Source organism: Rhododendron vialii, chromosome 7a, assembly GCF_030253575.1.
Source record: "Rhododendron vialii isolate Sample 1 chromosome 7a, ASM3025357v1".
NCBI classification, from domain to species: Eukaryota; Viridiplantae; Streptophyta; class Magnoliopsida; order Ericales; family Ericaceae; genus Rhododendron; species Rhododendron vialii.
The window spans coordinates 4,468,295-4,573,229 of NC_080563.1; the positions used below are offsets into that span (position 1 = coordinate 4,468,295).

General features: G+C 38.2%; 6 protein-coding genes, 1 long non-coding RNA gene and 1 other non-coding gene across 11 annotated transcripts; 3 read left to right on the forward strand and 5 right to left on the reverse strand.

Annotated features, from left to right (window-relative positions):
• Window positions 1-7,519: 7,519 nt before the first annotated feature.
• Window positions 7,520-18,506, reverse strand: LOC131333605 (very-long-chain aldehyde decarbonylase CER1-like). The gene is made up of 10 exons (XM_058368215.1): window positions 18,325-18,506; window positions 18,002-18,222; window positions 13,468-13,700; window positions 12,859-13,078; window positions 11,993-12,368; window positions 11,250-11,357; window positions 10,608-10,808; window positions 10,122-10,214; window positions 9,511-9,684; window positions 7,520-7,941 (listed from the first exon to the last, which is right to left on the reverse strand). The coding sequence occupies exons 1-10, from the start codon at window positions 18,382-18,384 to the stop codon at window positions 7,777-7,779; spliced, it is 1,851 nt and encodes a 616-aa protein (XP_058224198.1). The 5' UTR covers window positions 18,385-18,506; the 3' UTR covers window positions 7,520-7,776.
• Window positions 18,507-32,073: 13,567 nt separating this feature from the next.
• LOC131333609 (very-long-chain aldehyde decarbonylase CER1-like) lies at window positions 32,074-76,568 on the reverse strand. Of its 2 annotated transcripts, XM_058368219.1 has the most exons (10): window positions 41,082-41,288; window positions 39,806-40,029; window positions 38,007-38,239; window positions 37,373-37,592; window positions 33,994-34,372; window positions 33,785-33,892; window positions 33,439-33,639; window positions 33,185-33,280; window positions 32,882-33,055; window positions 32,074-32,668 (listed from the first exon to the last, which is right to left on the reverse strand). In XM_058368219.1, exons 1-10 carry the CDS (start codon window positions 41,139-41,141, stop codon window positions 32,507-32,509), a joined length of 1,857 nt encoding a protein of 618 aa, XP_058224202.1. In that variant the 5' UTR covers window positions 41,142-41,288; the 3' UTR covers window positions 32,074-32,506. The 2 variants fall into 2 exon arrangements, with proteins under 2 accessions (XP_058224202.1, XP_058224201.1); XM_058368218.1 differs by lacking the exons at window positions 32,074-32,668; window positions 32,882-33,055; window positions 33,185-33,280; window positions 33,439-33,639 and adding an exon at window positions 76,553-76,568 and having other exon boundaries at window positions 33,677-33,892; window positions 41,082-41,143.
• On the forward strand, window positions 50,903-52,093 carry LOC131332544 (uncharacterized). The gene has a single exon (XM_058366850.1). It carries the CDS (start codon window positions 50,903-50,905, stop codon window positions 52,091-52,093), a length of 1,191 nt encoding a protein of 396 aa, XP_058222833.1.
• LOC131335002 (small nucleolar RNA R71) lies at window positions 51,467-51,573 on the reverse strand. The gene has a single exon (XR_009202396.1). It is a non-coding gene; the product is annotated as a small nucleolar RNA R71 (small nucleolar RNA).
• On the reverse strand, window positions 64,945-65,699 carry LOC131333610 (uncharacterized). The gene is made up of 2 exons (XM_058368221.1): window positions 65,566-65,699; window positions 64,945-65,482 (listed from the first exon to the last, which is right to left on the reverse strand). The coding sequence occupies exons 1-2, from the start codon at window positions 65,684-65,686 to the stop codon at window positions 65,274-65,276; spliced, it is 330 nt and encodes a 109-aa protein (XP_058224204.1). The 5' UTR covers window positions 65,687-65,699; the 3' UTR covers window positions 64,945-65,273.
• On the forward strand, window positions 76,520-90,555 carry LOC131333608 (putative ABC transporter C family member 15). Of its 2 annotated transcripts, none has more exons than XM_058368217.1 (11): window positions 76,520-76,877; window positions 82,475-84,825; window positions 84,992-85,078; window positions 85,492-86,145; window positions 87,246-87,410; window positions 87,787-88,081; window positions 88,397-88,611; window positions 88,852-89,157; window positions 89,584-89,647; window positions 89,724-89,963; window positions 90,047-90,555. In XM_058368217.1, the coding sequence occupies exons 1-11, from the start codon at window positions 76,847-76,849 to the stop codon at window positions 90,172-90,174; spliced, it is 4,536 nt and encodes a 1,511-aa protein (XP_058224200.1). In that variant the 5' UTR covers window positions 76,520-76,846; the 3' UTR covers window positions 90,175-90,555. The 2 variants fall into 2 exon arrangements, with proteins under 2 accessions (XP_058224200.1, XP_058224199.1); XM_058368216.1 differs by lacking the exon at window positions 76,520-76,877 and adding an exon at window positions 81,510-81,880.
• On the reverse strand, window positions 81,889-83,322 carry LOC131333611 (uncharacterized). Its single transcript, XR_009201843.1, has 4 exons — window positions 83,181-83,322; window positions 82,873-83,097; window positions 82,431-82,749; window positions 81,889-82,225 (listed from the first exon to the last, which is right to left on the reverse strand). It is a non-coding gene; the product is annotated as an uncharacterized LOC131333611 (long non-coding RNA).
• A 3,331-nt stretch (window positions 90,556-93,886) lies between the features above and the next one.
• On the forward strand, window positions 93,887-103,542 carry LOC131333043 (RNA-dependent RNA polymerase 1-like). Of its 2 annotated transcripts, none has more exons than XM_058367351.1 (5): window positions 93,887-94,023; window positions 96,872-97,406; window positions 98,350-100,217; window positions 101,214-101,364; window positions 102,532-103,542. In XM_058367351.1, the coding sequence occupies exons 2-5, from the start codon at window positions 96,891-96,893 to the stop codon at window positions 103,342-103,344; spliced, it is 3,348 nt and encodes a 1,115-aa protein (XP_058223334.1). In that variant the 5' UTR covers window positions 93,887-94,023; window positions 96,872-96,890; the 3' UTR covers window positions 103,345-103,542. The 2 variants fall into 2 exon arrangements, with proteins under 2 accessions (XP_058223334.1, XP_058223335.1); XM_058367352.1 differs by lacking the exon at window positions 93,887-94,023 and adding an exon at window positions 94,605-94,623.
• Window positions 103,543-104,935: the final 1,393 nt, after the last annotated feature.

Consider the following 104,935-nt stretch of genomic DNA (forward strand, 5'->3'; position numbering starts at 1 on the left):
TCTACTAGCTGATATATTAACCAATAATATATATACAAAATCTCATATAGTTGTGTAAATTGTACAATTAAAAAACATAACCTCTATCTAAAAAAATTAACTGCGAGGTAAAATGACAACTTTAAAAACATATACTATTGTTTTTAACAAAAAAATTATTTTTTTGAAAATTGTTGTATTTCGTAGTAGACAGTGTTTCGAGAATAAAGAGGTCGAGAATGGAGGTGGTAAAATTTTACAGTTGTTCTAGAGGAGTTTTCATATTTTGTGCCAACTTTTAACTAACATATTAAACTACTAAAACCCTTTTGAAGAAAATTGTAGCGAGTATATTGGGGTTGACCTTCTTGAAAATATGTTGTTCTTTAGGATGACATAATGAGATTTTATATAGTAGTCTTAATTTCGAATGAATATTATTCAATTTAACTAGATTTGCCATGTAGTTGAAATTTTTTAAAGCTCTGTTCGTAATTTTATAAGCTAATTAGAAAAAAAATAAAGTAATTAGTGTCATGAATGCAAAATGAACCCATTTGGACCATCAACAATAAAGATGGAGAGAGAACGCAGAGCATAATACTTACGCCAAAGGATTATTCTTTTCACTTTCTTTTTATAATTTTTTTAATTATGATTATGAGCTTTATTTGAGGTAATATGTTAGGTGTTCAAATATAAATTACCTGGATTGATGGACTGTAATTGGGTATGATTGAGTGTTCAATTAGTTTTGGGTTAGGTGTTCAATTCTTTTTGAGTTAGGTGTTCAAGACTTTTAGAATGGAATGTTCATTGATATTTACGTTGGGTGTTCAAAGAAATATTAGCCCATAATTTTTACATGCATTCTAAATAAATAAAAAATTGTTCGCGTGTTCAGTTGACCATGGAATGGTCTTAATAGAGCCGCCTCTGCCCACACCCCAAACCAACCCAACAACATGGCTAACCCATCAAGGACATGGCTAACCAAGAGCTTGTCCATGAGATTAGAGCTACAAATGAACCGAGTCGTTGAGCTGTTTGCAAGTGGCCCGTGACCCGGCTCGCTAACAGCTCGTTCGAACTCAATTCGTCAAATAAATGAACAAGCTCGAAGCTCAATTCGGATGAGCTCGCTAGCTGCTATATATATATAAACTGCATGTATTTATTGTTACGCCCTAGTATTTTTATTTAATTAATTTTATGAGCCATATTAATTAGGTGTTGAGGTCGGGTTCTAATTAGTTGTTTTTGTGCGCGCTATGAGTATTATTGTCATGATTGTAATCTTTGGGGTGAGATTACTTTTGGATAAATTAGTGGGTATGTGTTTGATTATAGAATTTGGTATTAAGTCAGATTTAGTAAATTCATATTGTTATTTATTTACCTAAACTTTAATTGACTAGTTAACTATAATTTAGGCCACAACGTTAGTGGGTAGTTATAAGAGTTGTACTTAGATATTCATAAGTTTTAATAGGGTTTTATTTGAGATAACTTCCGACTTTCATAGGAGAGCCGCAGCCGTCGAACTTCTTGGTTCCCTGAGGTAATATTCCACTTCATCCATTCCTTTTTCTTTGGTGCGTACAGTTTACAGATTGGTCAAACCCTTGGATTGGAGACTAGTTTAATGGGTTTTGTTTGTGTTCAGAGAGAGAGGTGTACAGCGTGGGCATGTGTGCCAGTGAAGATGTGCGTCGTGGTGTGTGTGGCGGTGATCGGTACGTGGTAATCAGTTGGGGTTGCTTGAATATTGGTCAATTGTGGGATGATTTGAATATTAATACCAGTGGTGGACTTTTAATGGTGCCGATGCAATAGGCTGGATTTGCTGCATGTGTGGATAGGTTGTCATATATATTGAAGGGAGTAAAGGTGAGCTTTCAATTTTGGCACTGAGAAGGCACATTGGGTTGTTCGTGTGTATGTTGAGCTTGATCTTAGGAATTAGAGTTTTGGGTTTGCTAATTTTATGGCAATTTGTGTACAGGCTATTTTCTTTTTCTGTGATCGAGTTGCGTTGTCTTTAGGCCCAGGTTAGTGGTTAAGCATGTTATGTACTTTCGAACTTCTCCGTGTCCCTTAAATTGTTGTTTTGGAAATTTATTATTGAAGATGGAAACACATAATGTTTATATTGGATTATATTAAATTGGCATGCGGTGTCGGTGAAACCATTTGTTGATCAAATAATCTTTTGGTGAGATTTTGTGGATATTGATGGGAACATATTTTTGGAAGTCCAGAGAAATTAATCCTCTGTGTGCGGGTGACTCTGGCCATTAGGGAAGAGACCGGATTAGACCGGTGACCCTAGTGCTCAATGGCTTTCTTCTGCCGAATCGTTCTTAGAGAAAAGTTTCATGGGCTGCCTACTCGTGGTGACTCTGAGTTCTGATATTGGATCTAATTTTGAGATATTTATTCACTGGCATTTGGTACTATTGATTTTGGTTGTGGTTCTCCATTTTTGTTGGAGATTGGATTGAGAACACTATTAAGACTTATCGAATGAATCGTTAATTGGATTAATGGATTATTTTGTTGTTCACCGCATATGCCAAATTATGTTGACATGGTAAATTATTTTGATCCCTATTTCAGAACCTTATTCTAATATACATGCTTCGCCATTCACTGAGCTCGTCAGCTGACGGATTTATTTCAACTTCTTTTTCAGGCAAGTTGGGCAATTAGGAGGACTCTGGTGGCATCTGGGGGATTTAGTTTGGTTGACCTTCTTAGGGTGTCTCATTATATTTTTATTTTATTAATCGCTTCCGCATTTGAAACATTTGTCAGTATTGAATTCTTTTTATTATTGGTGGATCACTTGGTATTATTTGGTTCGTGGGATATTTGTGCCCCACGCTTTTTGTTGAACTTAAATGGTTGGAGTTGTTTTTAATAAAAAAAGTGGTTGGCTGTTTAGTAGTTCTTTGCTTTGGAATTTTATTAAATTTCTTTTTAGGCTGCGTGTTCCATAGGTTAGTCTCATGGTTCACGGCCGGTCACTTACCATTTTAGGGTGTGACATTTATGTTCGGGAATACACACAACTTTGGATTTTACTTTCCACTTGTTAGCACGTGGCTTATGCACCCACATCCACAACACAAGTAGGGGTGTTCAAGACAACTGTCTAAACCGTAAAATCCGGAGCGAACCGTCCTATTTGGTCCAGTTCTGCAGTTCTACGGTCAGGTTATGATTCTAAAAAAATATGAACCTTTAATTTTGGTTTGGTTACTGGTTCTCAATTAATGAACCGTGATTAGAATTAAAACTAAAATAAATATAGATATACATATGTGTGTGCTTCGTTCGCTCCGATGATAATAATAATGCGGAATAATACCCCAAGCGTAGGGTTTAACACGTCGTTTGAAGCATAATAAATCGGAAATCCGGGATCGTACCCAAGGGAATAATTATATGGCTTGCTCGGATTTGTAGATGGAAGTACGGGCTTTCGGCTTTAAGACAGCCAACTTTGTTTTACTTTAACGGTGGAAATAAAAGGGCTAAATTAAAAAAGGAATTAACTAGAGAAAAGATAGGTTAGGTCTAGGAATTATTAACACCCAAGACCCGAGCTAAATCACACTTTTCACCCAACTACACAATTTAAGATACTTGGTTAAAGTTCTCAATTTGAAAAATAAAATGATTTGAGAGTCAAGCTAGCTCTAGAATTCATTTGGCAAATACCTCGTGCGAAAGAGCTCTAAGCATCATGTGTGGTGGGTAGGCGAAGCTCCCACCTACACATGATCAAAGAGGTTAACACCTCGGTAATTTGACAAACAAACACGAACCTCACATCAATTTTTAAATCAAAGTTTAAAGCTTTATTGGGTGCAAAATGCAATTTTCGCCCGAGTCATGAGATGCTAATCATCCCATGACCTAACCCTTAAAACTACTCACTCATATCTAGAGAGATAAAAGTAAGCAAAAATCTACTTGACATAATTGAAATAACAAGACTAGAAGAAAATTAGAGATTAAGATAGATCGGAAGAAGATAAACAACTTTAATTAAGGTAACAATAACAAAAAGTAACAACTAAAGACAGAAAATTAAAATATGAGTGCTGGAAAAATGAAGAATACTCAAGAACAACAAGAACAATTTGAATCTAGATCTAGATCTAAAATTAGGTAAGCAAATCTAATTCTACTCTTTTTTGTACAAAACAATGAAATAAGCTTTTATACTTCCAAGCTCCGCGCCTGAAATATTCTCCAGATGCTCTGAAAATTTGACTTTAAGTCCTTCGGTATCGATCGCGAAGCCCTCAACTTGCTGTGCTAATGACCTCGGTATTGATAGATGCCCAAAGGTGGTATCAATACCGAAATGGTTAAGGAGTTACCACTATGCCACTCGGTATTGATAGACTATTTCACTTGGTATCAATACCGAAGCAATTAGGGGCTGCTGCATAATGATCTCGGTATTGATAGGAGAAATCTCAAGGTATCAATACCAAAGCTATTAGTGTCCAGCACTTGCTTCTTTGATCTTTGGCTTGCTTTTTTGAGCCGACGGGTCCCTAAATGCTTGGGCTTTGATTCCGATAACTTCGAACTTGGTCACGTTTGAACCTTCATTGTCTTAACGTGCTTTGGCTTTAAAGACCCTTGCTTGGAACGATTTCCTACAAAACGGAACCAGAATACCCTACGAGCAAAAAGCAAATTAAAACCCACTAAATTAACGAAAGAAATAACTAAAACTAGATAACTAGCGCACCCCTAATGTCATTGTCGGGTGCTTATCAGTGTGTGTAATTAAATACTCCATCCATCCCTTTTTAAGTGTCTTGCTTCGTAATTTCAACTTATTAAAAAGACATCATCATTATACTTTTTATATCAATTTTTTTCTCCACTTTCCCTACTCACCCATCATCATTATACTTTTACTCACTAACTTTTCAAAATGGAATATACTTTTAGGGATAAAATAGACAATACACCAACTTTTACCCACTAACTTTACAAAATAGACACTTATTAAGGGATAACTCAAAATAGAATACTGGACTCTAAATAAAGGTAAGGGACAGAGGGAATATGCATTTGAATTTAGTAGGTTCTTTTCGTTACTAAACTTAATTTATTTAGAGATGAAATTTCATTTATTAGGAAAGTTTTTATTTTCTTCATTCATTTCCTATTTCAGTAGATTATCTTCCTATTTTTTTAATTTTATGAGTTCATATTTTATGAATAAGTATTTCAATACTTATTGGATAGAACCGGAACCGAACCAAAACCGGACCGGTCTTGCGGTTTGGTTCTGGTTAGGTTCCATGCATTATATTAGTTAGGTTCTAATTCTCAATTTTCTAGAATAGTTTGAAATTGTTCGGTTATTGATTTTCTAAAAAATTGGACCAATCCGAACTGTGTACACCCCTAAACATAAGTACATAAGTCTACTGCTTAGATTTATAGGGGAGGAGTGCAATACCCTTGCACGTCTTTTACCAATGTGGGACACGTCTTGAGGTAAGCTTTTCATTGTGAGGGGCAAAAAATGAGTCCCACATTGGAAGTTCTTGAGAACTCACGCCCACTGTACCATTGTAAAGAAAGAGTCCAACTCTCTTTCTTTTACATGTGCTGAGCAAGGGTGTCTCTAGGTTTGGCGAGCCACGTGAGCTGTGTTTGAGCTCCTAAATGTTTTCACGAGTTGAGCTCGAGCCAACGTATTTGAGCAACTCGAGCCAACGTATTTGAGCTCCATTCGAGCTCTAGCCCAGGTAAATAAAGGCAAGCCAAGCAAGAACATGGTGAAATTTGGTTTGTCTCGGTTCGTTTGTAGCATTACTTGACTACTTGAGATATAAGTAGGGAGTGATTTTTTTTGTCAACTTATTTATTTATTTATTTATTTTGCATTTGTAGTTTTGCGTTAAATTTGAGTGTTGCTAGCCGTACCGACCAAAACCCACCGAAATCATACCGACGGCCACCGCCGAGCCATATCCGGCCACCGGACGGCCAATCCGAGCCGTCCAAAAATTCTAAAAAATTAAACCGAGGGGGTTCACGTGAGAATCAACGGCATCCGATATGTGTATGGTGGTTGGATCAAGCACCCAACTTTTTCGTGTATTCGTGTATATACATATATACACGAAAAAATGGGTGCTTGATCCAACCACCATACACACATCGAATGTCGTTGATTCCCGCGAGAACCCCCTCGGTTTTTTTTTTTAGAATTTTTGGACGGCTCGGATCGGCCGTTCGATGGCCGGAGACGGCCCGGCGGTGCCGTCGGTACGATTTCGGTGGGTTTTGGTCGGTCCTCATAGGATTTCTGGTTAAATTTACAGTGAATTACAATGACACTTGAGGATAAAAAAAGAAGAAGAAGAAGAAAGAATTACAATGACACTTCTCCAAAACAACAGTTAAAAAAGTTTAAATTGACCTCACCTACCACATGCACCACACATCATTAGAGTTGCATAACGATTTCTAACTAATTCCAAGTAAAATGTTTTGATGCGCTTGACAGTTGACACATGATAGAGTCCATGATCCTACTCATGAGAAGAATGTACAGCCTTTTGCTGTGCTCACTCTCGAGCTTTGAACTAAGAGGAGTGATAGGAAACAAGAAAACTTTCTATGAAACTCATCAATTTCAGTGTCATGTTAAATTTCATTGAAAGTTTTCATGTTTCATAACATTTCTTTTGAACTAATCACCCCACCCCCATCAAGGAGAGGGCTAACCAAGAGCTTGTCCTTAAGATATTGAATCTGTCCGAAGATTCCTCCTTTATTAATCCCAAGAGTTGGTCTGGTGGCTTAGTATTTAAGGGTTTGTTCCTTTCTAAGGTTTTAAATTTGAAATTTCTTAGGGGGCAGTTCATACGGAGTCTTAGTCTGACTTTAATTGGACACTTCGTAAGTGCACAGTAGGATTGGATCTTCAAAATTAATTAAGGTGCGCTTAAGCTAGTCCGATGACCTGAGATATCGGGAAAAAAAAATACAAGATTCATCCTTTATTATCTCAAATGATAAGTAGAAAAGCAGTAGCAACAAATTAAAGTATATATTGGTATTTACCCTTATATTGTTCATTTATTATTCGTTCACACCAAAACAAACCACCTCACAATCTTCTCCATCATCATCTTCCTCACCATCTATTTCCTTTTCAAACGGCGTCGTTGCAACCACCACCTCTTCGCCTTCAGCTAGACCAAATCCTAGCAAAACGGACACCCTTTATTGTGCAGTTCGTCTTGACAATGTTGCCGGCGGGGAGGGGTGCCGGAAACTGCCAAAATGTCACCACTGCTTCTATGCACGTGGACTGCATCGACGTGTTCGAAACCCACCCGTCGTGTCCACTTTGAAGAAGCCAAGTGCATAACAGAGATGCGCCATTTTCTCATACTTTCTTTCACTTTCAAAACATATTGCCAGGAAAATTGGTAAGTTGGTCGTTGACAGGATTGCCAAGACATTTTTCGTGGGTACTTGAGGTACCTTTTTCAGAGGTAACGATTCATTTGTTTCTTTGAATACCTTCTAAAACACCGGCTTTATGTTAGCCGAAATCTCCCTCGTTATATAGAGTCTGAATATGTGATACAAGGAACAAACACAAACGGAAACAAAGTGTCCAGTAAGATATTTCATGGATACTAAAGTTTTCAAGGACAAATACAAAGTCTGCAGGAAGAGCAATAGATCGAAACCAGACCGACTTGCATAGAAGTGAATCAAGTGATGAAGCGCCTGTGACTAATTTGGAGTCATCAAAGGACGGAAGCCATGTTTGAGACAGGCTTCCCAAACTTGTTCAATGTCGAACATCTTTTGGCCGCACTCATTTACGTTCCATCCTTCTAGAGCATGCACAATCCCAGCTACGCGTGAAGCACTCATTGTCCTTCTTGGCAACCAATTCTAACACAAACACCAACAAATTTCTCAGAGTGACCAAACAAAGACGAATCCATGGCATGTCTTGAAAGATACACGAGTAATCTTATATATACGAACAGAGGTTATAAAAATCGGTAATCTGTTTCATGATCTATAGTTCTGAAAGAGCACATGTACAAAAACTTTTACCTCCATTAAAAAATCTGTAGTATAAGTTATAAAAATCTTAATGACATGGTAGTCTTAGATCGTTGATTCTGTGTTTGATGATCTGTTGGAACCTTATGGGTAACTTTGAAAAGCCGTATCGACTAAATCGTTATCTTAAATACAAACGCAGCTTGTAAAACTTATGATGTTGCAAAAGTTACATACTGCTAGCTGTTACGCCACTTTTTGAACCAAACCCAATTTATATTGCCAGTAGGGTTTTGAAAAACGGCTTTACGTAATGTAATGGCTGTTACGTAACGGTTTTTTGGGGGCCGTTTCGGTTATGGTGAAAAATAACAGCGGTAGGAAAAAAATTCACATGCGTATCGGCCAGTAAGACCGTTATGGCAGGTGTTTAAATAGTAAGCATGATTCCCACGTTTGGGAACTGTTCTTTTGGAGGCTTGGTACTGATAAGCTTCAAAGCAAGTGGAAGGATTTAGTCAAAGATTAGATGAAGACTTTTACCATTACCTATTTGATTTTGTGAGTGTTTCAATATATGCAAGCTTATCAATTAAGTGTGTAGCTTTGTCTATAAATAGGCTTGTAATTCATATTGTAAAAGTATGGGAGTTGAGTGAGAGAAAGAAAGAGAGACGTGAGTGAGAGTTTTATAATTATTTGTGTGCTTTATCAATAAAATGTGCTTACTATTGTGTGTGAGAAATCTCTTTCTCCCATCGCCCATCAGTGATACCTATTGCTCCCATTTTCCAACAGCCGGGACCGTTACATTACTAATGTCCACAAATGTACTACCTCCGTCCCAAAATGTTTGTCTGGTCCGCAAAACAATGACTAAAAAATATTGCATTTCTTTCAAGAAAAAATTTAATTTAAAGAACTCAACGATATCTAGTAAAATTGTTGAAAAAAATTGAAGTTTTTCTTGCAAAAATAATATTATTTTAATGTCCTCGTTTTGCGAACCGAACAAACATTATGGGACAGAGGGAATATGTGTAATTGTGAATCTTTGTATTATAGTGTATTGTCGTGATATTGTTATGGTATCTGCCTCATTTTAGAAACATATATTAATATTAGTGTTCTCTTTCTTATTGTATAAATTTTCTATTGTAGTAACAATCCTTGGTTGTTAGATAGTCGTATTCTCATATCCTATGGGAAATTGAAAATAGTAATATCAAATAGCCTTAAAACTTGACATGTGATTCAATCGTACTTACAAAACTAATTGTAAGAGTCAAATGTTGATTTAAAATTTCTGAAAACATTCGGTGGCCGATTCTCATGATCCAATACACACTGATCATGAGCATTATTATATCTAAGCCACAATATTCAGGTTGAAACTTAAGAAATGAAGGGGTGACGATCGAAGGACAAGTAAACTGATAGTCTGATACTAACCTCACATGAGTTCAAGTTTTCGAGAGACGAGGGAGCCACCATTGCCGGAGTGTGGTGGTACAAGCAGTCATTGCGCACTTTCTTAGGGGGGAATTGCGAGTAAGGAATGAACAATGTCCCTTTTGGTGCCTTCTGCTGTTCTTCTTCGCTCAGTCCGTCTCCCACTAACCATACCTGAGAAAGAACTTAAATTTCGGCTTAGCTGTGCACTTTTACAGAAACAAATGCGACATGTTACTTTTAACTGCGTGCGAGCATTGATTCGATGATTCCTTAGAAAAGAAAGTATGATTAGTAAACACTCCCTAATCTCGCACAAAAATACTACTGCAGAACATTTCAAGTGTTTTTTAGACTAAGAACCATCTTTGACAGTAGTTTGTTAATCAGAAAATGAAAGGACCAAATATCACATCATTTCGCTCTTATTGTTTTATAACTACTCTTTTTCTAGCAAGTGATAAACAGTGACCTCAATCTTCTCCAATTACAAGTTTTCTAAGAAAAATTTTCAGTATATGTATACAGTTTGTGAAAGGAACTGATGAAAGAAATAAACTCCGTTAAAGAATAGTTATTGAGGCAGAAAAAAATTCATGATTAAAATTTACCTTCTCAGAATAGCTCCTTGAGAGAACCAAGTCAGATCCATATCCAGTGCTAAGCTTAAGCCTCTCGTATTCGATTTTGTAAAAGGTGGAAACCTGACACAAATTCAATTATATCAGAATAGATATAGTTTAGCATTGTTTTTTGATTGCTCTCCAAGGCCAGCTCTATTGGGGTGTCTCTGTGTGTGTGTGTTCACGGATGCATGTGTGGACCATAAAAAAATGGGTGGCAGGGCAGGAGAAGGGAAAGGGGAGAACAAATGCCCGAACCAGCTGTATGAAAACCATTGGCCTAGAAGGCCTAAACCCTGCAATGGGTGGCCTAACATTATTAAAACCATCCCAACATGTAGAGCCCAAACAATCAGGCTGTAACAATATTGACACCGAGTAGGCTTGTCTAAACGAACGTCTTGCCCCAACTTAATCATTGGGCTGTAAAATAGTGGGCAGGGATGCATTGAACACGAAGGTGAACTTGATTACCAGGATCCCTCTTTGGCATAGAGCAGAGGCAATGGAATAAGCAACTTTGGATAAGCTGCCCCTGAGAAGGACTTGGGTTGTCCCCTTTGGAATGCTATTTAGGACAACAGCAACTACTAAGCTACTTCCATCCACCACCTTCACTTTGAGCTGAGGGTACCTTTGGATGTAAACCTCCCCGTTCCTATTAATTTCTTCGCCCTGCAATATTGACAAAATTTACTATCACCAATAAATATACACATGCATGAAAATGAACTAATAGAAAATGTGATAGCCTTACAAAAGTGGTTCAGAAAATTAGTATAATGTGATGTTACAAGCCTTGGTTTAATCATGTTACGCCAAAAAAGCATTTCCTATGAAAAAACAGGAATGAAAAGGAAAAAACTCTACACTATTAGTTCAAGCAAAAAGCTGAAAACTATAGTTACATGTGCATTCAACTTCTGGTCTAGAGAATTAGCAACAGGATGGAAATCGGGATTGTTTCGATATTTCCCCTTTTGAGGTTAGAAGAAAGCTATAGGGAAAGTAAGAAAGAAAAGGCAAACGGTTAAGGAAATAATGCATGTCTTAGATTGGTCACATTGTTAATTTCCTGGAAAAAAGGATAATGAGACAGAGAAAGGACCAACTTGCCTGGTTCAAAAGACCAAGACTTAACACCTTAGTGCCTCTGGCCTCTGCTTCTATTATAGCTTGTTCAATCAAGCCACTGATAGTTTCTCTTTGCCATTGAAATAAGAACTGCAATAACCATATAACCATGAAAAGTATACAGACCCAAAAAAATCATGACACCTTTGATTATATATACAAGACTTAAACTCATGCAAAGGTAATGATTTTTTTTACCAAATAGGACTAAATACACTAAGGCTATGTTTGTTATTATCAGTACGCACTACGCAGGAATGGAATGAAAGCTAGCATGGAATGACATTGGGAATAGAAAGCAAAGTTGACTGGGACTGAAAGGTCCATATCCATTCCCACTCAGCTGTTTGGGTGCCACATAGAATGATTGTGGGATGGACTAAAGGTTTCAGCTAAATGAACATAATAAGGAAGTTACAAGAGGTGGTGGTGGTGGTCGCAACAGCCGTGGAGATAGAAGTAGTGGTAGGAGTAGTTGTCGCGGTGGTGGTAGTTTGGTAGATGTGGTGGTGGTAATAGTCCTAGTTTGGTAGAAGTGGCGGTGGTAATAGTCCTCACTCCCCAATGCAAGTGTTCAGTTGCAAAATTGTGGGAACAGTGACTAAATTGCGAAATGTGCTAAAACGCTGGGGTATTTTCAAAAACGCTGGGGTATTATCACAAGAAACAATGAAAATAATTGCTGAAGTAAACAAATATACCCAAGAGATGTTTGTAACACTTACTTGAATGGTGTATCGTGGTATTGCCCAGGATTGTAACTTGAGCTTCCCAAAGGCATTTCTCTCTACAACGAAGGTGCGGCCGTGGAGGCAAGTCATGAACATGGACCAAAAGGTCACAGGCCACATCAGCCAGAGGTACCACTTTGATTTCTGGGGCTTGGAGGCAAAGGACGCAAACCCAATTGGAAGGTGATAGATGGATTCGGGTGTCGTTAAATGGGTGAGATGAACTACACTGGGGGACTCTTCTTCCCTTTCTAGAGTTTTTTCATAGAGTGAATCGGTGGACTTGTCCATGGTACCGTAGACATAATCATAGAATGGCATAAAAAGCGAGTAGTTGGTCCGAAATTGGGTGTGATGCAGAGAATGATATCTGTGGGCACAAAAGAACGGTCGGTCAAAGTTTGACTACATAAGTATCAAGTACTAAAAAGGAATTTTCTCACTATGGACAGAATTGAGCTCAACATATATGTCACAATTTGCTAGTAATAGCATCACTATCAATCAATTTAGTTTTATCGTCAACATTATCTGCACTGTCACTCGTTTGGTTTGTTTACTACCACAGCATCAAGCTCACTGATATTTTTAATCCCTTGAGCTGCCATCCTTTTTAGTGTTTGTTAGTAACAAAATGTATTCTCATAACAGATGCCCATGTCTCCTGGCGTCCCCATTGTCCCCTCCCCTAGGTAGACAATGAAGATGTTTGTTAGTAACAACAGATATTTTTAACTACACTATGATTCACCTACCTACAGAGAAACTCGAAAAAAGTGATTCAACTCAAGAATTTGCCATGCATTATTGAAGAACAAAACAATTGAAGTAAACAGGATGAATAGGAATCTGAGACTTACGATGGTGTATACATCATGTACTTGAGAGGGGGGAAAATGGAGAAAAGCCACTTGGGAATGAGCTCAAAGTTGCAGTGTCCCATGTTATTCATGAGATCAATGTAGGTTATATAACCAAACAAAGCCGCCAGAGAAGAAGTCCCAGTAAGCACAGTGGTGACCATTGGAATTGCAAATAGTAAAAAGTATGAGATATGCTCCGCAAATGGATGAATAACAGCTGTCCAAGTAAACAGAAAAATGCACATATGAAATACATATTAACTCTGGAAAAAAAAGACAAAGTTAAATTCCAAGACTTTGGAATTGGGGCCAACATTTTTGTCCGTATAGGAAATAATGATGTAGCAGAAGCTGTTTTTTGAGATTTTAGGCCACAATGGTAAGTGCATTCTTTTGAAACAAAAAGTTTACCAAAAACCATACAGCCTATGATTTATCTCTCCACCCGCCACATGCATTGGATCTCTTGCACCCCAGAGACAAAGTGAGGCTAGCGAGAAACCAATTGGGGCCTTAGGGGTACTTAGAAGCTTCCAAACCACATCATTTTAATTTGTACAACAAAAGTCGTACATACAATTTATCCTCTAAAACTTGTGATCTTACATGTAATGGGTTCCGTCACAATGGAGGAGTGGTGGTGGGAATGGTAGCGAGAGTAGAGGTAATGGTGGTGGAGTGCTCTATGGAGCCAGTAGTAGAGAAATTCCACTGGACCAACATGAATCAAAGCTGTGAGGACTACACCATCTGTTCTCCATATGGGTAGGTGAGAAGCTCTTGGCACTATAATGTTCCCTATGTAGAACAGAAGCCCATTCAACAAAATCTGGTCATCCCTGCAGGAAAAGAAGTAACTCGACTTAGCAAAAAAGCTTGCATCTTACAAAGTTTGTACGCCTATTCTCAGTAACGGAACTACCCTATCAAATGCGGGAGCAGTGCTTCTCATTCATACTTGTATCTTTAGTGTAAAATGTACAGCCACCTCTCCAATACATGAACGTAGCGCCTCCTTCTTACTGAGAGAGTGCAGCCCCCAACTGGCACACCTCGTCCATACTACATGAACATAGCGCCTCCTTACATTTGTTCCCATTAATAACTATCTGGACAACAATACTTTTGTTCGCATTGCATTGCTCTAAACCATAAGTTCTTCCAAGTTTACCAAAGCTTCATAACTTCTAATCCCTATGCAGCTGTCTTGGTTTTGATAATGATCACATTGGTAAGCAGACACGCAGGTAGAGCAAACCGAAAAATGCTATGGCCTTTTGTTTGTAGTGTTCAGGGCTGGCCCTAACTTCTTGGAGGCCTAAGGCGCTCTTTTCTTTTGGACTATTATAAGGGGTATGAAAGTAGGAGGGCCTCTAAAATTTAGAGATGTTCAGAGGCCTAAAGACCCGAGCGGCCAAGCCGGCTCTGGTAGTGTTTATAAGGTAGTTAAAACTCCCAAGAAACCTAAAGCTAAATTCTGCTATATCAAACAGCTGTTAGAAAATTAAGCTTTGAAAAACTTATTGTTATTAGCCTTCTGTTTAGCATTTCCCAACTTTTAATGAAAAACTATTACAAATTATTTTGCTCGGACTTTGTTTATCAATTCCAGAATTTTTATTGAAGTATAGGGAAACTAATTTCCTTTCAAATTCCAACCATTAGTATTTATTTATTTATTTGATAAGCCAACCATTAGTATTTAGTAACCAACCCACATAAGCATTTCATAAGCGACGCCACAAATAAACCAATAAATATCTAAGGTAATGCAGACACAAAAGCATTACAGAGAGAGAAAAAAGACAATGCTAATGGAGTAAAAATTACCAACCTCTATCAGTCTCCGGGGTGCAAACAACCCGAACCAAGCTGAGCCTTGAAGTGTTCGAACTCAGCTCATTTACCCTTAAGCGAGTCGAATTTGACTAACTTACTTAACAAACCTCTTTAAACGAGTCAGGCCTATCCTATACAAACTATACAAACTAGCCGAGCTCGATTCGTTTGCAACCTAATCAAGTCTCCACAAAACATAGTACGGAGTAATAAACAATCTTTGAAGAAGAAAGTGAATTGAAATGCAATGGCTCCAAGGGATGGGATGGGGAAAGGCGGGTAGCAAAAAGGGGAAGTCCAATTCTCAATATATCTGTCTTCCATTTTATAAACACACACACAAAAAAAAAAAGGATAAAAAGCAAAAATGAAACGAAACAGGGCAGTTTGCAGTAATGCTACACGCACAGCAAATGTGCACAGATTTTTTGTGGGGCCCACTACGGGTCCCACACAAATAATCCGAGCCGTTCATTAAATGTAAAACATTTTTTCAAGGGCTCCCGCAAAAAATCAGCTCAATCCGATATCTATAAGTGTTTGATTCAATCATTTAACTTTTCATTATCCTGAGATTTGAATGAAAAGTTAAATGATTGAATCAAGCATCTATGAGTATCGGATTGAGCTGATTTTTTGCGGGGACCCTTGAAAAAATGTTTTACATTTAATGAACGGTTCGGATTATTTGTGTGGGACCCTTAGTGGGCCCCACAAAAAATTTGTGCACAAAATCTGTGCACATTTGCTGTGCGTGTAGCATTACTGCAGCCAAAAGGAAGGGGAGCCTCAAATAACAAGGGAGCCTTCTTACATCGGGCCGTGAGCCCAACCCCCGGGATGTTATTAAATGGACTTGACATGTTTTCAAGCCCAGTCCACTTAGCCCATATGTGTATGGGCTTTGAATAGCTCCTTTTCTTTCTTTTCTTTCTTCCTTTTTCCGAAAGAAAGAAGGGAAAATGACGGTCTAGGACGTGTTTTGATAATTAATACCCGCCAAGGACATACTAAGAACATTTGTTAATACTGAAAATGTCCTTGGAGGGTATTAATTATCAAACACGTCATTGGCCGTCATTTTCCCAAGAAAGAATTCTTACTAAAAATTGGACTCCTATGATCCTCTTAAAATATCTTACTGTGCATTTTTCCTTGGAGATTTTAAATTATTAAATTATTTTTTTTTTATGGGCAAATTTTTTTTTATTATCTTTGAAAGGAAACAAAGATTAAAAGGATCACGGGCACATCAACAACGCGCCACCCGAGAATCCAAACTTCAAGAAAGACAAAAAGCAATCCAAAACACCGAAGACACTTGCTAAAACAAACCGAACAACCTACAACCACAAAAGCAAAAAGCCAAAAGAGTACAACCAAAAGCCAAAGGACACACACCTCTAAGGAAACAAAACCGAAAACTAAAGGACAGGAAACCAATCAAGTCTTTTTGAGGAAGGACCAATACATATCCCAGCAACCACTTGAGAATCATCCAAACGCTCCACAAGGCTCTCGCCACTTTCTGAAGCCTGGTGTCTTGATTACCATTACTGATTGGTGACTTCCTCAGCCAGTACCTTTTCCTTAATTTTTTTGTTAACGTGTACTATAGCAGTAGTATGAAAAAAGCCACATAAAAAAGACTCTTTTTTTTAATCTATAATAACTAGGTGTCCGGCCGGGTAAATTTACATGCATTTTGATTAATTTTGGGAGACAAATACAGTGAAACCATCATCCACTAGCGGAGCCCCACTTAAAGTTGGAGCAAATACTCCGTGTGGATTGACCCTAAAGGACTTGATAGCATATAAGAGATTTCGACCTAAAATCTTAGGAGGAAGCAAATTTCTAAATTTCAAGCCCTTACCATCCGATCAATCACTTGGGATCGATATCTTTTTATTACTAGTTTATAGCGGGGAAGAGTGCTTCTGCATGTTCTTATTACGATGTTAGAATATGTTCGCGTATATAAATGGCTACAATAATGCTAGTGCACACAGTGGCGGATCCAGGATTTTTATACAGATGGGTCACATTTTGAATATAAGACCGGCCATGAGATTTTATGATTAAAGATGAACCTTAAATGTGGGGCCCTCAAAAAAAAAATTTACAATAATTGAAAAAGATAAAATTATCCCAAAAAAATGAATCTTTATTGTGACATAGTTAAGTTTTTGAATTAAGATCATGTAATGGGCCAAAAAAAAAAAAAAAGAACAAACTTGCCGGCCAGGAATATCTAAAATAAAAAAAAGTCCACACTAGTACTTCTAAAATTGAATAAAATATTTTTAATGATGTTTGAAGTTTAGTACTTAATGAATTGGTAAAATTGTAAATGAAAGTTGTAAGTTACAGTGAGAAAAAAAAATTGAAACATTAAATTTCAGTGGGAGAAATTATGCACAGAACTTGGGGAGCATTAAAAACAAAGCAAAAGACGCCAGCAAAAGTCAAACCTAGGACCTCTTTGAGAAGACACGAGCACCACAGATAACTTTTGTGAGAAATGATAACATATTTATTATTTATTAACATTCTAGCTGGGTCACGTGACCTAGCTGGGCCTACATTAAATCTGCCCCTGAGTGCACAACACCACCAATCATGCAGTGCCGCGTACGTAGGTTAGTGTGGTTTGTGTTGTGATGCATAGCAATCCCTATACAAATTCATTCATAATTAGCCAGAATAATTAAGCGTACCAAGCACCGTAAAAAATTATGATAAATGAACCAAAAAGTACGTGTAACGAAAAATAAAAAATGCTTAACAGTACATGAACCATAACAATTTTAACCAACCATAAAATCCCCAGCTTAACGATAAAGATGCATATATAGCTTTACTCTTTTACCTTACACATTTGTTCATAACTACACTAGAAGAACCCGTCACATGACTCAAGAAATATGAAATATAAACCAAATTAATATTAGGCAATATTTTTATGATATGCCTGTGTGCATCATAGCTTTCTCCATTTACATGGACGTACTATAAGATGAACATCTCTTATGCCATGGAGGCCCCAATTCCTCACTGAATTGAGAGAGAGAGAGAGAGAGAGCATCATAGCTTTCTCCATTTACATAGACGTACTATAAGATGAACATCTCTTATGCCATGGAGGCCCCAATTCCTCACTGAATTGAGAGAGAGAGAGAGAGAGCATCATAGCTTTCTCCATTTACATGGACGTACTATAAGATGAACATCTCTTATGCCATGGAGGCCCCAATTCCTCACTGAATTGAGAGAGAGAGAGAGAGAGAGAGAGACGTACCAATTGCTTTCTCTATCAACTTGTTCAAAATCGATACTCTTATCAACGATCCTGTTACTGCCTTTCGCCGTCCGGTGACGAGAGATAGAAATCCATATTTGGTTATGAATCGCCCTCCACAACAGAAACGGGAGTACGAGGACATGTACAGCCAGCTCGGTTTCGTTTTTCATGGCGAACGAGTACACGCTATGAACCACCCACGGTGCCAAAACCACGTACTGTATGATCAATCGACCATCAATCAAAAAACAAAAAAATGCCACTAGTAATTAGTACACAAATTTCATTCGTAATATTTGAAGTTCAAATAGATATCTCACCTTGAAGCTGCCGAGCGGCGTCCATGGCCAGTCAGTTAGCACTCCTGGTTTCGAAGCCATGGCTTTTCTTTTTGTTTGAAATTTCTCACTCTAGCTTAATTTCCCCAACTAATTCAGTACTGAACTTCTGGTTCTTGAAGGCCTTATATATATAGTGTGCAAGAAATAACTATTGGAGACCTAAAAGGGTAACAATGCTCCAACCTCAAAGGTAGAAGTATCAATACATGGGGCCCTTGATTCACGGAGCATGAAATTTTTTTTTTTTTTTTTTTTGATCAACGTCAAGTAATATATTCATCCCGAAGGGAAAAGATTTCATCACAATATACATGAATGAACCAAAACTACCAAATCAAAGACACGAGTAACTGCTTAAAGCACACAGGCTACAGACTCAAGGACACTCTGCCGAAGCAAATCTACACTAGTGCCGGTATGAGAATCCCGTCAATGACTCAGTAGAAGAGGATTCAAAAGTATCCCTAGCTCAAACCCGAGTTATGCGCAAGATGAAATCGACAACGAGGAGCATGAAATTGTTGGAGCTGAAAAATTACTATGTATACTATATGGATTTGTTTTATAACTCAGGAGTACTGACAAGTTTGCTCGCAGTGTACCTCAATTAATTTTATGTGCGGCTAATTTCATAATTTGGTAGCGAAAGACATGATTAAAGTTACTTATTCCACGAGAGTTCTTTGGTAGCTTTAACGAACGGTCTCCCCTCCAACAAGAAAAGGCATAAATACGAAAACTTTTCTGCCATTTAGATAGGCGAGTTTATGGAGGAAATCGGGTTTTAAATTCTATTTTCATAGCATTTATTGCACATTTCATTTTCGCGTTACTCGGTCGAGGTGCATGCACGTAAGCTGACCCGAACACCTAAGTTATAAAAAAAAAAAAAAAAAAAAAGGAATATATTACGGTGTTATCCCCTAAAGTAATGCTAAGAATATTTAAGCAAAATTTAACTTAATTAGACTTAATTCGTCCCTATGTCCTGCCAAGCAACATGGCTTACATCACATGGTAGAAGCCCACAGTGAAATTATTGCACAAATTTGTTTAATTAGTTTTCTTCTTTCTCACAGTTAAGTGTGAAGCAAAGTGTGAAGTTGATTCCCCAGTCATATACAAGAATACAAATTTGGATTCCTGTAGCCCTGTAACAAAATAGGAATAGAGCTTAACTACCAGCAGAATATGATCATTCAAAAAGTGCTAAAATTAATCAACTTAAAGCTCGGGTTAGATAGAAGTATCCACTGCAGGGATCATGTCTTGATCTCTTATTTAGTCGATTGTTTAGTTGTAAAGCACCTTTCCTAATTGCTTTTTCAGAGAAAAGATACAAATTAGACAGAGGAGCAATTTGGTATGTGTACACCAACTAATTGCATGGGGTGTTGAAGCCATATGAGATAATTAATTAGGAGTAGAATATTTTGGGAAAGTTCGGGAAATCAGCAAGAGAAATGGTTTTTTCTTTTTCTTTTTTTATTTGCCATAGTTTATACATTAGTTGGGGTTAGTATGTTAGTCAACGAGAGTTCGATCAGAGGCTATCCATATCTTTGAACCCCAAACTTGCTCCCCATGGAGCTCGAACACTGGCCATTACTGGGGAGACACATAAGCAAATCAAAAATGATACTCACACAACAATCCAAACACAACTTACACAACTTCTCACATGCATATGGGCTCCACACATATTACTATGTGTGGGCCCCACATATATGTGAGAGGTTGTGTAAGTTGTTGTGTTTGAATTATTGTGTGAGTAGCATCTTTGTAAGCAAATCAACTCAACTAAGCTTGGTTTCTCGAGAAATGGGTTGTTTTCTAGGGGAAAGTTTGGAGTCATTTATCTTTTTTTGGCAAAAAGACGATCGATATGGGTTGTCCAGTACCCTAGCTACGTTGAATGTGTTACTAGTTTAAGCTGGACCACAGTATATAATAGTATAAACCTAATTAGCCAAGGCAACCTTTGAATGTGTTCTATTGAAGAATACCCATTCTTGGTGGGAGACGAACCAAACCATATATATATATATATATACACACACACAAAGAATACGTAAATATGTATGTGGTTCAACAAGATTATCTCTATATGCACAAGGAGTCGTGCCATTTATTCGCCGCATTTCATATCTGAGGAAGCAAAATAGTACTAACAACTTTACATACGGTTAGGAATATCGTAGAATCACTGAGTTGCTACTCTCACAGGAAATCGGAAAATATCTTGATAGTCGGATCGGCAAAATCTTCAAGTCTAGTACTAATTTCTAATAGACCTAATTTTTCTTTGTTGTCCCATAATTAATTTCGTTGCATTAGTTTGACAGTTTTGACTTGGATATTAGGGCTATTAGCCTATTATATTGGCAGTCATTTTCAAATGAGGAGATCCTTATTTTAGTTAAAATAAGGACCTTCCCATTTCTTCCATTTTCTGTTCAAATTTCGATGATCCAAGTCGCTCAATGTGTTCAGAATGTGATTTTAAGGGTATCCGCGAGAAATCGGCAAAAAAAATGACCGGGAAGAACTTCATCTAAGAAGTTTTTGTTTGAACCGTTTAATAAAAAACAAACAAAAACTGATTGAATGAAGCATTTCCCGGTCATTTTTTTTGCTGATTTCTCGTTGGTACCCTTAAAATCACGTTCTGAACACATTGAGCGGCTCAGATTATCAAAATTCTATCGGGAAAGGAAGGTCCTTATTTTATTAAGTTAAGATGGTCCTTACAAAAAGTGGACTAATTATATTGGAGATAAACTGGCCACTCCTAATTTTTGACTTCTTAGACCCACTACTCCCGTACTCTGTAAAGTTTCAGCAAAATCATGCGATCGATGGACCACCAATTTTGCTAGAAAAGCATGCATGTATAGACTAAACCAGGAATTGATTATAAGAAAGTTAATAAATGTTTTTTATTTTTCATAAAGTCATAGGTTTGAAACTTTGAATCTTATGAATGTTGAACATTTCAAATCTTGAGGTCACTGAATTACTGAGGGTTTACCTGGTCATTTAGTTCAGAGGTACCGAAATTTATTAAGATACGTACAAGTTGATCGGACATTCGTTAATAAAAAAAATGTTGCGGAAATCACAAAAGATCCTAGTTGAAGCTTTTCCGGCCCAGTACATGGGGTTCCTAACTCGAGTACGATTGGGCCATGCTTTTGGGTTGACCAAAAAACCCAATAATAAAAGTGAAGAGAAAACAAAAACTTTCTTCTTCTTTTTTTTGGCAAGGAAAAACAAAAGAGAAAAAAAAAACCGAAAACTCTCTCTCTCTCTCTCTCTCTCTCTCTCATATTAAGGCCTTATAGTGAACTAGTGCTAGCCCGTGCCTACGGCACTACGCATCCCGGTTGGAAGGGAATGACAGTTGTGTGATTTAGGTGAACATCATAGGCACTTAACCGGAAAGTGGGAGGATGCACTACAGCCTTTGGATCAAATGAATCTAAGCCGTTCCAACAACTTGTCCTCACACTCTTCTGTTTTATAATAGAGATTATGTACAATGACACTTGAGGATAAAAAAATGAAGAAAGAATTACAATGACACTTATCCAAAAACAAATTTAAAAAAAGGTTAAATTGACCTCACCTACCACATGCACCACACGCCATTAGAGTTGCACAACGACTTCTAAGTAAAATGCTTAGGTGCACTTGACACATAATAGAGTTCATGACCCTGATCATGAGAAGGATGTGCAGCCTTAGGGACGGATTTGTTATCTTCCGAGGTCTTAAGATTGGAACTTTTTAGGTGTTATCAACTCTTATGGGGCAGTCTATACAGAGTTTTCCTCTGACATTAATTGGACTCTCCGCAATTGGGCGGTGAGATTGGATCCTCAAGATTAATCAAGATGCACTTAAGTTAATTAGCCCCATGACCCGAGTTGTCGGGAAAAGAAAAAAAGATTCATCCTTTATTACTCTATCTTTTGATATTTAATAATCCATCAAAAGATTCATCCTTTATTAACGATCTCAAATGATAAGTACAAAAGCAGTAGCAACTAATTAATAATAAGAATTGGTATTTACCCTTATTTTGTTCATTTATTATTCCTTGACGGTGCCTTTTAGAGCATCCACAGTGGAATAATCAAAACTGGATAATCAAAAGTTGCCACATCATCTTTTGGTTATTCATTTAAGAAGTTACTAAGGTTAGCAATGTAGAGGTCCACAATGATACAATCAAAATTGAATAACCAAAACTTGTCACATTACCTTTTTAACTTATAAAAATCTAGAAATTGTAACATAAAAAACAATTTTTTTAAAATAGTTTTCAAACTAATAAAAATAGGTTATTAGAAAAAGAGAAAATAGTTTTTTGAAAACTTTGATTAAAAAAAAAGAGTTTTCGGGAAAAAGTTTAAAAAAAAAAAACACAGTTTTTGAATAAAAAAAGTTTTTTCTTTCAAAAGAACAGTTTTTGAAAAAAAAAGTTTTAATAAAAAAAACTGTTTTGAAATAAAACTGTTTAAAAAAAAATTGGGAAAAACAGTTTTAATAAAAAAACTTGTAAAAAAAAAAACTGTTTTTGCAAAAAAATAAAAACTGTTTTTAAAAGTATTTTTGTTATAAACATGTTGAAAATGGAAGAAAGAATGTTTTTGTGTAATGATGGTATACTTGATTGAGGAAATGTGAAGACAATTGAATTTGATTATTGGCAAAAGGTTGGTAGTTTTGATTATCTAATAGCCAAAATTTAATGAGTTGCTAAAATGTTTTTAAATTTGGTTATTTCAATGTAAACTCTTTTTGAACAAATATTGCTAACCTTATAAATCTTTTTATTTTGATTATACCATTCTCAGTGCCCTTGGCTGTCAAGAATTCCTATATAAAGCCAAGCTACAAAGTCAAAACGAAATCTACTTGATTTTTTTTTTTGATCTGCAAATCTACTTGACTGAGATGTTTACCCCTATATAGCAATTCTGGTTAAACTCTAGGGTAATTTGCACTTATTTCCCCTATACTATCATTAATTTAAAGATACACCCTTGTACTTCAAATTTAGACACTTACACCCTTGTACTTTGAAGTGAAAGAAGGGGAATTTATACGTACACCCCCTGTATTTTTATGTATAAGAGGTGTAAGTGCTTAAATTTGAAGTACAAGGAGTATGTTTTCAAATCGGTGATAGTACATGGGGTATAAGTGCAAATTTCCTAAACTCTACTGCAGCAGGGGAAATGCTATAGGAGAGAGTCTTTTCCAACTCAATAAAGCTAAGCAGTGTCTATTTTTTCTTTGCAATTGACGGTTAATATTCCAAAAGCCTATTTCGTTTTTAGTACGTACTATTAATTAATTACTACCAAATAGGGATTTATCAAACAACCGCACCCCACTACATTTCTTTTTCCTTTTTTTTTTAAAAAAAAAAAAAGGGCTGAAGGAGGTGACAAGACATGGCGACCTTGTTCTTGAGCGTGATCACAGAGCCTTTCAAACCCAAACCCAAACCCTACACCCCATCCTTAGCTTATTCAGGTGACCTAGTTCCCTAGCTTGTTCTCTTTTAGAGATTTCTTATTAGTTGTTTTATAAGGGCAACGAAGTTTTTGTGACATTATTCTTTGATTCCCAAAGCAATAAGCAGCTTGGAAAGCACCTGCTCTTGACTATATCTGCCTCGAGGTGTCAATTGATGCTTGTGTTTATTGTTTGTCCAAAACTCGCAACGTAATCTTCCCAAATTGACTAATATTAATGATAAATTGATAATAGTATGATATTTGATATCAGGTGCCAATTTGCAAAATCTTCCCAAATTGACTTGGAGTATTATTCTTTTGTGTTTTTTTAAGAGAGATCACCTATAAACAAACAGCTAGACACGTCTATCTTAATGTGCAAAACGCGTTACTTATCCATCCTCCATCTGTCAATCAAACACCATAATATATAATCATTGTGTTTGGTTTGCAATTTTGAGATAAAAAAATTCTTTAGATTTACGTATTTTTCCGTCTTTAGTAATTTTTTTTAACATTTTGACAAACAACTTTACTTTTTAAATAGAGATATGTTATGTACATCTAAAAAATACTCCCTCCGTCCCAATTTACTTGTCCCAGTTCTATTCTAATTGGATTAAAAAACTAGCTATATCTTTAAATTGGTAATGAATTTTATATCCAATATGGATCTTGATTGATGGATCTCGATTTGTTCTATAATACAATGTTTTCAAAATCATCTAAAACATTATAAATTACAAGATATAATCAATTGAAAAGTGGCACGAACTCCAAAAAGTGACAACTAAATTGGGACGGAGGGAGTATATAATAAGTAAAAAATTTGACAAAAAATCATTAAAGACGAAAAACACGAATGGCGAAATAGTCAAAAGTTTTGGAGAGATTATTTCTGAGAGGAGAATCAAACAAAATGCTTCGATCTTTTTGGCAAAAATATTTTACGCCGAAGAGCCTAGATATTTTACGATTAAGGGTTTGAAGCAACTGAACAAGAAGAAGATCGGTAATCGGATGAGTCGGTGCCAGTTAGCATATATACTCATTTAGTATTTATGTGAGCAAAACTTTTGCACACGTTACCTAATTTATTTAAGTTATGGCTAACCAAATGCACCTCTACCTTGATCTAAGTATTTCAAATTCCTGAATTCCCACTGAATATATATATATATATATATATATATATATATATATATATATATATATATATATATATATATATATATATATATACTATCAAGTAGTAGTACTTGGAAGCAAGATCCATTGAACGATTTCTTCTTATTATCATCGCAAGTTTCCTCAGACACGACAAGAAGAATGAACGAATGATAGTCAAAGCATGGCAAAAAGACAGACACCCTTTCTTTGGACTAAATGAACTTTTGTACTAATACTGTGTAAAATGGTCGAGCACCATGTGCCCATACCCATCTACTATCTTTCTTTCTTTCTTTCTGATGCAAAAGGGACAATTTTCTATACCCATTTTGAAGGCCCAATAATGCTAGGTGTCAAACACCAACCACACCGTCCAATATATGTGACACTGCACAATGGTGGATGCAAAGTAGTAGTTTTAAAGTGAATACTGTTCTCTCATTATCAATCATGCAGTGTCATTTCAAAGTGGAGCCCACTACTTGTGAGAGAAGAGTGTCTGGGGAGCGGTCGAGAGGCGTGTCCCCAGTATTTCCATTACAATTCACTTCTTCTATGAATTTTTTTTTTCATTTATTGGAAATTTGGAACGGATTCTATGCAAAACCTAATTTAAAAATTCTTGATCCCTTGAGATAGGTACCGTCTGTAAGCTCACTCTAGCAAGGTTTTGAATACCTAGAGTACGATTTTCTCAGGGATGTTTGGGAGCTTACTTTTTGGCTTTTCATTTTTAACTTTTTGGCTTTTTGGATAATGGTTAGAATGTATTTTGAATTTAATAAATTGTTTGGATGATATGTGCAAAATGCAATTTGCAACAGGAGTAGTGTTTGAGAAATATGTAAGAAAAATGAATTATGAGTTAGTTTTTTACCATATTACCCCTGATTATTTATCACTGGCCCCCCTCCCTACATTTCAGCCCTATTCCCCCCCCCCCCCCCCCCCCCCCCCCCCACCCCCCCCCCCCCCCCCCTTCTCTCTGTGGAGATGGATGTGGCTAACCGAACAACCATGGAAGTCCGTCATACATCGACGACAGAAGTCCTTCAGCAGTAACCGCGGCCATCTTGAAGCAGCCCAAACCCTCCCTAATCCCGTCGACAGTGATTGTTGTGTTGATAAAGCTGTAATCTTTTCAATCCATGATTCTAAGGTTGAAAACAAAACATCTGGGAAGAACAAACACATCCACATTGGGATATCTTAATTGGGTTGATTTCTTGTTTATCTGGTTTTGAAGATTTCTTATTGTTGGATTGATGATTTTTCTATATTAATAGATTTCTCCTTTTTTTTTTGGGTTTTGGAATCGATCTGGTTTTCACAAATCAAGATTTTAGGTTGATCTTTCGTCTTGTGTGATGGATGAATGTGAGTAAAGTGATAGTGGAGAGGATAATGTTCGAGGGTTTTGTGAAATTATGGACAAACGGAGAGGGTATGGATGTCATTTGGCGTGGAATTATGGACAAACGGAAAGGGTATGGATGTCTTTTGGCGTGGCTGGAAAACGAAAATGGGAAAAACTCCTTTGAACCTCTTTCTCACTTCTCTTCTCCTTTCTTCAAATCTGAAGAACCATTTTGCTGGAATGAGTTTTCTCATTCTCAGCCATACAACCAAAATGCAAAAAGAAGAAACGGAAAATGGGATAATGAGGCTGCCAAACACCCCCCTACTCATACGGTACGTGTCGTTATCGATTAGATATTGGGCGCTGTATCGGATTTATCGCTATTGATTTTATTTCTCTGCATCAAAGTACATATATAGATTTATTATAAAAAAATAAAGTTTAAAAGTAGTTTGGCTCCGTTCGGTATTTGACCAGTACAGGAAGAGAAAAATAAATCTAAAGAGTCCTGCTACAACCACACACAAACTCACTCACATCACATGTGGGGTCCACACACACTACACCTTTTTTTCTTTTTTCTTTTTTGGAAAATGACGGCTCAGAATGTGTTTTGATAATTAATACCCGCCAAGGAGAAGCTAAGAATATTTATTAATACTAAAAATGTCTTTGACGAGTATTAATTATCAAAACACGTCTTTGACCGTCATTTTCCTTCCTTTTTTTTCTCTTTTTGTGAAAGAAAGAATTGACATGTTGTTTTCAAGCCCAGTCCATTTAGCCCATATATTTGGGCTTTCAATACCACCTTTTAGCTTTTCTTTCCTTGTTAAGAAAGAATTCTTACTTTCTTTTTCTTTTCTTTTCTTTTTTTCTTTTTGTGAAAGAAAGAATTCTTACTAATTGGACTCCTATGATCCTATCCCGATAAGAATTTTTACTCGTGTAAGAGCATCTTTCCTTGGAGATTTTAAATTATTTTTTTTATCGGCAATAAAAGATTTTATTAACCTTTAATAGGAAATAAGGATTAAAAAGATTGCGGGCACACGGGCAAAGTGCCACCTGAGAACCCACGGGCAAAGTGCCACCTGAGAACCCACACCCAAAGAAAGTTAACCAAAACACCGAACACCCGCTAAAACAAACCAAACAACCTAAACCACAAAAGCCAAAAGAGCAGAAGCAAAAGCCAATTAATGGACACACCCCAAGTAGACAAAACCAAAAATTGAAGGACAAGACCCACCATCTGCCAAACCTTCCGCAGTTTAACGATAAAGATGCATGGCTTTACTTTTTCACCATACACGTCTATTCGTAACTACACTAAAAGAATCCGTCCCATGACTCAAAAAAATATAAAAATATTAAACCAAAATAATAGACAATATTTTTATGATATGAATGTGTGCATCATAGCTTTCTCCATGTACATGAACGTACGTACTATAAGATGAACATTTGCTATGCCATGGAGGCCTCAATTCCTTACTGAATTGGGTGTGGGGGGGGGGGGGGGGGGGGGGGGGGGGGGGGGGGGGGGGGGGGCACCAATTGCTTTCTCTATCAAATTGTTCAAAATCGATACTCTTATCAATGATTCTATTACTGTCTTTCGCCGTCTGGTGACGAGATAAAAATCCATATTAGGTTATGAATCGCCCTCCACAATAGAAACGGGAGTACAATTTTGAATACCTGGAGTACGATTTCCCTACTTATACGATAGGTGTCGTTATTGATTAGATATTGGGCACTGTATCGGATTTATCGTTATTGATTTTATTCTCCACATCAAAGAAGTATAATATATAGATTTATTAAAAAGAAAAATAAATTTAAATGTAGTCTGGTACCGTCCGGTATTTGACCGGTACAAGAAGAGAAAAATAAATCTAAAGAGTCCTGTTACAACCACATACAAACTCACTCACATCACATGTGGGGTCCACACACACTACACATTTTCAATGTGTGTGTGGGGCCCACAATATGATGTGAGAGAATTTGTGTAAGTGTTTGTGTGTGGTTTTGGAATCATTGAAATCTAAAAGTAGTCTAATACCGTTCGAGATTGATCGGTACAGCCAGTGCGATTAGATATTTGAGCCGAAACAAAATTAGAGGAATAGGGTACCAAATTTCTTCAATACCAGCTGGTACAGTACGAGATTCAAAATCTTGCCCCATATGCTCAGCTGCAAAGCTAGCTAGAGCCGTTTTTTTTATTTGCTTGGCAAAAGTCAGTAGTGCTCGTTGTAGTTAGTAAAGGTTTTTAACCACAGTCAAATGCATAAGTGTACGTGTGGTGCCTATCACTAGACTACTAGTCCACTTGTGATCTGTTTATTTTATAGGCTCTTGTGTCATGAGAAAATTAGTTTTATGTGACACTTGATTAACCCTTTCCTCGTGTGTTTTGAAGAAAATGGGATGATAAAAATGAAAGTTGATCTTTTAACTAGAGAACTTGAACAAGTTATAATGTTTATATAGTGTGGTTAATTTGATTTTTACCACTCTGTACGTACGTAGAGCCTACAAAAATTCGTACATAGACATTCAAATATGGCTGTAAGTTGGCCCACTGGCCCTAATGGCAGAGAATCCGAGGAGCCTTCTCCACTGCATATTTGTAAGGATTTGACAACCAAGTATGTACCCCACACACGAATATGTTCGGAAGAAGGCCCTTAAAGCATTACTTGACTGCAAGCACTAAATAAGCACTCCTAACTGTAGTTGTTCAACTTAGAGGTGTCAAACAAGCCGGCTCGTTTACGTAATTGTGCTATGCCGTTTTTTAATCGTGTCATGTCAGTTCCATCCGTCCGACACCCTTAGTTCAGCCCAACTAAAAAGGAGCTCTGACGTGCAACAGCTGGATTTTTTGGACCAGTATTGTTTGTTCAAGGTTTATAATTTCTGGTGCATATAATCTCTTCCAGCCAGGCCCTACAGTCTATGATCACCGTCCTAGTATTAATACCCTACCTATCTAGCTCTATTACCACCGACCCATGCATTAATAACATTATTCATGTTCCCCGCAGAAGATGGAAGGTCACGGCATTAGCAAAGAGGTAACAGCTAGCACAACAGCTGGCACGTACTTCGGGAAAAACAGAAAACTTCAACCATGCAAGACTTTTGATTTATTGGGAATTTGAACCAACCCAACAGCATTCTTTCTAATGGTAAAGATATAGCCCAGTTAGGATTTAACGAATTTGGTAAAATTCAGGATCTCATGGTGGGTGAAATTAAAATGGGGCAACAACTAGTATTACTCTGTCAATGACTTCATACATAGTCTGGGGAGCATCCCAACTGGGATATAAACAATTTTGTATTCCATTTGAATTGCTCCCTCTTTCTTTGTGTGTGTGTTGGGTGAGCACGTTGTGTCTGCTAAAGTTGTTCGAGTGTGTGCTCTTGTAATATTAACAGGAACTGAAGATTGGTTTACTGGATCATGGAAGAACATACTTACAGCTTACTTATCAAAAGATTTACCATGGAGGAAGCACCAATTAATCAACAGAATGGCCGACTTAATTAGGATTCCATGGGAGACAACAGACAAGGGATCATGGACAGTGGCGGATCCAAAAATTTGGTACAGATGAGTCACCTCTCAATCATAACCTTGATAAAAACAACGGACAATAAAAAAATATTAAGAAAAAATAAATGGAATAGTACTTTATTTTATTTACTTGTGTTGTAGATATAGGAAGGGTTGTTGGTATTATGGTATTACTATGATAAAGCTCTTGATGGACTTCAACTATCATTAGCTACATGTTTCAGGAGAATTTTTTCATCCATTTGAGCATCTACAATAAAAAGAAAGATTAGAGAAAACTCCTAGGGATCAAACCAACAACCAACGGCACAAAAGGCTACGTCCTTGCCCACTTGCACAAGTCACAAGGCTTGCAATGAGTTGGGTATTTTTATATATATTACTTATTTCCGGTGCCGGTTCTGGGCTAAGGCCCGAGAGGCCTAAGCCTTAAGCCCCCAAAAAAGTCCAAAAATTAGTGCACTCATTTGTTTTCAGTACCTAAGTATATATGTTATAGGGCCTATTTTTAAACCCAAGGCCCATTGTTTTTCTCGCTCACTGGCTATTGCGAACAGGCCCAGTGGCCCAGTTAAAAAGAACACGGAACCGAGGAATAAACAAAAAAAGAAGAAGAAGAAGCTGGAATAAAAGGAATCACAGGATTGCTGATCTCTGGGGCCCTTGAAATTTATTCAGTGTGGACCGTCTGGTGGGTGCACCGTGCATCATTACCATCATCTTTTTCCCTTTTACACAAACACTATCCCATTGCAAACAAACGCAAGAAATGAAGAACGGACCGGTCAGAGAAACAAAAAACCAAGAAGAAGAAAAGTGATGTTTAAAGTAACGACAATGATGCTTTTGAAATATTGCGATTTATTGTATTTTTTTTTGGATTTTTCGCGTTGAATACATGTATTTAGTTTTGAAAAATTCATTTATCGACTTTTTTTTTTTGTATACATTTATTGAATGCCTCATTTTTTAAGATCGTCTTAGGTCCACAAAATTTCAGAGCCGGCCCTGCTTATTTCCTTGGTTCAAAAAATACTATTCCAATAATTTCAACTGGGTCACGTGACCCGTCTGTTCCTTACTTAGATCCGCCCCTATCATGGAGAATACTTCAGCAATAGCTTATGGCTGACTAAATGGTACGACTCATGGGTTCTTATGGATTCTTAAGGGGTTCACTCATCAACGCGAATGATAAAGTCCACAGATTGGAAAGTCTGGCTTTTTGATTAATGGAGGAAATAGCTTTACTGGGATCTCCGGCTCAAAGGATCAAAAGGGTAGCAATCTGTTCTGTATTTCAGCAGTATGCTTCGGTGATGAGATTGCTAGAGACTCTGTCTGCAAACGATGTTTTTAGTTGAATCGTTGACTCCTTGTTTGGGTTCGTGATTGGGCATTTGATTGTTAAGGGTTTGAGTGCCAACTTGGGATACTCTCTCCTTGATTGTGATACTCACGTGATTCCTTTTAATTTTTGTAATCTCCTTTCAAAGATTAATGAAATTTCTTTTGCCTTTCAGAAAAAAGAAAAGAAAAGAGAGAGATACCAAGACAGCTGTGGTTATATATAAGAGATTGCAAGGGTTTCGTGGTGGATGGGTCCGTGGGCTCAGTTTTTATTTCATCTCCACTCCAAGGAGAATTATTTGCTACTCCATTAATTAGTCTAGGTTGTGGGATGACCCTTTGGGTCTGACTCGGGTGATCATTGAGTCTGATAGTCGATTAGCCATCAAGCTCAGCATTTTTGAATCGGAATCTCCTTGGGACGTTTTGACACCGGTCCTGGGCATTCGTCACTATCGTCTCAATTTCAGTTTCAAGTTTGCCTGGGTCATGACTCATGAGGAAAAAAGGTAATGGGCTGGCTCATGCCGTGGCATCCAGTACTGCTAAGAGAGCGCGCGGCTCTTCCTCCTAAGCGGTTTCATCCCCTTCGGCTTTGTTTCTGTTTTAGCCAGAGACTCAGCGTCGATCTGTTTTGTAGCCTTGTAGGGCAGGTTTTGGAGATCAAAAATAATTTAAAATGGTAGCCTATTTTCAAGCTCAGGCTTCAAAGATGGTGGACAGATAGAATATATGACATCAATACTTGCTCTCCAACATCCAAACCATGTTCAGAGACAAATTGTAACAAACTAGCTAGCCAAGCTGCATATGTTTAAACTTAAGTACTTAAACATCAACAACAGGCATCCGTATATAAATGAATATATATATATGGAAAGAGAGAGAGAGAGATTTGTATGAAAATTTTGATGCTATTATAATATAATAGAGATTCGTAGTAGAGAGATTTGCATGAAAAATTTGATGCTATTATAATATAATAGAGATAGAGATTCGTAGTAGAGAGATTTGCATGAAAATTTTGATGCTATTATAATATAATAGAGATTCGTAGTGTGATTATTGTATGAAAATTTTAATGCTATTATAATATAATAGAGATTCGTAGTGTGATTATCAAGTCTGGCATTTGAGAAGTCCTTGGTGTGATGATCAAGTACTCTTGAGAGGGTGAAAACCATGCCGAAGAGCGGCTTCCCAAATTCGGTCAATGTCAAACATCATGTTCCCGCATTCATTCACATTCCACCCTTCTAAACCATGGACTATCCCTGCTATACGCCATGCACTCATCACCCTTCTTGGCAACCAATTCTGCAACACATATACGTCGCAACGTTAATTTCACAAGATAATCGTATCCGTGATGCAAAACATATTTAGACGTGTTTATTTTCAATTGGGTCTTGTTTTCAAATAACTCGGAGTGTACAAAGCCCTGTATAGATTGATTAAGCGATAACACGCGGATAAGAGTGAAGCTCTTGACCAGTGCGTTTCGCGAATACTATGAAAATAATTTTTTACCTCACAAGAGTCTACATTCTCCAGACAATTGGGTGTGACCATAGCGGGTGTGTCGTAGTACAAGCAATCACTGCGCATTCTCTTTGGAGGAAATTGTGAGAATGGAATGAACAATGTGCCCTTTGAGGCCTTCAATTGTTCTCCTTCATTAAATCCATCTCCCACCAGCCATGTCTGCAAAAAATAATAATAATAATAATAATAACACTCAGGAATTCATCTTACAAAACAAATTTAGCTTCGAACCAAACAAAAACAAACATGAATTCATTCACAAATAAAAGCAATTAGTGGAGCATTTACCTTAATAGCAGTTTTGGCAAGGGCCAGATTACTTGCAGCACCGGTGCCAATTGATGCCTTAAGCTTTTTATAGTCATCTTCATACAAAACAAACACCTGCACAATCAAGTTGGATGGATAACATAAATAAGTGAAACAAAATCGTGATTCCGTTGGGTAGATAGGCCTGCGAATGAACCGAGCTGCTCGAGACTTGGCTTGTTTAATTGGTCTAGATAACTTACCAAAAAGTTGAAAAGTGGAATGTAAATTACCTGGATGCCCCTTTGGCACAAAGCCAGGGCAAGGGAAGAGGCAACTTTGGAGAAGGCGCCTGCGAGGAGGACTTGGGTTGTTTGTTTGGGAATGGTATTTAACACAACAGCAACTGCTAAGCTACTCCCATCCACCACCTTCACTTTGAGCTCAGGGTGCCTTCGGACATACAGCTCCCCACCCTTGTTAATCTCCTCCCCCTACAAACAACAACAACATGCATCCAGAGAGAGAGAGAGAAGACAGCGAAGATTACCAAATCGCGCGACAATGATGGATAGGCCGATCGAATAGTGATCGAGGCCGAATAACAGTAATCATGTCGGGATAGGTTGCAAGACTTGCCTGATTCATGAGACCAAGACTCAAAACTTTGGTGCCCCTTTCGTCAGCTTCCAGTATGGCATCCTCAATCAAGTTATTGATGGACTCTCTTTGCCAATGCATAAAGTACTGAATTAACAGAAGAAAGAAGAAACATATACACAAATTAAAACGACTATATAAATTAATACGCGTATAATCTTCACTAAATGGAATGCCTAATTAATTACCTGAATGTTGTACTTTGGTATAGCCCAAGTTTGTAGCTTGAGTTGCCCCAGAACATTCCTCTCCACCACGAAGGACTTGCGACCGTAAATCCAGGTAACCATCATGGACCAAAATGTCCAAGGCCACATCACCCATAAGTACCACTTGGAAGTGTAAGGCCTGGAGGCAAAGGTGGCGAATCCGACTCGGAGATGGTAGATCGACTCCGGCGTCGTTAGGTGCGTTAGGTGCACCACGTCCGGCGACTCGTCCGGTCGGCGGAGCGAGGTTTCGTACAAGGTGTCGGTGGACTTGTCCATGGTGCTGTAGATGTAGTCGTAAATCGGCATGAAAAGGCAGTAGTTGGTCCGGAATTGAGTGTGGTGCAGGGAGTGATACCTGGAAATTAATCACACATTGATGTAATTATTAATTGTCAAATTGAGAACGTACGGATATTATGTGTTACTACTCCACTAATCTAGAAAGAGCAATGCATGATGTGTTATTAGAAAATGCAAAGAAATTAACTTGTGTAGAAAATAATTTGGGGCTTAAATTAAGAAATATCGAGGTGATCAACAGTACACCAGATTGAAGATCGATCACCCATTCATGTTATTCCCTACTAACGATTATTTTATGGTCAAGGTATTTGGGAATTATCATTTTTGTCATTAAAAGAATCATGAAGCTATATATATATATATATATATATATATATATATCATTTGAAATAATTGAATTATATAAGTTCAGAAGAGATAAAGAAAAAAACATGACTAAAAAACTGTCCTTTTGAGGGGTGGTTTGGCTTAATAAGCCAAATGTCTTTTTCTTTTTTCTTTTTTTTGTCCTTATTCAAATTTTTTTTTTGTATTTGTTAGATTTTTGTCAATTTTTTGTGAATTATTGCTTCGCCACTACGAGAGAAATCTACAAGGTAAAAAATTACGATAGAGATTCAACTTTTTTTAATAAAGACGAAAAATTGACTTATTGACTTATTTTCAGCTTTATTCAAAAAAATTAGGTTTCGATCGTAATTCTTTACTTTTCAAATTCTTCTCGCAATAATCCACAAAAAAAATTGACCAAAAATTAACAAATACAAATTTTTTTTTAAATAAGGACAAAAAAATAAGCCATTTGGCTTTATTAGGCCAAACAACCCCTGAATTATTTCATCTTTTGAAAAGTTTTTTTTTTTTTCATATTTCATCTATATATTGCATAGATTTTTCTCGTCAAAAACAATTCTTTATTCTAAAAAAAATTAAGCAAAATTGAATTACCACTAAAACAAAGACTTCAATTATTACAAGTTGGATTGCATTGCATCTAGCATGTGTCGGCACATCAAATCCAACTTTATGCATACTATACAGAGAACCCAACGTGGTGGTGGGGCCACTTGCCTAATGTGGTACTACTACTTTACTATTCAGTCTATTCCTACTCCATTTGGGTACCACAGATTCCCCTGAGGTGAGGTGGATGAGAAAGGGAAAGATTTGGACATTTTAGGTGCATACATGAGGCATGTGAACATTTTGAGTGATTTCGCACCAATAAATGAGGAGATCGTATGGCAGCTGGTAGGCTAGCGACGGTGTAGTCTATTATCGGTGGGTGAGGCAACCAGCAAATGCCTCGTCTAATAATTAAATGGTAGTCTGGCCAGTAGGCAGGATTCACTATTCTTCTCGATCGAACATGAGTTCGAGTCCCCAACGAATGAGTCTTTGGACTATTGAGGGGAGAGCTTTTGCCAATTGTACATTAGGTGGTGTCATGGTAATGACTCGTTCTTTCAGACGGTAGCTATGATTTAAACCAGACATTCCATAGGCGGACAAGGAACCTCTATGGTCACACCTTAGAAGAATTGCTACACTAGTTGTTCGCTTCCACCCTTTTGGTACTAAAAATAAATAAAAATGCCTCGTCTAATAAATGAGTAAATCATGTGGCAGAGTCATTTTTGGTGGGTGAACCCATAAATGCCTCGTCTAATTTCTATCATCCCAGCTACTTGTACGTAGTAGTAGTATTACTGTTATTATGCAGACAGTAGCACGCCGCATCACGTTTGCGAGGAAATACCCCTCTCCCCTGTTGTCCCGTAACACTACATCATCATTCTATGTAGGGAATTCCAACGCATTTATATTTGAAGATTCGGAACCAAAATTAAAATCCTAGCGCGTGTGGAGAGTGTTAGGAGTATGTTTAGTCTCAACAAGTGGCGACAGGAAACTTTAACCTTAAGGCTCGTTTGGATGGGGTATTGAGAAGGGGGTATTAGTTTTCTCCCATCCTAAAACCGTGGGCCTAGGTTTATCACATGGTTTGACAACCCAAAAACCATGCGGGGGGATTATTTATGGATGGATTTTGGGGTGTTATTAGTTAATACCCTCGGATAAGGCCGAAATAATACCACCTCCTCCTCCATTTCAACTACAAAGCAATTTTATCCCTCCATTTTATCTCTCTTCCAAATCAAATACTATTTTATCTTCTCATTTTTAATACATCATCCAAACTAACTATTATTTAATCTCCATCCATAAACATCACATCAATATATGTCTCCCTTATTAACTAATACACCCTACTATTTTATCTCCTTCATAAATAATACCCCCGTCTTTATCCCACGTCCAAACCAACCAGCCATGAGTGTTGTCCAACTAAATCCAAGTTTGCATTCTAAACCAATCCCTCGGCGGAAATTTCAATGTCGCATCAAATACAACCTGACTACGGCCACCAGTAGGTGTGCTCCCAGCACTCGGGGCTCACTCCGGCACTTGAGGACCATTCCGGTTTCGCACGGATGATTCGAATCTTTTTATAATTTTTTAACAAAAACGAGTCGGCCCGCGAAAATTAGCTTAATTGAAGGTGGTTGATCTTATCTTTCAATTTTTTATTCAGATTACAAGATCCTATTATCTAAAAATCTGAATGAAAAATTGAAACATTAGATCGAGTACTTTTACACATATTCAGTTAAGCTAATTCTTTACAGTGCCCACTCATTTTTTCCTAAATTAGTGAACGATTCATATCAATTGTGCAGAACACAAAATAGGCCCCGCATGCCGATCTATGTATCATCGGCGCCCTTAGTATTTTCGCATTAAATATTGTTGCATCTGTAGTAAAATGGTTGGCTTTCTTCCCAAATGAGCAGTCCGCGACAATAAACCGGGGCCTCACGTGGGGCCCAATTGGTGGGTCAAAAAATAAAATGTGCATGCAGTGGCCTAGGTAGTAGGTACCGTTGTGGGCTTGAAAAAAAGGACCATAGATACATACGTGCACAAAATATACTAACTAACAATAACGAAACAAAAGTAAATTCAATAGAAGTGTCCAGGGGAGACTTACGAAGGAGTATACATGAGAAACTTGAGAGGAGGGAAGATGGAGAAGAGGAGCTTGGGGATGAGCTCGAAGTTGCAGTGACCCATGTTGTTCATCAAGTCTATGTAGCTTATGTACCCCGCAAACGACGCTATCGACGCCGTCCTCGTCGCCGTCGATGACAGCAACGGTATCGCGAACAGCGTAAAGTAGGCTATGTGCTCCGCAAACGGATGTATCACAGCTGCCACATACGCACGAGTATTCAACCACAATAATGTAATAATAAATACTCATCAATCTATTAATCAAGAATATATATATATAAATATACACCACGGATCCAGTGAGGGATCCCTTACCAGTTTACCGTGCGGACCTCCCTTTTCCAGATCGAATTGCGACGATCCGAGCTGCTCAATGTGTTCAGAACATTCAGTAAAAAACAGCTCGGATCAAGCCCTTCCTGATCATTTTTTTTGCTGATTTCTCGCGGGTACCCTTAAAATCACGTTCTGAACACTTTGAGCGGCTCGGATCGTCCCAATTCGATTGGAAAATGGGAGTCCCGCACGGTAAGCCCGTGCGCGATCCCTTAAGGGAACCGGACTATATATATATATGTTGAAGGTTAATTAAATTAAATAGTGGTGGTTACACGAAATGGGTTCGGTGACGATGGAGGAGTGGTGATGGGAATGGTAGCGAGAGTAAAGGTAGTGGTGGTGGAGTGCTCTGTGGAGCCAGTAGTAGAGGAACTCCACTGGACCACTGTGAAGCAACACGGTCAGGACCACGCCATCTGTTCTCCATAAAGGCAGCTGAGCGGCTCCAGGCACTGCCAGTACTCCTATGTAGAAGATTATTCCATTGAACAATATTTGGTCATCCCTGCACCAATATTTATTATTCCCACCCATTAGTCAATATCGTGACCACAATTAATTAGCTTGTGAAAAAGAATTTTGAGTGAGTACGTACACATCCAAGAACAATAAATTTGAGTTGCTTGTTGGTCTTTAAAGTTGAGTTAATAAACCGACCATTCAAAAAATTACTCAGACGTGAATTTTGAGGGTCTTCCACTTTACTTTTTGGAGAAAGTAATTTTTGAAAAAAGAAGGTAATTTCAAACTCAAATATAATAAAAATGAAAAATATTTTTTTAATTTTTTTTCATCGTTTAAAAGATCTTAATTAGATTTATCAAACAATATCCATATTGGTAGAAAAATTATTTACGTAAACACATAATTTTTGAGCTTAAAATTACATTTTTTTTCAAAAAAGTACTTTTTCCAAAAAGTGGAACACCCCCTTTGTTCAGTAGTCTAGGAGCATTATCGCTCGGTGTTTTGAAGCATTTCAGAACTCCGTATTTATGTTGGCCGGATTCCATCGTCACGGGTGTCCAAAAAAATTAAATTTATTCTTTTGTAAGAAATATCTTTCTTTCTTTGTGCATTTAATCAATTATTATACACTTACAAATATTTGGGAATGACTTCGGTGTCCCCGGTTATTTTAGGGACACCGTATATTTTGGCATAACAAAACTATTATGAGTATAACCAAAACCTATTATGAGCATAACCAAAACCATTATGAGCATAACAGAACCATAGCAAAGCATTCCTGTAACTTATTTGTTATGCATTGGTTGGGTTTGATTATGCCTTGGTTGGTTTTTTGGATATTCCTTGGTTATACCTTGTTTGGGTTCGGTTATACTTGTAATGGGTTTTAATTATGCTCATAATGGTAAAATTATGCCAAAAATTTCGATATCTACAAAATGACCGGGGACACCATAGCATCATCCCAAATATTTACATAAACTCGCTTACATTTATATTAGAGCTCACCCACACTACACTTTCAGTGTGTGGGCCCCCACCAAACGATACGTGTGTGTGTAAAGTGTTTGTATGAGAGTTTGTGGTTATATATTAATGAGAATGACTTCAGTATCCCCGGTCATTTTGGAGACACTGTAATTTTTGGCATAACAAAACCATTATGAGAATAATCAAAACCATTACGAGTATAATCAAAACCCATTACAAGCATAACAAATCCATAACAAGACATAACTTGTTTGTTATGCATTGGTTGGTTTTGGTTATGCTTTGGTTGATTTTTTGGATATTCCTTGGTTATGTCTTGTTTGGATTTTGTTATGCTTGTAATAAGTTTTAGTTATGCTCATAATGGTAAAATTATGTCAAAAATTACGGTATTTCCAAAATGACCGGAAACACCATAGCATCATCCTATATTAATTGATCTCTAATAGCAATATTTATACGTACGGAAACAATCTAGAAAAGCTTTTTGAATTATATGAAAACTTCTAAAGAAAAAATCCGAAGCTTGAAACTAGAAATAAGACATATTTACATGGATATAAAAAAAATATAGATTTAGAGAGAGAGAGAGAGAGAGAGTAGGGCAGACCAGTTGGTTTCCCTGTCAACTTGCTCAAATTCAATGGTCTTGTCGACAATCCGATTACTTCCTTTGGCAGTGCGGTATCGAGAAACACTGATCCAGATTTGGTTGTGAAGCATCCTAAACATAAGGAAGGGGAAAACGAGGAAATACCCAAAATCCCTCTCCTTTTCATCCTTCACCAAGTAAGAGTACGTCGCATGAATCGCCCAGGGTGCCAATAACACGAACTAGTAAATCCATCCCACGCACCACAATATATAGCAAAGCCATAAACACAAAATTATAAGTAAGTTAGCAATATCATAAGAAGCGAAGCGGGATTAGCTAAGCGATAATGCTTTCAAATCGTATCATTAGTATGAGTTTTTTTTCCCTTAAATCTATAAAAATCACGACAATGATCTTTCTAGTGGGCTGCCAATAAGTTTACGAAAAAGACAGAAAAAACACAAATTCCAATGAACTTTTTACTCCACATTTTTTCGGTTTACTTTTACTAACTTTAATACTCTTACCACACTTTTTAATACATTTTTTTGAACTTAATGACAACCCAGTAGATTGTGTTTAGTATTTTCCTTAAAGAAAAAGGGTTTTTCGCTTTGAGTATTTAAAGCCAAGCTGAGTATACTAGCAATTTTTATTTTAGATTTTGATGTGGTCCGTAAAAGTCGTATGCCTTTGCTTTTTTTTTTTTTTTTCCCTATAATATTCCATCTCAAAAAGTGTAAATTAAAAATGAAAAGGTCTAAAGCTTATGCGTACATTACAAAGGTAGTGTGACAATGTGACATGGACGGCTTCGGTGCGTTGAGTTGGGTTTGATTTAGGCTTCTATAAACCTTTGGAAATCAGACATACTGTACCATACATGTTTGCTAACTAGAGCTGATCACTAGAGCTAACTAATTAACTAAGGCCTGAAATAAATAATTATTTTCTAATTGAATTAAAAGTAATATATAGTGAGAAAATGACCTATCTTTGTAAAAAAAAATTTACTACATAAATAAAAACTTTATCGGACCACTCTCTTTTTGGCGGCTAGATCGAGAGAGGTGGCTTTTACAAAGCCCATTCTGTGATTGGTTATACTACTCTACGTATGCAAAAAGAGTTGCACCTTTTAATCATCTAACCAATTACCAAGAGATCGATACAGAGAATATCGCACACAGAGATACAGAAGACAACAGAAGCAACATCTACTGTATACATCTCCCTCTGTGTGTGTATATATATAGTTAAGTAGTAGTATTACAGTTGCTTAAATAAATACCTTGTAGCTTCCAAGGTGTTTCCATGGCCAATCCGTGAGCACTCCTGGCTTAGAAGCCATACCTACCTACCTCTCTCTCTCTCTCTCTCTCTCTCTCTCTCTCTCTGGACCCTTTTACTCCAACAATGCACACTGAGCGAGAACAAAGATGCTGGCACTTGTTTATAAGTATTTTGCTGGGCATAAAAAACTTGCACTTTTGACACCTGGCACTCTAAGTCATGAATGCCATCTCAAGATATCCCCAACCACCACCGAACTCAGTTACAGCGGTGACAGTTACTGTTCCCTTGCCCTACCCCGACACGTATAATATATACTATCCAAGAAATTGGAACCACAACGTAGGAGGGGTAGGGTATATATATATGCTGCATAAATATCGTAAATACTCCATCAACCAATGTTTTGGCCGGCATTGAGTACCTCTGCTAATGATCGTACAATTTCGAAAGCTACAAATACCTTCTCAACTGTCCACTGACATGAGTTAACTACTATTGAACGTGTATATTCAGGTTTGTACATGTTGCATGTTTTTTTTTTTTAAACATAATCTGATATCTGGACTGAGTTGGGTGCAATTGAACTAATTCTGGACGCTTTGAATGCTTTTAGTAGCAATGCCACCAAACGGCCACCTACTTGTCCATCTCTTTCATGCGTCTCCAATTTCTGGAATGGAATTTATAACGCAGTAATGAGAATCCAACGCCAAAGTTTTTATTTTCGGAATTAGAGATGTTAGGATGCATGAACGGAAAGGTAGTTGTATGTGATATATACATACATATATATATATATATATATATCTATGTGTAAGAGAGAGTTTTTAAGGGTATGGGATGTAAGAATAAATAATACCATACTGGTATACGCAACGGAAATTTGGTCAAACTAACCTCTAGTCATTATTGTTCAAGTTGAATACCGAACACATACGTATTAAATCTAAGTGTCTTCTAACCTATGCATATCTTGAATTGCCTTGATTGATAGATATCATAAGCTTATATAGATGCTAGGTTAGGGACCCTATATCTCTCCTTAAGACCTTCTAGTTTCCTTCCATCAAAGAAACTAATTAAACTAGTACAATGATGTAGGTGGGAAAGCCAAAAGCTTCTTAAAATCACCACTTCATCATCAATGGAAGCGAACACTTCCATTAATCACAATGGCCTTGTTTATTTAGCACATTTCGGTATTTTAGTTTTGGTAGTGGGTGGAGAGAGAAATAGGATAATAATTGGAGAGAGGGGTAATGAGAGGAGAGATAGAGAGAGAAATGAAATTAATAATTGAAGAAATAGGGTAATGATTGAAAAAAGATATAGGATAATGATTGGAAAACAAAGTTAAAACAAAGTAAATATGCTAAACGAACAAGGCCAATGTGACTGTGGGCCCTTAAATATTTCTTACATGGGATGAGACCGATCTTGTTGTATCTCACCTAATTAACAAACAACCTATGGGTTGTCAACATGGTAAGGGCAAACTTACGCTTGCAACATAGCAGAGTTCGATTCCCTCTGGAGACAAATCATGATTTAAGTGGGGGGTCATGGCGGTGGGTTGCTGTGCTAGTCTCCCCCGAGGTTTGGATTGCGCAGTCGGATCCAATAGTGACTCGACTGCAGGGTTGTTCCTTGGTTAAAAAAAAGAAACGAAAGTGAACTAACGTGAAGGCAGCCATTGACATGATTATTGTTAGAGTAGTCCTACCTTAATGACATTTGTAATATCTCCGTTCATTGCCAATTGACTTTGAAATGAACATAAAAGTTCTCACAATTATGGGTCCTATACCTATATTGCACATCATCTCCAGTATACTAACATTGATTTTGAGATTGTAAATTTAATTAGGGAAGACATTTTGGGGACTTCATCTTTGATGTTGTGTACGGCGGACATTAATCCTTCTTTAATGCGCGTACGTCTGCTTACCGAGCAATAAAAGACGTGATGAGCAATTAAAGGGAACTGATTTTTGCGCTCCAAAATTTACTGCAGGCGCTCCACTTTTTTATTTTTATATTGTAATGTTGCTGGCAACATCAGTGTATATATATTTTGTTTTTACACTGTGATGTTGCTGACAACATCACAGTGTAAAAACAAAAAGGTGGAGCGCCTGCAGTACTAAATCTTAGAGCGCGAATATCAATTCCCGCAATTAAATTATACTCCTTGTACACCCACAATTAATTATGCTGCGCACGTAAGACTTGAATTCCGTCGTGGTCTCATAAGCCAACGTAATCACGGTCGATTTCAAAAGAGGGAGAGGGAGAGAGAGTGCAAAAGCCATCCATTCAAAACACGAATATGTGTTTTTTTTTTTTTTGACTGGAAAAAGGGTAGAAGGGGTGACCAGCATAGCAACTTCCTTTGGGCGTGATCATAGGGGCTCCCTACCCGCTGTGGAATGTCTGGTACCATATATTTAAAGTTTTCTTAGTTACTAGTCAATTATTATTATTATTTTTTTTGGTTACATTTGGCATAACCAGATATCTATAAATAACAAACTGAAAATACATATTACAATGAACGGACACAAATTTAAAAAAAAAAAAAAACACGAATCGAATCCTACTTACACAGTCTCCTTAAAACATATTTGCCGCCTCACCGAGGGTATTTAAGGTTGCACAGTCATCTGTCTATCAGGATAAAACGGTTAGAACAACGATAACCGGAAACCGCCTTAGCGAAATTAATGAAGACACGTTTCCCTTTGTCTCACACAAAGAGTACAACACGCAAATACGCTGGATGGAATCCGAAAAATTGTATGGAACACAGAAACGGTAGCAGCTCCGGAAGTCTTATATGCGCTACATTTCCTATTTTGATGGTCCTATTATTATTCTTATCCGTACTTTGCTCGCAATAGGGATAGGGAATGATTTACCCAAAAAAATAGGGATAGGGAACTCCCTATTCATCTCAGTGAATTGAATCTCCCGCAAACTGGGTTTCTTTCGAGATCTTCTGTATATTATGACCAAAAAAAAAAAGCGAATTTATCCAACAAACACAATATGGTAGCAGCTCCGGGAGGAAGAAAACAAAGCCATTAGCAATTAGCAGTATAACGGCCCGTTTTGATAAAGGATTTGTTTTAGCTGGATTTGTAACGATGGGAGATTTGAAAGTAAATATGTAATGAGGGGTGATATATTAAGAAGGGTGGCCCCACCTCTTAAAAATGGTGGATTTGTAATGAGGTGTTTGGATGGTTTTTTGAAAAGGGAGATTTAGAAGGTGGATATGATGGGATAAGATGTGAAATGACTTTATTGCCCCCATTTTATTAATTTAAGGGTAATATAGGTTAATTTAATTAAAACTAAAATAAATACATATTTATTTTTAAAAAACTTGATAAAATTAAATAAAGTTATGTTTAAAATGTTTAATAAAAAAACGGATGAAATGATATAATAATTGTAAAATAATTCAATTATTATGAAATTATATAGGAAAATAGATTTCGTTTTATTTATTTATAAAATAATGAAAATAAGACATCTGTTAAATGTTTAAAACTTTTTTGTAATAGAATAATGATTTTTTAGAAAAAAATAAAAACCGAAATAACCCAAAAAAATGGTTCATTGTTAAAATTAGTTGGGTAATTGAAAGCACATGGTCAACAAATTTGTTGGGTGTGTGGTAATTGAAAACACATATTCACCAATTTTTGTTGATAATTTTTTCTATAAAAGGCACACATTTGTACACTTTCCTTCATCCCATTCCATATCTCTTGTCCATTAAAAGTAATTTCCAACTATTTTCATATTTTACCTCACAATGGCATGCACCGCATGCCAAGCTTGGAGTGATGAGGAGGAGGAGTTGTTACTAGAAAAACTTACGACTTTTGTAGATCAAGGGGTTTGGCAAGCTGAGCACGGGTTTCATCCCGCGTACTTGGGAGTCTTGGAAAATCAAATGAGATTTTCTTTCCCCCAATGACGTATTGGCAAAATTCATATTGAGGCAAAGATTAAGAATTGGAAACAAACTTGTTTTACATTACAATACATGCTTCAAACAAGGGCGGAACCAGAAATTTATTTCGCCCTGGGCTAACCAAAATTTATATATGTGAACCAAAAAGAAGGCAAACTCGTATATAAATATATAAATGTTTAAAAATAAACAAAACAAAAGTACAAAAGTGTTTTTCTTCCCTTTTTATTTTGTTGTTCCATTAGAGTATGTACACCAGAGTAGCAAAAATAAAATATTAGCTATCATAGCAACCTAAAACCGAGAAAACCCACCTAAAGCAATTAGATAAAAGCTTAGATAAAATACATTTCGCTACAATACTTCGGTATATATACTGAACGACTGTTCATCAACAATTTCTTTTATATTATTTTTCACTTTTCTCTCTTGATTTCTCTTATATTATTAAACAGTCTCAAAAAAATTAAGTGCTCCAATTTTTCGTTCGTTTGAATCATTTCAAGATCTTATTTTTCTGATTATATTATTCTAAATGATTATAATTAATTTTAACCATATTTTTAAATATATAAACTCTCTAAAAAAATCAAGTACTCCATTTTTTTAATCCGTTTGAATCAGTGCGAAGATCTTATTTTTCTGATCATATTGTTCTAGAAGGTCATAATTAATATTTGCATCTAGAACTTTCATAATCAAGTATCTATCCTATAAAATCCCAAATAAAGAGCAGATACTTGATTACAAGAGCCCTAAAGACAAAAATTAAGTATGACCATTTATGATAAAATGATCAAACAAATAAGATCTTCACGCCGTTCAAACGGATGGTGGATTGAGGTAGGCTAAATGGGAGGGTGGTGTGTTGGGCTAAATTCACTTGGACCGAAACTTTACACATAATTTATTATTTATTTTTAATTCTTCGGAATTGCACCTGGGCTATAGCCTAGTGGAGCCTAAGTGTAGTACCGCCCTTGGCTTCAAATATCCGGGTTTGGTTGGAATGCAACTGAAAATAAATTGTTGGTAGAAGATGAAGTTTGGAATCAATATGTCCAAGTAAGTAATCAATATTCTTGCAATTTATATAAACTCATGTTTACGGTAATTTTTGAACATTTTTCCTACTATTTGTGTAGGTCAATCGACGAGCTAGGCACATGAGAGAAATGCAATTTCTCAATTACAATCGTTGGTGCCATTGCTTTAGACGTCAGTACTGATGTGGAGAAGTCGGAAGCTTAAGACAGATGTTGGACAATAAATTTGTACCTTTCGTAATGTACCTCAACTAAATGTTTAAATTTATTTGAGAATTAAACTTTGTGTTCATATTACAGTCTTTCCAAAATGTTTGAAAAATACGTACAAGTTCAATCAGAATCAAATAGATGTGCCAAGATTATACAACATAAGAAACCTAAAAAAAAAACTACAACGAAGTATGTGGTTAGACTAGTTCGACATTGAACTTCCAAAGCACTTGCGGATGTGGAAATATTGTGACTTGATTGTTGTTCGATTCGAACCGACTGCATTTGAAGGAGCCGGTATCTTTCCTCATGGAACTGTAACAATGTTCCTTTCGCTTCGTCGAACGTGGTGTATCTTTTGAACAAGTTCCTTGGATATCCATTAACCTACAATCCCGCGGTCTCCCAACTTGTATAGATTCCCGGATTACGGCCAACGAAAACCACCAAATAGTATTTTTTTATCTTCCTTTGACATTGTAAAATTTACGAGAAAAAATCGATTATCATATTTATAACATAATAAATACTAATATTAAGTTTATATGTAGTTGGCTCAGATTTTTTTTCCATCGGCACATCGTGCACCACTTGGCTACAACTTATGTTGCCAAATGGAGATTAAATCATTGACCCTCATAGGTTGTCTCGCCAAGACGAGTGCCTCACCTTCAAATTTGTCGGTCATATCATCATAGCCTGTGGAACATGTAGCAAGAAACAGATTGTAAGACAGCCAAGAAACAAAATACCAGCATGTAGCAACCACACCACAGAGTAAACAACAGAACTGGATTGCTCTCAGAGTAACCAAGAAACAGATTGTAAGACAGCCAAGAAACAACATAAAATTGCCGAAGAAACAACATCAGCAGTGCCCAATAAACAACACCAAAACTGGCCAACAATTGCCCAAAAAAACTGGCCAAGAATGTGCATCAAAACTGTCCAAGAAACAACAAAAAAACTGGCCATAAACCAGCAACCAATGAGCCAAAAAACCAGCATGAAAACCATTCCAATCTTGCCATAAGACAAAGCCAAAGAAAGTGCACCAACACAGTCCAACAAATAGCCAAAAAACTGCCAAAGAAACAGATAAAAAAATTACCAGAAAGGTGTCCAAAAAAACTACAGATGATTAATTGGGTATCACAGAATGGCAATGAAAATTCGTTATGTACTTGTGTTGTTTTTTATGACTGGTCCAAAGCTATGGTGAGAAGTGAAAACCAACTCAATAGAGAAGTAAACGTGCAACTCATTCAACCAAAGGCAGAAAGAAGCTATCATGTCATGTGGCTCCAATTCCATCTCCATTTTCCTAGATAGAGGAAAAATGACTACTTTTTTTTGTTTTTTTTAAAGTGTTTAGTTTGACACAATACAAGAAATATCATTGCTATCGACAAATTTGTGTGTTGTTGTCAATGTTCATGCACCTTATCCTTCTCCCTATCGGGGTCTCTGCCATTCCCAAACTCCTTTTATGGAGGACCACAAAAAAATAGACCCCTGCACCAATCAGAGGGAAGCACCAACAAGGTACGGACACAAACACGTGATATCTAGATGGTACAAACATTAGATGTGATATCTAGATAGTGCGGACACAAATAAGCGACACAAGTTAAATGAGCAGACACTGACAATTTCAAACAACTATAGGAAATGACATGACACTGTCATGTTAAAGCTGCAATTAAACTTCACAGAGTTTTCCATGATGTATGTGTGAACAGTTATTGGAGAGAATGAATAAAATGCAAAGAAATGAAAATGGAAATTACAAAGACAGAGAGATATGTACACACACATATATACATATGGACATATATGTATTTATGCATATTCGTACTTAAACACTATTTTATCAACCATAAGATTTAACACCATGCAATGTAGAGGCAAGAATCATCTCTGACATCCAAATCCTCCAAGCCAAATTAATCCTTAGGTCCGAAGATTGTGACTATTCAGTCACTGAATAGTGGTTCAAACCCGTGTCACAACTTAAATCGTGGTTCAAAATGCACAGAATGAGATAAAAAAAAATAACTATTTCGAGTTAAGGCAACTCAGATCTACAATCCGTACAATAAAATTAAGGCAAAATCAACCTATATGGAGTTTCAAGATTTATAGGGCAACTCAGATAAGCTATGGAGTACCGTGGGTGAAAAATCACACCTAACATCAAAAACCCCAAAATCAATCAAAAACTCAATCCAACGAAACATAGACAGTCTTCAAAAACCATAAAAACGATAGCAAATGGAGTGAACAACCATACCTTAGCCCGTGTAAAGAGGAAGATGAGGGAGAGTTGTAACCGTCGGTAAGGCGATGGAGTCACCAGAGTTCTTCGGCGACCTCCTTTCTTCTCTCTCTCTCTCTCTCTCTCTCTCTCTCTCTCTCTCTCTCTTTTCTCTCTTCGTTGGTCTGGGTAAAAGAACATGATGAAACAAGAAATGGGATGACAAAGGATAAATGAAAGGGGGATTTGGAGGAGTAAAACCGTCTCAAAACCTCCCGGATCTGCCAACGACGGGGTCTGAGCTCTGCTTCACAAACCCACCTTCAGCCGGACATGAATCCTCTACAGTATTTATCTCCACCTTCCAAAAATCTGAATCAAACACCGGATTTGAAGGACACCAGACGTAGAAATCAGGGGCTCACATATCCCCCTTCATCTCCTTCATCCAAACAGCCCGTAAGGCGGCCGGCCGCATCTAGTGGACTTGACTGCATTAGTGAATTCAGTAGAAGAAAATAAACAGCGGCAATAAATTCATAATTGAATTTCCAACAGTGCTAAATTGTTTGACCTCATAATATTGCGCTAGCTAGCTCCACATACTTTTTTTAATGTCTAAGATTAGTGATAAGCCCTCTATAATGTAAATAATAGGGCTTATCTCTCTCATTTTTTGTCACACACACGTGCTTAACTTACTTTATTAAGATGATATTGCGCGGAGTTGGTGTTTTTGGCCCTTGCAGGTTTAAGGTGGAAATAAGGCGTGTTTTGATGCCATGGATCAATTCCAAGGGTATCCGTACACCCGAGGCCACTTGGCACTCCATCGCCGAGTCCCAAGAATGATGAACAGTAGCTTTGGAGGGTGTGCGGGACAACGGAAGCCCAAAGGGCATGGAAAGGCTAAAGAACCAAAGGAGACAGAAATCTGTCCAGCCGCTACCCGTAGCCCAAAAATGGTACTACCCGTAGCCAGTGATCAGAAGCTGTGTCAAATTGCAAAACGAGACTACTACCCGTAGCCCAAAAATGGTACTACCCGTAGCACCTGGGATTTTCTGCCTATTTTTGTACCCGACCAAGCAACAACTTAGGGGTATTTAGGACTTTTGTAACTCTTTTTTAAGGGGCTATAAATACTTTCAAGCCTGATTTCAGTAGGGTATCTTTACTTTGGCACTCTCTCTCTCTCTCTACCTCCATTAATGGAGCTCCCATCTCTCTCTTCATTTATGCTTTGAGGAGGATTTTTGAGTACGATCCGTCTACTTCCAAAGCTTTTAGTCTTCATTAAAGGTGTAAGGAATCTCATTCTCTTCGAGGATCTTGTCTTTATTTCGAATTTAATCAATGTTTAGTTTTCTCCTTACCATTACCCGTGCTCATTTCATGTCTTCTTACGATATGTGTGAGTAGTGTAGTAAGGTTAGGTTGTGGGATGGTTAGCATCCCGTAACCAAGGGTGTTGCTTGTTCTTCTCATGTAATTTTCGTTTTTATAGCTTAAGCATATGCTAGGGTCAATTTTAAGTATCAAAACTTTGAGGTGTTAATCTCTTTGATCAAATGTAGGCAAGGGTTAAACTTCTTGCCACATTTGATACTTGGAGCTATGTCCCTCCTTGTGTTTGTCTAAATGCACCAAAAGAACCCTAGACATGTTTAACACTTTGGTTAAAAAGAGAAGAATCAAGTTTATCCTTGCGTTATGGGTGTTAATTATTCCTAAACCTAGCCTTTAGGTTAATCTCCAGTTAAAAATCCGTAGTTAGGTTAAGTAGCAAGTTAACTAAATCGTTCAGTTGGCCGTCTCAACGCCGAAGTTTGGTTGGCGGTCCTAACGCTAAATCTCTACGCGAGCTAATCTCTGAAAACAAGTTATGGATGCGCTCCCTGTGGATTCGACCCCGGACTTCCGGGTATTATGCTTTCAACCGACCTAACCCTACGCTTGGGGTATTCTTATTGCAACACACATTAAGGTCGCAAGCATTTTTGGCGCCGTTGCCGGGGAGCGCTTTCTTTTATAGCTTATCTTTGGAGGTTCGCCAACCCATTGTAAGTATCTCGTTAATTTTTACTTTGTGTGATTTGTAATTAATCTAGTGGATACCTCTAACTTGAGCCTCTCAAACGTGAGGTGTAACGAAGCTAGAGTAAGTACGAATCACCTTTTCTTTTATTGCTTTTCTTATTGAGGCGGCGGCATAGCCCCTCGAAGCTATTGTTAGGAGGTGGCGGCATAGCCCCTCTTGTCTGTTTACTTTAATCTTGTTGTCCATTGTTTCTCGAGAAAGGGTTTTCAAGTGTATGCATGGTGGTCATCGTGGAGCCTTTCGGAGCCCAACTTCTAAAAGGCTTCATAGATCTTTTTCTCCTCCTCGACCCAAAACTCCTCGTCGGGTTCGAGCTAGGACACCACCACCCCAAAGAATTCCTTTTTCTGTAAGAACCCCTCCTCGAGAAAGAATGGCCGGAAACGGTGAAGGCGAAATGCCACCGGTTGTGCCTGAAAGGACCATGAGTGTCTATATGAATCCGGCCCGTTCTACTCCGCGGCCCACTATAGTCCTTCCGGCCGCAACCGAGGCGAATAACTTCACCGTTAAAATGCATCACATTAACATGATGCCATCTTTTTATGGCAAAGACAAAGAATGCCCGTACACTCATATGCGGGCATTCGAGGAATTGGTATCCACAATAGTGTCCACGCCCGCTCAACTTGAGTCCGCAAAGCTAAAACTCTTCCCATTTTCAGTAAAAGACAAAGCCAAGATTTGGTTGAATAACATGAGGCCCCAATCCTTGGCAAACTGGGCGGATTTATCAAAGGCTTTCTACATGAAATTTTTTCCCCCTCATCTCACAAAGGAACTCATGCATCAAATCCAAACGTTTAAACAAAAAGAGGGGGAATCATTTTACCAATATTGGGAAAGGTACAAGGATTTGCTAAACTCCATCCCACATCATGGCCTCCCAACTTTTCAAAAGGTCGAGTACTTGTTAAAGGGATGTTTCCAAAGTACTCGACACCTTATGGATAGCATGTGTGCTGGTGGAGTTATGGCAAAAACCCCTGAAGCGGCGTGGGACTATTTTGAGGAATTAGCTGAAAAAACTCAAAACTGGGATTGCTCGGACCCCTCTGAAAAGAATGTGTTTAATCCGGTTCCGAGCAATTCCGGTAAATTTCAATTGAATGAGCAAAATGAGCTAGCCCACAAGGTCGCCCAGCTTTCCCGCCAAATTGAAACTTTACAACTCAACAAAGTTGCTGGGGTGGCCTCTGTGGCCAAGGCGGAAGACATTTGTGTTTTATGTGAAGTTGCAGGTCATGCTACGGGGGATTGTCAAATGCTCCCTGCCGTTAAGGATATTCTCCAAGGAACCGGCCCATCGGAGGTCAACGCCGTTAATCAACGGTTTGACCCTTATTCTCAGACTTTCAATCCGGGTTGGAAGATGCATCCTAATTTCCGGTGGAGCGATTCTTAACCTCCCGGACCGCCACAAGTTCCACCGCCTCAACAAAACCAAGCTTTCCGGCCTTCTCAATCTCAAGGAGCGCCGAGGTTTTCTCAACATCAACAACCACCGGGATTTGCACCTCCGGGACCTCCTCATGGGCAAAATCAATTCCAACCTCAAAAGCGATCTTTGGAGGATATTATGTCATCTTTTATGCAAAGTCAAACGTCCCTCAACGAGCAAACCACTCAAACGCTTGGGGAAATCAAAAATCAAATGGCAAAGTTGACTAATACGGTGGGGGTTCTTCAACAAGAAAAGGGGAAGCTTCCGACTCAACCCCAAGCAAATCCCAACGGAACTCATTTTCTGGGGAGCTCTTCGGTGCCTAGTCCCGAGCAAGCCAAGTCCATTATAACATTGCGGAGTGGCAAGGAAGTTGATACGGCCGTTGTCCCCAAGCCTAGCAAGCCACGGGTTACACCTATTGTATCGCAAGCACCGGATGTTTTTATTGACTCACCAACCTCGGAGCCTTCTCCCGTTGGTGAGCAACCGGCAAAATCTCAAGAGGAAGAACCCAAAGGCCCCGCCTCTCAATTTCCGACTCCTTTTCCCCAAAGATTGAAGGCACCGGCCCGTGCCAATACCAATGCCGAGATCTATGAGCTTTTCAAGCAAGTGAGAATCAATATTCCGTTGGTGGATGCCGTCAAGCAAATTCCCACGTATGCCAAGTTTCTCAAAGACTTATGCACTCAAAAGCGTAAGTTGAATGTTCAAAAGAAGGTTTTCTTGACGGAACAAGTGAGCTCTATTATTCAAACCAACGTGGTTCCCAAGTATAAAGATCCGGGTTGTCCAACCATCTCCATCACCATTGGCGACAAGAAGATTGAAAAAGCCCTCCTCGATTTGGGGGCTAGTGTGAACTTGCTTCCGTATTCTATTTATGAACAACTTGGATTGGGGGAGATGAGGCCAACATCGGTGACCCTTCAATTGGCTGATAGAAGCATTCGTGTTCCACGCGGGATGGTGGAGGATGTACTCGTGCAAGTAGATAACTTTATCTATCCTGTGGATTTTATCGTGTTGGATACATGCCCTGTGCCCTCCTCGCAAGTGTCAACGTCGACTCCGGTCATTCTTGGGCGTCCATTCCTGGCCACTTCCAATGCCGTTATCCATTGCCGAAGCGGTTTGCTAAACCTCACTTTCGGCAACATGAGGATGGAGGTGAATGTGTTTAATATCGGAAGCCAAATGGGGGATGACGAGTGTGTTCATGAAGTCAATCTTATTGATTCTTTGGTCCAAGAGCATATGGACACTTTCTTGTGTAAGGATCCGTTGGAGGTGTGCCTTACCGCCGAAGAAAAAAATTTTCTTGACTCATTGGAGGTGGAGTATTTGTGTTCTTTGCTTGACATTGAAGATGTTTGTGGGACGGACGTATGGTCTCCGAAATTTGAAGAGTTGCCTCCTCTCGAGAGCAAGACCCTTCCCTCGAGTATTCAATCACCAAAACTCGAGTTGAAGGTCCTCCCGGAAACATTGAAATATGCCTTTTTAGGTGAAAATGAAACTTACCCGGTGGTGATCTCCTCCTCTCTCGTCGGCTCGCAAGAATCCCAACTCCTTGAAATTCTAAAGCGGCATACCAAAGCCATTGGTTGGTCTATCGCGGATATTAAGGGGATCGATGCTTCAATTTGTTCCCACCACATTTCCCTCGAGGACGACGTCAAACCTTCTCGCCAACCCCAACGCCGGTTGAATCCCATAATGAAAGATGTGGTGAAGGCGGAGGTTTTGAAACTCTTGGATGTGGGAATTATTTATCCTATTGCCGACAGTAAGTGGGTTAGCCCCATTCAAGTAGTTCCCAAGAAATCCGGTGTCACGGTGGTACCCAACGCCAACAATGAATTGGTCCCTACTCGAGTCACTACCGGATGGCGTGTGTGTATCGATTATCGGAAGCTTAACGCTAGCACTCGGAAGGACCATTTCCCTCTACCTTTCATTGATCAAATTTTGGAGCGAGTGGCGGGACATGCTTATTATTGCTTTCTAGACGGATATTCGGGGTACAACCAAATAGAAGTCGCCTTACCCGATCAAGAGAAAACGACGTTCACTTGTCCTTTTGGGACCTTCGCTTATCGACGCATGCCATTCGGCTTGTGTAATGCGCCCGGAACCTTCTCACGGTGTATGATGGGCATATTTAGCGATATGATTGAGAAGATCGTCGAGGTATTTATGGATGATTTCTCGGTGTTTGGTGACTCATTTGAATCTTGCTTGGAAAATTTGGAGAAGGTGTTGGCAAGGTGTGAGGCGAAAAATTTGGTGCTCAATTGGGAAAAATGCCATTTCATGGTGACTCATGGTATCGTGTTGGGTCATATTGTATCGTCGAACGGTATCGAAGTCGACAAGGCCAAGATTGATCTTATTGCCACCCTCCCGACCCCTAAATGTGTCAAGGACATCCGCTCTTTCCTCGGGCATGCCGGTTTCTATCGGCGTTTTATCAAAGATTTTAGTGCAATATCTCGGCCATTGTGCCATCTTCTCTCAAAGGATACCCCGTTTGAATGGACTCCGGCGTGTGAGGAAGCATTCAATAAGTTGAAATCAAGTCTCACTTCTCCTCCCATTGTACAAACACCGGATTGGAATTTGCCATTTGAACTCATGTGCGACGCTAGTGATTATGCGGTTGGGGCGGTTCTCGGGCAAAGAAAGGACAAAAATCCTTATGTTATCTATTATGCGAGCAAGACTCTAAACGAAGCTCAAATGAACTATTCCACCACCGAGAAAGAGTTGCTTGCCGTCGTCTTTGCCTTAGACAAATTCCGGTCATATTTGGTGGGATCTCCCATTACTGTTTACACCGATCATGCCGCTTTGAAATACCTCTTCACGAAGCAAGATGCGAAAGCTCGATTAATCCGATGGATCTTATTGCTCCAAGAATTCAACATCACGATCAAGGATAAGAAGGGAGTGGAGAATGTGGTGGCGGATCACTTATCCCGTCTTGAGTTTGAGGATTCTTCCTCGAGGATTCCAATTGTCGACTCATTTCCGGATGAACAACTTTTTGCCGTTTCAAGTTGCCCGTGGTACGCTGACATCGTCAACTATCTTGTCACCGGGCGACTTCCGGACCATTGGACCCCACAAGACCGGAGGCTTTTTCTTAGTGAGGTGAAAAGATTCTTCTTTGATGATCCTTATCTTTTCAAATATTGTTCGGACCAAATTATCCGGCGGTGTGTGCCCGATGACGATCAACGGGGGATTCTCTCATTTTGCCATACCGAGGCATGTGGTGGCCATTTCTCTCATAAAAAGACCACCGCCAAAATTCTCCAATGTGGATTCTATTGGCCAAATCTTCACAAGGATGCTTATGCATTTTGCCGGGCTTGTGAGCAATGCCAAAAACTAGGTGCGGTGACTCGGAGGAACATGATGCCCCTCACCAATATCCTAGTCGTGGAAGTGTTTGATTGTTGGGGAATTGACTTTATGGGCCCATTTCCAAATTCTTACGGGTTCCTTTATATTCTCTTGGCGGTGGACTACGTGTCCAAATGGGTTGAAGCCGTGGCTACACGCACCAACGATCATGCAGTGGTGCTTGATTTTCTCAAGGAGCATATTTTGTCAAGGTTCGGAACGCCCCGGGCCATTATAAGCGATCAAGGGTCACACTTCTGCAATCGGCCTTTTACGGTCCTCATGAAGAAGTATGGCATTACCCACAAGGTATCCACCGCCTATCATCCACAAACCAATGGCCAAGCCGAGCTCGCCAATCGTGAGGTAAAACACATTTTGGAAAAAACCGTTAATCCGAACCGGAAGGATTGGTCACTTCGTCTGACCGATGCCTTGTGGGCATACCGAACCGCGTACAAGACCGTGCTAGGCGCTTCGCCCTATCGGCTTGTCTACGGTAAGGCGTGTCACCTCCCGGTTGAGTTGGAACATAAGGCATATTGGGCGATAAAATCTTTAAACTTTCGGTTGCCCGACGCCGGCGTTCATCGTAAACTCCAACTCAACGAACTCGAGGAAATCCGGCGGGATGCTTATGATAATACCAACATTTATAAATCAAAAGTCAAAGAATTTCATGATAAGAATATCCAAAGAAAGAATTTTGATGTTGGGCAAAAAGTGTTATTGTACAATTCTAAACTCCATGTTTTTCCCGGAAAATTGCGATCTCGTTGGGAGGGGCCCTATGTTGTGCACAAAGTTTTTCCACACGGTGCCATTGAAGTTGTGAATCCCGCCAATGGTCATATTTTTAAAGTGAATGGTCAACGTTTAAAACCGTTTTTGGAAAATTTTGCGGTGGAGGACACGGTGGAGGAGTTAGTTGATCCGGTTTATCCGGATGATCCGTTGGTTTGAAAGGTTCTAAAAATAAAAATGTTTTCACGGGGAGCTTTTGCGTACTTCTGGACTTAATTGTTTGGAAGGCCCGGCCTCTTCGGGGGTACCCATCATTGACTTGGGTTATAGCTTCGCACGCCGCTATTCAAACAAGGTTCGTGTACCCAGCTCCGGTTAGTAAGGGCAAATTTTTTGTGGTCCGGTATAACCACCCGTGCTTCGCTTAAGATGTTGTCTAACTTGCTTTACGACACCTTAAGTGAAACATGGGGAGAAAAGTAGTACCCGTTTAATCACGTGACGATTCGGTGGATTTAAATACTTGTTCATAATAATTTCTGGGCCGGGCTATCACGAGCCGGCGGTGCTAATGTCGTTTGTCTCCTATTAGGTAGTTGGTTCTTAAGTCTTTTGCAGGGTAACACGCTACCGCACCAGCCTTGGTAGTTTGGGTCTAAAAACCGGGGTGAGTGAGGCATTCAGGAGCCCTAAGCATGGGTGCGACTATGTGTCGCGGTTGTTAGCCCAAGAAAGCTCCGGCGATGGCTCTGTGCGACTAGCTATGGTTCCGATGGCGGGGCCGAAAGAGTGGGCCTTGGAAGCGGTTCCGATGACGAACGGTGGCATTGACGAAAAATCCTCCAACTTGGTCGAGGTATCGGGTGGTTGACATTCCACACCGTCGGTACATTTTTGTTCTCCCTTCCCTTATTTTCCGTCTCTTTGCATCGAGGGCGCTGCATATTTCAAGTTGGGGGGGATAGATTATTTATGGTTTGCGTTTTCGATTTTGCATAGAAAATTTTAAAATTTTTTGTGCAATTTTCCCTTGTAATTAGTGATTTCAAGTGCTAGATACTTAGATTATGCTCAATTTTCCTAATAATGGCAAGAGTCGAGCACCCTGTCGAATTTGATTATGTGTTGAATCCATGTGCATGCATATATATGAACTTTGTTGAACAAATTGAGCTCCAAGGTGTGTCAAGTAGTATGCATCGCTTAGAGTTGAAGTTCGTTTTGAAGCATCCCATGCTTGTTTGTCTCTTTCCGCACTTGCGTAAATAATTTCCGTTTGTTCATACTTGAGTAGTTTAGATATCTTTTATGCATCATATTGGAGTTGATTGGCGTATGTAGGAAATGATACAAGGCAATTTTTGCATGATAAAACCTCAAAAGAGTCCCCTTGTCCTTAATTTTGAACCAAAGTCCGAGTCTCCGTTTATTGCTCAAGCTTAGGGAACCGGATGTTTGGAGGGTTGTGTGAAATTGTGTGTCAATGATCTAAGGTGCTTTGGGATGGTGTGAACCAGATAGAAGTGGTTGGGATGCAAAAGAACGAAGAATTGATATGTGATTCCCTATCTCCCCTCACACACTTCAAAAGTTAAAGCCCCAAATTTTCATCTCCCTCTCCAAAGCTCTTGGAATTAGCCCCTCAATCTCTCTCACTACAAATCTCACCTCAAATGACCCTATTCCTCAAAGAAAAATCAAAGAAGTGCTATGAAAGAGCAAAAATCGAATTTGAAAGAGGGTTGAATACTATCATGAGAGGATTGGTTAGACATCCAGACTAGCATATATTCCGGATGTGAAGGAGTCTGATGAGAAGGGAGAGCTCGAGGCTCAATAACGTGAGGAGCCGGATGAGAATTATGACTAGGTGTGGTGGAGTCGGTGGTAGTAATTCTAGTAGGACATAACTAGTAGTTTTTCTTCATTTCATTTTCGTAACCTTGTTTGGTGATTGGCTAATACATGTGGCCGTGGTTTGGGTAGTTTAGGGGATGGTAGTGGCCAAGGGTAGTTGAAACCAAGCAGAAATTTATGGCCGCTACCCTTTTTGTTTCCCTTTTCTTGGCACCAAGGTCATTATAAGCTATTAAAGTCCTTAATTGATCCTAATGTACGCTCGTCTAACTCTTTTTGATGCGTGATCGATATCTAAAGCTAATTTAGTATGAAATTTCTATTAATTCAGTTAGTTTGTGAATAATTCCTTAGCTCTCTTTGTCGGCGCTCTTTTGATTAGCTTGCATAGCTTCTTCTTTTTGTCTCTTGCTATTGCAAATTCTTGCTAGCGCTTATCATGGGATGTTGTTCTAGTTTTTTTTACTTGGTGAAATTTCATATCTAAGTTTCCCCTTTTGAGTCTTGGAATGGAAATTCAAGGCGGACGTGTGTTGCTTGGCCGTTGGCATAATTTGTTCACCTTAGTTCATTGTATGCATGTGCGTGTTTAGCTTGTAATTGAGTTTGAAGGGGTGTTTGTTTGGACTCATGCCAAGTATCGTTGAGCGTAATTGTTGTATCTTGTTTCAGGGGAACATTGCATAGCATTAGTTACTTACTTTTTTGGGTAAGTTTGCTAGGGACTAGCAAAATCCAAGTTGGGGGGTGTGATAAGCCCTCTATAATGTAAATAATAGGGCTTATCTCTCTCATTTTTTGTCACACACACGTGCTTAACTTACTTTATTAAGATGATATTGCGCGGAGTTGGTGTTTTTGGCCCTTGCAGGTTTAAGGTGGAAATAAGGCGTGTTTTGATGCCATGGATCAATTCCAAGGGTATCCGTACACCCGAGGCCACTTGGCACTCCATCGCCGAGTCCGAAGAATGATGAACAGTAGCTTTGGAGGGTGTGCGGGACAACGGAAGCCCAAAGGGCATGGAAAGGCTAAAGAACCAAAGGAGACAGAAATCTGTCCAGCCGCTACCCGTAGCCCAAAAATGGTACTACCCGTAGCCAGTGATCAGAAGCTGTGTCAAATTGCAAAACGAGACTACTACCCGTAGCCCAAAAATGGTACTACCCGTAGCACCTGGGATTTTCTGCCGATTTTTGTACCCGACCAAGCAACAACTTAGGGGTATTTAGGACTTTTGTAACTCTTTTTTAAGGGGCTATAAATACTTTCAAGCCTGATTTCAGTAGGGTATCTTTACTTTGGCACTCTCTCTCTCTCTCTACCTCCATTAATGGAGCTCCCATCTCTCTCTTCATTTATGCTTTGAGGAGGATTTTTGAGTACGATCCGTCTACTTCCAAAGCTTTTAGTCTTCATTAAAGGTGTAAGGAATCTCATTCTCTTCGAGGATCTTGTCTTTATTTCGAATTTAATCAATGTTTAGTTTTCTCCTTACCATTACCCGTGCTCATTTCATGTCTTCTTACGATATGTGTGAGTAGTGTAGTAAGGTTAGGTTGTGGGATGGTTAGCATCCCGTAACCAAGGGTGTTGCTTGTTCTTCTCATGTAATTTTCGTTTTTATAGCTTAAGCATATGCTAGGGTCAATTTTAAGTATCAAAACTTTGAGGTGTTAATCTCTTTGATCAAATGTAGGCAAGGGTTAAACTTTTTGCCACATTTGATACTTGGAGCTATGTCCCTCCTTGTGTTTGTCTAAATGCACCAAAAGAACCCTAGACATGTTTAACACTTTGGTTAAAAAGAGAAGAATCAAGTTTATCCTTGCGTTATGGGTGTTAATTATTCCTAAACCTAGCCTTTAGGTTAATCTCCAGTTAAAAATCCGTAGTTAGGTTAAGTAGCAAGTTAACTAAATCGTTCAGTTGGCCGTCTCAACGCCGAAGTTTGGTTGGCGGTCCTAACGCTAAATCTCTACGCGAGCTAATCTCTGAAAACAAGTTATGGATGCGCTCCCTGTGGATTCGACCCCGGACTTCCGGGTATTATGCTTTCAACCGACCTAACCCTACGCTTGGGGTATTCTTATTGCAACACACATTAAGGTCGCAAGCAATTAGCCACACAAAAATCTTTTGAAGCACACTTTATTCACAATATACTCCCTCCGTTCTAATTTGGGAGTTCATCTTTCCTTTTTTGGGTGTTCCAAAACAAAGGCCCAATTGGACAAGTTAACATAAAAATGGGTCTAACTCTCTCTTTTTACCATTATATATTTAAAAAGGACAAAAAGTTATGCGTGTGTGAGAGAGAGGGAGAAGTATTCAATTTTGAATGCTTGAACTGACTTTTAATGCAGCCAACTTTACCGCCTGAAATTTAACTTTGCCGTCAGGAAACAACATGTTTCTATTTCAAAAGAGTGCTGCTATTGGTACATACAATATATACATACAATGTACATATAGATTTTGTGGGGTTCAATTCGGGTCCCACAATGATGATCTGAACCTCTCATTATTTTTAAAACATCTTTTTATAGAGCCCTGTAAAAAATCAGCTCAACCCGATATCGGTAAGGATTTTTTCTGAATTTGTAGTGGCGAAACAAGCAGTTAAGTAGTTTCGCCTCCACAAATTAAGAAAAAATCCTTACCGATATCGGGTTGTGCTGATTTTTTACAATGCTCTATAAAAAAATGTTTGAAAAATAATGGGTGGTTTGAATCATCTTTGTGAGACCCGATGTGGGGCCCCACAAAACTGATATGTACATAATATGTACATTTCATATATACCCCTAGCATTTTTTATTGCAAAACCTATTCCAAAAATAAGGGGCAAAATTGGAAAGTTTAAAATCTGTGCAAGTAATAATTATACTCCCTTAAAAAGTTAGAATCCCGAAGTGGGCTCTCAAATTGAAACGGAGGGAGTATCAATTTGACACTACTACGTGTATTTACTTACAGAATTCATTCTATCCCAGCACTATCCTTCTAATTTATCTCCCTTTTTGTTGAGTTAGTGGGTTCAAGTGAACTTAACTTATTTCTTCGTTTTATGTGTTTTATTCGTTTTTTTTTTTAATTTTTGTTAGATTTGTCTGATATATTTTAGATTAATCATCCATCTCGACAAGAGAAGTTTAAAAGTATAAAATTATGACAAAAAGCAAAAAAACTGTTCGCTTAAGACGAAAAAAGTAGTATAAAAAAGATCTTATTTGTCTAAAGTGTTGTCTTATTTGAATTTTTTCAACAAATGTCTATATTTTTATATTTTTCTGATTCGCCTCGTCAAGACAAACGATTAATACCAAAAATTATGGCGAAAAGCTAAAAAAAAGTTTCAAAAAATAAAAAATACCGAAATAAGTTTTAGATTTATAAGTTTACAAGAACGTAGCCTAGTATTAAAAATCAAGCACTATCGTCCGGAATTTATGACTGCCCACGTTTTATAGGGGTACGACTTCCTCTGTCCTGAAAATTTATGTGCCTCTGTGCAGAGGGATTTTTCGGCCATTGGATTGTGTGTATTTTTTTATGCTTTTAATTCAACGACCGAAAAACTCCTCGGCCCAGAGCCACAGGGCTGCGTTTTCGGCATAGAGGATCCCGCCTCCGTTTTATAAACGATATAACGAAGTGGGACCCACATTCGTAAATGTGCGCGTGTTGTACATATTTAGAAGGTAGTTATAATAAGTGAGGGTAATTTTTTTTTTAAATAATTTATTTGAAATTGACTCATTAAATTAGATTACAAATTCTCACCCTTTTCGGTGTCCACATAGACAAATAGCACAAAAATTGTGTACAAATTTTGTTGTGGGGCCCACCACAGGTCCTATACAAACGATCCGAGTCGTTCATTAAGTGTAAAATATTTTTTTAGGGGTCTCCGCAAAAAAAAAAAACTGCTCTATCCGATATTTATAGGCGTTTGATCTAATTATCTAACTTTTAATCATCCGGAAATTAGAATGAAAAGTTATATGATTGGATCAAGCACCTATAGGTATCGGATTGAGCTGATTTTTTACCGAAGACACTTAAAAAAACGTTTTACGTTTAATGAACGGCTCGGATCGCACGGGCTCCACAACAAAATCTGTACGCGATCCGTGCGAGATTGTCTCTGTGGTTAGCAGCGTTGAAAGAAAAAAATGGCTCCGTTCCGGTTTCTTAAAAAATGAACTTTTAGAAAAGGACGGTAATTTCAAGCTCAAAAATCATGTGTATACGCAAATAACTTTCCTACCAATATGAATTTTGTTTGATAGATCTCATTGAGATCTTTTAAACGGTGTAAAAAATAAAAAAAAATTATTTTTCATTTTTATTATATTTAAGCTTGAAATTATATTATTTTTAAAAAAAAAAGTATAAAAAGAAAGCGGAACGGCAAGTCGTTTCAAATTTCTCACCCTTTTTGGCTGAGTTATTAAAACTAAAGAAAACTCTCTAGAACTTAGAAAATTGAACTCGCTAAATAACCTATAAGACATTTTTTTTTAAAAATGTACATTCACTCTCATTCTCTCAGGGAAATTTATATTCGCGGTTCATTTTTTGATGCAGGCACTTCACATTGAAAGTGGAGCACCTGTATCAAAAAATAAAGCACGGATATCAATTTCCTTCTCTCAAACTCAATTTTCGAGCCACGATACTAGTATTTGAGGCCCCATTTGTTAAACATGTTAAGCCATGGGATTGGATTGGGAATCCGAAGGGATTATGAATCCCTTGTTCGTTAACTCAAAACACCTACGGACTACTAATCCTATGGACTACCAATCCGACCAAATAGGGGTTTTGGTAATACCCTGGTAGACATGGTATTCGTAGTCCTGTTCCATGGGACTAAATTATGTTGACCAAATTGCCCTCATTTGGTTCTTCAGTTATCTTAGGACTCGTATATGAAAGCCCTCGAGCCAAAAAATAATTATGACCCTTTAGGATAAAATGATCAGAAAAATAAAATCTTTGCACTGGTTCAAACGGATTGAAAATTTGAGTATTTAATTTTTAAATATAGTTTATATACTAAAAATATAATTAAAAAATTAAGTGCTCCAATTTTCAATCCGTTTGAACCGATGCAAAGATTTTATTTTTCTGATCATTTTATTCTAAAGGATCATAATTAATTTTTTGCTTTAATGCTCTCATATGATTGTTATCCTTCAATTTTGCATAGGGGCAAAAATGAAAATGTATATTATCAATCCAATCCTATCCCATAACATGATATTAATAATCTTATCATATAATCTCATCCCAAACAAACATATTCATTACGAACCCCTTCTCATTACCAATTCTAATTTCATCTCTTTATGAATCACATCTATCTATCACTGTTATCAAACGGGACCTAAGGGTGTTGTAGCCCAGAAAAGGCTACAAAAGAGGCATAACAAAAATCATGGCGATAATCAATAAAAGCAAGAATGCAAGGGTAGTTGATCTGCCACCAATTTAATTAATTCCACCTATGTTAAGATTCCAATCAAGTTGAAAGCATCAGCCCTGCGCGGCCTGTTCAGCCAGGTGGACATGAGAAAACTAATTACTCTTTATCCTCTATGAGGTCGCGTGTTCGAATTCAACAAAGATCAATCATTCAAATCTTGGGATCGCTGGAGGCTTTGCTCGGTCGTTAACTTCAGAACCCCGAAACTAATCAATGTCGCGCGCAAGCTGACCCTATCATTCGGTTATCAAAAGGAAAAAAACAAATCAAGCTCATTGCATCGATAGAAATGATACTCCATATAGAAAGGTTACGAAAGCTACTCTTGTATCGTTTTGGCAATTTTTGCATTAGTGCTATGGTCCCAACAAGTACAATGATGGCTAAAGTCTCAATCTTAGCGTTACGCAATGCTAGCAGACAAATATTAATTTCTGCAACGCCATTGACAAATGCCCCATTTTTTAAATTAGGGAGAATTAAAAATTCATTCGCAGATCTTATTCCACATAAGTATTCATTCCGGTCATTTTGAATAATTATGTTTTCATCCTTTCAAATGTTGAATTACCTATCTTACCCTTTTAATAATATATTCATATATGTTTTATTAAATTGACTTCCTAAATTAGCGGGATTCAACCATTTTTTAATTTAGTAGGATTCAACCATTTCCTAATTTAATGAGATTCAATCTCAATAATTATGGGAGATAATTACGAAAGATGATTTCAAAACTTAAAAGATTCGTAATAATCAAATTTCACCGATTTACATTCAAAAATCATATTTATTTTTTCATTTATACCATGTATTATCATAAAACGTTTTGGAACATGGTAGATTGACCATATTTTTATTTATTGCAAAATTACTATAAAAAATATTTTCAGAGCACATACAATATTCAAACTGACCATGTTTTTCATGGATAATTTATCATGAAAAATAATAAACCAAAATCATGATTTCTCGACGAAACTTGAAAACCCATAACATTCCGGAAAAATAGACTTTTTTTTGGAACATTGATGGATTGACCATGTTTTTATTTTTTCCAAAATTACCGTTTTGGAACATATACAATATTCAAACTGATCATTTTTTTCATGGTTAATTTATCTTGAAAAACAATAAACCAAAATCATGATTTCTTGCGAAACTTGAAAGTCCATAATATTCTGGGAAAATAGTCCTTTTCAAGAGCAACGAAGAACACATAATAAGCCTCATGCATAATCCCAGCTTTGCTAAGAGAAAAAATCAACAAATTAGAGGTGGGTTCAGAAGGAAAATAATTAACGAAAATGATATACGTACCGACCGACCAAAACGTAGGGAAATCGTATTAACGGCCGCGCCGAGCCGTCTCCGGCCACCGAACGGCCGATCCAAGCTTATATATACGAAAAATATGATGTTTAGATCAAGCACCCTATACACATTGGATGCCGTTGATTCCCGTAAGGGCCCCCTCGGTTTTTTTTTTTTATAGAATTTTTGGACAGCTCGAATCAGCGTTCGGTGGCCGAAGACGGCCCGGCCGGCCGTCGGTACGATTTTTCTACGGCGCCGATCGGTACTCATAGCAGTACTCAACAATTAAATCTCAACATGGACTTGAATACAAGTTCATCGATCTGTTGAAAATACCCAAATTTCAATGTCTTCTTCAACAACTTCGAGAACATCGTAAAGAAGGAACAAATCTCGTGGCACACATTTCCCCGGCAATAACAAACGCGTCTCGAGTTTCCCCGTGGTGGTGGCGGGGGTTAGTGGTGAACCAACGACCGTAGGGAGGATACATCGGGCCTTCGGGGCGGTGAAGGCCCTTGAATCTGAATCCGAAAACAGTAGAAGAGAGTGTGGGTTTCGCTGTTTCAGTTTTAAAACATCAAGTACCTAAAAAACCATAACATACCGGCGAGTGGTGGCGGCGGTGAACCGGCGACATTGGGCATTCCAGAATGGGGGGCGGAGGATAAATGGTGTTTGGGTGTTTTAAATGGTGTTGCCGTGTTTTGCCGAGATCCTAAAATCATGCTAAGGACTTTCAAGATTAGTTTTTAGTCCCAAAAATCCCTGCCTATATATATAATAAAGGGTAATTTTGGAATTATTTAAAAGCGAGGATGAAAACATAAATATTTAAAATGACAAGGATGTATACTTACGAGAGATAGAATTTGAGGATGAATCTTTAAAAACTCCTTTAAATTACTACTGATTACGGGTATGCGTTGTTCAAGTACGGCGGCCGCAGCCTACGTACGTAAAAGTGATAAATTTTTACTTGGATAATATCTAAGAAGCCCAAAAGCCGACTTTTTAGACTTTTTCCTTAAATGTTTCTAAAAATACTTGTGTAAAAGTCATAAATTTTTACTTATCGGATTTCTCCCGTCGAGACGAACCAATAATACATAAAAGTTTGACGCAAAACTAACAAATGCAGAAAAAATTTGAATAAGGACAAAACAAAAAAATTATAGTCCATAACTTTTAGGTTAGTAGAAACACCCACATATACAGAATATCTGGGATTAGTCCATAACAAGGAGAATATTTGGTTTCGTTGGCCGCGATTGTGAGGTCTCTCTACTGTAGAGATGGGCATATCCAAAGCGAATGGGTTATGGATTGAAGACAAAGAAAACTCTTTGTTGTTGAAATGGCATCTTTTGATCAGAATAAGGTTAACAAATGACCAAACGCAGATCAATCCTAACGAGAATTTCACAGGAAAAAAATACTACAAAGAACAGGGAAATGGGTGATAAGAGAAACGAAAAGTTATGTCTAAAAAAGAATCTCAAGCTGTCAAAGGTAACAGGGAGTTTCCTTGTGTTTGTATAGTAAAAATTTCGAAAAAATATAAGGAGCTATCTAGGTCTGTCAATGGATCTGATTGGATTTGAATCCGATAGAATTGGAATCTGATATGAATATGAAGTTGCTCGAATCCGATTCGAATTTTATAAACCGGTAATAGTAATTCGAATCCGTAAAATCGATTATCCGAATCCAATTCATTCACAGGCTAGTTGGAGTATTTTACACTATAATGGCTAAAGTCACCTTTTAGCGTTAGGCAAAGCTAGTAGACTAGTAGTGCATATACTGAGTATTAATTTCTGCAACGCGGTTGACAAATTATGCCCCCTCTTTTAAGGTAGGGAAAAATGATGATCAATGACATATTTCGATAATTAATACCCACCAAAGACATTTTCAACATTAACAAATGTTCTCAGCATATTCTTGACGGATATTAATTATCAAAATACGTCATGGGCCGTCATTTTTCCTTTTCTTATTTACTTCTAGTTCTTGGTGGGAACCATAAATAAGCCCACAGGCCACGAAAAGGGCTAATAGCCCATAAGGAAACCAAACCATAAGCCCACAGGCCGCAAAAAGGGCCAAAGGCCCATAAAAAAACAAAACAAAACTTCTCCAATACCCAAATGTCCCGTCCTAGGCCCAAATACCCCTGAACAGTAAATTCTCCTTGGCCCAGTAACTTATTTTATTCTTGTGCTCAAAAAGTACATAACGCTGTTATGCCCACCACCTTATTTCACTGCTTGGCCCAGTAACTTATTTTATTCTTGCGCTCAAAAAGTACATAACGGTGTTACGCCCACCGCCTTATTTCACTGCTTGGCCCAGTAACTTATTTTATTCTTGCGCTCAAAAAGTACACAACGGTGTTACGCCCACCGTCTTATTTCACTGCTCAACTTCTCACCGTCCGTTCCAACAATCAATGGTTTAAATTTTAAAAAACTCTTCTCACTCTTCCAAGGAAGAGTGTTATGAAATTGAGAGCGGTCGAAGCAACGATGACTATTGAATGGTGGGAGTACACTTTCTGGAAAACGTAAAAGGGTTCTGTGCCCTTTCCTTGAAAAAGTTGCATTTTTAGGACGATTGATGCGAGGAAATTTGGCAGTTTGCTTGCGGGTACCACTTTTTCGGCCTTAAAGGTTGCATTCTGCATTCTGAAGAGCTTTTACCTTTTTAAACCTTTTATTTTTTGGTACGATGGAGTTTCCCGGTCAGCTTAGGCATATTGATTATTTTTAATTTCGGTCTAATCAAAAAAAACCATCAACACTGGAATTAAGAGATTCACAAGAGATATATCTCTTTCAGCCTAACCCTAAGAGGCTGTAAAGTTTTGAACTTAAGATGTCTTGATTTATAGCACATCCATGTTTAGCCCTTGAGAAGCTTTGTTGGGCCTGTTTTTCTTTTTATCTCTTTCTGGTGGGCCTGTTTGCTCAGGCTTTTCTGCGGCAGTTTGTAGGTTTCTTTCAAGCTTTTCCTTATTCAATTTGTTTTCTCATTTATTAGTTTTGCACGTAACTTTTTGTGAATTATTGATTCATTTGGAATAGAGAAAGAGAAATATTTTTTGCACTTTACTTTTTTATAATGATACTCCAAAACTTGTCTTTTAGTGTGCCTTAATATGTATAATTTTTACACTAAAATACAAATTTTGTAATGCCATCATAAAAATGTCGAGTGTCCAAATCACTTTCCATAGAGAAATCATAAAAGTAAAAAAAAAGGATTACTTTTACCCAAATATTTTGGAAAATATTTAATGAAAAATCTCAAAAACCGGTTTTATGCCCATCAAATTGGATTCTCTCCCTCCTTCAGGCTTCACGTGATCTCCTCCTCCTCCTTTGGGTTAGAAGTTGTGGATTTTCTCCTTTTACTTCTCCCAAATCTGTTTCGAAGAGGCTCAAATTCTCTCTCTCTCTCTCTCTCTGTGGTGGTGGGGGGGAGGAATGTGGATAAGTGTCATTGTCTTGGACTCAAACCCTATTCAACTGATGTGTCGCAAATTCGTCGAAATTTCCAACACATTGGCTTCCTGTAATTCATGATTAGGTACCTCATGCACCCACACTCGTGCTTTCCCAGTCAGAAATGATCATTTTCACGAATATATAGGACACTTGTCTCCCACCAGATCTGCTCCAGTTAAGCGATCAAATTCGAGTCATTCAATAATATTCATGTATCTATTTCTATGCACATTGTCCAATGTTTTGTTTTGGCATTTTCGTACAGTTATGGAATGACAATTTCGTGGGATCCTCATCATCTCTAGTACTGATGGATTGGAGTATCGTAGGGCCACGTGTTCTAGTTGTAATCTTTCCGATAAGGACCATTCATTTCATAGGTCTTGCTGTGTAATTTAATTATTCCAGATAATAAAAAATAAATATACTTTCCAAGAATATATGTTCAAATGAATTCATGGCATGCGGCATGGACGGATCATAATGAACCGTCTATTTTAAAGCTCTTACTATTTGTTGTGTCCATTTTGAATTCAAGAAAATGTAAAAAATAACTTGTTAGGGCATCCGTATCAGGCTCTTTATATTTTGGACCAATTTACACCTCAAAAAATTACTTTATTACTTTAGCTATTCACTTTTAAAATTTCTACTGCATCAGACTCTCTATATTAAAACTATTCCATTAAAAAATTGTTTCTTTATTCTAAAAAAAGCGCCAAACAATCTCATTCCGAGCAACTGTTCACTTGTTATTTATTAATTATTTTTAAATATAAACGGTCTAAAAAAATCATGTGCTCCAATTTTCAATCCGTTTAAACCGGTATGAAGATCTTATTTTTTAATTATTTTATCCGAAAAAGTTATAATTAATATTTGTCCCTAGGACTTTCATATGAGACCCCAAGAGAATTATAGAACCAAATGAACTATAAAATATTAAGCTTTGAACAAATACTCCAAAACTACTGCACCAAATAATAATAGAATACTGGTGTGTGATGAACAGTGGCTCGTGGGATCAAACGAGTCACTGTAGAAAAACTACTACTATTGTAAAGTAGCAAGGAAGCCACCGAGTCTGATGCAGCAATTTTTGTTGAGTTTTGCTCTTTATAATAGCATTGAAGGAGAAATAAAGAGAGAGATGTTGATGCTCTTATATATACTTGTTGATCGATCTACTTGAATTTTTCATATATAGGTAGCTTTCATATGGATTCGTGGGGTTGACCCAAGCTAACCATGTTTTACAAATTCCTTCTGTTGGAAATTAGGTCCGGGCCGAGACCCTAATCAGTTGTCCATGTGAGCATTGACCCCAGACCTCTTTAGATAGAATCCAACCTAGTATGGACTAAGTTACTAAGCTGGAAGTTTATCGGCTAAGTTTCCTAAGGGGATTTGGATTTCTAATGTGTGTAGGATACATATCCCTATATGTATGGGTAAATCTACTGCAGAAAATTTACATGAAAAAAGATCTAAAATAAGTTCTAGGAAATTCTCTCTCTCTCTATATAGTCCTCTCTCTACCATATTAAAGGATAATCCAAGTTTTTACACCGTGGAACTTCTCGTAGTATCACTCTATCACAAGAGATTGTTTGTTATTCTAGTACGTGGTCTGAAGTACGTAATCCATCCACCAAAATCCAGTTTCGTTAAAGTTTGCGAGAGGTAACCCAAACAACCTGCTTCCGCATTTGTTATATATTGTTTGCACTTTTTTTTTTTGGGGTAATGCAAGGGGTCTCGGGCCACTTGCGCGTACCTCGAATCAATCTCTACAGTTCCCCCGAGATAGCCCCAAGATTTGCTAGCGAGTGGAATCGAACCTAAGATCTTAGAAAATTGCAAACCCTTAAAACTCAAGCTAAGATCATTTGACCAACCCTTAATTGGGGTTAAATTCCAGTTACATCTTCAACTCATTTCAAACCAAAACATTTGTAGACCATTGAGCTCATAATTCATAAGGACAACGACATCACTTTAGATCATGAATATATTTTTTTTAATGGTTTGGTAATCATTTGGCATATAGAATACATATCTTTGCTTAAACATCTCTCTTCTACTTTCTCTCTCTAACATAAAATGCAAATGATGAGTTCGGATACTTTTTCGGAAATTCCCATTAATCAAACGCTTTCCATTTCAATCACATCTCCTCGTGCATCTTTTAGCATTTTTCTAGCAGTGGCGAAACAACGTGCTGGGCCCCGCACGATTCCGAATAATTAATTGCACTTGCGGTCTTGGCATGGCGTGGGTAGGACTGCAAACGAGCTAAGCCGAGTTTTTATTGTGTTAAAGTTTGTTTATTAAATTTTTAACGAATACGAGCTCGAGCTCAGTGAAAACTTAACGAGTCGAGCTCGAGCCAAGCGGGCCTTAGCTTGACTTGAACTCGAACTTATTTATGAGCCTCAACGAACCAACGAAAAATATATATATATCCTCTCATAGGTCTAATAGAACCAAAAAATATTTTGATTGTGAAAGTATATATCTTTCATTTTCCTATGGAACGGGGGTGTACTGATGTACGTGTGCTCTCGCCTCCCTTGGTTGACAGAAAACTGAAAACGAAAAGAACAAATTATGAAATAACAATAAAAATCTTAAACTTAAGTGTATATACCCCGGCTCGCGAGCCAACTCGAGCCGAGCTTATCCTAGCTTGAGCTCGGCTCGTTTATAAACGAGTTGAAAAAATCGGCTCGAGCTTGTTCGTTTAACTTCCGAGCCGAGTTTGAACGAACCACTAACGAGCCGAGCTGCGAGCCGCTTGATTCGTTTGCAACCCTAGGCGTGAGCAAGGCCTTGGTAATTCGGGTTGCCATGCCTTCCTTGCCCGTTGAAAAGCAGGGCTAGTTTTTCAAATTAATTTCAAAAATTTCTATGGAATTAGTCCCTGCGAGTCTCCTAGATGCATAAAAACCCTTAAAAATTTCATTTATATACGGGGAAAAACTCTCTCAAATTTCAAGTCATCAACCATTTTTTGGTCGCGTGTGTAAAATTAAATGACAATTACACGAATACACACAATTTCGTACGATATATATTTATACAACATTCTTTTTCTTATAATGGGGGTTAAAAAAAAAAAATAAACACGTGGTTCCAAACACCCTTGAATCTGAGTCCTCCGTCTGCCACCGTACGTTGGCACTACAATTTACTAATTTATACCAACTCCGCCATCACCTACTAAAGGCTAAAAGGTGAGAGAATAATAGGAGTATTTCTTTCTACACGTTATCACTTCAACAGTTTAGTGGAAGACACCTACGATGTTTCATTTTCGAGATTCTTTGTCAGACAATTCCAAAATGTGAACTAATAAAAAAAATGACCGGCTATTTTCAATGATTTATGTTTGCTTTTTAAGGGCTATTAGAAAAATGTGATTAAAAAAAAAAATTGCTCCGTTTTGATGCATTGGACGGCTGTAGTGCAGCCCCGCATTACAACATCCCCGAACCCTCTGGTATAGGTGTGTATTATCTATGGGCTTCAAAATTCTGGGTTGGTGAGAATATGGAAACATGATGTTATACATGACTTGATCACCCTGATAACGTGCCATTTGACCCCTTGATCTGTGTTTGATTGAGTTTTCTTTCCTAAAATCAGTTGGAAATCACAGGATTTACGGGATGGTTTTGGGGTCCCTATAGAGAGGTCAGGCGCTACAGGGTTGCAATGAATAATCCCAACCGTACAGTAGTGTTTTTAACGATTCGGATTAAGACAAACTCGATCTTGTAAGAAAAAGAATAATTCTTTCCAGGGTTTGTTTTAAATCCAGATCGTTGAAAACATAGATAGATAGCTAAGTTGCTCACTGCAACCCCGTAGTGCTCAGCCTCCCCTGAATCAAAATTAGGGTGGGAGTGAACAACTTTGCCAACGAAGACATAATTAAGTGAATATATATATGGTTGAATTGTTTGTATAATCTAGTAAGGTTGATTGTGACGTGTTTTCTTGTTTCCAATCTTTTTTCCTGTGATCATAAAGGAATATAATTTGCAAAATGGCACACGATACCACTGGCATAAATCATCTAAACAGTAGGCTAAAAGCACACAAATTTTTTTCTTCGTTTTTGGTAGGTTGTAGTTACAAACTTAGTTTCTGGCATCCAGCGGCGGAGCTCGGGTACTCAACTCCAGTGGGTGTCCATGACCCCACTGGAATTTCAAGTTTTTTGTGTGTGCGCGTGGGTTTTTAATTAGTTTGACTTAGAAACTTTTACGAAATTGATCTTAGATTTATCAATTCAAGCCGAGTGGTTGCAAAAGTGAGTTTTCAATTCAGTGTTAAACTAACTACATACTTCTCATTTTTTCGAAACACAAGTGTTTCAGAAATATATGAATCGATATCCAATGGACATGATTTTTGACTTAATTAGTTGATGGTCTCGACAAGGTCTAAGTAGTGAACGGTGCCACTCATCGAATTGGCCCGGAAAAGACTCGAGAAAGGCAATTGGACTTGACGATCTACTCTCACAAAAGCAGTCTTGACGAAAATACTTCAAATCAAACTTTGCGTGTACAATCCCTTATAAAGAGATGAAAATTTTTGTTCCTCGAAACAAAATAACACGTGTTTAGTTGTTACTCCCACTCGCACCAATTTCTGGCAACGCCGCTGCTGGCAACACTTCCATACCTCCGTCGCATTGCACATAGTGAGGAGTTAAGAGTTGAAGCTAATAATTTGAGTGACGAAGATGAGAACTGGGTGTTATGGTCCATTGGAATATACTCCTGAAAGCAAAAGGTTCGCGACAGAAAAAATTGACCAAACAATCGCATGCTACGAAAAGTGATTCCTTTTCACCAGAAAAAAAAAACGAAAAGAAGAAGAAGATAAAGCAAAAGTGGTTCCACTGTATAAAGCAATGCTAATATATTTATGGTCGATGATTAGATATTGGTGTCTAGATAGTAACATCAAGCGGTCCAGGATCGACAACAGTCCTACTCAAAGTGGGCGTACCCACCGAAGAAGACAACAATACCTTGATGCATCCCATCATTTGGCCATAAACATGGCACTATTTGGTTTTCTGCATTGGAAAATTATTAATTGCTCCAGGAGTACCGCCAGCCAAGTGGTGGTGCTCCAAAAGCAGCGCTGAAATACGGAATAATCACTCTTTGTGATCATCTAGTAATAATCACTCTTTGTGATCATCTTGTGACTTATTATAGAAACTCGATCCATACCTCTGAAATTGACCAAAATCGCATGCTACGAAAAGTGGCCGGGTTCCTTTTCAGCAGAAAAAAAGAAAAGTAGTTCCACTGTATAAAAAGCATTATAATGGTCGATGATTAATATTGGTGTATAGTAGCATCAAGCTAATGGGGTTACTCATGAAATGGCTGTTTGGGCGCTTAAGAATGGTTTCTCTGGCACTTTAAAAGAAGAAAAACTCTCATTCTCAGTTCGCAGAGTGGTTTCTCTGGCACTTTTCCTTTTCCTTTTGAGATTAAGTACTTTCCACCGGTGATGGAAAATTTCACTTTTCCACCACCACATTTTTCGGTCCTACCGTATGTTTATTGTTGATCTGAACCGTTCATCTTGTAGACCTCACATAGTAGTGTATCTATTGCAAAAAATAAACTTGATCGAACATCGATAAAAGTATCAAAAATTAAATTTTGCTTTTATAAAATGGATAGTTTATCTTTATTATTATTGACAAAAATCAGATCGTCCATTTTATAAACCAAAAATCAAATTTTGATATATCTATCGACTTTTGATCAAGCTGATTTTTTGCATGGCAATACTATATTACGGGTCTTAAAATATGAACGATTCAGATCACAACAATAGACACCCAGTGAAGCCTATAATAGGCGGTGGTGGAAAGGTGGGATTTACACTGACGGTGGATAGAATTTATTCTCTTTCCTTTTGTTTTTCGTTTCTTTTCATGTATGTTGTCTTTCTCGATCTTTTCCCTACCTCTTGTATCAGCTTAGCAAAAAAAGAAAAGAAAGTATAGTAGCATCAAGCGGTCCAGGATCGACAACAGTCTTTTCAAAGTGGGCGTACCCACCAAACAATACCTTGATGCATCCCATCATTTGGCCATAAACATGGCAGTTCTGTTTTCTGAACATCGATCCGTGTTGTGATCGGAAGATTATTAATTTACTTTAGGAGTACCGCCAAGTGGGCCACCAAACAATACCTTGATGCATCCCATCATTTGGCCATAAACATGGCAGTTCTGTTTTCTGAACATCGATCCGTGTTGTGATCGGAAGATTATTAATTTACTTTAGGAGTACCGCCAAGTGGTGTTTCAGAAGTAGCACGGAATAATCGCTTGTTGTGATCATTTTGTGACTTATTATAGAAACTCGATCCAATATACCTCCTGATTTTCATTCACGGGATTAATCGTACTGAACCAAGCCAACAACGGTTACATACTTGTGCATGTATTTACGCAAGTAGTATATGCGAATGTGTGAAACTTTGTCATGATCATCCCTTGAGGAATTCTATAGAAAAATACACAAAATGAAAAAGCCTTTTCGAAGATTTCAAACGGTATTACATCATAGATTGCACAAAAAATAAGCTCAATACAATAACTATAGATACTTCATCCAACCATCTAATTTTTCATTCAGATTTCCGGATAATGAAAAGTTAAATGATTGGATCGAGCACCTATAGGTATCGGATTGAAATTATTTTTAACAAGGAACCCTTGAAAAAATATTTTACATTTAATGAACAGTTCGAATGATTTGTGTGGGACCCGTGGTAGGTCCCACAACAAAATCTGTGCACAATCTGTGCACAAATTGTATGTGTGTGTAGACTTTCTGTACAATAAAAGGCTATAATCATTTGTTCACCAACAATAAAGGGCAGAACTCCAAGGGTTAGGCAAAGATCCTGGCCCACCTAAGCTCCAAAAGTTTCACACTCGGACAAACTTTTGTAGTATCTGTATAAATTATTCTATAACTATTGAGAGGCCCGAACTGGTTGTCTTGGCGGCCATGGCCGGGTTTGCCCCTACCTCGGAGGATGAGTCCTGACTCTCCTAGAGTAGGGCAACCAGTTGGTAGGTGAAAGTTCATTTGGGTAGTTTTACAGTCGCGTTCAGTGGTTCTTCCTCTTAACTGCTTTCTAACGACTTTCTGTAGGTGTTGGTTCTTTGCGACTCGTTCCATAGGTGAATTAGTCTGATTCCGTTTAGGTGCGAGGATACGTGACGAACAAAAAAATTTTGTGAACTTAAAAGGGTTAGGAAAAGCAATCAAAGTGGTCGTCACAAACGAATAATGTGACGAAGAAAAGCAATACTACTACTGAGCACCCACCCATCTCTGAGCTGATGGAGTACTGTACACCACTGAGGAGTCCCATTCATATATTATTCTCATCTTTCTTTTATTTTATGCATCATCGATCATACCCAACATGCCACAGTGGGTGCATGATTAATTAGGCCTGTGCAACAATCTGATCATGAAATTCCCATTCAAATTAATTAATCCAAGCTTTTAGAATCAGCAAAATAATCGATCCCCTTCACATTAATGTACTAGCAGCAAAGAACTTTTAGGGTGGGTATCTAGCTTGGACACGACTTGTTAACATGTTGCGAACTCAACACGAAATTAGAGGGCTTACGATCCGACAATAAAAACATTAAACGGAAGAATACGGCTCGATCTGCTTTGCGGAATTTTGATAAAGATATAGCTTTTCGATCGATAGTATGAACTCATTAATCCGAAGTGACACGACAAAATAAGGGCTATGGCATAATTAGGCTACTGTTAGGGAATGTTTTGTTGGTTTTAGTTATAATCGGTTTTGCTATTGTCAGTTTACTAGGTTGATGATAAGTACTCTAGAAGACAAGAAAAATATGTATTTCTTTACACTCTTTACACCTTTCAATACACATTCACATACTTACGATTGTCAGCCTATTGGACAATCAGCATGGGGTTCAATTACCGTAACGTGATATCCACTCTCTCTCTCTCTCTGAAATGACCCCTTACAAACTCTCTCTCTCTCTCTCTCTCTGCAGTACTAATATTCTCTGTCTCTCTCTCTGTCTCTGTCTCTCTCTGTTCTTTTCTGATGGTCCCCTGTGGATCCCAAAACTGTTACTCGTGCATATTTATATGATCCACTCATATATCTCTCAAGATTTTCTTAGAGGGATGCCGAGGATTAGTACTTCTTCTAGCTAGTACGTAGCTAGAATTTATTTGTAAGTCAAAGCTCATGAATTAGAGGGAGTCTATGATCTGAAGCTCTCTATATAACCAGCTGGAGAAGGAAAACTGCTTAGTCATGGAAGCAATGTTCAATTCCACCTGGGCTAGTAAGCTTCCTTTCCCCCTCAGAACCTCAACTTTTGATTTTTTTTTTTTCCCCATTGAATTATGGTATTACATCTGAAATTAATTGCGACAGGAAGAACAAATTTTATATATTCTATTTATGAAAAAAATAAATATGCGAAATAGTGAAATAGAATCCCAAGGGGAGGTTACCGGGGTTTGCTCTCACCATGAGTCTCATGCACGATTTCCTTTGGCAACAACTGTTGCGGCTGCCTCACTCCCCACGCGTAAGCGTGTGAAAACGTTGTGGGACCTCAGCTATATGGATTAGTCTGAGGTGCGTACAAGCTGGCCCGGGACACTCTGCATTATAAAAAAAAAAAGAGTGAAATTGATTATCCATACACATTTTTGTCTCTTTTTCATCTATGATTTCTGTATGTGGGTGAAGCTTTATGTGGAAGAAAGAGGAGCGTTATAAATGGCAGTAAGGAGTATTTGCTTTGTGGTCAAAAATTCCTTTTTTCACTAATGGACTATTTGAACGATATATAGTACTTCCTAATGTCGAACTTTTAAGAGCTCTTAGTTTTTATATGATTTTTTTTCGTAAATTACTCTTTTTTGTGGGTAACTGGAAAATTCTTTTTGCTCATTGATTAAATTGGTAGTTACGATGATTGATGTTGGATATGTGTTTTTACTCGAAAGTCAAATATACTAAACAAACTAGAAGTCAAGATTTTGAACAGAAGGTTCGGATGGTGGACAGCACGGTGCTGTGCACTACCCTCATAGCACCATCCTCCGTTCCGACGTTTGACACAAGCAGAAAACAGAAACTTTGTCGAACAAACTTGAAGACAAAAAGAACATCATAAGCAAAGGCATAAAAGTCGCAAAAGAACCCAAAAAAAACGGATCCAAAACAAAACTACTACGTTATATTTAGCTTGTTCGATTGTATCTTTAGTCTTGTATTCTTCCTTAAAAATTTCATTTTATTGTATCTTTATATTTTATCTCTAGGACATTCGTTGAGATGTATTTATTTTTAATTTTACGGATATGTGATGGTGGTAGCAACCATTTTTTTCGTGCCGTGACAAATTTAAATGCACCACTTGTCATTATTAGGATGGCACAATACTTTCCCTTTTCTAAATTTAATTAAGTATAATTGGAAAATACCTCAAAAGGCCAACAGCCGATTTTGATAAAAACCAGTACTCCTTGAAAAAACTGGATGAGTCAAAAATTGGACGGGCTTGGAATTGGGCCAAATTTGAGTCCAAAAAATCTAAGGGCTGAGCTTGGACCGAAGAGTTTTAGGCTTAATATGGGGTTGGGCCGGACTAGGGCCGATAAACCATCCATTATTAGTATGGACTATGGAGTATTGGAGTGTAGGTTAAACCCGACCCATGTGTTGGTTGCAACTAGGGGTGACAAAATGGGCGGGTTTGGATCAAAATGGGTAAGTTGCAAGTGTGTTGGGTCTTTAATGGGTCATTGACCTATTTAAACCCATTAATTATGAGTCTAATTACCCATACCCAACCCGATCCATTTATTTAAAAGTAAACCCAACCCGCCCATAAGCCCAATTACATCATATATACTAAAATTTAAAATGACTAAAATATCAATGTACACTAAAATGACTATATTACCCCTGTAAATTTAAATGACTAAAATTATCATACTATCCCTCTACTAATAAAATGACCAAATTACCCCTGTACGCTTAATTTTTCTGATACGTAGCAAGAGTAGCATGTCGCTAGCTACCGTGAATTTTTTAGAACGCCTGAAGCGAATATATAGGAAGCGAGCTAAAAATTGGATAAAAAACTATTCATCACAGAAATCGACCGATAAGGATGAATTCTTGCTAGCGCCGTAATAACCCTTATTTGTATTTACGTTTTCACTTAGTATTTTATTTATGTGCCACTCGTTCATGTCAGATTCGGAAACCCGCTGTCGCTGAACCAAAATCGAAGCCAAAGCTCAATTAGTCTGTTTTTCAAGAGGGTAATTTAGTTAAATAATTAGACAAGAATATGTATTAACTAATGAAACAGGTTATTATTAATTGGAAATAATTAAGGTTAGGGGGTTCAAAAATCAAAGTAAGTAAAATATGTTTGAGTTTCGAAAAAGATAGTTGAAGCTATCTTTGGTGTGGTTAGACAAAAAAAAGACAGCTGTTTGATACTTTTTTGTCTTTAATTTTTTTTTTTTTTGCTTTTGTCATAATTTTTTTACTTTTTTAACTCTTTTCATCGAGACGAATAATTGATCCAAAAAATATAACGAAATCTAACTAAAATTAAAAAAAGACGAACAAAGCAGACAAAACGAAAAAAGTTTGCTAAGATTTCACGTTAAGTATTATCGAAAGTCCTTATTTTATTTTAGGATTATCGATTTTCCCTTTTTATTATTAGTATATATCTCCGTCGCCATCGACTCGAGAGCAGTTAGAAAACCTTCGCGCCTGATTTCCAGTCAGGCCCTGCTTTTCGTTCGTTCCAGAAATTACTGTGGTAGTTATATTTTTTTGTTGGGTAATGTTCATGACCCATTGGGCATTTAAGTTGACCCAATTGAAACCCAATAATAAATGGGTTAGTTGGGTTTGGAACCATTCTGACCTAACTAATAAATGGGTTGGATTAGGTCTATTTTTTAATAGATGAGTTTGGTTTTCTTAATGGATCTGGGTTCAATTTGCCACCCCTAGTTGCAACCAAGGCTGGCACAAGTCGTAGAGCAACTCCAATGATTTTGGTAAAATGGCTTTAGCCATTCCCGAAAAAATGGCCATGAATAGCGTCATTTGACCAAAAAATGACAATGTTAGTTTGATAGTGCAGACTGTTTTTTTGGCCATTCTTTTCAATAATTCCATCTGTACCCTATTTTCAATTAATTGAGTGGGTCCAATTGAGAAAAAGAAGACTTAGGTGGTGGCAGAAATGACATTAAGCATTTTTTTTGCCATATTGGGTGAAAATGGCTGGGCAAATGGCCACGGCTAGGGGTGTCAAACGGGTCGGGCCGACACGGCACGACACGGGCACGGGCACGGTCGTGCCCTGACACGGCACGACACGGCACGGTTTTAGTGGGCACGCGGACTGGCACGGGGCACGAAAGTTGGCAGGCACGGCACGGAAGTTGGCCTGGCACAACATGGTAGTTGAATGGGCATGGCACGGCACGACACGGTTCTAGCCGGGCACGGGCCCGACACGGTAGTTGAATGGGCACGACACGACACGGTTCTAGCCGGGCACAACACAAGGCACGGGAAAAAAGTTATTAATTTGACTTGTGACTCATGAATATAATGTGATTAAATGACAATAATTTTAATTACAAAACAAGGCATTTTAGTTTCATAATTTATAAAAAATAAGCTTTTAAATTGGAACAACTAAAAATAAATAAGGAAAAAACTAATTTTAAAGAAAAAAAAACCTCCATGTGATTCAAACTCAAGTCCTATGGAACTTGGGTTTGAAGCACGGCCCGTTTGACACCTCTAAATGGGCACAACACGATTAAAAACGGCAATCAAGTAAAACGGGCACGTCACGAAGCACGACACGATTAAAAAATGGGCCAACATGGCACGACACGATTTAAGTAAATGGGCCCAGCCGGCACGATTGAAAATGGCACTACAAGATTAAAAAACGGGCCAGCACGGCACGACACGATTTAAGTAAATGGGCCCAGCCTGGCACGACATGATTGAAAAACGGCATGACAAGACACGATTAAAAAACGGGTCGGCACATCACGACATGATTTAAGTAAATGGGCCCGGCCCGGCACGACACGATTAAAAAACAACACGGCACGACACGACACGATTTAATTAAATGGGCACGGCACGGCACGACACGATTGAAAATAGCACGGAACGGCACGACACGATTTAAGTAAACGGGCACGGCACGGCACGACACGAAGCACGGTTGGCACGGAAGTTGAATGGCACGGCACGGCACGGCACGACACGCACGTTTGACACCTGTAGCCACGGCCATAAATGGCCGCACGAATGACCAACCATTGGGTTATATGGTTTTTAACAGATTTGACAAAAAAATGGGAATGGCTTGAGCCATTTCTACACCATTGGACTTGCTTTTAGGCCATTAAGACCAACACCTAGGGTCTCAAATTTTAATTAACTAATAAGACCATGCGATTTTATGTACTTTATAGAATCATTGGACGAGGATGGTTTAAACATTGTCTTAAGCACGAGTTTATGTAAAGAAAATAACTCTTCCGATGTGATTTAGATTTGCAAAGTTAAAAGTCTTGAAATAATTTATATCAACGGGAGGAGAATACGAATTTTTTTTGTAGAGTTAAGTTTTCTGAAATAATTTTAAACCAACAGGAGAAAAGGAGAATTTATCGTTGAACGTATTGCCAAAAAGATGGATTTTGGTGCTGGTAGCCGGTAAGATAACACATGTGGTACCCACTCGGCACCCAAAAATTTCTCTCTCGGAAGGCCTTGGGCCGACCCGGTCATAAACTGTGGTTCCATCTCTTCGAAATTGCACAAATAGACCGTTCTCTTTTAAGTTATTTATACTCCAATCCTCGTCTATATTAGGATATGCTTGAAGAATGAAAACCGCCAAATCCTCAACCGTTTGGTTCGATTTCCCTCCTATTGACATTACCCAATGGACGTTTCATCGTTCTTCATACGAATTTAAAACTCACGTCTATCTTCAAAGATGGCACTGGGGGCGAATGTTTTCGCTGGAGATTTTTCCGGTCATGTTTCATTCCAAATTCCGTATCGGTTGATCCGAAGCCGTCACATGTTCATAATTTCCTATGGCATTCTCCCCGGTCACCCCGATTTCTTGGAAATTAGATTTCTTTAGAAATCTCAACCACTGAGAATCAATTGAGATGGCGTCCTTGTCCGCCATGTTAAATGATTTTTCTTGGAAATCAAATGTTGGTGACAAGAGGGTTTGGTCGCTTCATTCACCGGGTATATTCTCTTACCATTTCTTTTTTTCACAAGATTATAGGTAATTTTCCTCCTTTTTTCTTATCATACAGTTTATTCGGAAAGGGATCGTGCCTCTCAAAAGATAGATATCTATATGATGTTTGGCTCATAATCAGTCTCATGACCTTTTTGAAGAAAGGAAACCTAATCAGTCTCATGACGTTTTTCTCCTACTATTTATCATGTTTCGGAAAGTACAAGGGCTTTTCTTCACCATTGCAATCGTAGCAGACGTTCCATCTTTCAATCACTTATTCTTGCATTACACAGAGTTCGCACGACTCTGACTTCTTGCTCCCACCCGCTTTGATAAATTTTGAGGTTCTGAACGTAACAAGAAAAGCGAAATGCATGAGTGTTTTGGACAAGTTCAAAAGTAATGACTTACCACTAATGGCTTAGCTTCAAAATCAGCAAAATAGATTTGCACGGGCTCAGTTAAATAGTGGCCAAAATGCAACAGAAGCAGCAAAAGCAAGGCACATAGATCACTAACTTTGCAAAGAAAACAGTAAGAAAAATTTTCTACCTCCCTTGAGACAGGCTTTGGTGTTATTTTGTTGTGTGTCACAGATTTGAAGATTCTTTGGCTCCAATCAGGATGGCCACAGCTCAGCTCTCCATGCTTCCGGGACAATGCCAGCATTGTTCTGCAACTAGGGTTCGTTGGAATCCTATTACTCCACGTCTTTTGGAACACTGTGGACTCTTTCTGCAACCGCAGAAAAAAGAAGGCGATTACAAGCGTAGAGAAATACCCAGTTGGGGTAAAATTCGGCCTCTCTTACAAAGTCAGCGTTGGTTGCACCATTTTGCTGCTGGGAACTCACATCACAACGCTTCTGACACTGCAAAACAGAAGCGAGGCACAATGCAAATCAAAAGTCCCAATTCTTACCTCAGAAATCATGCAAGTTGTAATATGGGCAATTACATTGTTCACACTTTACAAAATTCCCATCAAAAAGTACCTAAAGTTCCCCTGGATTCTGAGAGCATGGTGGGGCTGTACCTTCTTACTGTCCCTTGGCAGCACAATTCTCGAAGCCCGTTCCATGATTTCAAACCACGCTCCCCTTAACTTCGTGTATCTTGCTGAAATCGTTGGACTTCTCGCATCCACATGCCTATTCGGTATATCTATTCGAGGGAATACGGACATTGTCCTCGATGTCCCACATGGCACTACAGACCCACTTCTCAATAAGAAAGACGAGAAGCATTCAGAGAGCAAAAGGTCATCTCTATACGGAAAAGCCACGCTATTTCAACTCATTACCTTCTCTTGGATGAATCCTTTGTTTGCAGTTGGGATCAAAAAGCCTCTTGACAGGGATGAAGTCCCGGATCTTGACACCAGAGATTCTTCTCGCATTCTATCACATTCCTTTGATGAAAGCCTAAAGCATGTCAAGCAGAGAGATCAAACCACAAGCCCATCTCTCTACAAGGCGATGTTTGTTTTCATCAGGAAGAAAGCAGCGATCAATGCATTTTATGCAATAATCAGTGCAGGGACTTCGTACGTGGGCCCATACCTTATCAACGACTTTGTAAATTTCCTGAACCAAAAGAAAACTAGAAGCTTAGCAAGTGGATACCTCATTGCATTAGGTTTTCTGGCTGCCAAAGTGGTTGAGACGACAGCACAGAGACAGTGGATATTTGGGGCTCGCCAACTAGGCCTTCGGCTGAGAGCTTCTCTGACATCTCAAATTTACAAAAAGGGCCTCATGTTATCAAGCCAATCCCGACAAAGCCGTACTAGTGGAGAGATCATCAACTACATGAGTGTGGACGTTCAACGGATGACAGACTTCATCTGGTACTTGAACACCATTTGGCAGCTTCCCATACAGATTTCCTTAGCTATGTTTATTTTACATACAAATCTGGGACTAGGGTCATTGGTGGCCTTTGCTGCAACTTTGGTAGTGATGGCTATCAACGTACCCATGACAAGGGTTCAGAAAAGGTACCAGTCTAAGATCATGGAGGCCAAGGACGAAAGAATGAAGGCCACTTCGGAAGTTCTCCGTAGCATTAAGATTCTCAAACTCCAAGCATGGGATATTCAGTATCTTCACAAGCTAGAAAGTCTGAGGAAAACAGAAAATAACTGCATATGGAAGTCGTTGAGACTATCGGCAGTATCAACTTTTATCTTATGGGGAGCACCGACACTTATCTCTGTGGTAACTTTTGGGGCTTGTGTTGTACTGGGGATTCCTCTAACCGCTGGACGAGTCCTGTCCGCATTGGCAACATTTCGGATGTTACAAGACCCTATATTTAACCTACCGGATTTGCTCTCCATAATTGCTCAGAGCAAAGTCTCTGCGGATAGATTAGCTTCTTACCTCCAAGAAGATGAAATTAAGTCAAATGTCATTGAATTTGTTCCACAAGATCAGACAGAATGTGATGTTGAAATTCAGGGGGGAACATTTTGTTGGGATGACAAATCAAGCCGCCCAATTCTTGAAGGAATAGGGTTAGAAGTTAAAAGAGGAATGAAGGTGGCAATTTGTGGCACTGTAGGATCAGGAAAATCGAGTTTGCTCTCATGCATATTAGGAGAGATGACGAAAATGTCCGGTACGGTGAAAATTAGTGGTACTAAGGCTTATGTACCCCAGTCCCCATGGATACTGTCAGGGAATGTCAGAGAGAATATTCTCTTTGGCAATCCTTATGATAGCGCCAAGTATGAAAGAACGGTCAAGGCATGTGCTTTGATAAAGGATTTCGAGCTTTTCGGTGCTGGTGACTTGACGGAGATTGGAGAAAGAGGGATAAATATGAGTGGAGGCCAAAAACAAAGAATCCAAATTGCTCGCGCAGTTTATCAGGATGCTGACATATATCTACTTGATGACCCTTTCAGCGCCGTGGATGCTCACACAGGCACACAACTCTTTGAGGTTAGCTTCTAGAATCTTGACATTGAGGTTAAAGATGTGAAATGAGTGGTAGGTTATCCAATGGAAATAAAAATATAAAACAAAAAATGTCTCATCTATTTCCCACAATTTGAAGCAACAAACTTTGGTTGCTTTTGGCACTAATTTGTCTATATGCTATGCACAGGAGTGCTTGATGGGGATTCTTAAGGACAAGACAATACTCTATGTTACTCACCAAGTTGAGTTTCTTCCTGCAGCCGACCTAATTCTGGTATGTAATAAGTTGGGTCAATAAATAGAGGTCATACTGGTGAATTAAGGATGCATTTCTTGGCGCCACTGTTTTGAAATTTTAGGCTGTGTTCGGATCTCAAAAGTTTGGATGGAAAAGAAAGTGATGGATTCAAATCCCTTGCCCTTTCTTTTCCCTCAACCAAGCCAAGATCCAAACACTTGGTGCAATCAAAAGATTAACATTGGAAAAATGAAGTTATGTTGTTAAAAAATATGTCGACTCTTCCCAATTTCAGGAAATTGGAAAGCAATTTTAAGACTAATCTAAATACAAATTCTACATGATCAAATAGGGCAACATATCCTTAATCAAGATGGAGTAAAATGCACAGTTGAAGTTTAACCCGATAAAGCAATGGTACTGCATTATATAGCTAAAAATATGCGCAGGTGATGCAAAATGGAAGAATTGCACAAGCTGGAACATTTGAAGAACTTATGAAACAAAATATCGGATTTGAAGTGTTGGTTGGAGCTCATAACCAAGCTCTAGAATCTGTCCTATCTGTTGAAAGTTCAAGTCGAGAATCTCAAAATGAAATACCTGATCCTGATTCCACTATTAAAGACCTCACATCAAGTGCAGAACTCATACATAATAGACATGAGTCGGAGCAGAACCTGTGTGCAGAAGAAACAGAAAAGGAAGCTCGATTAGTGCAGGATGAAGAAAGAGAGAAAGGCAGCATAGGCAAAGAAGTTTATTGGTCTTACTTGACCATTGTGAAGGGCGGCGCCTTGGTTCCGATCATCATTCTGGCTCAATCAACATTCCAAGTGCTACAGATAACAAGTAATTACTGGATGGCTTGGGCTTGTCCTCCCGATGGTGGCACTGAACCGATTGCAGGGATGAACTATATATTACTAGTTTATACACTTCTTGCTGTTGGAAGTTCACTTTGTGTTCTGGTTCGAGCCATGCTAGTGGCAATAGCAGGATGTCAGACAGCACAGAAGCTCTTTACCAACATGCTGCATAGTGTCTTGCGCGCTCCAATGGCATTTTTTGATTCAACCCCAACAGGAAGAATCTTAAATCGGGTGAGTTACAAGTTTTTGATTGCCCATTTAGTGATATGGCAGCATAGGATTGGGTTGTATTCCCTGGTTATCATAGAATTGAGAAGCATAGCATTGACATCTGAAGGAACATTACAGGCACAACAACAAAAAATTACTCCAAAACTAGTAAGAAATAAATATGTAAAGGCTGTAAAACTAGGAATTTAAACTTTCCACAATTAACAAAGGTCATCATCAAAGATCAATGTCTGAAGTGCATATTAGAAGTTAGATCACAATGTAATGGAAAGAATGTAACTGTGGTATAAAGGAAGTATTTGCAACAACAAAAAATTCCATAGCGTAAGCACCATTTCAGAGGAAACATTCAACAACAGCAAACACAGCACTGGCTCAACATTCGAGTCAAGAAGATTCGAAGACTTCCAGTGTTTAGATATGGCAACCACATGCCACAGGAATCAGGAAATTCACTCTTTCAAAAGTTTGAACCTGTCAATCATAAGTTACTAGCATATCAAATGAATCGTTGTCCCCTCATATGGTAAATTCTTTTTTTGAGGTATATAGCTTAAAGTACATCCAGTCGTCCATTACTGCAATACAAAATGACCATTGCTTTCTAATTGTTCTCATTTTTTTCATCATATCTGGTATATCATAGACAGGAGTCAACAGGAGGAAGAAAAAAACGTTGGAAAGAGAACAAACAAAGAAGATAGCTTTGATTTTGCAGCTCGCAAGGAGAATCAAACTGCAATATCAATCTTGCTCATTCATTTTCATTAGCCGACAATTAAATTAAAATCAAATAGATTTCACTACACTTGTTTCTTCAGACATCTGTGCACTATGTGATGCAGTCCATTTTATAGTCTTTGTTTCATTTCTAGTCCTCTAGTCCTAGTGGGTCTATAAATAGCTGTCTAGAATCCTCATTAGGTAGTTTTTATCATTTTAAGAAAGAATATTTGAGAGCTTTGCTCCTTGAACTCCATTTTGGAATTCATCTCTCTTGATTGATCTATCACCTTTGATTTGATTGCATTACCATGTTCTTGTAAATTTTAAAACCAAAATTCCTGAAGACTAATGAGTTCTGGATATTTTGTTCTCAGACATCTACAGACCAAAGTGTACTAGACATGGAGATGGCACAAAGACTAGGGTGGTGTGCGTTTTCAATAATTCAGCTTCTGGGAACCATTGCTGTCATGTCACAGGTAGCATGGGAAGTATTTGCCATCTTCATTCCAGTAACAGCAATCTGCATATGGTACCAAGTAAGATACTTCTTCCACCATTTGGTCCTTTTATCCAAATGAAATGGACATCTCTGGGTATATTTGGAAAGTAAGTGGTAAACTGGTCATGCTATAAAAGATAAAAGTTAATTCTTTCCAGCCTTTTAATACCATTACAATCAGAATTTCAAAAAATAGCAGCCGAAGTTCTTGCAAATGATATAAAAAGACACAAAAAGCAAATTAAATGTGAGAAAAAAAATTACTCATTTTCACATGGCTAAAAACAATTTCACTTTCATTCTTTCTATAAGCAATTTCCTCTATCTTGGATCTCCTGTTCTTCAGATGCTGCCCTTATGTAAATGTCTTATGCTGTATTCAATGATCAAATATAAATTACTGACAATTGCAGAGATATTACATACCAACTGCGAGAGAACTGGCCCGCTTAGCAGGGATACAACTAGCTCCAATACTCCACCACTTTTCTGAATCACTTTCAGGAGCAGCAACAATCCGTGCTTTCGACCAAAAACACCGCTTCACTGACGCAAATCTAAGCCTCATTGACAACCACTCAAGGTCATGGTTCCATAATGTCTCAGCAATGGAATGGCTTTCTTTCAGACTGAACCAATTGTCTAATTTTGTTTTCGCCTTCTCATTGGTTTTACTTGTGACCCTTCCAGAAGGAATTATCAATCCAAGTAAGTAAGAGAATATCATGTTTATCTCCAAAATTATTTTCACCATATGGCACATAGATGTCATTTAAATAAATATTCCGGAAATAACATTTTAGAAACCGTAATTTTTTTTTTTGCATAGACTACCCCATGGGTGTACCACGAAAGAGTGGGTGCCCCAAAAGGTGAACACATCATGCATCCAAAGTTGGACCACCTGTGTGGTCTACTCGATACTACCTAGTCAATATCCTACTAAGAAATTGGCCTATATTATGTTTTCTTCAAAGCATCAGTCATTCACAGGGATTTGACCACAAATTGGATATTTTACAGGCATTGCAGGGTTGGCGGTAACATATGGAATAAACCTCAATGTTCTACAAGCTTCAATTATATGGAACATATGTAATGCCGAAAACAAAATGATTTCAGTTGAAAGAATTCTTCAGTATTCAAATCTTCCCAGTGAAGCAGCTCTGGTGGTTGAAAATTGCAGACTGCCAAACAACTGGCCAGAAATTGGAACAATTTGTTTCACAAACTTGAAGGTAAGACTCTATAGGAAGATGTAATATATCAATCCGAGTGTTTCTGGGGTCAACTTTTTCAACAAATAATCTAAGTGATTCCATAGATGCAATTTCAAAAAGAAAAAAATAATCAGAATTTGGGAATCTCAGTGAAATTTCACCCGTTCCACTCTCTTACTAGACTGAAGTTTCTGGTCTCGTAAATGCCAATTCTGATCTGCACATTTTCTTTTGGACATGAAATGCCTGCACTTTCAGATTCGTTATGCTGAACATCTACCATCCGTATTGAAAAACATTACGTGCACATTTCCGGGAAGGAAGAAAGTTGGTGTTGTTGGAAGGACAGGGAGCGGGAAATCAACCCTCATACAGGCAATTTTTCGGATCGTCGAACCAAGCCAGGGAAGCATCATAATTGATGGTATAAATATTTCCAATATAGGCCTTCATGATTTGAGATCAAGGCTTAGCATCATTCCACAGGACCCAACTATGTTTGAGGGTACAGTCAGAGGAAACCTTGACCCACTAGAGCAATACTCTGACAACGAAATATGGGAGGTATATGTTGCTCTTCTAATATTTGTATCATTTAGGTACTATGAATTTCTGATAAGGACATAAATCAGCTCCACTTCGTTGATATTAGGAAGTCGAGTCTACCCACTCAAGCAGAAAGAATAAACAAACATGAACACATTGGTATGGCTACTAGATAGCCCATTTCAATGTCGGGTTCGGTGACAAACATTCACTAGCCAGGCAAAGTTTTCGCATTTGATAGTCTAAAAGGAAAAAACATAGACGTGTAAGTAGTGTGTACTATGTGCCCACTAAGAAGCTGGATTTCTACTAACAAGACACCAACGATCTAGTATCCTGCTTACAAACAGTTCAAAAGTTCCAAAACAGAACCATAATTCAAAATGTTTCTTCGTTATCTCAATTTAGTTGTGAATTTCTCATACTTAATCTGTAATCTCTCAGGTTCTCGACAGATGTCAACTGGGTGGTTTAGTGCGTGCGAAGGAAGAGAAACTAGAGTCTACAGGTCAGTTATTCAACATTTTATGATGTTATCCCTGGTATATATATACTAGTCACAAAAATAACACCTGTTATCACAGTGGTTGAAAATGGTGAAAACTGGAGCGTGGGACAAAGACAGTTAATCTGCCTTGGAAGGGCTTTGCTAAAGAGAAGCAGCATTCTCGTTCTAGATGAAGCAACAGCATCAGTTGATTCTGCAACAGACGGAGTAATACAGAAAATTATCAGTCAAGAGTTCAAAGATCGAACAATTGTCACAATAGCTCACAGAATCCATACTGTCATAGACAGTGATCTTGTATTGGTCCTTAGTGATGGTAAGCAGAATACAACAAGCACAACGCAAACACGCACACCCCACACCGAATTCTGAGGTTAATTAATGCTTCTCTGTGTACAGGAAGAATAGCGGAGTTCGACACACCAGCCAAGCTACTGGAAAGGGATGATTCTTTCTTCTCAAAACTGATAAAAGAGTACTCCATGAGATCACCAGGTTTCAACGGCTTGGCAAAGTTACATAACTAACTCTGCTTTGCATGCTAGTTACAGAAAAACTTGCAAGGCCGCCTCATGGAAGAGAAATTATCAGTTAAAAAGGTAAGACCTTAGATAAGCAATAACGGTTGAATGATCTATCAGTGAAAACACAGGACATTAACTGACAACCCAGTGTGAAGTAGTATCTCTACCCGATTGGATTCTTAAACAGGGCACAACAATTATGAAATCATTTTTGGTTGTGACTCAATATCACAGAGGGTCGAACGCGATAGCGAACAAGCTCTTCACAAGTTCGTGTGAGATGTACGAAGAAATTATCAATGAACTTTCCAGCAATAATGTTGGCTTGTAATTAGTGTACAATAATTTTGTACCACTCGTTATCTATTTTGCATCTTTCCATCACAATGAGCCAAAAATATCTCTTAAATTCTGAACTTCTGGAGGATTTGCTACGGAATAGTTGTGTACGAGTATTTCATGAAAACAACGTTCCAAAAGTGCAACATAGGACTCAAAAATAGTTTTCCAAAATATTGATGCTATATCAAAACTTCAGCTGTGTTAACAAATAAACTTACAAATTATGAAGCACCGACACTTTTAGAGATCGCCGTACCCGTGTCAGTCACTCTAGGGACATGTATGAGCCACGCCACATGGCATGTCTATTAAACTATAATATTTTTCATGTCAGGACACGCCGAGAACACGACAAGGTAATTTTATAGATTTTAAATGCTCTTTCAGGTAAATTTTTTAAAATTTCCAAAGTATTTGACCTAAAATGTAATATAAAACATCTGCGTATGTGTATAGGCATACACAATCGGTCCATAATGCATTTTTGCATAACTGAAATAATCATTAAAAAAAAATAGTGTCCCTTTTCATGACAGCTTCTCCATTTTCTAGAATCATTAGGTCCCGTATCCGTGTTCAAGACCCCCGCCATGCCCGTGTCCATGCTACATAGCTCACAACTAAAAGCAAATCATGAACCAAACCAAGATACTCGATCAAAGTTGATGTCTTGTTATATAAGTATACCAAAACATCCACACTGGATCAAATCCATTGGATTCCATTATAGACAAGTTTTATGTGTTTCGATTAGACACTTGATGGTATCCGATCGAGTTGGTTGCTCTACGAAGTGAACGTTTCCGATCATTGGAGCGACACCGGAGCGGTCCCGCAAGGCCGGGACAACACCGTATTTTAGGTAATGTAGGGGAGGTTAGTGTAGTTTTATCCTGTCTTTAGTGCGATAAGATTACTGTAGATTGAGGGGCCGTGCTGTCCCTTAGACAGGATAAAACTACACTAACCTCCCCTGTATTTTCTTCCAATAATTGAGGTTTTTTTGAGGATGAATCGACGTCGTACAATCAATTACAAGCATGAAAATAAGTTTCAACTACAATTGACTGTGGTGCAATTGATACCACGGCCACTGTACGTGTCGATTTCTTCCCAGTGAGAGAGAGAGAGAGAGAGGATGTTTTGGTGGTTTCCGAGCGAGTGAGGGGAAGATGAACAGTTGTTTTTCTTTTTCCCGGGAGAACTGTATTTGGATTTCACACCCACTAATTTCTTAGAGTATTTCTTGGTGCACGGTCCTCGCACCCAGGTAGGAGCCTACTTTATTTGCAGTCAGCAAAACTTTAACGGATTGAGCAGGTTACAAACACATCATGTTCTCAGCAAAATTTTTGTAGTAATATTTTGTGTTACTTTTGTTTTGAACCGCAAAAAGGATAGAAAATGGCAACCAACGTAACAATCTCATTGGACGTGACTACCGTGGTTTTCGACCCGCTGTAGAATGTCCGTTTGAGCCACAGCTACTCTCCGGAAAGACAAGTCCGTTACCATAACACCACCTAAGTACTAGATGGACAAAGGATCCAAACTTGGACGGGTCTTGTATGGGGAAGGAAGCACTTAAGCCCACTCACCCTTGCCATCTAGGCTACCACCTTCGGTGGTACTTAGAAGAATAAATAATCCTAGTTTTTTTTTGGTGAAATTTATGATATAGGGATTGTCCGTGCCTAAAGACACGAAGCAACGTGTTTTGAATGCAAAAGTGTTTTATCACAAAAAGTTTTTGTTCTTTGATCCCTCGTCCCTTATTTTTAATTTTATAATAATTAAGAAGAATATATAACATCTAACCCGTGTGTAGGACATTATCAATTTCATCCAAATCATCTAAATTCGAACCACAAATGCAAACCCTACCATGTTGCATCCATAAGATCCAAGTTCAAACATGACATAAAAGCTACTAAATAATAGAGTCAAATTCATACATAATGTAGCTAAAAAGAGTGCTCCCTATAGGAGGTCGTATTCTGCAAAAGGATCATAGTCCAAAAAGTTTGTCTTATAAAAATAATATACAGTATATGTTTTACTGAAGTCTTAGGAAAATTGGTAAATACAAAAAGAATTCTAAAACAGAAAGTGAAAATGGTGGACTGTTTTTTTCTTCTTCTTTAGGAATGAGATATATTATTTTGTAGTCTCTTCTTGGTTTTACATTAATGATTAAAATCGTTCACTTGTCAGAACTTGTTCAAAAAATTAATCATGCCAAAAATTAAATTGATCATATGTCATTCAATATTATTTTGAAAAGAAGTTTATTTTGGAACATAAAAGGATCGCAACTTGAATTGTATCTTATTAGTTTCAGATTAAATTTATTTTGAAATACTCGTTAAACGATATTCAATTAATGTGACGTTGAGCCCGATTCATATTCTAGACAAATTTTAAGTAATAGTAGGAAATAGTTACTCCTATCATTGACATGAATCTAAGAAAAGGGGATAAATAGGGAAGGCCGAATGGTGTAGCGTTTATCGTGCAGCGCTCAATCTCATTGTCTACAAGTTTTGAACGGTCCAAATATTCTTTCAGGAAAAAGTAAGAGGTTTTTTTTTAAAATTCCAATATGATGCCGGATTTTAGAAATGGGAAGGAAGAAAAGTAAAAAGATGATAAAAGAATAATCACTCACCATCCATAGTCAGATGTTACCACCCGAGGATTTAATGAGAGATACAAGGCGTAGGGATTGCTCACCATTCAAAGGAATCCACCTACGAGATACAGAAACGATGAACAAGAAGATAATTCTTGTCACTAGCTAAAGGCTATATTTTACTTAAACCACAGCTTAGGATTTCATTCATAGCAAAAGAAACATAAACTTAGATTTTCTAGAGTTGAACTTAATGTAAATAAAGATAGTTGGCTACTAAAAACTAGGGTGTGCAAAAAATCGTCAAAAACTATTGGTTTGGTTTTATACATTCTATGGATTGGTTGGTTCTCAATCCGTAAGTATTAGTTTAGTTGTTGATTTACTGTAAAATTGAACCAATTCGGACCATGTTCACTCTTACTAAAAATTATAAAGACTTATTGAGAATTTAAAAAGACACCTATAAATTAATTGGACTTTTTGATCGACTCAATTTTTTTGAATAACTTTAAAAATTTTGACCGATCTGAATCATTAATTGACAAGACGAACAATAAAAATAAGTACTGCACCACGTAGCGTGCCTGGGGCGCTTCCTGGATCCAACAAATGGATAGACAGTGTAGTCCAAAAGTAAAGTTGGACTCTCCAATCATTTATCTTTACTTAATTATTAAGGAAGTTAGAGTGTCACTTTGATCGTCATTCGTCAACCCCTAGTCAACTTTCTGTCATCTATGTTCTTTCATCACACACACACACTCTCTCTGTCGCTCTGTATATACATGTACGTCGTTTTCCTTTACTCTCTGAGTAAGCTTCATCAGATTCTGCTTGTGAGACAAAAGAAGCAATTGAGTTCTCTGCGTCATCTTGTGAGTCTCTCTCTCTCTCTCTCTCTCTCTCTCTCTCTCTCTAGATAGAATGCAGTAGAAACCAAGAGAATGACTTGTTCTGTCTGCTTCTATATTCATAGTAAACTGAGAGAATCCCTGCACCTTCACAATTAATGCGATAGTCTATATTCCTCTTTACTCATGTATTTTGTGGACTACTTTCGTTTTCGTTTTTTTTTTTTGTGAGTTATCTAGATTTTCTTTTCCTTTAGTTGCTTTTTTTTAGCTCCTCTTGACAAATTGCCAATTGGTTGCCTTCTTTGTTACCCATTTCCTGCGTTTCAGTTCTTTTTTTTTTTGGGATGCTTTTTGGCATTTGTTTTCCTTGTTACTGGTGCTCTGGATTTTGAACGAAGGAAGCAAGGTAATAACCACAAAAATCGAAACAGGTCTCTAGGCCTAGCCTTTTTTATGCCTTCCGGATTTGATTTGGGAGCATGATTCTACAGCATAACGTCCCTCGATCTAGGTATATCGTCCCTTGATTTAGTTACAGGGGTCCGCTAATTTAGTGGTAAAACTTCCCGGTCAATCTCCGGTTCTCCCCGCCTATGCCCCCATCGATTGGGGATTACATAGGTAGTGTTATTGTTGTTTTTGTTTGGCATTTTTTTCCCGGAACTTCTCTCGCACAAACACATAATCTTGTTACAAGCGAATTTTAGCAGTCCTTGGCATTAATTATTACCACTTTCAAATATGTCACCGATGAGCTTTCCGTTCTATCATTTTTTATCCAATCTTTCCCTTACATCCTGATCATTGTTTTATTAGTTTCTTCCAGTGATCTTAATAGATCGGTATTCGTTGTGAATACTATGATCTCCAAATGAACACTTGTGTAGGGAATTCATTGTTGCTTGAAAAGTCTACTTGACAATTCTTCATGTTGCCGATGTTAACGAAAGGCGTTTGCTTAAATATCAAGGAAAAAGGGAGCTGATCATAATGACAGTACAATACAGGAAATAAATGAAGAACAAGGTTGTAACAATGCAAAAGGTGTTTGCTTAAATATCTCAGGGCAGATGTAGTAGTTAGGAAAACTTACAGACACTTGTTGAGAAGTTTATTTTCCATTAATAAAGGGCAAAGTCCACTTTGACCCCCTGTGGTATGAGTCATGTGCGGATACATACACCCCCTATGGTTTAAAAGTGTTCACACAACCTCCTGTGGTTTTGAAAATGTGCGAATAGACCCCCTGCCATCATGTTTTCCATCCATATTAACGGAGACAACATTAAAAGACCGATATACCCTCATCGTGTCCCTTGATTCTTCTTCTTTTTTAAATCTAACCACACCATCTCCTATACCAAAAATTGAATTCAAACCGTTGATATTGTAAATTTTGACGAGTACTACATCTATGCCAATTTTCAAGTCAATCAAAAAATAAAAAACTCATGGTCGAATCGATTTTGTTATGAAATTAAAATTTCAAATTTGAATTTACTAAAAATTAGATCACTGGGTTATTGATGCCTGATCGAGATTATTTTTTACAGAGATATTCTATTCTTTATTTAATATATATTATGAATGACTCAGATTACATTCTAGAGGCATGTGAGATACACCTCTGCTAATATGGATGGAAAATATGACGGCAGGGGGTTTATCCGCACAATTTAAAACCACAGGGGGTTATGTGCACACTTTTAAATTATAGGGGTTGTATCCGCACATGACCACAGCCACAGGGCTGAAAGTGGACTTTGCCCATTAATAAACATACTCCACAACAGACAACAGAAGTTCCATCCTCCTTAATGATGAGCTCTCAATGCGAACATAGCAAATCCAAGTAAAGAGAGTGCATACAAACTCTAGGAAAAATGCATATTTACAAGAATAATCAGTTTCCATAATGATATGTTATGATAATTGACAATTCTTCCTTTTCTAAGTTCATGTGCTAGAAACAAAAGTTACAAGGCTAAGATATATCTAAGATATATCGCTAATTATTTTATTTTGAGTATGTTTGTTCCACATGGGGAATTATTTATCATTTTGGATGCATTTTGAAAGATGTGGGTTCTATGATCATTGGCTGGGCCGGCCCAAGTACAAGGCCCAAGAGGCCTGGCCTTTGACATCCCAAAAATCCCAAATTTTAGGGGCACTCCAATATTTTTACTACTTGGGTTTAAGTAAGACTCTTTTTAAGCCCAATAGAATGAAAAAATGCTCAATTAGAGGTAATGAGTTAGTTCAATCCATCATTCCATAAGTCCAAGTGCCCAACTCTAATATTGTGATTGTTGCAGTAAAATTTTTTAAGTATTAACTATTTAAAGGCACATTTTTTTTTATTAGGCCTTGAGCACTAAAAATCCTTAGGCCGGCCTTGACCATCAGGCATGCCCTTGCAGTTTTCCACTTTCCACATAAGCTCTAGGAGCCTTTGCACCTGAAGTGTTCCTCGCGCTTTCGCAACACTTAGTCTTTTGAGGCCAATTTTTATTTAACAAAATCATCAAAAGAACATGATGATTGAGAACATTGACATTTTGAGACCAATTTTTACTTAGCAAAATCATCAAAAGATCATGATGATTGAGAACATTGACAAAGAGGTGAGAATTTTGATAATTTGCATTGTTCATCGGACTATACTTCCTAGTTTTACCCTTTTATCACCGTATGTCTAAATGTTATGTCTCATAATCAACTAGTTGGTTCTTTTTGTTGTTTTCTTCCATTTCCCATTGTCTTTTGGTTCTTACACTCTGTGCACTTAGTGGAATTATTTTCTTGAAAGTCATTTATTTCCTTTGTTTTCAATAGTTGATTATCTATTGTAATGATTACACTGCAGATAAAGTCACCTGGACTTGATGGGCAAGACAATTCAGTTGTCTGGGTTTCCAAACCTTGTGACGGGGGACACAGTTAAGGAATTCTTAGAGCGTTACACAGGCAGGGGAACAGTTTTTGCTTTAGAGGTTAGGGAGCCCAAAAAGCCAGGGGCAAGAGTGTATGCCATTGTTCAATTCGAAAGTGACGAATATGCTGATCAAATTATCTCCTTGGCTGCGCGAAGGTTGTATTATGGAACTTCTTATTTGAAGGCTTTCGCAAGGGACTTTGATTTAGTACAAAGTCCAAAGGTATACGTACATGACATGGAAAGCATAACTCTATATTTTGGATGTCAGATCTCAAAAGAGCGGTTTTCTGTGCTCTGGGAAAAGAAAGATATCTCTCTAAAATTTGGGTTGGGACTACGAAAACTGCACTTCTTCTTGTCCTACTGTTGTGTTGACTACAAGCTTGAGCTATTTTATGAGAATATTTGGCAGATAGAGCTACATCGTCCGCGTGGTCAAAGGTCAAAGTTTCTGCTAATTCAGGTTTAGTGATGACATGTTTATGTTTAACACAGGAAATGTTATTAGCCCTCCACTTTTAGCCCCTCACTTTCTTTTTGTGATAGGCTCAAGTTTGGGGAGCTTAAGTTGAATGTGGAAATCACTCCTTAAATGGACTTGAGTTCCATTTATCATATTGAAAAAACAAGTTTGCATTTAATCGGTAATAGCATGTAGTTTTTTAGCTTATCTACTTAAACTTAGAGGGCCCATAAAATCAAAACATAAAATGAGTGAAGTGAACCAATCCTACTTACCTTTGTATAATCTGGTCTAAGCCCTTATACTATAGTGGCGGAAATATGTAGTCTCAGTACAGTACAATTTCAGTTTCATTCGTGTCTTATGACTCTTATCAAAATATGTTTAGATTATATTTATCGTCGGTTTTGTTCCCTGGAGGGCATCTTGTGCCCCCGACCTGGACACGTTGACTCTCCTTAAAAATACACATCATACTAACCTATCACAAGAGTGAAACATGCATGGTTTCTTCCCTTTTCCTTAGCAGGGACTCAAAATAAATTTGTTCGATTGTTAAATGAACTAAACCCCGTGTTTGTAAATACTTTAGGAACTAGTCACATGCCACATTAATAGGAACGAGGCATATGCATATCTTGTAGATTTGTGGAGTCAATTGGCTCTTTGATAATGCACTCGTTCGTAATTATTTTGTAATCCAATTATGCCAACTGAAATATGTGCACAAACAATGGAGAAAAAGAAAAAGCAATAAACTTAGCCTCTTTGCGCGGGAAGTTTGATCTGCTTCTGGTTCGTTGTTTGGTATTGCTTTTGCCATTTCAGTTTATTCCATGCCCTTCATGGGAAGACCACTGTTTAATCACTGTTGCACACTTCAACTCGTTCTAATTTCTTAGAAATTCCAATAATGCTTATTTTTTGCCTTTTTGTATGCTAGCTGCTTGGTGCTCCTCGGATATACAAAAAAAGTGCAGAATCTTGTCTCAGCTATTTTAAGGAATACCCTGAAGAAAATTGGGTTAGGGCAACTGATTTTACTCCATCAAATTCCATTGGCCAATCATCTGCTTTGTGCTTAGAGGTTTCATATGGTGTTAAACTTCTGAACTTCAGTGAATATTTTCCTTATTTTAAGGAAAGTGAAGGGCCATTCATTCTGGAGAGTGGTTCCTCCTTTTCTCGCAATTTGGATCTAGTGCCCATCGTGGGTCCAGCTTATGGACTTGAACTGCCATATAGAATATTGTTCAAGATATGCATCTTGGTTCAGCAAGGGTGTCTTTCAGGCCCCACACTTGACATCAACTTCTTTAGGTTGGTTGATCCCCGAAGAATTTACATCACACGTATAGAAGATGCCCTGGAGAGGCTGTATCATTTGAGAGAATGTTGCTATGAACCCATTCGGTGGCTTGGTGAGCAATACCAAAAATATCTCAAACTTCCCAAAACACCTGCTATTACTTTGGATGATGGGTTGGTTTACGTACACAGAGTTCAAATAACCCCATGCAAAGTATATTTCTGTGGACCAGAGGTTAATATGTCTAATCGAGTATTACGCAATTACCATGAGGATATTGATAATTTTCTCCGGGTTTCTTTTGTTGACGAGGAATTGGGTAAGTTGTTTTCCACAGATTTATCACCACGGGTAGCTTCTTCAAGTGAGGAAAGAAGAACTGGCATTTATAGGAGGATATTGTCGACTCTTCGAGATGGCATTGTTATTGGAGATAAGAAGTTTGATTTTCTTGCCTTTTCGTCAAGTCAGTTACGTGAAAACTCCGCGTGGATGTTTGCTTCAAGGCCTGGGCTTACAGCTGCTGATATAAGAAAGTGGATGGGTGATTTTCATGAAATTAGAAATGTGGCAAAATATGCCGCTAGGCTTGGTCAATCTTTCAGTTCCTCTAGGGAAACTTTGAGTGTTGGTAGGCATGAAAGGGTAATGATTCCGGATGTAGAGATTGTGAGGGATGGAATCAAATATGTTTTCTCTGATGGAATTGGAAAACTTTCCCCTGACTTTGCTCGCAGTGTGGCCAAGAAATGTGGCATTAACAATTCAATTCCATCTGCTTTTCAGATTCGGTACGGTGGGTACAAAGGAGTTGTGGCCGTGGACCCAGCATCGACCGTGAAGATATCTTTAAGAAAGAGTATGTTGAAATATGACTCTGAAAACACAAAATTAGATGTGTTGGCGTGGAGCAAATATCAGCCCTGTTACTTAAATCGCCAATTGATCACTCTTTTGTCTACCCTTGGGGTTAAGGATAACATCTTTGAAAAAAAGCAAAAGGAGGCAGTTGAACAACTGGATACCATCTTAACAGATCCGTTAAGGGCACAAGAGGCGCTGGAGTTGATGGCTCCAGGCGAGAATACTAATATTCTCAAAGAAATGCTGTTGTGTGGCTATAAGCCTGATGCTGAACCATTTTTATCAATGATGCTTCAAGCATTTAGGGCAACAAAGTTGCTTGAAATAAGGACTAAAACAAGGGTTTATGTTCCAGGAGGAAGATCAATGATGGGATGTCTAGATGAAACCAGAACATTGGAATACGGGCAAGTATTTGTGCAAATTTCTGGGGCTGGCAATGTTTGTTCTCGTGATAATTCCTGTCTGATGCCTAATGGCATTGACTCAGACCAAGGTCATCGTATTGGTTTGGGGAAGGTATTTGTTGCAAAAAACCCTTGCTTGCACCCGGGTGACATTCGTGTCCTAAGGGCTGTTAATGTGCCAGCTTTGCATCACATGGTGGATTGTGTCGTTTTTCCACAAAAAGGAATGAGGTAAAATTCTGATCTCATTGTGGAATCTGTTAAAACTGAGGTCCTAAACTACAATTTGGTTGCTTTAGATTGTTCAAGGTTGATCTGTAAGTTCAAAGTTCCAAAAAGTTTGCAAGCATTAAATTTTTTTTGAAGCAAGTTCGACTAAATTTCTAATTAGGTAGTATTATAGTAGTAGCTACTTATTTTTCAGTAGGCGCAATGTTTTTACTTCTTGTTTTTGTTTCTTGACAATCATATTTCATTGTACAAACTCTATGCTCGTGGAATAGACTGAGGATTCATTTTACTCCTTTATTGGTCTTCATTCATGCCCTTGTAATTAGAATTTAGAACCTAAGTTGCATGCACTTGTGTACATGTTCTGGGTGTAAGTTGTTGTCTATGCGTCCAAGGACTTTGGGACATGATACTTCCTTTTGAGAGTACCTTGTTAATGAAGAAAATGTGATAAAATTGATGTTGGCAATGTGCCTCACAGCATTTCATGTATAGTTTTCGGTCTTCAGCATACCTTGAATTACCAAATATGTTGGCTTGGTGAATGTTCGACAACACTTGTCAGCCACGTATCTCATGGTGTTATAGTACTTATACCATTTGAATAGTCCACATACAAATGTTAGATCTCTCATAAAACAAATATAATATATCCTGAAACCAGTTTATGCTGGCCTGTCCCGGAAAGTAATACTTAGGTTTGCTGCTAGCTCTTGCCTTAAAAGCATTTTAACTAGAAAAGAATGTAAGGCTTCGGAATGAAACCCAAATATTTTTTTTGTTACCTAGAGCTGCCGAGAACTTTCTCCATCGAGGCGACGTGGCTGGCAGTATAGCATGTCATTGTTGTCCTCTCTTTCTTTCAAATGCACTTCACATCTTGCCCCATGCATCGTTCACTTATTTTTTGCATGATACTTCGCCCAAATATCTGTTTAATTTGTACTAGATTTCTTCCTTGTTAATTGTTCCTAACTTTAGTTGATCGAATTGCAGACCCCATCCCAATGAATGTTCAGGGAGCGATTTAGATGGGGACATTTATTTTGTTTGTTGGGATCAGGATCTGATCCCACCAAAGCAAATCACACCGATGGACTACACACCTGCACCGACTAAGCTGTTGGATCATGATGTTTCAATGGAGGTATTTCTTGTCACATATTCATATGGTGAATTGTGTTTCTGTGTTTGTGAAGATAATTCAGTGAAGGAACACGAACAATCAGAGGATGCACAGTACAATATGTTGCCACACTTCTCAAACATACTTTCATCCAGTCATACAATTTACATATTTGGGTTTAGGGCACCCCATTTCACTCATGGCATGGATGTTAATGGTTCTGTATTTGTAATTGTAATATATGCATAATTAAAGATAAGTGACAATTACCTGAAGGAACTTTTCTCTGTTCTGGACATCATTTTCTTGCTTTTTCTGGCTGGAGGAAGATATGAGACGGCTGTTAGGACTGTGGTGCCTATAGTATTATGAGCGTACATAAATGTGATTAACATAATCATGCATAAGATCCTAATTGTCATTTTTCCTCGAGGTAAGGAGTCATAAAACCTAGACGCTTGGAATAACCCTAGAGGGTTGTCTGCATATTCTTTGTTATCTGAGATGTAAACAGCTCAGAGATTTTGCGCTACAATAGAATATTACCAAGCAGTAAGATGTTTTGATCTTGGAATTGTGGAGGGATTTACAAAGGGAAAGGAAAAGGGGGGGCTGTCATTCTCCTTTAACTTGCTATATCCCTTCAAGCATATAAATTATGGACATTTATGATTTAACCAGTGTATCTTTGAGGAATGCAACTGAACCAATTGTCAATGATTGGAGTAGCCCGTGAAGTATGAGTGTATTAAGTAATTAATCAAGCTGGGGTGACTTCGGAAGTGATGTGGGAGAAGTTCAACAGTCAGGATTGGGTTAGGAGGAATACGTAATTTCTATAAGATGGTGAAGCTTGCTTTTCCTATTGGAAGGCGGATGATTTTTAAGTTTAGTGCATCCTCGAATTCCATCCCGAGAACAACAGGACCAGCCAAATTTCATATTTGCAATTATTTTACTTCTTTAGGCATAATGGTGGTTACAAATTAAGGTAGAATATCCTTTGGAACTCAAAATAGCTGCAGTAATTTGTAAACACTATTATGAACTAATTCTGTTGCCCTGAGAGACTACTTGTTTTTCTAGAGGATGCTGTTCTTGTAAACTGTTCACCATCCTTCCCATTCACAATAACTGTTTCCTTGTTTAATCCAACCGATTACTTTGTTACTTGCATTTGCGCTGCAGGAAGTTGAAGAGTATTTTACCGACTACATAGTGAATGACAGCTTGGGAATCATTGCGAATGCCCATACGGTTTTTGCTGACAGGGAACCTGATAAAGCAATGAGCGATCCTTGTTTAATGCTCGCGAAGCTATTCTCCATTGCAGTTGACTTCCCAAAGACCGGAGTCCCCGCCGAGATACCGGGAGATCTACGGGTCCGAGTCTATCCAGATTTCATGGAAAAGCCAGACAAAACTTCCTATAAATCAGAGTGTGTGATTGGGAAGCTTTTCCGAGCAGTGAAAGACATTGCACCACACTCCATCAAATCCTTCACCAAGGACGTTTCAAGGGGGTCGTATGACCTCGATATGGAAGTGAAAGGTTTCCGGGATTACTTAGAGGAAGCTTTTGATTGCAAAACCGAATATGATTACAAATTGGGAAACTTGATGGATTATTATGGGATCAAAACTGAAGCTGAAATACTTAGTGGCAGTATCATGAAAATGTCGAAATCTTTCGACCGGAGAAAAGATGCAGAAGACGTTGGATTGGCTGTTAAGTCCTTGAGGAAAGAAGCTCGGACGTGGTTCAAAGACGGTGACAATGCCGATTTATATGCCAAAGCCTCGGCTTGGTACTATGTTACCTATCATCATAGTTATTGGGGTTGCTACAACACGGGAATGAAACGGGATCATTTCATTAGCTTTCCGTGGTGTGTGTACGATAAGTTGATGGAGATCAAGAGGGACAAGTCCAGCATTAGAAGGGCTCTCGATCTGTCCTCACTTGAATATAAGCTGAAGCATGGAATGCGTTTGCGTTAGAAATTCGGATGTCGGTGAGACACTTCAGTATTATTATGTGTGCGTATCTATTTTTATCGTTGCTTAGTATCGTCGTATCCATATGCCTGAACTGTTCTATGTAAATGCAATGTGTGTGGTTTGAGGATTGTGACTTGAAATTTGACCATGGCAAGAAACTTGTTTTCTTGAAAGATATGTATGCAATAATTTCTTCTATTTTTGTTGTTGGAAGCGAAATGGCTCGAAAAGAGCATTACATTCCCACTGTTGCTACTAGTGTTGATCCCGTTCGGTACACGGAAAAATGTAAACAAAACAATTTGCAGGGAGTCAAGATTAAAATTAATAATTAAGTCGTAAAAAGTTGATGTTAAACGTAATGAGAATTGCAGATGGTACTAATCAATACAGGGAATTAATTAAATATCGAAATGGGGAAACAAAATTGACGTGCACGAAGGAATTAGAAATGAACAAATTTCTTTGAGAAGAGTCGATTCAAATTTTCCGTCAGGAATGGGAAGTGAAGGCAGGTTATAAGGAAGATGTACCACATGGGATTTTGCAATGGATAAATAATTGAAAATTAGGGGTGGGATTTTAAACGACTCTAAAGCATCTAACACGTTTATGATTTATCTACAGTATTGATTAATGTTCTAAAAGTCGATAGGCGCTAGTCAAGCGGTTGGCCACCTTTGAGCGGTTAATCGGATTAATCGGCGAGTAATCGGTGCATATTAATTACTAATCGGTGATTAATCGTTAATCAGACCTAATCGGATAGGTCCTGTAAGCGATTAATCGGCGATTTAATTCCTTGCTTTAGAACGCTGGTATTGATAGATGGCGACCATGAGAGTCACATTCGGGTCGAGCAATTTTTCCATAGTCTTCAATACCCTTTTCTAACATGCATTTTTGTGGATTCTATAACAATGCGTGCTGGATAAGAGTGTTAGGGCACCAGTGCCCAAACACCAGGGTTACGTATTTCTTGCTTCGGCAATATGCTTCCTATTCAAAGGGAGGCTAAATTACCAGCTGGAAGTCCATGTTTTGAACCATCAAACTCAACCACTAAAGCCTTTATTTAGGACCATCAACACACTTCTGGAACACCAAATTCCTTACCATCATGTATATGGAATTCTAAATGCAGATGGATAAGATGATGAAGTCACGGCACGAGCACCCCAGGACTTAGGGCTGTAAACGAACCGAATCGAGCCGAACCCTGTTAAGTTTGGCTCGGGTTCGTTAAGGTATGAGTTCGGCTCGGGTTCGGCTCGAGTTCGATTCGAGCCTGAACAACTTGGCTCGAGTTCGGTTTGTTTTCAAGGCTTAGGTTCGGCTCGGTTGGGTTCGTTAAGATACTAGTCTGGCTCGAGTTCGGCTTAGATTCGGCTCGGGTTTGATTCGAACTTGAACATCTTGGCTCGAGTTTGGCTCATTAAACTCAAATGAATCGAGCCGAGCCGAATCTAAGCTTGAATTGAGCTCATCAAAACTCAGGTTTGATTTGGTTGAGCTCATTAAACTCAAGCGAATCCAAACTCTCTCATTGATCGCATAGAATTTGGGAGAAAAATAAGTATTGAATTATATA

Bases quoted from the DNA above. Each gene is read 5' to 3' on its own strand.
- LOC131333605 (XM_058368215.1), bottom strand. From the start codon at position 18,384: ATGGCTTCGAAACCAGGAGTGCTAACTGACTGGCCATGGACGCCGCTC. The intron at 13,701-18,001 runs GTACGTCTCTCT...CTTTTCCTGCAG, and splicing joins GTTGATAGAGAAAGCAATTG to GGATGACCAGATTTTGTTGA. The intron at 10,215-10,607 runs GTAATCAAGTTC...AATTTGTGTCAG, and splicing joins TATGCCAAAGAGGGATCCTG to GTTTCCACCTTTTACAAAAT.
- LOC131333609 (XM_058368219.1), bottom strand. From the start codon at position 41,141: ATGGCTTCTAAGCCAGGAGTGCTCACGGATTGGCCATGGAAACACCTT. The intron at 37,593-38,006 runs GTAACCACCACT...CGTATGTGGCAG, and splicing joins CGTCACCGAACCCATTTCGT to CTGTGATACATCCGTTTGCG. The intron at 33,640-33,784 runs GCAAGTCTTGCA...TGTTGTTTGTAG, and splicing joins GTCTTGGTCTCATGAATCAG to GGGGAGGAGATTAACAAGGG.
- LOC131332544 (XM_058366850.1), top strand. From the start codon at position 50,903: ATGCATGGTGGTCATCGTGGAGCCTTTCGGAGCCCAACTTCTAAAAGG.
- LOC131333610 (XM_058368221.1), bottom strand. From the start codon at position 65,686: ATGATTTTAGGATCTCGGCAAAACACGGCAACACCATTTAAAACACCC. The intron at 65,483-65,565 runs GTATGTTATGGT...TTTCGGATTCAG, and splicing joins ACCGCCGCCACCACTCGCCG to ATTCAAGGGCCTTCACCGCC.
- LOC131333608 (XM_058368216.1), top strand. From the start codon at position 81,796: ATGGCGTCCTTGTCCGCCATGTTAAATGATTTTTCTTGGAAATCAAAT. The intron at 81,881-82,474 runs GTATATTCTCTT...TGTGTGTCACAG, and splicing joins TTGGTCGCTTCATTCACCGG to ATTTGAAGATTCTTTGGCTC. The intron at 84,826-84,991 runs GTTAGCTTCTAG...TGCTATGCACAG, and splicing joins CAGGCACACAACTCTTTGAG to GAGTGCTTGATGGGGATTCT.
- LOC131333043 (XM_058367351.1), top strand. From the start codon at position 96,891: ATGGGCAAGACAATTCAGTTGTCTGGGTTTCCAAACCTTGTGACGGGG. The intron at 97,407-98,349 runs GTTTAGTGATGA...TTTGTATGCTAG, and splicing joins CAAAGTTTCTGCTAATTCAG to CTGCTTGGTGCTCCTCGGAT. The intron at 100,218-101,213 runs GTAAAATTCTGA...ATCGAATTGCAG, and splicing joins TTTCCACAAAAAGGAATGAG to ACCCCATCCCAATGAATGTT.